The sequence below is a fragment of the Tenrec ecaudatus genome, chromosome 11 (assembly GCF_050624435.1).
Source record: "Tenrec ecaudatus isolate mTenEca1 chromosome 11, mTenEca1.hap1, whole genome shotgun sequence".
In the NCBI taxonomy this organism is placed as follows: Eukaryota; Metazoa; Chordata; class Mammalia; order Afrosoricida; family Tenrecidae; genus Tenrec; species Tenrec ecaudatus.
In genome coordinates this window covers 108,690,992-108,835,170 of record NC_134540.1, presented here as the reverse complement: position 1 = coordinate 108,835,170, position 144,179 = coordinate 108,690,992, and the positions used below count along the sequence as shown (strand labels likewise).

The following is a 144,179-nucleotide window of genomic DNA, read 5'->3' as shown; positions in this document are numbered from 1 at the left end:
TGAATCCATTAGTTAATATTTCCTTCCCTTACTATTACGGTCTTTGTTATACCTCATCAATCTTATTAGACCTGTGTATGTTCATTTGTATAAATAAGATCATTCAATGAATGAAAGCCAAGATAGATAACCCTTCAGAAACAGTATTAGGAGTAATGATTCCCTGAGGATATGTGAATTGGGGAAGGGGGAGTTGATTGCAATGATGACTGTATAACCCCACTCGAGGGGAGCGAATAATAGAATTATAGGTGAATGGACATATTGGATGGGGAAAGATACAGCAAAAACCCAAACAAAAAAAACCCAAACTAAGCAACAACAATAGTAAGTGTTTCAGGCGGGTATGGTGGTGGAGGGAGGGGATAAAGGGAAGCTGATATGAACGAGTTCAAGAAGAAAGAAAATCTTTGGAAACTACATGTGGTAGCAATTGTACAATTATGCTTGATCTAACTGAATTATGGAATGTTATGATAGCTGTAAGAGCTTCCAATAAAATTATTAATTAAAAAAGACTGAGACCTAATAACAAAGTAATTAGCTGAGGTAAATATGGGTAAGTTTCATAATGACTGCACAAGTTTCCTCCCTACATATTATTTTTCCCTCTTAATCTTCAGGATATCTGGACTGAATAACCTTGAAGTGACTAGTTTAGTCAGGAGATGAAGGAATATTAAAATGAGAACTTTTTAATTTCTTTTTTACATTTTATTAGGGGCTCATACAATTCTTATCACAATCCATACATATACATACATCAATTGTATAAAGCACATCCATACATTCCCTGCCCCAATCATTCTCATAGCATTTGCTCTCCACTTAAGTTCTTTGCATCAGGTCCTCTTTTTGTTTTTTTTCCCCCTCCCTCATGTGCCCTTGGTAATTTATACATCGTTATTTTGTCATATATTGCCCTATCCAGAGTCTCCCTTCCCCCCCTACTCTGCCGTCCCTCTCCCAGGGAGGAGGTCACATGTGGATCCATGTAATCAGTTCCCCCCTTCCAACCCACTCACCCTACACTCTCCCAGCATCGCCCCTCACACCCTTGGTCCTGAAGGTATCATCCACCCCGGATTCCCTGTGCCTCCAGCCCTCATATGCACCAGTGTACAACCTCTGCCCTATCCAGCCCTGCAAGGTAGAATTCGGATCATGGTAGTTGGGGGGAGGAAGCATCCAGGATCTGGGGGAAAGCTGTGTTCTTCATCGGTACTACCTCGCACACTGATTGACCCATCTCCTCTCCTAAACCCCTCTATGAGGGGATCTCCATTGGCCGACACTTGGGCCTTGGGTCTCCACCCCACACTTCCCCCCTCATTCAATATGGTATGTATGTATGTATATATATACACACACATATATATACATATACACACATATCTTTTTTTTTGCATGATGCCTTATACCTGGTCCCTTTGGCACCTCGTGATCGCACTGGCTGGTGTGCTTCTTCCATGTGGGCTTTTTTGCTTCTGAGCTAGATGGCCACTTGTTCACCTTCAAACCTTTAAGACCCCAGACACTATCTCTTTTGATAGCCAGGCACCATCAGCTTTCTTCACCACATTTGCTTATGCACCCATTTGTCTTCAGCGATCCTATCATGGAGGTTTGCAGCCAACGATACGATTTTTTGTTCTTTGATGCCTGATAACTGATCCCTTCGGGACCACTCGATCACACAGGCTGGTGTGTTCTTCAATGTGGACTTTGTTGCTTCTGAGCTAGATGGCTGCTTGTTTATCTTCAAGCCTTTAAGACCCCAGTCACTATCTCTTTTGATAGCCGGGCACCATCAGCTTTCTTCACCACATTTTGTTCACCCACTTTGGCTCCAGCCGTTGTGTCTGGAGAATGAGCATCATAGAGTTCCAATTTAATAAAAGAAAGTATTCATGCATTGAGGGAGTGTTTGAGTAGAGGCCCAAGGTCCTTCCGCCACCTTAATACTTAACCTATAAATATAGACACATAGATCTATTTCCCCATCCTCCTATATATATTTGCATGTACATGTCTTTGTCTAGACTTCCGTAAATGCCCTTTGACTCCTAGCTCTTTCCTCCATCTCCCTTGACTTTCCTCCTGCCCTACTACCATGCTTCGTCACCACCTGGGCTAGAGTCTACCTCTTCTCTACGCAACCTTACCCTTGATCATTCCCCACCAGGCCTGCCACTCCCCCCTCTCTACCTAAAATGAGAACTTTTATGAAAAAAATCCACACACTAATTAATTCATTCAAATCTTACTTATTCAAGTAGTATTTTTACTAGGAATCTTTTTTTGGTACAAACAGTTAAGACATTACGCTGCTGATTGAAAGGTTTGAGGTTTGAGTCAGCTCTGAGGCACTTTAGAAGACAGGACTGGTGATCCACTTCTAAAGCCAGTCATTGGAAACCCTATGGACATACTGAAAGATATTAAAGATGACTTGAATGGAAGGTATTCTGTGTTCATAGATTGGGAGACTTACTTTCATTGTCACTACTACCCAATGTAGATGGTAGATAGATTCCATGCAATACCAATAAAATTTCCAACAGCCTTCTTTGCAGGCATAGAAAACCAATCAGAAATATAATGGAATAGCAGGAGGCTCTGTGTTAGTTTGGGTTGACTAGAGAAATAAATCCACAAGCACTCATATGTGCATAAGAAAGAGCTTAATCTACAAGAGCAGTTGAATATTGAGAAAACATCCCAGCGCAGTGCAGATCAAGTCCATAAGTCCAATATTAGGCCATAGGCCTGATACCAATCTATGGTATTCTCTTCCAGCTCAGGGAACACATGCAATGACGCTGAGTGCAGGAAGATCCCAGGCCAGTGAGTGGAAGGTCTTGTGGATCCAGTGGCAGTGTAAACATCTCAGTGCTGGCAGGGTCTCCACATGGCTCCTCCGGCTCCAGAGCTAGAGCATACCTCCATGTGTCTTGTCAACAGAGATGTCTCGCAGGGAGGAAGCATGTGTCCTGCTTCCAGTGAGCTATTTATCTTCTTAGCACCTCCAACTGTGATCATCAAGCTCTGACCTGACTGACAAGCTAAATTCCACCTCTTCACTCTTAATGCTCTCAAACTGACAACAGATTATCTAACTACCACAGGCCCCAAACAGCTAAAGTAATATTGAAAGAGAATGTATTGTGCTGGGAAGTCTAGAGAACAAAACTAGTGATACTCATATATGTTTAAGAAATAACTTTTTATCATTAAGAATTAATTTTATATCAAGAAGGTATGCCAGCCCAGCCTAACTCAAATCCATGGGTCTGATACTAGTTGGAGTCCTTTTCAGACTCAGGTATCTGCAGGATTATGATACAGAAATGTAAAATGGGAAGCAGGAAAATAATAGGTTGGTGGGTGCAGACTCATGTCGAGTCTAGGTCAGAGAAAACATGGACCTTATGGGGCCACCTCTGAATGTATCCACAGAGTGCTGGTGAAGAGGAAGGTAAGGGGCCACAAGAAGAAAATTTCTCGCTGAGTCCTTATTAAAAATCGACACCCCCTGGGAGGCATCACCAGGCAACTACCTAATTTAAAGTTTAGACTCCACGCTCTACTTTCACACAGGTTCCAACTGATATAAAATCTAACATCCATAGAGAAGAACTAAAAAGTACTTATACTTCCTGACTTTAAAACATATTATACAACTATCGTAATCAAAGCAGCCTAGTACTGTGTGTTAGTCTGGGTACATTAGAGAAACCCACAGAAACTCATGAATAAGAGAGAGTTTTATATAAAAGTTAAGTGCACATCAAGAAAACATCCCAACCCAGTGCTGCCCAAGCCCACAAGTCCAACACTAACCCATTAACCCATATGTTCAACACCAACTCACAAAGTCTTCCTACATCTCACAAAACAGATGCAATGATGCTGACTCCAGGGGGAAAACCGAGTCAATGAAAGCGTAATCATCTCAGAGCTGGTGGGAGCCTTCACGTGGCTTCTCCAGCACCCAGGGCTGCATTGGGGTAGGTCCATGTGGCTTTTCCTTGGGGATGTCTTACAGGAAGTCAGCCTTGCAAGCTGAAGCAGGGAATTGCTAAGGCAGCTGCACCCTGGTGCAACCATCACAAAGCAAGAGACCCAAGAACTAGAAGGGCAAGGTTCACTGAGCCATTTATCCCACCTTGCTTCAATTAACCCCACAATGTGTTTATCAGCCAGGTTGGCACAATAAACTAACTAACTCAATCCACTCCTTGCCAACTTGGCACCTGTACATAATTCTTTAGCCTCAAAATTGCAATTAAGTAATACCCACACCTTAACCTTACAATCCTGTGAATTTTCCCCCCACCTATGAAAGTTTGTAAGCCAACCACTTCATGCCTTAATCCCCACACTTTTGAGTATCCAATTTATATACTGCCCCCATACCTCAACCCAGTTCTCTGAGAGACAATCATATTTTTCTACATGAAGAGTCTTCATTCCAGCTGGAATCTTGTGAAGTCTGCATCCATAAGCAAAGTCAAATCCGGACAGGCCATCCATAAAGTCAGCAACAATATGCACCAGTTCACAGGCTCACAAATCTCCATCTGGTCGAGTTCTGGTCAACTCAATGTGGGCTGCCTCGTTCAGCCTCCACAGGGTGCCCATTGGTCGCCTTGTCTTTAGGTCATGGGCTCTCACAAATACTCAACAAACCAAGCCCTCTAGTGCTAGGTCATGGACCTTAGACCAGTCACCCTGCTCACATCTTCTCCTCTTTTTCCTGTAAACCAAGTCCACAGGTGTCAGTGGCCAAACTCAACCAGTCTCTTTATTGCTGCCTTTCTCCAACTTCCACTCAACTAGCAGATCCAGGTGGTCACCTAGCAAGCATCTCAGCCTGTCCGTAGGCTCCCTTAACATTCAGTTCCAGAGAGGAGTTTTCTTCATGGTTTCAGAATTTTTCCAGCTTCTGACAAAGACTACTGGTTCCTAAGTACTCCAAAGCACTGGGTGGGACATATCTTTTCAAAGCTTTCTTTATAGGCATGGCCTAAACCATCTAAAGACCAAATTGTAATGGCTGAAAACAAGTGGGTTTACAAACTTTATTTTCATATTTCCCCAGAAAACAACAAATTAACAGTGTGACTTTATCTGACTCTGGCTAGACAAAGAAGAAAAACTACCATGAGGGAGAGGTCAAACAAACATCTACTCTCCGTCTTATGATTTGTTTCTCAGGTACCCCACTCCCAAATACCATAATATGTTAGTCTGGGTCCATTAGAGAAACAAATCCACAGAAACTCATGTATAAGAGAGAGTTTTATATAAAGATTAAATGCACATCAAGAAAGCATCCCAACCCAGTGCTACCCTAGCCCACAAGTCTAACATTAACCCATTAACCCATGTTCAACACCAATCCACAAAGTCCTCCTCCATTTCACAAAATACACTCTATGATGCCGACTGCAGGAGGAAAACGGAATCAGTGAATATGTAATCATCTCAGCGCTGGCAGGGGCCTCCACACGGCTGCTCCAGCACCCAGGGCTGCATTGGGGTAGGTTCATGTGGCTTCCCCTCAGGGATGTCTTGCAGGAAGTGAGCCTTGCTAGCTGAAGCTGGGAGCTGGTTAAAGCAGCTGCACCCTGGTCCAATCATCCCAAAGCATGATATCCAAGAACTTGAAAGGCGAGGCTCACTGAGTCATTTATCCCTCCACCCTTCAATTAACCCCACATGTGTTTATTAGCCAGATTGGTACACTAAACTAACTCATACTGGTATAATAACAGACACAAAGATCAATAAAATAGAATTGAGAATATGGAAACAAATTCACAGACCTTTGGCCAATTGTTTTTTTGGCAAGGATAGCATATCCATTCTGTGGGGAAAGAGGGTCTTTTCAATAAATAGTGTTAGGAAAACTGGATTTCAATATGGAGAAAATGAAACACAATCTATGAATCACATCATATACAAAAAGATTCAAAATGGATTAAAGATATAAATATTAAACTGTAAAGTCTTTAGGAGAAAATGTAGGGTAACACTTAATATTGCATTATCTAATGTAATAACAGAAGCATCAAAACAAAAGCAAAGTATTTGTAATTGAGGCCTTATAAAATCAGTTTTGTTCAAAATAGCTTCAGAAGCTATCTACCCAATAGGAAAGCTAATAACTAATATCTGTATAAAACCTCAACAAGTAAACAACAAAAAGACAAACAACTCAATCATAAGGTAGATAAAGTACTTGAATAGACATTTTACCAAGAGATACATTCCAATGACTATCAAATACATGAAAAGATGATCAATATAATTAGCTATCAGAGAGATGCAAATGAACCTTACCCTTGCACCCCTTCTAGGAGAGCTTAAAGAAAACTGGAGGCCTCGTGGTTCATACCAGCCACCTGTCGCGAGAAAGATGAGGCTTTTTGCTCCTATAAAGATTATAGTCTTAGAAACAAAAGAGGCACTTCTACTCAGTCCTATAAGGTTTATGAGTTGAAATAAAGTCACTGGGGGTGAGTGAATGTGAGGATGGCTAAGATAAACAAATGGAAAATGATAAATGTTTGCAATGATTCTAGGGTATTGGAACCCTTATCCACTGATGGTGAGAGTGCAAACTCATACAGAAGTGGTGGAAAACAGTGTAGGGGTTACTAAAAAAATTACAAACAGCACTATGACATGAGCCAACAATTCCACTCCTAGGTATGTACTCAAAAGACTTCAAAGCAGAGGCTCAAAGAGAGACCTGTACATCAATGTTCTTTGCAGCACTATTCACAATAGCCAAACGGCAGAAATAACCTAAATGTCACCAACAGATCAATGAACAATGAACTGGTACATACATACAGTGTTATACTAAATAGCCAGTAGGAGAAATGAAGTCTTAATATATGCTACAGTACAATGGAGCTTGAAGATATTACTGAGTGCAATATGTCAATCATAAATGCACAAATATGACATGACTTTAATGATATAAAAAGACGAGAACAATCCAATGTTTAGAGACCAAAGTTTACTTAAGGAGTTATTGCTTCTGAAGTACCATGCTTCAGTTTACCATGATGGTAAAATTGCATTGATCAACAGTAGGGATGCATAGATGATTAGTGTAATTGCAGTTAATAACTTGTACATTTGTAAAATTGACAAAGGATGTGAATTTAATTGGCAAAGGGTATAATAGATTCTATAAGTATTTACAACAATATATATTTTTTAAGGGTAGCTGCTGAGGCTGCTTATGTAGAATCACACACCTCATGGAATTTTGGCCTTGGTTAGGAGGTTTAGGGTCAGGTTTCCACGGGACATCCCAGTTCACTGGGCTTATAAATTGCTTCTGTTCTGCTTCCTATTTGTTGCAAAGCGCAAGCAGCCATTCAAGGAACAAGTCTCTGTCCTGGTGTAAAAGGGTAAGAAGGAGAGTCGGGAGCCATTGATGTTGCCGTGAGGTGCCATTGAGTTGACTCTGACTCACAATGATCGTATGTACAACACAAGGAAACTGGTTCTGTGCCATCCTAACAATTGTTCTTATGTTTGAGCCTATTGATGCAGCCACCGTGTCAATCCGCTTTATCTAAGGTCTTCCTCTTTTTTGCTGCTTCACTACTCGACGATGCGTGATGTCCTTTGCACGGAGCTGGTCTCTCTTGACATGTCCAAAGCTTATGAGTCTTCCCATCTTTGTCTCTTTAGTTGCTTCTGGCTGGACTTCTTTCAAGACAGATTTTTTTTGTTCTTTTGGCCATTCATAGTACTTTCAATATTCCTCACCAGCACTATAATTCAAATGCATTAATTCTTCTTCAGGCTTCCTTATTCAGTGTCCAATTTCCACATGCATATGAAATGATTGAAAATACCACCACTTGTCAAATTGAAGTACCTGACTTAAAAAAATGAAAGATTTGTACGAGGAAATTTATAAAACACTGCTACAAGAAACCAAGAGTGACCTCAACAAATGGAAGATCATCCCATGCTCATGGATTGAAAGACTCAATGTAGTAAGGATGTCAGTTTTGCCCAAGGCACTATATAAGTTAAATGCTATCCTGATAAGAACACCATCATCCTTCTTCAAAGAATTGGAAAACTGATTACCAACTTCAGATGGAGGGGGAAGAAGCCCAGAATTAGTAGAGAACTCCTCAAGAAGAAGGACAAAGAGGGAGGGCTTGCTCCACCTGACTTTAGCACGTATTATATGGCCACAGTAGTCAAAACAGATATTCAGACCAATGGAAAAGAGCTGAAGACCCAGAAATAAAAACATCAGCATACAGGCAACTGATCTTTGATAAGGGCCCCAAAAATGTCAAATGGGAAGCAGATGCCCCCTTCAATAAATGGTGCTGGAAAAAAATGGGTATCTACCTGCAGAAAAATGAAACAAGACCCTTACTTCACTCCATGCACAAAAATAAACTCAAAATTGATCACAGACCTCGAGGTAAAACCCCAAACAATTAGGGCCATTAATGAGGACAAACCTGAGAACCTTGGCTCAGGGAATACATAGGCTATTAGAAATAGGGAAGGATACAAATACAGAGGAGTCACAAATAGACACGTGGGCTATACTGAAGATAAGTCACCTGTGTACATCTAAAGAATTCACCAAGAGAGTAATAAGAGCCCACCAACTGGGAAAACATCTTTAGCAATGGCACATCTGACTAAGGCACTACAAAAATCTACAATACTTTGGAAGATTACAATAAGAGAAAAACTAACTGCCCACTAAGGAGGTGGGCAAAGGACCCGAACAGAAGTTTCACAGAGTCTGAAATCTGTAAGACCAATAAACATATGAAAAAGTTTTCGTGAACATTAGCCAAAAGAGCAATGCAAATCAAAACAATTATGAGATACCACCTAACACCCTCAAAAATAGCCCAATTCAAAAAATCAGAAAGCAACAAGTGTTGGAGGGACTGTGGGGAGACAGGAACTTTCATCCACTGCTGGTGGACCTTTAGGTATGTACAGTCACTATGGAAATCGATTTGGCAATTTCCAAAACAGATGGAAATTGAGCTACCATATGACCCAGCAATCCCCCTACTGGGCATATACCCAGAAGAGTCAAGAAGCAAACCATGGCCAGACATCTGTGATCCAATGTTCATCATGGCACAGTTCACAATTGCAAGGAGATGGAAACAACCCAAACTTTCATCAACAGACGAATGGATTAAAAAACTGTGGTACATACATACAAAGGACTACCATGCATTGCCCAAAAAGCAGTGATGAACGCATGAAGCATATCTCTGCATGGGAAGAACTGGAGGAAATCATGCTAAATGAAGTAAGCCAAGGGCAAAAGGATAATTATAACATGAGTCTGCTGAGGTAAGTTAAAAAGAAAGAAAGAAAGAAAGAAAGAAAGAAAGAATGCAATGCCAAAGGGGCACAGGGAAAAGCTCCTGTATACACACACTCCAGGGCTGAGGTCCAGGTAGTATGGCAGGGGCCAGACAAAATCCAGGGGTACATATGGTAGCCAACTAAAAAGAAGGGAGGGAGGAAAGTTTTAAAAAAAAGGATAGAAATGTGTAGCGGGGAACAGGGCACTTACCCACCCAAGGGGAGGGTATTGTTCATATCGCCACAGGGAAAGAGGGTCCAGACTTAAATCCGGTGTTCCGGGATGCAGTGTGCTGGCATGGAGAGGGGTCTGAGGGCCCGGCCACAATTCCAGCTACATGGAGAACTGCTCCTCTATGCAGAATAATTTACTTTTGCTTCAGAGGACAGCACTGAAGCTGCAGCTCTGGGAGAGGGACATGCCTGATCAGAGCACATGGGAGCAAATGAATGGGGAGAAAGAAAGAGTGGAGCACATGTTGGCCCATCAAGCCTGGAAGACAATATCCAATGCACACACAGTGAACCATATGGTTGTTCCCACGCTGAGACATGATGTCCCTTGCTAACCCATGACCCTATGTGGGACAACACTGGCGATTCAGTGTCGGAATTGGCCCAGTCTGAGGCAAAACACTAAGGGCATGTGGCAGAGCAATGGAGGGAGCAGAGCAGGGAGTTCCCAAGGGAGTGCAATGGATAGACTTTGGGGTCAGAGTGTGGCACCTCATCAGGACTCGACTGGAGGACACTCCTAAAGGTCAACAAACAGACCTTGATCTATTTACAGGTTTCAAAAAATTTTTTAATTAATTAATTAATTAATTGTGCTCATTGGTTTTCTTTGTTGTTGTCATCGTTGTGTTCTCTTTTGTCACTTTGTCTTGCTGTGCCTTGTTTTTTATGTGCATATTATTATCTCTGCAGGTCCATCTAAATAAGATAGACTGGATGAACAGTCTGGAGGAGAAAACAACAGGACCGATGGCTCCAGGGGACATGGGCGAGGGGGAGGGGGAGGACAGGAGATGGTGCTGACCAACTCAGGGACAAAGGAACAACAAGTGGTCCAAAATTAGTGGCAAGGAGGGTGTGAGAGGCCTGGTAGGGCTTGATCAAGGACAGTATAACTGAGAGAAATTACTGAAACCCAAATGAAGGCTGACGATGATAGCGGGACAAGAGGAAAGTAAAAGGAAACAGAGGAAAGAACTAGGAGGCAAAGGACATTTAAAGAGGTCTGAATACGGGCATGTACATATGTAAATATATTTATGTAGGATTATGGGGAAATAGATCTACATGCATATATTTATAAGTTTAGTACTAAAACAGCAGTTGGACATTGGACCTCCACTCAAGTACTTACTCAATGCAAGAACATTTTGTTCTATTAAACTGGTATTCCAAGATGCACACCTTCCCAACACGATTGCTGAAGACAAAGCAGGTGCATAAGCAAATGTGGTGAAGAAAGTTGATGGTGCCTGGCTATTAAAAGATATAGTGTCTGGGGTCTTAAAGTCTTTCAGGTAAACAAGCAGCCATCTAGCTCAGAAGCAACAAAGCCCACATGGAAGAAGCACACCAGCCTGTGTGACCATGATGTGTCAAAGGGATCAGGTATCAGACATCAAAGAACAAAAAATCATATCATTGTAAACGAGGATGAGTGCAGAGTGGAGACCCAAAGCCCATCTGTAGGCAATTGGACATCCCCTTACAGAAGAGTTGCGGGGAGGAGACGAGCCAGTCAAGGTGCAGTGTGGCAACAATAAAACATACAACTTTCCTATAATTCTTAATGCCTCTTCCCCCCTCACTATGATGATCCCAATTCTACCTTACAAACCTGGCTAGACCAGAGGATGTACATTGTTACAGATAGGAACTGGAAACACAGGGCATCCAGGACAGATGATCCCTTCAGGACCAGTGGTGAGAGTGGCCATACCAGAGGATGGAGGGAAGGTGGGGTAGAAAGGGAGAACCGATTATAAGGATCTACATATAACCTCCTCCCTGGGGGATGGACAACAGAAAAGTGGGTGAAGGGAGACGTCAGGCAGTGTGAGACATGACAAAAAATAATTATTTATGAATTATCAAGGGTTCATGAGGGAGGGGGCGTCAGGGAGGGAGGGGGAAAATGAGGAGCTGATACCAAGGGCTTAAGTGGAGAGCAAATATTTGAGAATGATGAGGGCAATGAATGTACAAATGTGCTTTACACAATTGATATATGTATGGGTTGTGATAAGAGTTGTATGAGCCCCCAATAAAGCGAATTTAAAAAAAGAAAATATCATGACTTTGATCAGGCGCACCTTAGTCCTCAAAGTAACGTCCTTGCTTTTAAACAGTTTACAGAGGCCTTAAGCAGTTGATTTACACAATGCAATGCATAATTTGATCTCTTGGCTGCTGCTTTTAAAACATTGATGGAAGATTCAAGCAAAATGAAATTCTTGACAACTTCAATCCCTTCTCTGTTTATCACGATGCCACCTATTGCTCCAGTTGTGAAGATTTTGGTTTAGTTTGCATTGACTTGTAATCTACACTGACGTTTACAATCCTTGATCTTCATTAGCAAAAACTTCAAGCACTTCTCAATTTCGGCAACAAGTGTGTCTCCTGTGCATACAGCAGACGGTTAATAAGCCTTCCTCTAATCCTCATGCCACCTTTTTCTTTACAGAATACAACTTCTCTAATGATCTGATCAGCAAACAGATTGAATAAGTATGGTGAGAGGATGCAACCCTGATGCACATCATTCCCAATTTTAAATCATGCAGTCTTCCTTTCTTCTGTTTGCACAACTACATCTGAATTCATGTACAAGTTCTGCATGAGCACAATGTCATGTTTTGGGATTCCCATTTTTCTCAAGACTCTCCATAGTTTGTTATGGTACACACAGTTGAATGTCTTAGTTTAGTCAATAAAAAACAAGTAAATGTCTTTCTGATATTCTATCCTTTTAGCCAAGATCCATCTGTCATCAGCAATGATATCCCTTGTTCCATATCCTCTTCTGCATCCAGCCTGAATCTCTTGCAGCTCCCTGTCAATATACTACTGTAACCTTTGCTGAATGATCTTCAGCAAAGTTTTACTTACCATGGACAGTAATTATATTGTTGGGTCACCTTTCTTTGGATCTTTTCTAGTCAATTGACCTAGAAGCTGTCTTTTAAATATCCTGGCATAGATGAATAAGTGCTTCCAGCATTTTATCAGTTTATTGAAAATTTTATTGGAGCCTTGTTTTGCACTAATACTTTCAGTGCCGCTTGGATTCTTTCTTCAGCACCATTGGTTCTCACTCACATGCGACCCCTTGAAATGGTTGAATGTCCATTAGTTCTGTTTGGTACAGCCTCTACTCCTTCCCTCTTCCTTTGATATTTCTCACATAATTCAATATTTTGCCCATAGAATCATTCAGTATTGAAGCTCGAGGCTTGAATTCTTTTTCGTGAGTCATTTAAGTGTAAGATCTGCTAAGCTGAGTGCGTTCCTCCCTTTTAGTTTTCTAGCTCTAAGTATTGGACACTTCATTATAATATTTTACTTGGGCTTCTTGAGCTGCTCTTTGGGGCGTTCTGTTTAGATCTTTGACTGCATCATTTCTTGCATTTGTGTGAGGTACTTAAGAGCAAGGTTCAGGGTTTCTTCTAAAATCCACTTTGAGCTATTCTTTTTTTCCTGTTTTTTTTAAATGACCTTTTGTTTTCTTTATGTATGATGTTCTTGATGTCCTCCCAGAGCTCATCAGACCTTTTGTAATTAGTGCTGTGCTTTAAATCTGTGCTTGAGATGCTCTTGAAATTAAGGGGTGATCTAGTGATCTTCTTAAGTTCATATCTTGGCTTTCCTGGACTGGTTTTCATTTTCTTTAGCTTACCCTGATCTTACATATGAGCAATTGATGGTCTGTTCCACAGGCAGCTCTGGCTTGGTTTTAGCTGCTGATATTGAGCTTTTCAATGATCTCTTACCAAATATATCACCAATTGCCTTTTTGTATATTCCATCTTGAGAAGTCCATATGTAATTCATCATTTGTGTTTTTGAAAAAAGGCATTTACAATGAAAAGTCTTGGTCTTGAAAAATTCTATCATGACATCTCTGCCTTCCTTTCTATTACCAAGGCCATATTTCCCAACTACGATTCCTTCCTCTTTGTTTACAACTTTTGCATCCCAATTTCCAATAATTATCAATGTATCTTGATTTGCATCCCAATTTCCAATAATTATCAATGTATGAAGATTGCATGTATCTTCAGTCCAATTGTGGATGGAAGATATTGGTCGTATTCATCAACTACTTCATTACTAGATTCGCTGCTTGGTACATAAATTTGAATAATAGTTGTATTGGGGATATATATATAAATCCTATCACAGACAGAATTGAACTTCAAGATAGACAGATCTTAAATATCCTTCATAGTTTCATTCCCAGCATAGTAAACCCCATAATTGTCTGATTTAAAAATGGTTAATACCAATCCATTTTAACTTACTAATGCCTAGAATATAAATGTTATGTATTCCATTTCGGCAACTTCGTTTTTCTAGATTCACACTTGGTCCATTCCATGTCCCAATTATTAGTTGATATTTACTCATTCTGAGTCAAGCCCCATTAGCAAATGAAGGTCCTGAAGGCTTTGCTCCCACAGAATCAAGAATAGGAGGTAATTACAAACAACTGCTTCCGTTGTCATGACAGCAGAAGAATGTTGTCCTGTTTACCTTTACTAAACATTCTGATCCCAGGGCTGGGTGGGAGGGGTGGGATGCAGAACAGATTCTCACATTGTCACCGACTCTCTGGCGTCCTGGAGGCTGGGTGCATTCCTGAAACTATCTTTAAATCTTAAGCCCCAAATAGTCACTGATGTAATTTTAAAATCTAACTTGACGAGTCAAGAATGTCTTCACCCAGTGCATTCTTCCCAGACCCACCTCTGTGGGATAAAATTGACAATAGCAACTCAAAGATAAAACAGGAACATTGGGCGCAGTGAGTTTAAACGAACCATTGTGAGGTGGTCAATTCAGAAAAGGAAGTGGGAGAATCTTTTACGCAGACTCCAATGAAATCACTGTCACCAAATTTTACATGTAGAAACTGTTGAATGAATATTGTTCTGCTGTGCATATCTCAACAATGACAAAAATAAATTAATTATATATTAATTCACAAACATAAAGTCTATGAAGCAGAGTTTTTCTCCTATTCTTATGGAGTCACTGTGAGTTGGAATGACACTGTAGCAACTGTTTTTTACTGATTATTTTTCACTAAGTATTAGTTTATAAAAAGCCTTGTGCCTAAATAGCTACAAGACATTGCAGCATGGCAATTTTGTTGCAAACTAAGACTAGTGCATTGCAGCAGTTGACAGAATACTTCTGGCAGGGCTTACTAGAACAGGATCCTGGAGGAGGTGATGTTTGCACTCAGCTTTGGTGGGGGGTAGATGAGCAGAGAGGGGTACCTGCACTTTAAAAAGAGGTGGAAACCCACAAAGCACATTTGGCCAGGATAGTAAGTTCTCAGAGGAGAAAGGTGAGGAGGCCTAGAGAGTGAAACACTGGTCGAAGAGTGTGAATTTTTGTCAGTCAATGTTTTGACTTACCCCTCATCTTTGAGGGACAACTCTGCTGGGTAAAGAATCCTTTGTTGGCAGTTATTTTCATTTAATATTTCATTCAATAACATTGTTCCACTGTCTTCTGGTCTCTAGAGTTTCTGGGGAGATTAATGTCTTTATTTTTTAAAACTTATTGTGAAGGCTTACAGAGATTTTTTCAATTCAATAATTCATATACATTTGTTTTACGTTGTTGATGGAATGACTCACTTCATACCTATTTTGTTTCATGTCATTGATTACCATCCCTACAAGGAACATTATTTGTCCTACTTTTTCCCTATGTTTCAATTCCTCTTTCTTTCCTAACCTCTGGATCTTTGTCCTTTGATCTCAAATGGGTGATTATTCTCAAGTGCTTGTATCTCCCTAATTGTTCCCCTTAGAGATCTGTCTATTGTTTGGCTGAAAAATGAGTCATGGTGGTGAGTTCATTTCCGATCTGGCTAAGGGCTGTATTCTCAGTGGTTTCCACTAGTCCCCGACCTGGTCTGTTTTGTGATCATGAGTTTTCTTACAATTTTTTCCCCTCCCATTCCACCCAGGACCTTCTTATGTGATTCCTACAAAGCAATTGGTAGTGGTAGCTGGGTAGATCTGGCCTCAGGGTTTGGAATAACGATGTTCCAGCGGTCCATTAGTTTATTGGACTATTAGTTTTCATGTGCCTTCTATTTTCATCACTCTTCTTTCCTCTGGACAACAGTTTCGCTTAGATAGCTACTCAAGAGCTTTTTAGAACCTAGTTACTTTGAGGACTAAAGTGTGCCTGATCCAAGCTATATAGTATTTTTAATTACTTCGTATGCATGTGCATGCCATGTGAAAGTTGGACACTGAATAAGGGAGGCGAAAGAAGAATTGATGCATTTGGACTGTGGCATAGAAGAAGAAGATTCAAAGTTCCATGGAGGCTAAAAGAACCTGTCGTGGAAGAGGAGTGCCATTGTGCTCACAGGAGATGAGGATGGGGAGACTTCCTCTTAGACGCGTTGTCAGGAGAGATCCGTCCCTGGAGAAGGGCATCATTTCGGTAAAGTGGAGGGACAGCAAAAAATAGGAAGCCCTTCAAGGAGATGGATCGACACTTTTGCTGCAGTAATGGGCTCAAGCATGAAAACAATTGTACGGCAGGATTGGGCAGTGTTTCACTCTGTTGTGCATAAGGTCGCGATGAGTCAGAACCGGCTTGATGGCAACTAGCAATAACAGCAAATTCTTCTCTGGGACTTCTACCTCGTTGCTCAGCTTTCACAACGTATGAAATTATGGAAAATACCATGGCTTGGGTCAAGTGAACCTCATTTATCAAAGTAACATTCTTGATTTCCAACACTTTTAAAGACGTCTTATGCTGCTGCTCTATACAGTGCTATGCATCATTTGATCTCTCACTGTCTTTTAAAATTAATCATTTTATTTGGGGGCTCTTACAAATCTTATAACAATCCATCATTCAATTGTATTAAGCACACCTGTACATATGTCACCATCAACATTTCCAAAACATTTTCTTTCTACTTGAGCCCTTGCTATCAGGTCCTCTTTTTTCCCCTCCCTCTCCTGCCTTCCAACTCATTTGATCTCTTCTTCCACCAGTGTCAATTGTGGAGACAATTTAAATGAAATCCTAGACAACTTCAATCTTTTTTCCCATTTATCATGTTGTCGTCTATTAGTTCAGTTGTGATGATTTGGGTTTTCTTTACATTGAATTGAAATTCACACTGAAGGCTGCATCTAGTCTTTGATTTTTGTTAAGTGCCTCAAGTCCTCCTCACTTTCAACATGCAAGATTGTGTCATCTGCATATCACAGGTTGTTCATAATCCTCCCTCCAATAATCTGGTTCTCAGATGATTTTCTCAGCATGCAGATTGAATTAGTATGGCGGCAGGGTCCTGCGGTAGTGATGTCATCAGTAAGAAGGAATTCCAAACTAGTCACCAGGAGTTAAAAATTGAAAAAGTCCTGAAAACTCAACTCTTGCAACATGACATTCTGCTCCAGTTTCTCCCCAATCATCCCTTCAGTATATTTGCTCATGTCTTTAGGTTCTGCAAATCCCTACAGGGACTCCACCAAACTCATGAAAATTCACGGAAATGTCCCATGTGTTGGTGGGTGCAGGTCAGTCCAAAGTCTAAAGGTCAGGCAGGGGTAGACAGGTGCTGAGGCTCTTGCCAGGCATGAGTTCACACCGTTTGCTTCTCAGTGCACTCATTTTATATGCAGCAAGATGGCGTCGTGGGGACTTCTGTTCACAATTACTCACAGATGAATCCAATCAGCATCTTCCCCCAACTTCTTACAAGACCCATGCAGGGAAAAGGTTGTTAGGTGGGAGTTACATGGTGAGATAAAATCTCACCCAAATGTAATAATCTACTCTTTACCCCTAGGTTGTATCTTATTTCGACATATATGATCTGGAGCCTCTGGCAAGATGTTTCCAAAGGGCATTGGCTTTCTACTAATCTTAATCAGCAAGCTTTTTCCCAGGTCACTTCAGAAAGTTTTCTATCTCTTTTCAGCTGGAGCATTACATCCATTGTAAGTCATAGTAAATAAGATAACCATTAACAAAGATTGTGGTCAGATTCACATCCTCTACAAAGGTCAGAAGTCAATCTCATCCCATTCTTGTTTGTTAGCAGATAATGTCTTCCAAAATGGGACCACAGCCACAGGCTTATGAAAATCAGAATTATTACATATCACATAAGGGGATTCTGGCTGGAAGGTCATTTTAATTGAGTATAATTCAAATACAACTCCAATACCAACTTTACTGATTCTAGACCCAGCAATATCCAATGTGGCAGTCAGTGTACAGCTTTTGTGGGAGCACAATAAAGTGTTCTGGAATTTCCATTCTTTGAAATGTTATCCATACATATGATCCGCACACTTGAATGTCTTTGCATAGCTGATAAAACAAAAGTAAACATCTGGGGTTGGTGGAGTTCTTTATATAACAGGCTTGGATCTCTGTTCAGGCCTGAGAAAAAAATTTAAATTAAGCTTTATTTTTAATTTGTTGATTTTTAATGCATATATCATATCATTTCATATTTCAATCATGTCAAGTAAAATCATACAATTGCTCCCACATCCGTTTCCAAACTCTTTTTCGACATGAACTCCTTGACATCATCTGTTTTTTAGCACCAACACCCCCCCCTCTGTACTCCCCTCCTCTGAACGCTTATTCTACTTGCTGTCCCTATAGGTTCATCAATCCTGGGTTTCATATAACAAAAAATGGAAAAGCATATAACACAGCTTTCAGAGGGTGACCTCTATTGACATAACACCTCTGAGATACACTCTATGAACAAACAAAAGCTGAAGAAAACAATACAAAACAAAAATACAGAAAAAATTGGAAACCAGAAGCCTGTACCATAGGGGGATCTACTGACACTGTCTTAACTGTCCGGGACAGGTATATGCCTTTGATCCTCTCTGCTCCTCTCTCCCAAACACTTTGTTTAATGACCACTTTCCCCCCATCCTTCAATTTTAGATAGGGGAATTCTCCATAGGCTATTTCCTATGCCATTTCACCTATAAATCTTGGGCTCCCAATGTCATCCATCGCCTTCTGGACACCGGATTCTCACAATTTAGGCTCTGATACGGTTCCTCCTTTGACTTCGGATTATGTGGATTTCAATCCATCGGTGACTGATGATGGTGTGCTTCGTCCACGTGGACTTAGTTGACATCTCAATTAGATGGCTGCTTGTTTGGAGACAAGCCTTTGACTCCAGGTGCTATTTTATCTGATAGCCGGACACCATCTACATTCTTTGCCACATTTTGCTATAGCATCCATGGATGAGTATAGAGCAGGGCCAAGGATGAGTATAGAACAGGGCCTTGATGTAAGAACTAATTGTTCTTAAGTTTGAGCTAGGATTTCGTGCAAGCCCTAAACCCATTACTGGATCTACCCCCTTTTAAAAAAATTTGCTGTAACTTGGAAGTTAATACATATTTCATATCATTCCATACTTTAGTCACATCAAACAGAATTGTACAATTGCTTCCATAATCAGTCTCCAAACATACTTTTCCTTCCTAGATTTCTTGACATCATCTCCCTTGTATCTCCCCTACCTTGTGCTCCCCCCTTTCCCCAAATTCCTTGTTATATTTGCTTTCCCTATACAGCAGTTCTCAACCTGTGGGTCGTGACCGCTTTGCGGGTCAACCAACCCTTTACAGGGGTTGCCTGATTCATAACAGTAGCAAAATAACAGTTATGAAGTAGCAATGAAAATAATGTTATGGTTGGGGGTCACCACCACATGAGGAACTGCATGTAAGGGTCGCAGCATCAGGAAGTTTGAGAACCTTGCCATATAGGCTCAGTGTTCCTGGTTTCATTACCAAAAATCAGAAAAACAGTCACCAGTGGGTGACTCCCAGTGATGATGCACCTCTGAGATACACCCTAACATGAACAAGCATAAACAAAATATAACAGAATAACCACCGTAGGATTGCCAAAAGAATACATATCTTGCTAGAGCACACAGGGTGTTGATGTAGTAAGACATTGCTTGTCCGCCATCCAAAAGCACACCACTCTGGTACAGCGGCCTTCTGTTTCCTCAGACGCCCTGTGTTTTCTGGCTCAAGTCCTCAGGTTGGAAGTGTGTCTGAGGTAGAGGCCAGGTCACCCCCAGGAGTTCCTGTAACGGGTCTCACTGAAGCAGCCTCTGGAGCATGCTGTGCACCCTGGATTCAGTGTCCTCTGACATACTCTTTTTTTCACTCTTTCTGGTGCTGAAAACCTCATCCTTCAACCCAGGAGCTACATAGAACATCTATTGTGAAAAATCTCCTTTTGAGAAAGCGGTTTTTAAAATTCTGTATACTAAGTATTCGCAATCGTAAAAAAGTGTAAACAACTCAAATGTCTATCAACTAATGAGTGGATAGGCAAAATAAGGCACAAACACACAATGGAGTCTTACCCAGACATAAAGAGAAAGGACGCGTCCAATACATGGCACAACATGAACAAATCTTGAAAACAGTATGCGGAGAGAAGCCATTCACAAAAGAACAATAGCATATGATCCCAAATAATGAAATATCTTGAACAGGAAAATGAGACCAAAGCTTCTTGGTGGTTAGCAGAGGTGGAAGGGAGTGTTACTTAGGGCACACGGAGCTTCTGTTAAGTATGATGGAGGATTCTGGAAATGGTGATGCTTCCACATGAGGAATATAACTAATACCACTGAGATGTTCATGCACAATTGTTGACATGGCACAAGCTTTCGTAGATATGTGTGTGCCATGATAGTAATAAGAAAAAGAAGTGTGTTCTGAGAAAAGCTTAGGGTTTTCTGGGGAAATGCATCGAAACAACTTTAATTATAATGAAATAAGGAAAAATCATGAAATATGTTTCATCAATCATGATTGAGAACTACAAACATGCTTGGTTCACTCAATCACAGGAGTGCGTTTTTCTTTATGGCGGGCATATTTGTAGATTACTTTGAGGGCCATATTTTCGTTTTTATATATAGTGCTTTACTGTGATTTATACTGCCTCAAAAGTTTATAGAAAAATAAAACTGGGAAGTTAAACAAACATAACAACAGAATAGCAAAATAATAATAATATATAAATTATCAAGGGTTCTTGAGAGAGGGAGGGTGGAGGAAGGAGGGGAAAAATGAGGAGATGATACCAAGGGCTCAAGTAGAAAGAAAATGTTTTGAAAATGATGATGGCAACAGATGTACAAATGTGCTTGACACAATGTATGCATGTATGTATCTATGTATGTATGAATGTATAAGAGCCCCCAGTAAAATGATTTTAAAAATCATCCCCAAAATAGAATAGCAAATGCAGGTTGTCTTCAACAAGAAAGGCAAAATGGCCACCAGGTGGCACCAACAGCTTTCCCACAGTAATTTTCAGTGTGGCAATTTGGCCAGATGTGCTCCTGTTCAGCAGCCATTACTGAGTGGGAGCCACCCACATGCAGAGTTCTGGCCCCAACGGAGATGCCCTAAGCTTGGGCAAGGTTGACCTTAGGGGGTCTGCGTGACTTATTTCAGACCTCAATTTATAGGATCAATGTTTCAAATGGGATGGGCCAATTCCAACCAAGACCAGGGCGGCTGGGGCTGTCGTTCCCTGGCCTGAAGCGCTCCCATTTGCTATAAAGTGCCAGGTGGCCAGAGGTGGGATTGAGTTGAGGCAGGGTATCATAAGCCACGGGCAAGGCACCTTCTCACCAGCATGAAGCGTTCCAGGGCCTTCTGTGCGAAGGGAATACATTGCCCCTGGGAGGGAGCATGTTTCTAGACTAGCTAGGCTGTTTCTAAAACAGAAGCTAGGGAATAACAAGACCTGCACGCTGACATTGGCATTCATCTTCGCTTCAGCTCTCTAGTCAAAGAAATGACATCTTTTAGAGCCATTTTGTACACATACCTCTATGCCCAAGATTAGAGAAAAATCTTCCGTGGACGTTAGAAGAATTATGCATACTCTATAAAGACAGGTTTCTTGACCCTCAATTAGTGCATTTGTTATAGTTATTAAGTATGACAAAGATGTTTCCCTTGTGAATCCATTTGACTCATGCTGACTTCTTATGTTATTTTCTCAAGCCTCTGCAGTGCTCAATTGTATCTCCAAAGTACTAGACAGGGAACACTACAATGCAGGAGGGATCATTTACACCAAGAGCGGACACATGGCACAGTGGAGCCTGGGTCAGAGAAGGCAGCTATGTGAAGTTCCCAGTGTTTTCCTGAAATCAGACCCAGATAATAAACAGAACTAGTCACAGATACCGTCCTGAGGATACCCACAGAGAGACGTACTTGAAGGCTGGCTTTATTTGCGTAGTGTCTGGGGTCTTATTGACTTGAAGGTAAACAAGCAGCCATCTAGCTTAGAAGCAACAAGCCCACATAGAAGAAGCCCACCAGCCTGTGTGATCATGAGGTGTCAAAGGGATCAGGTATCAGGCATCAGAGAACACCCCCCAAAAAATCCTATCATTGTGAATGAGGGCGTGTGCAGATTAGGGGCTCAAAGCCCATCTGTAGGCAACTGGACATTCCCAGTAGTGAGGAGGAGAAGAGCCAGTCAGGGTGCAGTGTAACAACGATGAAACATACAACTTTCTTCTGGTTTTTAAATGCTTTCTCCCTCCCCACTATCATGATCCCAATCCTACCTTACAATCTGGCTAGACCAAAGGATGTACACTGGTACAGATAGGAATGGGAAACACACGGAATCCAGGATGGATGATCGCTTCAGGACCAATGGTGAGAATGGTGATACCAGGAGGGTGGAGGAAGGTGGGGTAGAAAGGGGAATCAATTACAAGGATCTACATACAATCCCCTCCCTGGGGGATGGTCAACAGAAAGGTGGGTGATTAAGACGTCGGACAGTGTAAGATATGACAAAATAATAATAGTTTATAAATTATTAAGGGTTTATGAGGGAGGGGGAAAACAGGGAGGAAGGGGAAAAATAAGGAGCCGATACCAAGGGCTCAAGTAGAAAGCCAACATTTTGAGAATGATGATGGCAACAAATGTACAAATGTGCTTTGACACAATGGATATATGTATGGATTGTGATTACAGTTGTATGAGCCCCCAATAAAATTATTTTTAAAAAATCCCTTCCAGAATTCTATGTGTATACACAATTGTTCTTTTCTGATCAATTGGAGAATTCACCCCACAGAAAGCCCACTGGAGGAATCAAAGGTTCCTCCATTTCTTCTGAATGACATGAGGCTGAAGACATCAGCCCTGGGCATGATGGCCATTCTAATGAATATAAACTACTAGTTTTGCCTAAGAATGTGCTAGAAAGTGAGAGAAGTCCAATAGACTCTGCTGTGACCCCTGCTCCACACTGGATCGGGTGGTGCTGAAGAGAGTCTGCCAATACTAAGACCCAATTTGAAAACCTGTACCCCATTCCCACCGTCACAAAGGTGACCCCTTTTGCCCCTCAGAGGTCCCTTTGATACCCATTTTAACCAATTAAAGGTAATCTAGGATGATTTCTCCAGTGACTTAGTTTAGGGACACATTTTGAACATATGATCTTTAAAGGTGATACTAGGTGGTGTTTAGGGTAGGTCAAGGTGAGGCAGGAACTTGAGGGTCTTATTTGGAAAAGAGGTAAGCGATGATATTCAAATCAGGCCAGGACACTTACTGACAAAACCCTGGGAAAATGCTGGGGAACAGCACCAGGCCAAGGAAACACTAAATGACCCCGACCCGAGCTAAGATCTAGACTTCTGCCACCACAAGGCCTAACTCAGGAGAGAAATCCTTTTGCAGACTACCTCAATGTTTCTTAATTCCAAGTTGACCCAGCATCTCAGTTTGTGTCAGCATCCGCTCCAAGAAGACTCCAAAGGAGTCAGGAATTGACAACGACAAAGTGTGTGCCATTCCTCCCAGATGGAGAAAATGGTGCAAACAGTTAAGCAGTTGGCTTCTAATTAAAAGGCTGGACGTTTGAGGCCACTTGGAGGCACCCTGGAAGAAAGGGCTGGCAATCTACTTTTGCACGATCACTACTACGAAACCCTGTTGGGCAGCTCTCCTTTACAGATTGGTAAGCCCAGAATGTGAGCAGGTGGGTCCGTGAGAAAGGGTGGAACCTGGTGGCACTAAGATTGCATATGAGCATCTGAAGCACCCTAGAATGCTGTAGGTAAGGGAACCAGTGAAAGATAAAGACAAGAGAGCCATCACGGCAGACTGTGGCAACCCCCGTGAATTGTTTATTTTTCCCTTTCTGTTGTTGCTGCTGTCAGGCGCCATCCACTTGGTCTCGACTCCTGGTAAACATGTTCAGCGGAGTACAACACCGCCTGGTCTGGCACCATCCTCACAATGGTTATGTCCGAGCCCTGTTGTAGCCGCTGGGTCAATCTACCATCTCCTTGGGGACTTCCTCTTTTTTACTGACCCTTTACCAAGAATGATGTCTGTCTCCACTGACTGGTCCCTCTTGATGGCATATCCATGGTAGATGAGATGCAGTCTCCCATCCTCACATCTAAGGAGCATTCTGGCTGTACTTCCTCCAAGATGGATTTGTTCATCTGGCAATCCATAGTATACTCAGTTTTCGTTCCCAATACCATAATTCAAGTGTATCAATCCTTCTTTAATTTTCCTTATTCATTGCTTAGCTCTAACATGCATATGAAGTGACTGAGAAGACCACAGCCTGGGTCAGGAGCACCCGAGTCCTTGAGTGACACCTATACGTTTCAACACATTAAATGTTAACATGTCAACTGTTAGCATGTTGCTCTTCAGCATCTGCTACTGTGAGTCACATCGTTAGGCAGACCCATTGTGACTTTCCAGGACCAGCTCTGCATAAAGAAGTCCCTCCCTGTTTTGCACCCTGTGGTTCTAGTCATTGACTTGACCTGAGTATCTTGGCATTAGGACCCCCAGTGGCAGCAGGGAGCAGACTTCGATCCTTTGTTGCTGATCTAGATAAACCCAGTGGGTCCCTGGGTGGTGCAAGTAGGCTCTTAGTTAACTAAGGAAGGCTGAAGACTTATTTCCAAAAAAAACCCCCCAAAAAACCCACAGTCACTGAAAACCCTGTGTAGTTCTACTCTAACATACCGGGGCCACTATAAGTCAGAATCCACCCAATGGCAACTTGTTTTGCTTTGCCTGTTTTATTTCCTAAAAATTTTACAGAGCAGTAGAGAGCAAGTGTTGGCATGCCAAATAAAGTCATACCTGGCCTGCTGCTGGTTTATATAAATAAAGTTTTATTGAAACACAGATCACTATCATGCCATGCATATTTATATTGCTTAGACCTGTTCTTACTTAATAATACTATAGTGAAGTATTTACAATAAAACCTATGGTTGATGAAATTTAAAAGCTTAACATATTTACTATTTTGCCCTTTTCATAAAATATGTGCTCACTTTTGGTCTAGAGCCGTGAGACCATATTTATTTAAATTATGTAGCAGAATGTTAAAATTAGGAGTCCAGGAGAAGCCAGGATTTATGGGCAAGTATCTAAGGTTCTGTTTACAGGAATAGCAAAGGCTTGGGGCTTCGGCTCAAATCTGTTGCTTGGTAACATCTTCTTGGCGAGCTGTGCAGTACAGACTCAGAGCTGTACCTCGAGTGGTGTGGGTACTTGCAGAAAGGTAAAATTTTTGTCTGTCAACACAATTTAGGTCAGGAGTAGGAGACTGGAAATGAGCCATAGCTTCTAGAAGAATCCAGCACTGCCCCCAAAGGCAGTATTTGGTATTGCTGTGGTTAGAATTGCAAATAACCCTTAAATGGGTGACAGAGGAAGAGGTGATATTTCAATACTGTTCATGCTTTGATGGAAACATCAGCAGACAGAAAAGCCAAGTTCGGTCTGAAGCGTTGGCTTTAATTAAGGCTTCTGTACTTGTGGAAGGTTAGCAGTGCAATCGAGTTTGTTCAGGAGAGCAAGACTTTTGTGTAAAATTTCACATTTGGGGGACAGGGGCATTTATTAGTTGGTATAATACAATGCTAGCTCAAAAATTAAAAAAAACAAACAATACACACAAGGAGATGGTGCAAGACTATCAGAGAGAGCAGTCTAAAACGGGGCTCCTGTGGCTAATAGAGATGTCTACAACCTATGGATTTGGGATTTTAGAAATCAAGACTATACGGTCCCTTCTCATTGCGTCCAGTATCTTTTCACTCTGCAGCTCCAATGAATGATTCTTCCCCAAGGACTGAGCTAAATCCCGGAAGTGGAGAGGCTTCTGTAGACCCATACCCATTACAATAAATCTGCTGTTGCAAAAGCATGTGCAAATCCAGTTTTTGGAAATCAAATCATATGTTCGGTGTACCAAATAGTGTGTTATTTATGCTGATTCTTGTAAAGCATTAGCTACCCTTGGTTTTAGGAGCCCTGGAGATGCTACAGGGTAAGCATTGGGCTACTAAAGGCAAGGCCAGTGGTTCAAGCCCAGCAGCTGCTCTCAGAGAGGAAGAAGAGGCTGTCTGTTCATGTAAAGAAGTACAGCATTGGACACCCTCTACAGGTCACGATGAGTCAGAGTCAACTTGAGGGCAGTGGGCTTGGTTTGATTTTTAGTAAACTTTTGTGTAAATTCGGATTTACAGATTTGTAGGGCTTTAGAGGGAATCCGGCATGCTTAGGAGCCACTGGGTAATGCAGTTAATGCCCTGGGTTTGCTGAATGCAGGGGTGGAGCTCCTAGCCCACCTGGAGGCACTTCGGGAGAAGTCTAGTGATCTACTTCGGAAAACCTCTGCCATTGAAAATCAACTCCACAGCAGGGGTTAGAGATGATCAAGTTATTATTCTTTTTTTCAAGCACAATAGTACTGAAGTATTATCAGGGCCATTGTTCCCTGATGGTGTTCAAATATACTGCAAGCACACGAAGAGTCCAGATGGTGCTGTGGGATAAGGATCAGGCTGCAGATCAGTGGTTCAAACCTCTAGCCATCCTGTGGGAGAAATGCTCCTGGAAAGACCTACTCTCTGGAACCTGACACAAAGTTGCTCTGAGTCAGAATCAACTTGATGGGAGTGTGTTTTGTTTGCTTTTACTCTAGTAAGTGGTATACTATATAATTATACACTAATCTCTCGTACAAGTAACTTAATACCTTTCTGAGTTTAAGCCTTTTGATTTTAATTTTCCTTCACAGCATGAAAAATTGCTAAATCAGCTCTAGCGGACTATACTTTTTCATCCAAATGCCTCATATGACACATCTAAATTTTATGCACATACTAAATCATATCTCAAATGGTGTATTCAAAAAATATATTTTACAACCCAAGGTTGTTGAGATTTATTTGCATTGAGATGCCAGCATTTTTTCCAAATCCCTAGAAATAAGCCATCAACTCATATAAGAATTGGGGTGGGGGCAGGGGTGGGTAATGACAAATGTACGAATGATCCTTAAGAAACTGATCATTAAATTCTAAACAGACATGTGGAAGCAGGGCTGGGAAAACTAGTAGTGCTCAGAGAAACCTGAGAGGCAGGGGCTCTCAGCCTATGTGTGAGTCTGTGTGGAAATGCAGGGCTTTCAGATGTAAAATTCCTCCTCCTCTTCATTTCCAGGGCCAGCCAACGCTGGGGATGGTGGGATGCTTCTGCCAGGTGGGACGGCATTAGACATGTCACAAGAGGGCCCCTGGGATGGTTCTGTGAGCGAGGAGGTGCCGGAAGCTGAGGAAGCAGAAATCCCAGAGGAACTAGAAGACCCTTTGGCTAGGAAAGGAAGGGACGGGCTGGGGGCGTCCGGGGCTCCTGTGCTCAACATAGGCAGCAGGCTTTCCTTGGCATCTTTGTACTGGGGCAAATGGCTGCTGCTTGCTGCCGAGGGAGCACCTGTCTCCACAGGACTGCAAAACCTACTAGGCGCAGAGTACGCAGAGACTATGGAGAGGTCTGATGAGGACAGCCTCAGGCCCGTGTCCACATCGGTCTCCTGGGCCCCCTCTAAGTCGTCAATGGAGAGGAGCTGGTTGTGTCTCCATTCTGCTGTACTGTGGCCCAGGGGATCTGGGCTTGTGAGCCGCTGTAGTGCAGCCAAGGAGCCTGGGGAGGGGCATCCCATGGGCAAACAAAACAAGGACTTGCTTCTCTGGAAAGACCGCAGATGGCTGGCAGGGTTGCTGGCTTGTCTGGCAAATTCCTGCTGGTCCCTGTTAGGTAAGCCTGTCTGGCTGAGCGCCAGCTGGGGACTGTCCGGCAGGGCTTGCTGGCCAGGGGAAGAAGTGCGGTTCAGTACAGTGCCGCCTGAACAAGAGGTGGAAGGAGATCGCTTCTCCACGGAGTGGTGAGCTCTGCTTGGTTTGGAAAACTTTCTGTTCACCTTCTGTGCCTGTCGGAGAAAGAAGGCACAGCACGTTAGTGCAAGGCTGAGGGGGGGCCCCCCCGCGTAGCTTTCATTGTTACGGAGAAACTGCTATTCGCCTAGAATACATTGAGCTCTCAAAGATACAGTTTTCCTGGGGTCACCTTTAGATCTTACAATAGTCTAGTAAGCAATTTAGTGGGGACCATTTTGCCTCAGGCACTGGGCGCTTTGGAGAGCTGTCTATGTGAAGTCAGTTTGGAGATGAAGGAACCCCACCCACTTCCTGCTCTGCCTGAGGTTGGAGCTGTCTCTTGTGGCTGGGGCCCCTGGTTGACCACCCTCACGTCTGGAGCTTCATGAGCTCTGCCTCATCAGAACAGTAGAAAGCACATTGCCAGACAAGCATCCTTCTGTCACCTACCATGGATAGATGACAACTCCTTCCTTAACTACCTACCCTGTCTCCAGCTGCTCTATGGGCCTGAAAGAGTGCCTTTCCAGGAAAAGGCCACCAAAATCTGTTTCCAGATCAGGACCATGACTCTACACCAAATCTAGGCATTGACTTCAAATGAGACCAGGCTTCCCACGCCATCACCCCTCCATTGCTGGCAGGAGGTGCTGATCCATACTAAGTACCTGCTCTCTACAGTCTTCTCTCTGGGCTATGGCCCTGCCATCATTTCTTTGTTTTCTTTTTTCCTTTCTCTCATTTTATACCTCTTTTTCTTTATCTTCTTTCCCTTTGCTTTTTCTTTCTATTCTTTTTCCTTTTTTTGCTTTAGTTCTCCCCCTCCCTAGTTTTACATATTGTATTTTTTATTTCACCTCTTCTCTTTTAGTCTCATTTCCTTTTCCCTCTTTTTTCCCTACTAAAAACAAAAATCATTTAATCTTGCTGTTGTTGTTTTCCAGTGTCACTCCCCCCCTTTGTCCTACCTTATAGGGCATAGCAACTGTGCCCACATGGCCCAGCCACCTCCATATCTCCTGGAGCCATATCTCCTGGGTGAGGGCCATTTCCCACTCCTGTATCATCTGACCACAGAGAGCAGAAAATACCAGCCAAACGTGACCTCAGCTGGGTTATAGGAATAGTAAATGAAGAGCTGCTACACATTCACACTCTAGCGTAGCCACCAGGATACAGACGGTGAGTGTCTAAGATGAGCAACATAAGACGACTGATCAAATTCAAGTACACCATCACCACCATGCCTCAGAGGCAAGAGAAAATTCAGTTCACATAAAGACACAAGATAGAGTGGCTCAAACAAAGGACCAAAATGCAGAGCCAGTGACCTTTGTCAGGAATAAATGGTACAGAAACTATCTGATAAAAAATTAAAAAGATTGGTGTTTAGACTCCTTTTGAGTGAGAGAAAGCAAGGAAAGCATGGGGAAAAATACACATGATTGGAATTTGAGAACAAGAAGAAACAACAAAAAGTACAGATAAAGTTATCAATTTTTTGATAAACACTAACCTAACATCACGAAAGATGAGAAGACAGGTATTCAAGAAGCTGACTGAACTCTAAACAGGGCAGATTACAAAAGAAAATCATGACATCAAAATCATGATGGAACATGAGCTAAGAATCCTATAAGCAGCTGAAGAAAAATGAAAAGTTATCTATACCAGGAAATCAATAAACCTAAGCTCTAAAATTTAGCAGAAACCATGTATGGAAGAAGGCAATAGAATGATGTATATAAACTCTGAAGGGAAACAAACAAACCCCCAACCAAGAATCATGTACCCAGCATAATTGCCCCACAAATATGTAGGCTATTTTCAGATAAAGAGAAATTAAGGAATTTGTGAAAACAAAACCAACTTTAGATGAAATAGTTAGGGGAGTTCTATAAACAGAGACCCAACAACAGTAGGTTAACATATGTAACACCACCACCGATAAGTCAACTTAGGTATAGAAAATCCACAGTAAAATAACCTAAAAGACTGAAAATAGAGAATCAGGGATATCAATTTGTAACAATACAATTACAAAGTGAGGAAAGAGTGTAGCTACAGAACTTTCAAATAGAGAGGAAATCAAACAGATTTCAAGACAGAACTGTTTCAAACTTGAAAAGAAATCAATAAATTGCAGGGTAACCAAGGAAATGAACGAGCCCTAACAAAATAAAAAAGGAAAATCACAAAAGATTTAATAAACACTTAAACAATAACAACGCAAATAACAAGAAAACCCATGAACAAAATTAATCACAATTATGTGAAATCGAGAAATTAGCAGCACCACACACACACACACAACACAGCAAAATCACAACAATAAGTTCATACCTATCCACATTTATACTAAATGCAAATGGATTAAATGAACCAGGCAAGAGACAGACAGTAGCAGAATGGATAGGAAAACAGGGCTCACCAATATGCTGTCTACAAGAGACACGCCTTGGACACAAAGACAGACTAAAAATCAAAGGATTAAAAAGAAAGCCAAGCTAATGGCAATAAAACACGAGCATAAGTGGAAATGCTAATTTCTAATAATGTGGGGTTATACAGTCGTCCATGCTATCAGCCCCCCCACCCCTCGTCCCCGGGCTGTAATTCTGAAGTTTGGGGTTGGATGTGGACGCCACGGTGGGCAGATTGACCACCTTGCTGCTCTCAGCTGAGGACATCCTCAGAAGCTGACTACACCCAGTATCCACAGCCAGGAGAAGACAGGAGCTCTGCTCCAGATCTCTGGCCTGCTCATGGCTCTCTGGCCTGCTCTGGATCTCTGGCCTCCCCCAGATCGCCAGCATGCTCACAGATCTCCTGCCCGCTCCAGATCCCTGGCCTGCTCCGGATCTCCAGGTGGCAGCCACATTCTCTCGATTTTCCAGCCCTGCATGATCTACCGTCTTAGCTCCGTCAGTGCAAGCACATTGGATCTCGCCTCCATACTTTCTCATTTTGATAGAAAACTGGCCCTGCTTGTTACAGAGTGCTCAATGGAGGGATCGAACGCTCAGGCGCCCAGCCCACGGCTTGTATTTAATTTTTCTTTACCGAACCACCTTATCACCTTCAAAGTACTCTTCATTACATTTAATTCACGTGTCAAATCCGTGATTCCATTGTTGGAAACAGTTTCTAATGTTTGGGTGGCTGACAGCACCTGCCTCGTTTTTTCCTTCACCTCTTTTACATGTCCTTTCATGTCCCTCTTCATTCGCGGAAGCAAAAGAAGCCACACAGAGCGAGGTCAGGAGCATAAGAAAGAAAGGCATGCTGTTTTTTTGCCAAAAAATGGCAAACTGAGATGGCTGCGCGAGCAGGTATATTGTCGTGGTGGCAAAACCAGTCCCCTGTCTGCCACAAATCAGGTCTTTTTTGTCAGACATGCTTATGTAATCTTTTCAGAACCTCTAGATAGAAAGCTTGATTAACAGTCTAACCTGGTGGGACAAACTCCAAATGCACTACCAGTCGATATTTTCGTTTGTTTGTGAAGTTGATGGACATCCAGAACAAAGTTTATCATCAATCGACATTTCACCTTTTTTGAAACAAGAAAACTACTCATACACTTCAGTTTTTCCCATAGCACTGTCCTTGTAAGCTGTGTTCAACATCACAACAGTTTTTGTGGCATTTTTACCGAGCAGGAAACAAAATTTCACAGCTGCATGCCGTTCTCATAAATTGGCCATCACAAAAAATGAGGTTTGCGCGAAACTGCTTTTATGAAAAATTCATTATGACCAAAGAGAACCTTCCCAGGTGACACCACTGGGGGCACTAACTGAGAGTACGTTGCTTGATGCTCTCCTAGTGGAAAAAAAAAGTAAACTCTGAAAACTCCACCCAGAGAAGGTTTTTTACAGTATTTTTTGGGTACCCCTCGTAGGCTAAGAAAGCTTCATGCTAATTTCTCCCAGACATTCAGAGGAGAGCTGACAGCGAGTCCATCTAAGCGACTCTGCGTCTGCTTTCACAATAGCGAAAAGATGGCAATAACCTAAGTACCGATCAGTAGAAGACTGGATAAATAGACTCTGCTACATACACATAATGGAACAGCAGCGGCGATAAAGACGAAGGATGCATCTGAAACCCACAACGTGACTGGACCTGGAAGACATCACACTGGGTGGAATGAATAACAAATGGATAAATACTGACTATGATCACGATTGTAAAAAGAAAGGGGCTTCACACTAGAAGAAATATTCTGTGATAGCTACAAAGGGTCGTAGAAAAGACAGGGAGGGAAGGACACTGGCCATAGGGTAGGCAAGAGCTAACTTGAGTGAGGAGGAAAGCAATATAGACTAGGAGAGAGGCTGGCAAAAATGAGGGAGGCAAGGAAGACACTGACAGGCTTGCAAGAGTTAAAGGTAACAAAGGCAAATCCTTGTTATATAAACGACGATCTTGTAATAACTGATCTACAAGTAGCTGCTTGGAGAGACAGTCAGGCTGAATATGTGTTGGAGCAGGAGTATAACCTCCCCACATACACATACATATACACACATACATACATAGGTATGTATGTGTGTGTGTGTGTGTGTGTGTGTGTGTGTATAGCTTGAAATAGGTCAACTCTGGCAAAACCCAGTTGGTTATGTCAAGTCGGGTGAAAATGTGGGTAGAATTTTGGTGGGCTGGTATATTATGTTTTAGGGGTTGCTAATCCTCGGGCGCACGATGGGTGTGTTATTGTCTTGCGTGATGTGGTAACCAGGCAGGCTGAGATAAGTGGTGGCTTTGCACTGTTGTGGGCGGAGTGCACCTACACAGATGCCCTGGGTTCCAGTGCAGTTGATGTCAATAAGTTGGTTTGATCTGTTAGCAGAGGGGTGGAGCAGTTTCTTTAGTGGAATGAGTTTTTGGTATTTGGTTAAGATTTCAGCTGAGGATATGTTTTGGAAGGGATATGCTGGGTGCATGGCCCATTCAAGTAAAGGAATTGGGGTTACTGTGGTTTGGGCGGGAAACAACAAGGAAAGGTAACGAAAGACGAACTGCTTTGGAGTGTAGTCTAGAAAGGAGGTTTAGAGGCACAATTCAGTGAGTAGCCGTAGGCGGCTAGAATCATTACCCGTCATTGCTGGATGTCTTTGTAGGCCTTGAGTTAGGTCTTTGACACATCTGCCTAGCTGTGCAGTATCAAGGCTCGTTCTGGTGCGATAACAGTTCCGAACGATTAATGTTGTAACAGTATGGGGAGTGAGTATCGCTGTTTTCCTTTTAAGTTTGCTGCCACGGGTGCTGAGATAGTTAGCTTATTGTGCCGGCCTGGCCGATAAACACACGTGGGATTAATTGAACGGTGGAGAGATAAATGGCTGGGTGAGCCTCGCCTTTCTTGTCTCTCGCTCTTTGATCATCGGACCAGTGTACGGCTGCTTTCCATGTTCTGTGCCTCAGTTTGCAAACTACACTACCTGTGGGACACCTAACCTATGGACTGTGTCGCTGTAATCTGAGGCCCCTTTAAGACCTGCCTCGCCAGAGAATTGGAATGTATATCTCTGGAGCTGGGGACTGACTGCTGGTGACCTGGCTGATGGTTGGTGACCTGCCTTGCTGTTTGCTGCCTGTGCCGGGATAGCCTGGATTCTCTCAACAGATGACTACCTGGCGGCCCTCAAGACTTGAAGGACTGCCAGTGTCTCACAACTCTCTCACGGGAGTGAGTCGCACTGAGCCTTTTGTACTGCTTTATAATTTAACTGTTCATTTCTTGTGTTATATATCTATCTATCTGTATATAATTTAACAGTTCATTTCTTGTGTTATCCATCTATCTATCTATCTATATAAATATATATATATATAAATATATAAAATTATCAGCAATCTGGTTTTATCTCTCTAGAGAACCCTGTCTAACACAGGTGCAAAGGATAACTTCGAAGGGGCCTGTCCCCCTAGGTTAGGTTTTTTTTTTTTGAAAGGATTTTTAATAGGACCCAATCTATTGAGTGTGTAGTGTGCATGGTGGATTTTGTGTAGGTGCTGGGCAGGTTTGGTTGGCTGTCTTCCATGGTTTTGAACTAGCTGTAATATAGGGCTGACTAATGTTATGGGTAGATATGAGTTGCATTGAGTGGGTGCTGTACAAGGCGCCAAGGACCTTCCATACATTAATTCAAATGGCTGATCGTTAAAGGTTTTCTAGGGAGGGCTGTGAATCTCAGCAAGGCAATAGGAAGCAGTGCACTTCACACCTGTGTTTCTACAGCTAGTTTTGTGAGGGTGTTTTTCGCATACTATTCACTCTTTTGACTTGTCCTGGGGATTGTGGATGGTGTGGGACGTGAAAGTGCCGGGGCACTGTTTGGCTGTGCTTTGGGTGATTTCGGATATAAATTCTCTTTTCTTGTTAACTTGTACATTATAAGTAACGCAATAACCGAATGTGAGAATTCTATCAGTTTTAGCTAAATGTCAGCAAAGGGCTAAGTAAGTTGCATCTAAAAGGAATTCCTTCTTATCTTTCTGGCTCAGGCAAGCACCAAGTTCCCAGGTGAAAGCAGCTACTTGTGAAGGGTGGGAGGTAGAGAGGTAGATGCCTCTTCCAACTATAGGCATTGAATGCATTCAGCCTTTCTGCTCAGATTTCTGCTTTGGAAAGAGGAGCCTTCAGTTTAGATCGGTTCACACTAGAAAGTACCTTTCTGTTTAATGATGACGTTGTCCAGAGCTTGGCTTTACTTGCAATCGGTGTACTCACAACTTAATTCAGTGGATTGTTATTGCTCAGTCGGGTCTCTTAATGCTTGTACAGAAAATGGGCTTGCTGGACATGAACTCAAATGGCGTATCTTTGAGACAGAAGGAGGGGGAGCTTTAATTCTTATGCGTTATAACAACAGGTGTGAACGTCATCTGAACTCTTAATTTGAATAAGAAATCTCTTCTCAAAATTGAAGCAGGGAATTCAGGAACAACTAAAATCTGATCGGAAAATAAAGAGCCCTTCCAGGTGCAGGGCAGAGGAGGTGTGAGGAACTTCTTAGTTGGCAGCCCGATAATGCCAACAACATGGAGTTAAAGGAAGTCAAAAGGTCACCAAAAGATTTTAGTAAAAATACACCTCCAGCCTACGTCCAGAGAAAAGTGGATGGACTTACAATGTCCACCCATATCTATGGCTCCTCGAGTTTGATGCCAACAGGAGATAGGGAACTGGGGACCATCAGTGGACAGACTTTGCTGCCACCAAGACTTGTTTGGAGCAGTCACAAGCGTGATACCATGAAGTCTCCCACTGGAAACGGGTGGAAGGAGGACCTCCTTTATGCCACTCTCTCTGGGCCTTGTCAGGCTTCCCACGGCTGTAACTGACCACTCCGGGCGGGGGCGATGTTGGGCAGGCAGAGTCCTCCAGCTGCGGACACTTAAGGCTGACAAGTGGCCACAATATCAACTCCAATAATTTTAGCATTTTGGTGTCCTTTCTTTTCCTTTTCTAAATCCTGGTTGTTGTGCGCGAAGGTTGCCGCTGTTGGCTCATTTAGGTCAATCTGCGGTCTCATAACTTTATATTTCAGGTTTTTTGGCTTTGTTTTTGTGAACGTATGCAGTAGACCAATTAATTAAATGGATATTTAGAACAAATTTCCTTCAAGTGGTTTTGGATCCATATTGGTGGCTAGTGGAGAAGAAAGGAAATAGGTTCTGAAAAGTTGTCATTTAAGCAACGGCGGGACCTTTAGAAGCGAAACCTCGCGATTGTCTCTGTCTATTGAGATAGGTGTAAGGGTCTTGGCTTTGCAGTGGAGAAGTCTATCAGAATGCGGGTTTGCAAAGGTCCAGCTCAGTCAGGTTCATAAATTTAGGTGGAGGGAATCAGGACTGGTCTGGATTGGATATAGTCATTTCCAGTGGCCTCCCCTGGCGATGGCTCTGCTTCTAGGCTCTCTTGTTGCTTTTTAAACTTGACCAACAACAGTAAAGGCTGAACATGAGTAAATGTAGATGTGTCCAAGGATTCTTTCTCAGGGGACCTTGCCGGAGAGGAACAGTCATTTTACCTTCCTCTTAGGGAGGCCTTTAGCTCCTGGAATCTTCCCCTGAGCTGCTCCAGGGGACAGCAAAAATGTACTGTGGCATTGGCTTTCTTTCCTTCTCTTTGAAGCAGAAAAGGCTCTCAGGCTCTTGACATTGCACTATTTCCCCTCTTTGATATTTAAGGAGAACTCTCTAAGGGACAGAATAGATTAATCTCTTAAGGTGACATGCCAGGGAGATTTGGTTATGCCTCTGAAATCACCAAGAAATAGGAACCTGAGCCTGTCACGCCACTTCACCCATAAAGAGCTTATAATTAGGGAGAAGAGACAGTTTGGAGTAGATCTGGGAGCTCAAGCACCTTGTCCACGAGGTATGACCTCAAATCTAGGATTTATGTGCCAAGCATGGGCGCATTGGGCAGAGTGGCTGAATTCTGGCCTGCTATGAAAGAGATAGTGAAGTTTGATTGCCCATTGTCTTAGTTATCTAGTGACACTATAACAGAGATATCACATAGAGATGTCTTTCTCAAATGCAAACAGATTTCCTTACAGCTGGACCTCGTAAGGAACTAGCTATGACTCCAGATGGAGTTGGTTGACATTTTCAAACCAGAGGGTGAGAAATTAACACAACAAAGATTCACATACCTTTCACTTCAAGGACATTTCATCTAGAGTCCAGCATATCAAGATATTTCTACTACTATAAATGAGAAATTATTGCACTTGCTCCTCCCAGAACTAAAAAGAAGGCACATGTCTGGTGAGCCTCTTTGGATTTTGGCAGCACCATATCCCCCCTCTGGGTATGCTACACCTACTTGTCAAGCGACTTGAAAGGGTTAGTTTTGAGTGGGGCTCAAACAAGAGAAGGTTTTGCACCGGGGTCAGGCTCCTGTGCAACCCGCTATGTCACTTGGGTCACACGACTCGGCCAATCCAGTGGAGCTGAAAATATGTGTGGCAGAGAGATGTTTGGAGTCTTTGGCAGGCCCCCACTGGTAAACTGTAGTGCAGATAGCAGGATTTTGGAGAAAATCCTTACTATACTCTGCAGACAATTTATCTCCTTTTGGGAAACGGAGTTTGGCTTGTCTCAGAGCCTCAGCACAGAACGAGGCTCCTGGCCTTTAGATGGCCTTTTGGACTCACTCGCAGTTTAGCCTAAAATTTTATGATTGTTCACTGCTCTTCAGATTGCAATCTTTCGTTGTTTTATATGATCATTGTTGCTGGGTCCTTTTTATCCCCTCCTGTTCTTGGTTCTTGTTTCAGATGTTCTTCTCTATAGCGAAGCCAGGATTTATGAAGACAGTAACTGAAAACATAAGTACCTGGAGGCATGAAAGGGGAGGGCGAGGGAAATGGGAAGTCCACACCAATGGGTACGACGAGAAGGAAGAAATGTTCTGAAGGTGACTGTGGGCATGATTGTACAACCCTTCTCAATACGACTGAACTAATGAATTAATTATAGCTCCATAAACTAATTTATAAAAATATTAAAAAGGAAAACAAAACTAAAAACCCTAAAGAGGTTCTAGGCCATACATGATGGTAGATTAAATAAATCTTTGCTGAACTTTGATATGCTTACCTTCCTGTACCTTTTGTTACTATGGTGATATAATACTTCCTGAAGAATAATGTTAAAATGACAATAATTTCATTTCTTGCACACTATCGGGCAGTATGATTCAGGACATGACAGAGGTAATTTTTCTCCAGTATTGGCAAGATAGCAGTGATCTGACAATCATTCCCCTGTGCTGCTCAACCAGACTGACTGCCTGGTTACAGTCACCAAGTTCCTCCAGCTGCAGCCCATACTTCGGCGTGGTCTCCCCAACATCCAAACCTGACCAGGCCCCATTAGAAGAACACGCTCAGCAAGCTCAATAAGGTTCTGACTGTTCCTCAGCCTTTTCTTAAAAAACCTTCTATTAGTTCTTACAGATATTGTAACAAGCCATAATTCCATTAGATCCAGCATAATTGTACAATTGTTGCCATCATCATTCTCAATGCATTTTCTTTACTTCTGGAACTCCTTGGCATCAGCTCCCCTTTATCACCGCCCTCCCCTACCTTACTACCCTCTGAACCCTCAATATATTAGGCATTGTTAGTGTTTCCCCCCCATAACTTCTACTATCCCATGTGTCCAATCACTTAAAATTCTGATGTTTGTTCCCTTCAAGTGGGGCTACACAGTCATCATTGCTAACAGTTACCCCCACCCCTCTTCCCGTATCCTCAGAGAGCCATCACTCCCCTTACTGTTTCTGAGGGGTTTATCTATCTTGACTTTCATTTAAATACCTTGATTGTACCAATGTACATACACAGGTCTAGAAAGAGCAGTGAGTTAAAACTAGGCCATAATAGTGGGAGGAGGAAATTTTAAAGAACTAGAGGATAGTTGTGCGTTTCATCAGTGCTCGATTGCACCCTGGATAGATTGTCCCTTGCGTATGGCCCTTCTGTGAGGACTGTCCCACTATTTTACAGGTGAGCTTTAGGTCTCCACCTTGCCTATATTCCTTCATATCAGTTTGATTACTTGTTTTTGAACTTCTGATACCTCTTCCCATTGGCACCTCATGATCACACAGGCTGGCGTGCTTCTTCCATGTGGGTTTTGTTGCTTCCCTGCTAGATGGCCGCTTGTTTAGCTTCAAGTCTTTAAGGCTCTAGATGCTATGTCTTTTAATAGCTGGTAACCATCAGCTTTTTTCACCACATTTACTTATGCACCCATTTTGTCTTCAGTGATTGTGTGAGGTAGGTGGGTATCATACAGTGCCACATTATTATAACAAACCATTCTTGTACTGAGGTAGAATTTAAGTAGAGGTCCAAAGTCCATCTGCTTCCTTATTATATTTACTTATATATACATACATAGATTAAATACCCCTTTTTATATATTTACTTTTTACTTATATACATATCTATACCTATACCTATATACATAATTTTTACTCCCTAGCAGTTTCCTCTATTTCTTTTTTTCCCTTTCCTCCGCCCCACTATCGTGTTCACCTCTAAGTAATTCTTCTCGAGTTCATCTTAATTGATCAAAATCACCAAGGATATTACACCTTCCTCGCCGTTGGTTGTAGGTTCCTTGCTATTCCCTTGTCCCTGATGTATTGTCTCATCTCTTCCCTCCCCCCATCTCCTCCCATCCCATGCCCCCTTGGAACTGTTGGTCCACTGCTGTCTCCTTGAGATTGCTTGTCCTATCTTACACAGACAGACATAAAAAAGAAAGGAATAAACAAACATACATAGTTCCAAGGCTGGCTGCTGACCTTTGTGAACATCCCCCAACTAGCTCAGATGACGTGCCAAGTGCTGGCCCCAGAGTCAAGTGCGTACTTTCGGAATTCCTCTTGAGACTTCATGGCTTTGTTCCCATCGCTGAGCTGTTGCACCCTCCTCTTGGTTTGCCCCATGTGGGAGCTCAGGTCATCTGTACTCCCACACTGTATCTTCAGTGCTGATCTCAATAGTGTCCTCAGCCCTGCGTTTTGCTGGAATCTTCACTGGTATTTTCCAGATTACCTCCCCCCCACCTCCACTCCTAGGTATATTCCTAGGAATTACATAATTTCATGTCAACTTGATATATAAGTGTAGGGGTGGAGTCTAGCTTGTTAATCAGGTCACAGCCTGATGATGCCTCTTTGTGGGCATGGCCTTCCCATGAGGAATCAGGGAACTTCCTCTCTCTCGGCCTTTATTTTCCTGTTGACAAGCCACATTGAGCCATGCTGAGACCTGCAAGAGCCTTGGAGATACTTCCACCACCACCACTGGATCCACAAGACTTTTCACCCACTGGCCTTTGATATTCTTGCATCGTTGCACGTGCTACGTGAGTCTGAGTAGGGATTTATGGACTAGTATCAAACTAAGGGGCTAATATTGGACTTGTGGATTTGATGTGAAATTGGCTGGGACATTGTCTTAATACACAACAACTCTTGGCTATAAAGCTCTTTATTATACATATATGAGTGTCTCTGGATTTGTTTCTCTAGTCGACCCTGCCTAACACAATTCTCAGGGGACTTGAAAGCAGGGATTCAAAATTGCAGCAGCACAATTCACAAGAGCCCAAATGTGAAAAGAACCTAAATGCCCATCTACAGACGAATGGATAAATAAAATGTGGTAATACATATGAGGATTCAAATGTGTGTGGTCAAGTAGAATTACAAGATAATCTCATTTTCTATGATGCGGTTGGAGTCCTTTCATACAAAGAGGGCGGGTGTCAGCACAAAATGTCCAGACAAAGAAGGGTACGAGAAAGAACACAAGTTCAAGGCGACACTGCTACACACCCACTCCTGCAGTATCAGTGCTAACACTGTGAGTAGATGCACAGATGGACGTGAAGCTGAACAGGGTGTGGGAAGAAGAATAAGACTACACCCATGAACATATGTTAGTCTAACAGAGGCTAGTTCTACATAATATATTTGTGTGCTGCAAGTATATCCATGAATATAGTACAGCATACAGGGGCCAAGGTTATGAAAACTTAGCCAGAGCAAAACATCTTGAGGGAATAAGTCCCTCGGTCCTGGGGCTCATGGACTTTTGGGACATCAAGGCCAATTAGTGCAGTATAGTTCACAAAGTAAATACTCCACATCTTACTTTAGTGAGTAGCAATTAAGTTCTTAAAAGTTTCTGAGTGGCCAACTAAGGTACAACTCTGAGTCTCTCCCTATCTGTAGCAAACGAGAGTGCAGATAATCAAAGGTGTATGGAAGTATGTAAAGACCTAACAGACCATGTGAACATTAGCCTCTACAACCCTGAGCCCAGAAGTAGATGGTTCCTGGGCACCACTCTCTAATGCTCTGGGAAGAACATGTAAGAAGGTCCTGAATAGAGTAGGAGAAGAATATGGACCAACACTCAAAATCATCAGATAGACCAGGCTTACTGATCAGAAGGAGATGAGTGAGACCTCTAAGACTAAGATCCTTAATAACTCTTCAAACATGGAAGTAAACTCACTGCACTGGCTCAGCCCTTCACACCTGGACCTGAACTCACTGAACTGAATCAACTTTCCAACCAAATAACAAATAGGTCTATAAGTTGAATAAAATTACCAAGGAGGTATGCACTTCTTAGAACAATCAATGATCCAAAAATCAAATGTTTTGAGCAGCATTTGCTCAAAAACAAAGTTCTGAAAAACGAAAAGGGAAAGGAAAGAAGAGTAAATGGGAACAGCAAATGAAGGGTGATGAGTTCTGGTTCGTTGTGGGGATAGCAGTTAAAGGCACGAAACAAAGGTTGAATGAAACAATTTACTTGCTCTGTAAATGTACACTCAAATCACAAAAAGTTAGAATAAAATTTTGGCTGCTAGTCCAGAGCTGCACACAGTTAGAAGCTGACATTATCTGTAGTTGCTATAACAAGAAATAAAGATCAACTTTTATTATTTAAATAATCATATGTTGTTGAATATAAGACTGATTGGCTCGGTAAACTTTCACCTAATTCACAATAAAAAAGCTTATATTGAAAATAGTTTATAACTTAGTTCTATTCTGATACATAGGGATCACATGAGTCACAATCAGCTGAATGACAACTTGTACATGTGTCATAAATCATAAATAACAACAGCTTGGTTTTGATAGGAAAATAGTCACAAGGACTCTGGGGTCATTTTGAACGTAATATCTAATGGTAAACTGTTTTTCAAGTTAAGAAAGATTCACAGGGTAACACAGGGACCCGCTTTGTTTAATAGCAATAGCAACTGTTGGGGGAAATTGGTAAAAGCAACTCTTGGGCAAGTACCACAGACAAGTCTAAAAGGAAAGGGACTGAGCGCATCTAGAACTGCTATAAAACCACTGTGATATTTGATATAACCTAGCTACTTGATAAAACTACCAAGCTATCTGATATAAGTTAAAGAGGAACAAAAGAGAAATTCAAGGTCATAGATTTGAGGAGTGGGAGGTGAGGTTGACAGATACAATGATAGAATCCCCGAGACTGAAAGGGAAGTTACACGAGAGGGGCACAATCACACGTAAACAAAGTTTTCTCTTTCACATCCTTTCCCAAATACTCATTTTCAGTAAGACTTGTGATTACCCTGCTCATTGGCTGCAAAATACAGAAGCAGAAGTAAACAGAACTGACTTATATTAGCCAAGGATCATCCAGATTTCATAAAGTATAACTGATTAAAATGAATATTAAAAGAGAAATATTTAAAGTACACTTTTACTGGGATTTCAGTAAAAATTTACAGAGCACCCATCATGAGAACATAGGGACATCACTGTCGGTGCCGATTCTAACGGATAAACAAAAAGCAGTTGCTATCAAATGTGTTCCAACTCATAGTGATTGCCGGTGTGCAGAGCGGAACAGTCCTTTATCATGTTCAAGGCTGTGAGCTTCTAAAAGCAGATTGCTGAGTAAGTCTTTCCAGGTGCCTCTAGGTGTTCCAACCACCCCTCAGCTTACGGGGATCTTTGAAAGCAATTTCCTCAACTGGCCTTCAACATAGCTTCCCTTGTGGCCATTTATGGGCCCACAGGTTTCTGAAGAGACTGCCTCTGCCCACAGGTCTAGCTCTGGATGGTCCCACTAGAGTGACTAAACCAGGGGTGGAGCTCTGGCCTGACGAAGTCAACTAACTAACTTGGTGAACACATTGGATTCTCTGCTGAACAAGGGGACCTAGCTGAGGGCAGTTGACAGATTCGGTGCCAGCAGAAAAATGGTTAGCTCTGATTTAAGCCCATTTCCTAGGGCAAGAAGATTAAAGACCTTATTTCTATTACATTAGGAGAAGGTACTAAAGTTGTTTCTTAACACAGTAATACCAAACTCTGGAGACTTACGACTGGATTGTCGCCTACTTCTTTAACTGTTTTTATTGCTCCTTCCTATAATCCTTCTAAAAAGCAAGGATCAAAAATTAATTTTGGCAATAAAAGGCTCAACTTTAGGCTGAAGATGGTGCAAGGGCAGGCTATATTTCTTCTGTTGTACAGGAATCACTATGGATTGGAAGTGGCTTAAAAGCACCTAATAACAAAAAGCCTTCTAAACGGTGAGAGAATGAATGTCTATTTCTCAAAGTCATCTACTTGTGAGATATTCTGGCATAGTAGCACTGTACACCAGGAGAGAGTAAAGAGTTACAGTCTTGGAAACTCACTGGGGCAGTTCAACCCTGTCCTACAGGGTCGTTATGAGTCGGCATCAATTTGATAGCAGTGAGCACTAAATAACTAAGATAGAATTTAGCACTGCAGGAGTGGGGTACTGTGCTAACAAATATCTAAAATGTGGTAGTGGTTTTGGAATTGGGTAAGGGGTGAAGGCTGTGAGAACTTTAAAAATATATTTTAAGTAAAATATAAGGCACAGCAAAACAGTTCCCATTCAGCAGTTTCTTTTTATATTGTTCAATGACATTGCTTACATTCTTTAGATTGTGTTAACATTTTCATTTCTGTTAGAGCTGTTCTGTTCCCAATAGCCTCATCTCATTACCCACAGCCTTCTCCTTATATTTGCAGTATGTTTATGCCCTGTATGAGAGGGCCAACTGGATGGCATCTAGCAACAAACAGTAAGAGGTGGAAAGATAGATTTGCTTCCTTCTCAAACTGGACTGGAGGTTTCTGGATGACCAGGTAGGTGATAGTCTTATTTAAGTTCCCCCCCACAGAAATCAAGGTTATAAAAGGTTGACCTGGCCAAGTGAGAACACTGTGAATCATGCCACATTGTGGCTTTGTCACTTGTTAATTCTGAGAGCTTTGGCCAGGGGCGAAGGGGTGCTCTTGCATGTAGAAAGCCAAAGATGTCTTAAAGCATAGGTCAGGGAACATCTGGCCTGTGTGCTTGCTAAGGCCTGAAAAATCCCAATACCAGCCAACATCACACACCTCACCAAAGAGAAGCAGTTCCAGGTCATCACACTAAACTCAGCTAAATCAAACAGACTGCCATCAATCTGATGGCAGCTCACAGTGCACGCCCCACCCTGCTCTGCCCCTTGGGCTTCCAAGACTGCTTATGGGAGTAGAAAGCCATCATATTAGGGGTGATTTAATTAAATATTTGACCAAACATAGAATGCTAGTTTTTAAGTTGGTAATTTTTTCTTCTTTTTTTACATTTTATTAGGGACTCATACAACTCTTATCACCATCCATACATATACATACATCAATTGTATAAAGCACATCCATACATTCCCTGCCCCAATCATTCTCAAGGCATTTGCTCTCCACTTAAGCCCCTTGCATCAGGTCCTCTTTCCCCCCCCTCCCTTTTCCCGCCTCCCTCATTTGCCCTTGGTAATTTATACATCGTTATTTTGTCATATCTTGCCCTATCCGGAGTCTCCCTTCCCCCCCCTTCTCTGCTGTCCCTCTCCCAGGGAAGAGGTCACATGTGGATCCTTGTAATCAGTTCCCCCTTTCCAACCCACTCACCCTCCACTCTCCCAGCATCGTCCCTCACACCCTTGGTCCTGAAGGTATCATCCACCCTGGATTCCCTGTACCTCCAGCCCTCATATGTACCAGTGTACAGCCTCTGTCCTATCCAGCTCTGCAAGCTAGAATTCGGATCATGGTAGTTGGGGGGAGGAAGCATCCAGGATCTGGGGGAAAGCTGTGTTCTTCATCGGTACTACCTCGCACCCTAATTAACCCATCTCCTCTCCTAAACCCCTCTATGAGGGGATCTCCATTGGCCGACACTTGGGTCTCCACTCTGCACTTCCCCCTTCATTTAATTTGGTATATATATACATATACATACACACATACATACACACACTTATATCTTTTTTTTTTTTGCATGATGCCTTATACCTGGTACCTTGGCACCTCGTGATCGCACTGGCCGGTGTGCTTCTTCCATTTAAGTTGGTAATTTTTGATAGCCCTCTAATGGTGCTATAAATATGCAATAGCCCTTGGAGAAAAGGTTTCCCATCCCTATCTGAAGGGTACAGTGGCATCCAGGGGATAGGGAGTTGGGAAAGAGGTGAGGGAACGATTCATGCTCTTTTTGCCAGAGCAAGACCGTCAAACCCAGCTGTTTCCTTTTAGCCCTGGCTAGTGAACACAGAGGACATTCTTAGTCTGATCTCATTACCCACTGAACCAAGCTGCCATTGTTTCCTTGGAGCGGGGTTGGCATTCCGGCACCAAGGCCAGCACCCGTGTTTAGCAGCAGATGGGTGAAACAGCCTGCCTGCTGGCCCTGAGCATTGCCCAGGCTCTCCCTCTCACTGCGTCTGCTAACTGGAGGCCTCCTCAGCCTGCTCCTTTCAGGGCCTACCCTCCCCACACCTGATCTACCAGCATGAGAGAGCTTATAGCCTGAGATCTCTCGGTGGGAACATGACAGCTCCAGACCAAGGGTTCCTCCAACCATGCAGGGACACTGGGGCCAGAGCCCCCTTTCTTGCTGGTAGTATGGCTGGGTGTTCAGTTAGGGCATTGTGGTGCTGTTTCTTTTTTAAGTAGATGCTCCCAGAAGAGAATTTGCTGTGTGCCAGGCACTGGGAAGGCAACCTGGTATGTGTAACTTGGATCCTGTAGGGTCTAGAGGCTAGGCCCTGCATGTAGGCATTATCATGCTTTTCTGAATTTGGGGGAACAAGTGCAGAAAAAATAAATTGACAATAGCTTGTGCGGCAAAAAACACCTGGAAGGACACATGCCCAGTGGTGGTAATGAAGTGATCTTTAAAATCATATCTGACTTCAAATTATTTGGGGAGTCATTTTTATTTTATTTCCTTCTAAATAAAAATTATAATAAAAGCATGAAAAACAAAGGAGGCTGAGTGCTAACAATAAACCTTCAGGTGGGAAACTGATGGGAATTACATAGGAGTTTTAGTTTTGTGCTTTTTAAAGATTAGGCCAAGCTACAAAACTGCCAGTCCAGTAAGCAGTTCAGCTTTGTTGCTATCTTTGGGGCACTAGATCCCCAGTCCTCATTGCTGGCATGGGCTGGCTCCCTCTCACTGCCCCCCTAACCCACTGGAGGAGTCCCTCTGGAGCACACCACAACACCTCATGCTTCTCTCCACTGTGGCTGGTGTGTGTCATACTACATGAAATGACGTGAGACCCGCTGAGACCTAGGAAGACAAGACTCTCCTGTTTGTCTTGATTAAAAACCAAAACAGCTCTCATGGAGCTGACTCTGACTCACTGGGCCCATATATATATATTCCATAACCGTTTCAACGATTGATTTTTCAGGAATAGATTGCCAGGACTTTCTTCCCCAGTACCACTGCAGGGGGTGGGGTGGGGTGGGGGTGGGGGGTTGAATCTCCAGCACAGTTGAGAGTATAACCATTTGTACTACCTGTTCCAATTTATCTACCACCATGACAATGCTGGACTGAGAGCAGATGCATATAAATTACTGAATGTAAAACTCACAATTTGCTCTATCAACCTTCACCTAAATCACAATAAAAAGATTTTTTTTAAGAACATGTGCCCAGGAAGGATTTGGAGGGTGCAGGAATACATGCTTTAGCAAATTCTGCAGGCTATCTCTTTTTTTAATCACTTTATTGGGGGCTCTTACAGCTCTTACAAATTCTATACATTAATTGTATCAATTGTACAACCGTATATTTGTACATGTGTTGCCATCATCATTTCCCAAACATTTTCTACTTGAGCCCTTGGTATAAACTCTTTTCCCCCCTCCCTCCCCAACCCTCCCACCATTGTGAATCTTTGATCAATTATCTATTGTCATTATTATGTCATATATTACACTCTCTGTTGTCTCCCTTCACTCACATTTCTGATATTCATCCCCTTCAGGGAGTGCTATATATCCAACCTTGTGACAGGTTCCTGCTTTCTCCCCTTTCCCCCTCCCCAACCGTCCCCCTACCATCATGTAATCACTACTCCCACTACTGTTCCTGATGTTTTTTTTCCTTCCTGAATTCCATGTGTCAAGAGCTCTTATCTTTACCAATGTGTCTTCTCTGGTCTAGCCAGATTTGTGAGGTAGAACTGGGTCATGGTAGTATGGGGGGGAGGAAGCATCCACCAGCAAGTGGAGGAATGATGTGTGTTTTGTCAGTGTTATACTGCACCTTGGTTGAATCGTCTCTTCCTTATAACCCTTCTGTGGAGGGAAATCCAATTGTCTAGAGATGGGCTTTGGGTCTCCAATCCAACCCCCCTTGTTCACATTGACATAATTCATTGTTTGTTTTGGATCTTTTGATACCTGATCCCGTTGACACCTCATGATCACACAGGCTGGTGTGCTTTTTCCATGTGGGCTTATTTGCTTCCCTGCTAGATGGCTGCTTATTTAACTTCAAGTCTTTAAGACCCTAGATGCTATATCTTTTGATAGCCAGGCACCATCTACTCTCTTCACATTTGCTTATGCACCCATTTGTCTTCAGTGATTGTGTTGGGAAGGTGAGTATCAAAGAGTGCCTGATTATTAGAACAAAGTGTTCTTGTGTTAAGGGAGGCCTTGAGTAGAGGCCCAAAATCTGTCTGCTATCTTAATACTTAACATATAAATGTATGGTCATTGGCCTCTTTCCCTTTCATTTTAAATTAATATGTTTACATATGTAGATACCTATAGCTAGCTATACCTCTATAAATAGCTTTTGCCTCCTCTTTCTTTCCTCTATTTCTTTTCACCTTCCTCTTATCCCACTATCATGCTCACCCTCCATTCGGCTCTCGGTAATTCCTTTCAGATACATTGCACTTGGTCAAACCCCACCGGGCATTACATGCCCTCCTCGCCATCAATTTAGATCTCTTGTTGTTCCTTTATCCCTGAATTTGTTGGTCCCCCATCCCTCTCCCCACTCCCTCCTCTGCCATGTCCCCCCAAACTTGCCAGTCCTGTTGTTTTCTCCTCGGGATTGTTCACCTGCCTATCTTACATAGATAAACATAGGGCAAAAGAAAAAGAAACAAATATACAAACAAGCAAAAACAAAACAAACAAAATGGAACAACAACAACAACAAAACATAGATAGTTCCAGGTCTGTCTGCAAATGGAAATGAGTTACCGTATGATCCCAGCTAGCCCTCTACTGGGTATATAATTAGAAAAGGTAAGAAATAGACCATGACCAGTCATCTGTGCCCCAATGTTTATTGCGGCACAATTCACAATTGCAAAGAATTGGAAACAACCTGAATTTCCATCAATAGATGAATGAATTAGAAAACTCTAGCACATATACACAATGGAGTACTTCACACCACTAAAAAGCACTGGTGATCACATGAAGCACATTGCCTCATGGGAAGATTTGGAAGAAGTTATGTTAAGTGAACTTAGCCAATCACAAAAGGACCAGTAAAACATGAGTCCACTGAGGTAAGTATAATCAGCACAGTAGGTGTAGAAGGAAAGCCACTTATCTCACACTATGGGTTGAGGTCCAGGCAATTGGTTGGCCGACAGGCCAAACTCAAGGATGAGCATGTCATTCCAACAAAAAGAAGTGGGAAAGGGAGGAAGGGGGAGGGAGAAAGGGGGAAAAAAGGATAAGATGATGGCACTGGGGAAGCAGGGCACTAACCCACCCAGGGGGAAAGTATTGTTTGTGTCTCCACAGAATTGAGGGTGTGCATTCAGACCCCACCATAGCGCGCAAAACCTAGAGGGCAACGTAACCACAAGAAACAACACATGAACAGAGTGGGCTACAGGGGCAGCCTCAATCAGCGCCAAACTGACCCTCTCCCTAGAAGTATGTGCTATAGAGGACAACACTAAACCTACAGGTTAGGGAGAGGGGCAGACATGTCATGCCCACACAGAGGTAAACAAAGAAGGAAAACGAGAGAGTGAGGGTCTAGACCCCCTATCTAGGGTCTAGCACACCAAGCACTAAGGACGACGTCCTTGCATGGAGCTGCCGACAACAGCCTGAGACATGTAGTCCCCTCACTAAAGCATACGTCGACAGAGGACAATACTGGGGACACACTGTGGGGAGTGAGTCCAGTTTGAATCCTCCATAGCGGGGCAAACCAAGAAGGGAACATAACAGATCAGCAACGGGAGCAAAGCAAAGCCACAAAGCCCCTGAGAAACCCCCAAAATAGACTTTAGGCTAGAGGGGAGGTTCCCGGAACCCCCCAGGACCAGTGGGGAGATAGTCATAAAGATCAGAGGACGGATCTGGAATTATCTATGCTTTTTCATTTGTTTGTTTGTATTCTAGTTATTATTATTTTATGTATATATTTTTCTTTTTCTCTTTTTATTCAATCTTTTATTTTCTTTTTGTATTGCCCATGTTATTGTTGATTTGCCTACCTATATAAGATAAGCATGCGAAGCAAGCCCAAAGAGAAAGCAATGGACCAAAGGTTCCAGAGGGACTTAGGGAGAGGAGGAAGGGAGCAGTGAGCAAACAATGCTATAGACAGGGGAACAACTAGGGAATTAAAGTCAACAATGATGAGGAAGACGCAGAAATCCTGGGGGTGCTGAAGCAACAGAAATCTAGCTGAGAGGAATCACTAAGAAGCAGAAGAAGGGCAAGCATGATGGCGGGGCAGAAGGAAGGTAAAAGGAAACAAAGGAAAGATCTAGGAAGCAAAGATCTAGATAGAGGTATAAATACACATGTGCACTCATGTAAATATATTAATACATGAAAATAGAGGTATTGCCCTATGTATATAAATCTAGATGGCAATACATTGAGGAAGTGGATAGACTGTGGGCCTCTGCTCAAGCTCTCCCTCAATGCAAGAACACTTTGTTAGAACCTGGCATTCTGTTACACTCACTCTCTCAGGACAATTGCTGAAGACAAAATGGGTGCACAAGCAAATGTAGTGAAGAAAGCTGATGGTGCCCAGTTATCAAAAGATATAGTATCTGGGGTCTTAATGGCTTGAAATTAAACAAGTGGCCATCTAGCAGAGAAGCAACAAGTCCACCCAGAAGAAGCACACTAGCTAGTGCAATCATGAGCTGTTGACGGGATCAGGTAACAGGTATCAGAAGATCCAAAACAAACAAACAAACATTGTTGAGAACATGGGGGGTTGAACCAGAGGCCCAAATCCTATCTGTAGACAATGGAACATCCCCTCACAGAAGGGTCACAAGGAAGGGATGAATCAACCAGGGTGCAGTATATATTGCACCAATGAAACACACAATATTCCTCTGGTTTCTTGAGGCTTCCTCATTCCCCACTATCATGACCCCAATCCTGTCTTTTACTGTGTACTAGACTGGAGCATCTACACAGGGACAGATAAGTGCTCATGACACATGGAATCCATGTCAGATAAACTCTTCAGGACTAGAAACGGGAGTAGCGATACCAGGAGGATAAGGAGGAGCTGGGGAGAAGTTGGGGGAAGAAACCATTGGGGGAAGGGGAAAAGGGTGTAAAATAGGAAAATAATAATAATAATTTATAACTTATCAAGGGGTCAGGAGGGTGGGAGGGGCATAGGAAGGGACAAAAGAGGAGCTGAAACCAAGGGCTCAAATAGAATGTAAATGTTTAGAAAATAATGATGGCAATATACGTACAAATATGCTTGATACAATTGAAGTATGGATTGTTATATGAGCTATAAGAGTCCCCAATAAAATTATCTTAAAAAAGGAAAATTGTAAAAATAAAAGAAATCAAAGATGGCTTATGCAAATGCTGAGAGGGTTGAGTGAGAGACGGCCCAAAGTGTGGCGTGGTCTAAGCATGTAATTACTATTATTATCGTCATTGACATTGTTATATCCTGGGTAAATTCTTGACTGAGCAGGGCAGGCGATGACAGTGTGTGTGTGTTTTGAGATTCCCAAAGATACTGACCATATCCTCCCTTTACTCTTCTAGTGACTTTAAGAGAAGGGGTCTTCTCCCCCAGCCAGATGCAGGGGAAATCAAAGTGAGCTACTGTCAGCATTGCCACGGTTTTCTGTAGAACAATTGATGGTCTGTTCCACAGCCAGCCCCTGGCCTGGTTCTAGCCGATGATATGAAACTTCTCCATCTCTCTTCCCACAGATGGGGCCCATTGATTTCTGTGTGTTCCATAAGAAGTCCACACATACAGTTCCCATTTGTTTTTCTGAAAAAGGGTATTTATGATGAAGAAGTTGTTGGTCTGGCAGAATTCTATCATGCAACCTCCATCTTTGTTTCTATCACCAAGATCACGTTTTCCCAATTACTATTTCTTCCTTATTGTTTCCAATATTTGCATTCCAATCATCAATAATTATCAATGCATCTTGACTGCATAGTTGATCAACTTAAGACTGAAGACATTCATAGACTTCTTCAATTTCTACACCATTAGCTTTCTTAGATGGTGCATAAATTTGAATAATAGTTGTATACACTTGATTTCTACGTATGAAGATCAATATTATCATATCACAGAAAGCATTGGACTTCAAGTTAGATCTTGAAATGTCCCTTTTATGAATACAATACCATTTCTCTTCACTCTGTCATTCCCGACAGTAAACCACAGGATTTTTGCATTAAAAAGGTCAATGCCAGTCTGTTTCAGCTCACTAATGCCTAGAATAATGAGTTTTATACCTTTCATTTCATTTTGACAACTTCCAATTTTCCTATATTTATGTTTGAAGTTGTTTTGTCTTATTTTGAATCTAACCCCATCCACAAATTAAGGTCCTGAAGGCTTTACTCCTGCAGGCTCTACTCCATCCATGTCATTATGGTTGATTTTACTTTGAGAAAGCAGCCCTTTTTTAGTCATGCTTTGAGTACTTTCTTGGCCAGAGGGATTCATCTCTTGACACTATTTCTGACAATGCCCTGCTTTTATTCATGAGGTTCTCAGTATTTGACAGTGTTTCAATGCTATCCATAAGTTTTCAGTAGTTAACTCCTCAAAAGTGGACAGCTTATTCCTTCTTCATAGTCTGGAAGCAGTGCTAAATCCTGTTCACTTAGGTGACCCTGCTGGTATTTGAAAAACCATTAATATAGTTTCTAGTGAAATACCAGTGATATAGCTGCTGCACCGCAGCAACACACAAGCCACCACAGTACAACAAACTGACAGACAATAATAAGATGCAAAATTTTACCCTAAGGGTCTCTGCAGCAGAATCCCTAGTGGTGTAGTGGACCATGTGTTGGGCTGCCAACTGCAAGGTCAACAGCTCAAACCCACCAGACCCTCTTTGGGAGAAAGATGAGGCCATCCTCCTTCCTTAAGTAAAGAATCATGACTGTGAAAACTCAAAGGCAGAGCTCAACTCTGCCTTACAGGGTGGCTACAAATAAAAATGAACTCAATGACAATGATTTAAGAATTTGATAGCTTTTGTAATCCACATTCCAATGCACTATGCTTGGGGGCAAGACTGTTTACATCCATGATCAATGGACCAAGGAAATTGGATAAAGATATAATCCATCTAAGGGTTCTGGAAAAAGATTTTGGGCTTTACAGTCATCCATAGGCTTCTGCAAATTGGGAGCCCAGAATGTATGCTCTAACACAATTTCCTCCCCTGATCATAGATTTTATTATTTATAATCCTTGGCTCACATAAACTGGTGTGCTCCTTCTTTCTGTACAGATTATTTGACACTTCACTAAGATGGCTGCTTGTTTTAATTCAAGACATTGAGACCACATATACTACTATTTCTGATAGCTGAGGATCATTTGATTTCTTCCCCACACTTTGCTAAAGCACTAATCTCTTCAGTGACCATGTCATGAGGGCAAGTATTGAACAAGGTTACATCTCAAGAATGAATTGTTTCTAAATTAGTGTTTAAGCTTAGGTATGCACTTAAAGTCCATTTGTATGTCCAAGGTATGTGTGTGTGTGTGTGTGTGTGTGTATATATATATCTCCCTGGTCTACTTTTGAAGTATTACTATCAGTTTCCTGAGAAACAATATGAGTAATCATCATGGAATACTCAATAATTCTAATATCATTCATCTACCCAATGGTATAGAATTTGAAATACAATTGAGAAAACAATATACATATATACATACATATACATATACAAAAACTTTTTAGATTGGAATGTTCACTTATATAGATTAAACACTTAAGTGACTGGACATTGTTTAAGAAAACAATGAGGATTAGGTACAACATAAGCTTTCAATAATGCTCATTCACTAAGGCAAAACTATGCTGAAACAACTCTTGATGTTCGCAATCTCCCTTTTAATCCCCTCATACTTCTCCAGAAGGCCAAGCCAAGAAAGGAGAGATTATTTGCATCTTGTCAAATCTCCATAAAACACTTAATCTGTATACTTATGAGGGGCTGAATAACTCCTAGAAAAAAATCTCAGGTAATCTTCTCCAGAGGAATAAAAGGGGAAGAAGAGGCTCCTGAAATAACATGGGTGTGGCAGTAACATAATCTCCTGTCAACTTGTGAAGGAACGGAGTCGAGCCTGTCAATCGGGTTGCAGCTCGATGATCTCATTTAGAGGTGAGAAGGAAATGGCTCATTGGAGTCCAGATACACTCTCTCTCTGCTTCTACTTCCTGTGAGATATACCTGATGGCAAGCCACATGGAGCTATGCTGATAGAGCCAGCTTCCACCACCACTGGATCCACAAGACTATCTACCCACTAGCCTGCGAACTTCCTGCATTCAGTGTCACGGCATGGCACTGTGAATCTAAAGAGGAATTTATGGACTAATATCGACATATGGGTAATATCGGACTTATGGACTTGATCTTGACTTGGCTGGGATGTTTCCTTAATGTACCATTGTTCTTTGATATAATGTTCTCTTTTACACACATGAGTGTCTACGAATTTGTTTCTCTAGTCAACCCAGACTAACACAGGGGGTAAGTCAATGAGGGCAGGACTAGGAAGTAAAAATGGCAACCTGCATTTTAAGAAAACAATCCAGCTAAGATATTCTTCAATGTATAATTCCATTCATCTAAATAAAATATAAATACATAAATAGTAATAGTTAAAAGTTATCATTGTTTCTTTGTTGTTAGAGGCGCTGTTCATTGATCCCAAATCATAGCAAGTACATTCATAGCAGAGTGAAAACTGGCCCGTACTGCACGGCACATATATTCACAATCATGCTGATGTTTGAACCCACTGTTACAGCCACTGAGTCAATCAATCTTGTTGAGGGTCTTATTTTTAGCTGACCAAGCATAAAAACATAGCATAGCTATATTCTCAATTTATTTTGAACAGACATTTTGATTTTACCTTCCATGTGACAGAGTACTTAGTAAGTTCACTTAGGGGCAGGGAGTCCAGGTGCAGAGGATGGGCCTTCTCTCCAGGTAATGTTCTGTTTCTTGATAAGGGTGCTCTTAAACAAATGTGAAAATTCTATAAGTAGTGCCTTAAAAATTATAGTTGAAAATGGAAACAGATCCTGCTAAGGAGACGGTGGATCAACATTTAATAGCCACTCTCTCAAATGCAGCCTTCCCAATCCCACAATGACCTAATGATTTCAATTTTGCCAAAGATTGAAATATATGCTGTTTACTTTTCAAAGTAACTTATTGAGATGGGCAGGTGTGTATCTCATGATAGAGCAGAAGTTTGCTCTCCACTACAAGGCCATAATATTAGCTTGTTTAAATGGTTATTTACAAGAATTATAAAGTGGTTATTCATCATTTCAAAAGGAGCTCTGGTAATGTAATGGGTCATGAGTTGGGCTGCTAATGCAAGGCCAAAAGTTCAAATCTACCAGCTTCTCCAAAGAAGACAGATGAGGCTTTCTGCTCCATAAAGATTATGAATTGGAATCAACTTAATGACTTCAGGGTTTGGTTTATTAATTCTGTTTGACCATATTAATTAAATTCCTGAACACACTGCTATTTTGAACAAGCCCTACAATCCTAAATTTCAAGATTGACATCTTTCCCCACCCACTTTTTTCACACATGGATGTCCTAACTTCAAAAGCCTGCACCTGTACAGATTTTATAAACATTTAAATGTGTGACTTTTTTTCCTCCAAATAGTCTCTCAATGGGTCCTCTGAGAAGAAAGTAGGCCGACCTTTCATCCGTTGCTCTTTCATTGACGTTACTGGATGGGACTAACACTCTCCTAAAGCACTTAAGAAACAATCACACTCTTCTTGTGAGTGTGTGCTCAGATTCCTTTAGTTAGCAGTAGGTAGGCACAGGATGATGACCAGGCTGGCAAGCTATAAAATCAATGTTTTCCCATAGCATCCTGATTCTTTGTCCCATGTGCTAGCTTACTTTTAAAAATAAAGAGTTTTATTGGCATATACTTCACACATCATACAATTTATCATTCAATCATATTAAGAAGATTTGTGCAATCATCACTAAAAATAAATTACAGAACATTTTCTTCTTGTACTCATCAACTATTTCTGCCCATTCTCCCCTGCCATTCCCCTGGGATTAATCCAGTTATTGTCTCTATAGATCGACATACCCTAGATTTCATATACCAAAAAATCATACAAAACACAGACAGGAAGTAGACAAACAAACAAACAAACAAAAACACCAATAATGCCTATACAAAGCAGAGAAACCTCAATCAAAAAGAAGGAAGACAATATCAAATACTGCAACAACTTTAAAATAGGTAAAAAAGGCTGAGATGTTACATTTGAAACTAACTCAATCTGCCATAATTCCCTTTACAGTGCTCTCTGTTTGATAACAAGGCTATTCCAATCCTTTGACTATGGTCAGAGGGAGTTCACTGGGGGCTTTATCTGTGAGGGAATTCTGCAAATGAATTTTGGGCTTCCACTGTCATCCACAGCCTTCTGAAATGTGGGTGTTCACTATTTAAGCTCAGGTACCATTCGCTCCTTCAGATTTGAATTTTATTATTTACAATCTTTGGATCATACAGGCTGGTGTGCTTCATCCAGGTGGACTCAGTTGATGGATGCTTGTTTAAACATAATCCTTTAATGCACCAAGCAATATTCTTTCTGATGGTCATGCACCACCTCGTTCCTTTGCCACATTTTGCTATAGTACTCCTATCATCAGTGGTTGCTTCATGAGGGAGAGCACTGAGCGGGGCCATGTCTTAAGAACCAACTGCTCTTAGACTGGGGCTAGAATTAAGTGTGAGACCCAAATCCATTTATAAGTCTATGATTCATATGTCTCTGGTTCACTTTAGAGACATCATTGTCATTTGGTGATAGAGAACATGATAAATCATCCCCATGGGGCATAAGGTAACTCTATTGATAGTGTCATTCATTTATCCAATCATAAAGAATTTAAAACAATGGTGAAAAAATGAAATTATATAAATATTGACTGGCTTCAGATCATAGTGTATGAATTGTTGAGTTGTACAGATTAAGTGAATGGACACTATTTATACAAAAATTGGGGGTTAGTGATTGGGCAAAACTTTCAATAGCACCCATGGCAGAACCATGCCAACCAGATCAACATATATCATGAGAAGGCAAGGCAAGGCAAGGCAAGGAGGGCATTATAATAGAAATATATGGTCACCCGGGCCACCATTCATCAGGACCCCTGAGGCAAGAAATTCAAACCAAAGTCCAACAATTCAGTTCCCTTGGGAGAGTAGTCATCCGCTTCTTCTCACACCAGGGGTTTCAGCCTTTAATCCAAGGGACTCTGTCCGTTCCTTGAATCAACCACAGGTGAGTGTGAGGTCAAGTCCAGCTCAGTTAGTGGGGCTCCACAAACAAGTCTAAATGTGGCTTAGGAAGGATGTCATGTGCCTCAAGAGGAGAGGCTAAGGCCCAGTAGTCGACAGCACACATTCTGGGTCACCGAGGGAGAGAAACTAGGCAAAAAGTTTCCTAATTAGAAACACAGGCCTGAGCATGTGCCCCCCTTGGGTGCTATTAAGTACTGTTAAGTGTTTTTACCCAATGGGAGGTTGCACCTCGGGTATACCCACCAACAAATATGTAATCACCTTCTTGAAGACACCCCAACTCATTTTGACTTGAACTGACAATAAAGATTCCCTTACCACTCTGGCGGGAGTCCCTGGATCTGGAATGACCTTAGCACAATGTTATATGGCAGCGACTGAATGTTCTTCTCACTCTCCCCTCCTCTTGAAAAACCGACCCCAGCTAAGCTGAGTTCTCCTCTGATGAAATGGTTTCTAAGATGTACATATAAAAGAAGTGATGTATGGTTCGTGGCACGAGGCAGCCTCTGTACCTTGGTGCTTGGGAGACTGCATTAGAAGATGACATGACCTGGGAGCAGAAGCCTGCCATCATGTTGGTGGCTATCCTTATAGGAGTGGCCTCATTCAATATCTGTCCTTTTGTATGGCTCACTTCACTCAGCATAATGGTTTCCAGGTCCATCCATATCATGAGGTCTTTCATAGTGTCAACATTATTTTTAGGGGTGTATAGTATTCCATTTTACATATGTACTAACATGTCTTTATCCATTCTTCTTTGGATAGGTATTTGGGCTGTTTCTAGTTTTGTTGTTGTTGCTGTGGACTGTGTTGCAATGAACATGGGATAGCATACACTTGTTGGCGCTGTCTTTTATTTTGGGGGGGGGGGAAGAACTGCTGGGTCATGTGGTCTTACTTTTCCCAGTTGTTTTAGCTGCGCCATATGACTTCCCACCATGGTTGTGTAGATTTATGAGCCCACCAGCAATGGATAAGGTTTTCTTTTTACTTCTCCAGCTTTTTTTTGTTCTGAGTGTTTGTTTAATCTGGCTATTATTGCAGCTATAATATGAAATCTCATTGTAGTTTTGCTTTGAATTTACCAGCTGGCTAATGATCATAAGCATTTCCTCATGTGTTTGTAAGCCATCTGAGTGTTGTCCCTTGTAATTGTCTATTTGTGTTCTTTGGGATTATTTTTTTTCTTATGAGGTCAGACCCTTGTCAGTTGTGTCACTGCTAAAGATTTTTCCCAATCTTGTTTTGCTCTTTTGATTTAGTCTTTTGATGTGCATGAGTGTTTTATTATTATTATTAAGAGGTCCAGTCATCTATTTTGTCTTCTACTGTGTGTGTTTCATTATATTTGGTAGCCTGTGTATGCCCTGTAATAGGGCCCTTAAGCTTGTCCCAATGTTCTCATTATTGATTCTTATCGCTCTGGGGTCTACATTTATATCTCTAATAACTCACCATCAACTTTCTCCTTTCCGGGAGTCAAATGTAAAAACTGAGGAAGTAGATGCTTTTTAGAAAAAGCAAAACAAAAGTCCTATATATCTGGAAGTATTTTACTTGTTCATTCAAGAAAACCTGAGCTTGGAAAGTATCAGATAGCACCAGGGAGTGTTGCTGCTATTTGCCATTGACTCGATCCCTGATTCTTAGTGACATTATGCACAATGGGACCAAACACTACCTGATGCTCCACCACTCTCATGACTGGTATGGATCCGAGCCTTGCGATTCACAAGGTTTCCACTGGCTGATTTTCAGAAGGTGATCAAGAGGCCCTTCTTCTCTATAGTTCATCTTAGTCGGGACGCTCTACTGAAACCTGTTCAGCATCACAGCAACACACATGCTTCAAATGACAGATACGTAGTGGCTGTGCATTGGCTGAGACTCAACTGGGATCTTCCACTTGGCCACCACTGCCTCATAAGACCTGGAGTAGGGGTATGCTTTGGAATTCAGAGTCCAATTAGTTATCTAGAAAGTCTGTTAGAATCACTGGGAGGAGACAAGGGTCTGGTAATTGAGCAAAGATAGGAACCATGGAAGGCAAGACCTACTAAGTATCCATTCCTTAAAACATACTTTGCTTGTTCTTACCCCACCTCAACAAGCCAGAAGCTCCACAGCGTCACTTACCCCTTAAAGGTTTATGAAGAAGTAATTTTCACTGTGATCCCAGAATGTTAACGACCTATGCCCAGCAACCATTGGAATGCTGGGTAGAAGGCAGGAAAGGCAAAGAAGCAAAAAGACATCTACTCCATTGAATGTCAATATATTTTACAGCTTTCCGATAGATGGGCTTTCCTTGCGTTCCTTCGAGCGAGGTTAAAGAGACATTGATAAAAATGCGCTAAGTATGAGGGAGCAGCTTCAGAAGTCTTTAATAAACAAGTTCCCCAGACTGCAAGTCCATGTGTATCCCCAGAAGCCATAGGCAGTTCATGGATACACGTGGAGGAACTGAGTCAGATGGCCCTAACAACCCAATGAGAAGAAGCAAAGGGAGCCTTCCGGCCTCTCCTGTTTAGACAGAATGGGGACAACTGTCCTGGTCTGGGATCAGAGGGTCATTGATCTTCTCTCTCCCTTTTGTTCAAGCTTCTGGAAGAAGCAACTGACTTGTTCCTTCTGTTCTGCACAACAGACAGGGACACAGACAGACAGACCCACAAAGTACCTGCAGAAGGATCTTGTTCCCGTCATGGTCCTCTGTCTGCCACCGGCCCTCACTGATGGGGCTGCAAGGGTTAGGCAGGAGAGGTACCAGCTCGCCGATGTCCTTGACACGGAACTCTAACACTGAGGAGTCGGTTGGGACTGGGGTCTGGCCATGGGGCAGTCTCTTCAGGGAGAACTGAATGTCCACATCCAGATTGGAGAAGATGGGGAAGATGCAGAAGTCCGCCTTCCTCTGACTGGGGCTGCGCTTGAGAATCAGCTCGTAGAACTTGAGGCTGTCCTCGTAGTTCTCGTGGCGACAGTAGATGGTGAAGCGCACGATTTCCTTGCCGTAGTGCACGGGCCGGATTGCCCAGAGCGGCGTCCCGGGGGCCAGCGTAAAGAAGTCCTGGCTGCAGGGTAGGTAGGGCAGGAACCTGCCGTGCACCCGCTCAGCGTGGTGGAAGTGCCACGGCGGCCGCTGCAGGGTGCTGTGCAGCTGCAGGATGTGCTCCTCCCCGTACTCTTCCTGGAGGAAGAGGACCACTGCCAGGGCCGGCTGCGCAGCCTTGGGGGGCTTCTTTCGCCTTCGAGACGCCTTTCTCTCTGACACGCGGAACAGCCGGAGGTCTGGGTGGATCCAAGCTAAGACCTGGTCGATGGCCTCCTGCAGGTTCTGGGATTCCCCGGGGTTTGCGATTATGTGGATGCTAACCAGGAAAGGGTCCTGCGCCTCTTCCACAGACAGATCACCTGGGAACAACAACAAATCGGGACATGAAGGTGCCCAGTAATGGCACAGGCAGCCTTGGCAGGAAGACATGCCCATTCCCACTAGGCTGACACCATAAACGCTCTGGTTTTCTGAACCCACGGGAAAATGACTGCAGCGCTGCTGTAGCCGGGAAAGACTAAAAAACTGTTGCTAGTGCCTGCTCCAGTCAGTGTTCCGTAAACCTGGGTCACAGATTCCCTCTGTGTGAGTGAAGGCAAGTCTCTACTGATTTGGGCATGCTAATGGGTTGTCAGTTATGCAGGCTGTAGCCTCAGCACACACAATTTAAAGATTCCCAGAGGCAAATGCAGTGCCGGGGTAGAGCTTCCTGAGTAAGCCAGGCTAGGAAGAAAGACCTGCTAATAGACTTCAGAAAATCATCCAGTGCAAACCCTGTGTGCCCCAGAGGTCGGACAAGCCATGGCCCGTGGGGATGGTACAGGGCTGGCAGTGTTTCTTTTTGTGGATCAGGCAGCGGTGTCACCTTGAGGGATCACAAGAACCCAGTACCATTCAGGGAATCTGCTTAAATAGACTCTCATGTGAACAGTGTTCAATCACAAAATCCTAGGCCACAGTCACGAAGGAGCTATAAATCACAGACAATAACTCCACAGTTTAGCTAAGAAGCAGATGCAAAAAAATTAAAGTTCAATCTATATGCCTATAAGAAATACAATAAAATGCTTAGTAGGAAGGGTTTAGATTCAAAACACGAGGTAAAAGTTACATATAGACAATCTTATCACTGATTTCCCTTGGTTTTCCAATAAAGTACTAATTTACAACAAGACAGCAATGACACTGACTTGCTGGGCATCTGTTTCTCTGGTTGTGCTGTAGATGTGAATACTGGCTTACATCTTCAAACACTAGACCCTGACTCAGCAGGCTAAGACTTGGACTCTACAAGAGGCCTTTGGAATCAAGGATGAGGAAGTAGCAGCTAAGTCATGCCTAGTTCTCACTGAGTGGAATGATTTAAACTGTCTTCCTCCGTTCCTTTTTTCTCTTTCCCTGAGCATGTCTCCCCAAAGGTATGTACGTTAAACATGAGCATGGTGCTATTTCAATATGCTAGCAAGGAGCTTCTGAGACAGCTTTTGGGAAGAGGCTATATGTGAGCAGGTCTTAAAGGGCAAACAGTACCTCACTTATAACAAACTAAACTGTGTGTTTGTGGGGGAGGTGTCACCGCAGAGAGACAGAAGCTGTTTATGAAGGTGCAGATCTGTGCACAAACACATGTGCAAGAGGGTTGTGAGTCATTTCTGAAATATGGCAACAGAGGCAGCTAGAAGAATGCCTTAGAGCCAGGTTGTAGGGGCTTCAGCTCACTGCAGGAGGCGATAAGAGAATAGGAAGTCAAATAAAGGGATGGCAGGATTAAGGTGGGGGTACTAAAGATGGATAAGCAAGTAAGGAGTTAGACTGGCGAAGAGTCCAGACAAGAGACAGTAGGGACTTAAAGACTTGGGTTTTAGCAGTGTTTAATAGTTAGAACTGATCCTACTTCTTCATCCCAACTTTTCGATCTGGAACAGTTTCTCTATTGTTAGATTACACCACGAATAAGACATTTTAGTGATACCTCAACCAACTTTCAGTCACTCAGCTAAGCCTGGTTTGGATCAGGTCCCTTTTCCATTTGCTTTTATGCAGATATCTGGTAGGCATGTACTGGAAGCAATCATTCATCTATGCCCAAACAGAAAGGAAATAATAAATAACTGTTGTTGCATAGTGCTGCCTTTCATTGATACAGAGCAATATTTACAGAGGCAGAGGACCAGTATGTGGATAAAGAAAGGTTGATTCACAGTCTATTTAGAAGGTAAATCAATAAGCCAGGGGGACCACTTACTTTGTTATCTGATAGATCTTCATTGAAGGTAGAGAATAACAGAAAGCTGTTTACTTGTGGTTTACTGATTATGCAAAGACATTTAACTATGTGAATCATAAAAAAATTATGGAGCACATTATACTGAGTGAAATAAGTCAATCACAAAGGGACAAATTTTGTATGAGACCAATATTTTAACAGGTTAAGGAGATTTTTTCACAGGAAAAAAAATCCCAAATTTGATGGTTATCAGGGGTGTGGGGTAAGGAAGATGTCTAGCTGGGTTTTTTAGAGAAAAAAACCCAGTAGGGCTCGTGTGTGTGTGTGTGTGTGTGTGTAGTGTGTGCATGATACACATGAGACTATATCAAAGAAATGGCTCACACAGTTCTAGAGGTGGCTCAGATACAAGACTGGAGGGTTTTCATGACCCTCTTAGCTGTAAGGGCTGATGAACCCACAAATGGCAGGCTCTGGCTACAAAGCCAAATGAATCCAAGGTGGACAGGCCACTCGCAACTCCCAAGACTCGCAAGTAGTGCACAGGCTCCAAAGAACCAGAGGTAAGAGGACAAGATAGATGCAGGATCGTGACCCATCAAAAAGAAGCAAGCTTTGCCGTTGCGGCTATTTATATTTAAGAAATCCACACCCATAAGGAAACTTCATTTCAATTGATTGGATGCCCATAAGAAGCATCATCCTGGAAATGATGACTTTATATGAAGTCTCATCATGGGGGATTGTTGTTAGGTGCCACCTAGTTGGTTCTGACTCATACCAATCCTGTGCACACACAACAAACCCTTCCCTGCCCGGTGCCAGCTTTACAATTATCCTGATGCTGAGTCCCTGTTACGACCACTGCATCAACCCATCTCTTCAAGGGCCTTCCTCTTTTTCACTGGCCCTCTACTTTCCTAAGCACAATGTCCTTCCATCAGCATCGGGTCTCTTCTGACAACATGTCCAAAGTATGTAAGAGGAAGGCTTCTCATCCCTGCCTCTAAGAAGGATTTTGCCATACTTTTCCCAAGACTGATTTGTTTTTAGCATTTTTTGGCAGTCAATGGTACTTGCAATATTCTTTGCCAGTTCCACAATTCAAATGCATTAATTCTTCTTAGGTCTTTCTCATTAAATGTTCAACTTCCATATGCATATGAGGCAATGGGAAATCCCATGGCTTATGTCCAGTAAACCTCAGTCATCAAAGTACCGTCCTTGCTCCTCAGTATTCTAAGTAAGTCTGTGCAGCAGATTTACCTGATGCAGCATGTCTTTTGGTTTCTTGATGGCTGCTTCCATGAGCACTGATTGTAGATCCAAGCAAAATGAAATCCTTGACAACTGCAGTCATTTATTCATTTATCATGATGTTATACCTACTGATTCAGCTGTGAGGATTTTGGCCTTCTTTACATTGAGTTGTAACCCATACTGAAGGCTGCAATTCTTGACCATCATCAGCAAGTGTTTCAAGTCCTCCTCACTTTCAACAAACAAGCTTATATCATCTGCATATTCCAGGTTATTAATAAGCCTTCCTCCAATGCTGGTGTCACAATCTGCTTCAAATAATCCAACTTCTCTGATTATTTACTCAGCATACAGACTAAATAAATATGGTCAGAGGATACAATGCTAATGCATACCTTTCCTGATTTTAAACCATGCACTTTTGCCTTGTTACATTTGTACAACTTTACAAGTTACACATGAGCACAACGAAGTGTTCTGGGATTCCCATTCTTCTCAAGATTATCCACAGTTTGTTATAATTCACACAATTAAATGCCTTTGTATAATCAGTAAAACACAAGTAAACATCTTTCTTTTAGTATCGTCTGCTTTCAGTCAAGATTCACCTGATATCAGTAATGATACCCCTCTTTGACATCCCTTTCTGAATCTCACTGTAACCTCTGACAGCTCCCTGACAATGGACTGCTGTAACTATTTTTGGATAATCTTCAGCAAAATGTTATTTGGATGTGATATGAATAATATTGCCCTATAATTTGAGCATTCTGTGGGGTCACCTTTCTTTGGAATGGGTGCAATTATGGATCTCTTCCTGTCAGTTAACCGATTGGTGTCTTCCAAATTTCTTAGTATAGATAAGTAAGTGCTTCCAGTGTTTCACCAGCTTGGGAAAATGTTTCAAATTGACATTCCATCAATCCTGGAGCCGTATTCCTTGCTAGTGCCTCCAGTGCAGCTTGAACTTCTTCCTTCAGCACATTGGTTCTTGCTCATATACTACCTCCTGAAATGGCGGAATGTCACCTAGTTGTTTTTTTTTTTCACTTAAAAAATCATTTTATTAGGGGCTAATACAACTTGAGTGGAGGCTCAATGTCCTTCTGCTACCTTAATACTAAACATATAAATATATGCACATAGATCTATTTCCCCATCCTCATATATAAATATATTTACATATGTGCATGGCTTTATTTAGACCTCTATAAATGCCCTTTGCCTCCTAACTCTTTCCTTTATTTCCTTTGACTTTCCTCTTGTCCCACTATCATGCTCTGTCTTCATTTGGGTTTCAGTAATTCCTCTTGGTTGCTTTACTATTGATCACACCCTACCAGGCCTCCTACACCCTCCTCACCACCGATTTGGATCACTTGTTGTTCCCTTGTCCCTGGGTTTGTTAACACCACTACCTATCCCCCCTCCCCTCTCCCCATGTCCCCCGGAACTGTCAGTCCTGTTGTTTTCTCCTCCAGGGCTAGCTCTTTTTGGTAGACTCTCTGTATTCTCTGTCCATCTTCTTTGAATGCTTCCTGCATCATTCAATATTTTGTCCACATAATCTTTCTACATTGCAACTTGAGGTTTGAATTTTTTTTTCCTTGAGTTCTTTCACTTGAAGATATGCCAAGCATGTTCTTCCCTTTTGGTTGTCTAATGTCAGGTCTTGGCATGCTTCATTATAATATTTGGCTTTGTCTTCTTGAGCTGTCCTTTGAAAGTTTCTATTCAGAGCTTTAACTTCATTTATTTCATTTACTTTAACTACTCTATGGTCAAGGGCAAGTTTTAGAGTCTCTTCTGGCATTCACTTTGATCTTTTCTTTTTTTCCTATCTTTTTTATGGGCCTTTATCTTTCTTCATGAAAGATATTCTTGATATCCTCTCATAGCTCATCCGGTCTTCTGTCATTAGTGTTCAATTCAGCTAATCTGCTCTTGAGATGTTCTCAAAATTCAGTGTGATACATACCAGGCTGTGCTATGGCTCTCATGGATTTGTATTAAATTTTCTTGAGCACCAACCTGAACTTACATATGTGTAATTGATGGTCTTTTCTGTAGTCAGTTCCTGGCCTGGTTTTAGTTGCAATGTTGAGCTTCTCCACTGTCTGATTTCCCAGATGCAGTCCTTCGGTGTATTCCATCTTCAGAAGTCCATATGTATATTTTTGCCTTTGGAATTGTTGAAAAGAGGTATTTGCTATAAACATGTTGGGTTTGCAAAATTCTGCCATAAGATCGCCAGCTTCATTTCTATCACCAAGTCCATATTTTCCAACTACTGTTCTGTGTTTCTACCTTTTGCATCTTGAGTGCATATTTGATTAATTACTGACTAAATTCATTGGTAGAATTCTTCAATTTCTTCATCACTAGCTTTTGTGATTGGTACAATATGAATAATAATTGTACTGATTATATTTTATTGAAAGCATATAGATATAATACTATCAGAGATAGCATTGTACTTCATTACTGATTTTGCAATGTCCTTTTTGACAGTGAATGGTATGCTATTCCTCTTGATTGTGTTATTCCCAGCATAGTAAATCATATGATTTTCTGATTCAAATGGCCAATACCAGTCCATTTCAGCTCACTAATGCTTAAGATATTGAATTTTATGCCTTCCATTTCATTTTTAATGACTTCCAATTTTCCTAGTTTCATACATTGCACATTCCAGGTCCAGGTCTGAAGCAGATATTTGCATCCATTTCTTCTTACCTTGATTCATGCAACATGAGCAAATAAAGATCCCAAAGGCTCCACTCACACGGGTTTGAGCTGACTCACATCACCACGGGCAACTCCATTCTGATAAAGCAGTTCCTTCTGCCCTCTGACCTGAGGGCCCATCCTCTGGCAATAATTATCTTCAACAAGGATAGGGAGACTTTGTCTCAGGAGAGAACAGTCTCTGAAGAAGGGCATCATGTGGGTAAAGTAAAGGGGCAGCATGAAAGAGGAAGCCCTAGAAAAGGTAGATTGACACAATGGCTGAAACAATGGGTTCAAACATAAAAAATAACTGTGAGGATGGCAAAAGACCAAGTTGTTTCCTTTCTGACTCACAGTAAAAAGAATTACTGTGAGTCAGAACCAATTCCATGGCACCTAACAAGAACAGCAGCCCTGTCTATATCCGGTTTGGAGGAAGGCTTATTAACGACCTGTGATATGAAGATGATACAATCTTGCTTGCTGAAAGTGAGGAGGACTTGAAGCGTCTGCTAATGAAGATCAAAACAAAAACTCTCACAAATGGACCAGTAGGTAACATCATGATAAACAGAGAAAAGATGGAAATCTTTCTTTTCCGGGAAAACCTCTGCTTTACTCTTTACTCTGGAGTAGTTTCATACAATAAACTTGCCTTTTTGTGTTGGCTAATTTCGCTCAGCATGTAGCTTCCAGGTTCATTCGTGTTAGGCGGTGCGGGGCAGATACATCATTATTCTTGAATGCTGCGTAGGTTCTTGCTCATATGCTGTCTCCTGAAATGGTTAATCATTGACCAATTATTTTGGATACATTGAATCTGTGTATTCTTCCATCTTCTTTTGCTATCCAGCATCATTTAATATGTTGTTCAGAGAATCCTCCAATATTTCAATTTGAGGATTGAATTTTTTCTTCAGTTCTTTCAGCTTAAGAAATGCAGAGCACCTTCTTCCCTTTTGTCTTCCTAACGCCAAGTCTTTGTTCATGTCATTATAAAACTCTATCTTTTTAAGCTGCCTTTTGAGGTGTTCTGTTCAGCTTTGACTCCATCACCTTTCTCTTACTTTAGCTATTATACATTGAAGAGCAAGTTTCAAAGTCTCTTCTGATGTCCCTTTTGGTCATTTGTTTCTTTTCTGCTTTTTAAACGACCTTTTACATTCTTCTTATGTAATACCCTTGATTTCATCCCACAGGCTGGTCTCATTTTCAGGAATTAGTTTTCAAAGCATTAAATGTACTCTTGAGATAATCGCTAAATATAGATGAGATAGAGTGTAGGTTATATGTTGGTTCTTGTGGACTTGTTTAAATTTCTTCAGCATCAATTTGAACTTGCAGATATGAGCAGTTGATGGTCTTCTCCACAGGTATCCCCTAGCTCTGTTTCAGTTGATGATACTGATCTTCTCTCTCATCTCTTTCCATAGGTACTTGATTTTAATCCTATGTATTCCAAGTGTAGTCCCTGTAAATACCATGTGTATTCCATTCCATTGACTTATGTTGTTGAAAAGGGTATTAAAATAAGGAATGTACTGGTCTTAGTGATTTCCAACATGCAATCTCCATCACTTCTATTTGAAGTAATAATTTCTTTTGTAAGAGTTAATACCAAACTAGTCCCAAGGAGTTGGAGATTGAAGAGGTCTCCAGATCTTCCAAGATGCTAATCTGTTCCATTTCTCCCACATTCCTCCCTTGAGTATATTCCTTCACATTTCTGGCTCTGTGAATCCCTGCAGTGTCCCACAGAAACCCATGGGATTGTGAAGAAATGTCTCATGAGGGGGTGGGTTCTGTTCAGTCCACAATCCAAGGTCAAGCAGGGGTAAGTCAGAGCAGATGCACTCGACTCAAGGCCTCTGCCAGTGATGCAGGGCTCAGTGCCATCCTACACAGCTGGATGGCATTGCAGGCAATCCTTTATTACCAACATGATATTTTCCAACTGCTTATCTTTCTTCATGTCTACCTTTTGCATTCTTATCATCAGTAATTATCAATGCATCTTGATCACATGTTGATCCATTTCAGACTGCAGAAATTGGTAAACATCTATAATTTCTTCATTTGTGGCATTAATGGTTGATTAATAAATCTGAATAATTTTCATCTTGACTGGCCTTCTTTGTAGATGTATGGATAGTTTCCTGCCGCTGACAGTTTTGTACTTCAGGTTAGATCCTGAAATGTTCTTTTGGATAAGGACTGTGACACCATTCCTCTTCAATTTGTCATTCCCAACATAGTGGACCATATGACTATCTGATTCAAAACAGCCAACACCTGCCATTTCATCTCACTAAAATATAATACATGAACTAAGTATATAAATCTTTATGCATTCCATTTCATTTTGTATAAATTCCTAAAATTATACTTTGTATATTCCACATCCCCATTATTAATTAACATATATTTGAAGTGGCTTGTTCTCATTTTGAGTCATGCTACCTCAACAAATTAAGGGTCTGAGAGCTTTGTTTCATCCACATCATTAAAGTCAACTCTACTTCCTGCTTGCTTCGGCAGCACATATACTAAAGTCAACCCTACTTGGAGGAGGCAGCTCTCTCCAGTCATATTTTGAATGGTTTTCAACCTTATGAACTCATCTTCAGGAACAAATACAATCTTCCACTGCTATTCATAAACTCAAAGTGCCTGATCCTTCGGAAGTGGGCTGCCTCTTCCTTCTTTCTCGTCTGTCTTAAGTCTGGAAGTGCCATTGAAACTGGCTCAGAAAGGAGTAGTTGAGCTCTTAGTGTCATGGCTCCCAGTATCACAGTAAGCTAACATAGTCGGATGAGTGACCAAGGGAGTGAACGAGTGGTGGCTTGCTTATATACACTACAGCAATTATCAACAGGTCCACCGGTGTTCTTCCTCAAGCACTGTACGTTTTTGGTAAAAGATACAGTAAAAGTTTTTTGTTGTTTTGTTTTTTAATTCAAAGGTATAACTGGATAAGTAGAATTGTTTACCATCATTCCTTTTTTAACAGTGCACATATAGTTTTATTATGAAAGGAAAGATATACAGATAAGTTAAGCAAACGTAATACAAAAATGACATCCTAAGATGGCCAACTTTGAAAGTAGCAGACACATATCTCAATTATGATGACCTAATTTTTGGTAGGTAATATGCATGATTAGGCAGAAGTAGGCAATCTCACACTGGTATATTAACTATCAAATGCTCAGTAAAAACTCCATTTGTGGCAGAAGTAGGACAAGCATGATGGTGGGCAGAAAGAAGGTGAAAGTAAACAGAGGAATGGATCTAGCAAGCAAAGATAAGGATAGAGGTATAAGCTTAGGTGTGTACCTACGTTAATATATTAATTCATAACAATAGAGGTATTGGCCCGTGTACTTATATGGCAATACACTGAGGTTGTGGATTGACTTCAGCCTCTGCTCAAGCCTTCCCTCAATGCAAGAACACTTTGTTCTAACAACCTGGCACCCTCCCAGCAAATGTGGTGAAGAAAGCTGATGGTGCCCAGCTATCAAAAGATATAGTGTCTGGGGTCTTAAAAGCTTGAAGGTAAACAAGCGGCCATCTAACTCAGAAGCAACAAGCCCACATGGAAGAAGCAAACCAGCCTGTGAGATCATGAGGTGTCACTGGGACTGGGTAGCAGGCATCAGAAGACCCAAAACATACAGACAAACAAACAAACCATATTGTTGAGAAAGAGGGGGATTGCAGCAGAGACCCAAAGCCCCTCTGTATACAATGGAACATCCCCTGACAGAGAGGTCACAGGGGTGGGATGAGTCAGTCAGGGAGGAGTAAAGCACTGATGAAACATACAATACTCCTCTGGTTCCTACTCTACTACTGCCTTTCACTTTGGGCTAGACTGGAGCATGTGCACAGGTACAGATAATACATAAGAGCTTATGACACATGGAATCAAGGTATAGAAATGGAAGTAGTGATACCAGAAGGGTAGGGGGGAGGTGGGGAGAAGAGGGGATGATCGACACATAACTGTACCCCCCCAAAGGGATGAACAACAAAGACTATGGGGGGGAGGGAGACAGCTGTCAGTGTAAGATATGAAAATAATAATGATTTATAATTTGTCAAGGGGCAACGAGGGTTGGGAGGGGGTGTGGAAAAAGAGGAGCTGACACCCAGGGCTCAATTGAAAATAAATGTCTAGAAAATAATATGTACAAATGTGCTTGATACAATAGATATATGGATTGTTACAAAAGCTGTAAAATAAAATGTCAAAACAAAACAACTCCATTTGTGGCTTCGCTTGATCGATTTCTATTTCCACTTTGTTTCTACTGTCTTGTTGACATCCTGACTGACATCCCTGTCAACTCTGTCTACCTGACCGGCCACCTGGCTCCTCATTGTATTCTTCCATTTCAGGTAATTTGGCTAACACTGAGCACATCCAGTCTGAGTCATGACATTATGCCTGCAATATGACTCAGGTGAAACATCAAAGCAAACACCCATATTTCTGTTAGGAGGCACATTCTGGTAACTGGGAACACAGCACGGTTGACATCTTGTATTTCTTCTGTGATTTCCAATCTCATGGTCACACACTCCTAATCAGAGGTGATTAAGTATCTTACTTCAAAGTCTGATGCCCCTGAGATGTGTCTAATGCTGTAGCCAAATCATCCACTGCCCCATTTTCTTCTATCAGTCTCTGACCTGATCGTTGGAAAAAATCAACAGGACCATAAAAACCAGACTCCCGAGACCTGGTGGTATCCATGTTTTTAGATTTAACTAAATCCACAGAAGGAACAGCTACATATTTAAAAGTAATACCTGCTTTTTGTTCCACATACCTTAGTATGCTCTTTCTCTTGGTTAATAAAAACATATGCAAATTCCTATCCAGCCAGTTCTACCCATGTGTTGGTACGATGGATGTAGGACTCCTTTGAATCACCAAGTCAACCTCAGGAATGTCCAAATCATGGGCAGCCACATTGGTGGCCACCAACATTTTAAAATGACCTTTTCTGAAGTCTTTCAGTATAATTTCTCTTTGTGACTGTGCAATGTCTCCATGTAACCAGTGGGCATTTTGTTTTATGTGCAAATTCATGGCTATTTCAATTATATTCTTTTTTATTTCACAGAAAATAACAGTGCTCCCTTCAGATTCACTATAGATTTGAAGGGCATCTCCAGTGACTGCTGGCCTCTGAGACCTATGGCACTGGATGGCCAAATGTTCCACAGCAGTTGCAGCGTTCTGAGTTATTTTTCCAAGACCAATCTGTGCATATTTCTTTCTTTCTTTCTTTCTTTCTTTCTTTCTTTCTTTCTTTCTTTCTTTCTTTCTTTCTTTCTTTCTTCTTCTTCTCCTCTTGCTCCTCCTCATTGCAATTTTGCAAACCCTCTGTTAGGATTCATGGCTAATATCTTCAACTTGTTCAGCAAAACCTAATTCTAACATTTGATCCACCTAATCAAGAACAACATGATATAATTTTGAAAGACCCAATTGGATGCTCTGCAAATGGCCTTTGATATGACCTGGGGTCCCAACCAAGATGTCAATAGCATCTTGAATATGATTAATTTGGTTTTGATATGATGTTCTACCATAAAAAGATGCCACACTGAGTTTCCAGATTTATCTTTGAAGTCTTTGACTACTTGGTTTGCCAGTCTCCTTGTTGGTGCCAAAACAAGTACCTTTGGTCAGCAGCTTTTAATTAATTATTTTTTTTGTTTGTTTTTTTGGGAGGGGGCGCCTGGATCAGCAGCTTTTAAAAATGATCTCTGGATTTCTCCGTAGTCTTTCAGACAAGGGGAAAGCAAAAGAGACCGTCTTTCCTGTCCCTGTCTGTTCCTCAGCAATTAAATCCTTCCCTTCATATACAGGATCAAAGGTCTTAACTTGAGTGGGAAAGATAAATCTTACCCTGTGATCTTTCAGAAGTTTAATGGTCTCTTCTGAAATAGGAAACTGGAGAAGGCTCTTTCTTTCTGTTCATGCGTTAGGGTCTCCTATAGTTTATTATCACTTGATTTATTGGGTGGAACTGTCCAAGGATGATGCTCTCTTCGATTTTTCAAAATAGTTTTATTGGCACTTAATCCATATATTATACAATCCAATAGGGTAACCATCTCAAGAAGAGTTGTACAACCTTCACCACAATCATTAGTACTATTAGGGGTAGAGTGGCAGGAGATAAGGTCAACAAGTAGAAGTCTATTGGATTGTTATCCACCACTGAGGGAATTACAGACAAAGAGATTAAGAAGGCCGTATCCTTCATAATAGCCAAGCATAAACAGAAATATCTAGGGATATACCTAACCAAAAAACAAAAGATCTGTATGAGGAAAACTACAGAACATTAGTACAAGACCAAAAGGAACCTTCACAAATGGAAGAATATCCCTTGATTGTGGATTGGAAGACTCGATATTGTAAAGATGTCAATCCTGTCTATGTCACAATATAAACTCAATGCAATCCCAATACAAATGTCAACATCATTTTTCAAAGAAATGGTAAAACTGAGTACCGAGTTCATATGGAAAGAGAAGAAGCCAGAATTGGCAATGAAGAACTAAGTGGGCAGGCTTGCACTAGCTGACTTTAAAACTTATTATATAACCACAGTTGTCAAAACAGCATGGTACTGGTAAAGGATAGGTATTTGGGCCAATAGATAAGAAGAGAAAATCCAGAAATTAAAACAACAGCATACAGACAACTGATCTTTGACAAAGTCCCAAAATTATGAAATGGGAAGCAGATGCCCTGTTCAACAAATGGTGCTGGGAAAGCTGGCTATCAGCCTTCAGAAGAATGAAACAAGATCCTTACCTCACTCCATACACAAGAACAAACTCAAGTTGGAACACAGATCTCAAAGTAAAACTCCAAACTACCAAGATCGTCAATGAGAAAATTGGGACAAAGCCAAGGACCTTAACACAGGGAATACATGGGCTATCAGAAATAAGGAAGGCTATAAATCCCAAGAAAGATAAAACAGATGAATGAGATCTACTAAAGATAGAACACTTGTGTACATTGAAAGACTTCATCAAGAGAGTAATAAGAGAGCCCAAGGATTGGGAGAAGATATTTAGTAATGACATATCAAAAAAAGGGCTTATTACTAAAATCTACAGAATCCTACAAGCTTACAACAAGAAAAAAATGAATAGCCCACTGAGGAGGTGGGCAAAAGACTTGAACAGAAGATTCACAAAGGAGGAAATCTGAATGGCCAATAAACATATGAGAAAAATTTCCTGAGCACTAGCCATCCGGGAAATGCAAATCAAAACATTTATGAGATACCACTATAGCTCCCACAAAGTCAGCCCAATTCAAGAAAACAGAAAGCAACAAATGTTGGAGGGGGTGTGGTGAGATAGGAATGCTCGTTCACTGCTGGTGGTCTTGTAGATACATACAGCCACTGTCGAAAGCAATTTGGTGATACCTAAAACAGATGGAAATTGAGCTACCTTATGACCCAGCAATTCCACTATGGGATATATACCCAGAAGAAATAAGAAACAGACTAAACATCTGCTCTCCAGTGTTCATAATTGCACAGTTCACAATAGCAAAGAATTGGAAACAGCTTAAATTTCCATCAATAGATGAATGGATTAAAAACTTTGGTACATACACACAATGGAACACTACACATCCCTGAAAAATAGTGATGAAATGGAAACACCTCATCTTGTGTAAAGAGTTGCAGGATATTATGCTGAGTGAAGGTACCTAAGCACAAAATGTCAAGTACAACATGAGTCCACTGAGATAAGTTCAAACAGCAGAACAGACATAAGGGAAAATGCACACAACACATAATTTCCTGGCTAAGGACCAGATGTTCTGGCATGAGCCAGACCAAACACAATGATTCATATGTCTTCTGACTCAGGAGGGCAGCACTTGGCACCCCATCTGAACTGATTTGGGGTAACACACAATGAGAGTCTAAAGGTGTAACAGTGGGGGCACTAGTCTGCTTCATCCCTGACAGCACGACTAGCAGTGAGGACTTTTAGGATGTGAGTCTTTCGGACACGAATACGTAAGACTAAAAGGGTGTATGTATTGTTAAGTAAGCAGGACCCAGAATACGTAACCCTGAAAGAAATGGGGACTGACTGGTGGTTTATAACATGTCCGCTCTCTATTTAACAGATATCCATCTGTTCTATGTCAGGATCCCTGTTAGACTTGTGACTATATATTTGGTTGTTTTGGGGTTTTTTTGGTTTATCTGTACAAGATAGGCAATCTTACGGAGACAGTGAATGGACCTACAGTTCCTAGGGGGCAAGGGAAGGGAGGAGGCAGGATGAGGTAAGCAGAGAAAAAAAATGATGGGTACAGGGGAACAGTAAGGATTCTAAAATTGATGGCAAGGAGGGTGTAGCTTTCCTGGTTATGCTTGTATCTGAGAGGAATTACTGAGAGGTGAATGATGGGTAAACAAGATAGTGGGGTAGGAGAAAAAAGAAAATGAGGAAAGAAAGAAAAAAAGTATACATATATATCAATATATGTATTTGTTTATATATGTATATATATGCAAATGCAACAAGGAAGCAGATGGACTTTGGGCCTCTATTTAAATCTTACCTCAGTACAAGAATGGTTTATTCCAATAATGTGGCACTGTATGATACTCACCTTCCTGACATTATCACTGAAGGCAAAATGGGTGCACAAGCAAATGTGTTGAAGAAAGCTGATGGTGCCAGGCTATTAAAAGATATAGCATCTGGGGTCTTAAAGGCTTGTAGTTAAACAAGCATCCATCTAGCAGGGAAGCAAGAAAGTCCACATAGAAGCAGCATGAGGTGTCGATGGGAAGAGGTATCAGAAATTTAAAAACAAGCAACCAAATCAGTGTGAAGGGGAGTGGATGTAGTGGAGACCCCAAACCCATCTGTAAGATAATTGGACAGGTCCTCTCAGAAGGGCCACATAGAAGGGATGATAAATCCAGGGTGTGATACAGCACTGATGAACCACGTAACTATCCTCTAGTTCTTTAATATTGCCTCCCCTTACTAATATAGTTTTTTTTACCTCATTAATCGTGTCAGATTTGCATATGTTCATTTGTATATTAAAGATCATTTGATACAAGATAGATAACCCTTTAGAAAGAGTAACCGAAGTAATGGTTCCTTGGGGGTATGGGAAGAAAGGGGGGAGAAAGGAGGAACAGGGAGTGGACAGCATTGATGACTATAACCCCAGTTGATGAGATTGAACAACAGAATTGTATGTGAATGGATGTATAAGATATATATATGTATATATGTATATATATATAACTGGGGGTATGATGGGGGAGGGAGGGGATAAAGGAGAGCAAATATCAAGGGGTTTAAGAAGAAAGAAAATGTTTTGAAACTGAATGTGGTAGCAATTGTACAATACTGCTTGATGTAATTGAACTATGGAATATTATATTTGTAAGAGCTCCCCATAAAATGATTTAAAAATATTGCCATTAGGCAGATCTTTTCTTCTTGATTTATGAGATTTAAAGAATCCATATGAAAGTTTATTAAAACCGTCTTCAGTGTCTCCATTTAGTTTCTAGATGTTCTAAGGGCCAAAAAAATGAAAACGAAAGAGAAGCTAAATGGAGAAGTCAGAAAGAAGAGAAAACGATTTCTCACAGGAGTATTAATGGTACCTAGACCTCCTTCCATTGCTCTTTTGCCTCTCCTTTCTCTGGCTCTCTGACTCCTCCATGGGTCCCTCCAGCTCCATAATGCCCTCCCCCCCCAGAGGGGTTTTCTACACATTACTTGCTGCCATCACTTCCTTCAGGGCACTGTGCCCACAGGCAACAACAGCATGAAAGGAAGCGGGGGCGGGGTGGTGGGCAAGTTAGGACCGTGCCAAGCACTGTATGTTTTGATGTTACCTTTCCCATCTACACTCTAGAAGTGATTTCTCCTCTAACACAATCCCAGGTAGCCACTAAGGAACATTAATGTCTACATACTTAGCTGTTCATATTATTTCACAGTAGTGAAAACATATGAGGGGCTTTAAAAAGTTTGTGGAAAAAAATCCATTATTCTTTAAATCTATTTTTCCATGAACTTTGTGAAGCATTCTCACATTTATTTACTGAACCATTTTACAGACATGTAAAATTCACATCATAGTTATTTTTTATTGACTCGTTTCTCTCCAAGTTTATATATATATGGTCCAAGGTATTTCTAAAGCTCTTTTTTCTTTACTGTTGAGTGGTATTCCATAAAGTTTTAAATGGCTGTGACTTTTTCAAAGAAATATCACCAAATCTTTCTTCTGAGGTGCACCTGTGTTGACTCAAATTTCTAGTCTTTTGATTAGCAGTTAAGCACATGATGTTTACATTACCAGGGGACTTCATCCCCATTTTTGAGAGTAGAAAACCAAGGCTCAGAGAGGTGAAGTGACTTGCTATGATGACCCAGAGTTCATGGCTGAGGACTTTGCACGGTGGTTCTAAACCTGTGGGTTGTGACCCCTCTGGGGGTCGAATGACCCTTTCACAGGGATCGCCTGATTCATAACAGTAGCAAAATTACAGTGATGAAGTAGCAGCAAAAATCATTTTATGGTTTGGGGGTCACTACAACATGAGGGTCGCGGCATTAGAAAGGCTGGAACCACTGACTAAGCAGGTATTACGGCTCCAGACTCTGTGGTGCGTGTACACAGTGCCAGCGTGTTCTGTAGAGAAGTTGTCCACAGTCTCTGGGCTTTCACCTTCACAGCCATCCTCATTCACTTATGGCCACGCTGCCTCCGTCTCACTGCCTTCAGGATCCCCCACCTTAGCCCACTGGCTGTCTGCCTTGCTACAAAGCGACAACCTGGCTTCACATCCAGGCTCCTGACGAAGAACAAACTAGAAACTGCCTCCTGTTGACACATGCACTGGATTTTCCATCTGAGCAGGGGCCTTGAGGACACCTCAGATGGGTCAGCCTGGCCAGTGGGTGCAGGAGTGGAGAGGCAAGCAGCACGGCAAGGAGTGGAGAGGGTGCAGCAAGAGCGCCTGTAGATAGACCGAGAGATTGAGATGAAAGGGCCTGAGCCAGGCACTCCTGAATTACAACAGACCTGTCTGGGTGCACAGCGCTGTCCCCTCCGTGAACTGCACACAAGTTTCCAGTGAGTGGGGACACCAGCCACCCTGGAGTTTGTGTCACCGAGTGACAGCTTACAGCTCTGCAAAAGGCGAGATGCTCAGCCTGGACGGAGAGGAGAGGGCTCCAAAGACACTTCACCAAACAGCATTTAAGTCTGGGCAGCTTGGGAGGCAGCTGAGACTGAGTGAGTGAGGAACGTGAGGGTGGGATGGTTAAAAAGCTGCCCCAGTAAAGTTAAGAAGAACTCAGGGACATTAGTGTGTTCTGGCTATCGCCAGCACATGCTGGCTCCACATATTTCTAAACCATATGGCTGGAGGACTATAGAATGCAGCCCCCAGTGATCATCAGGGACTAGGGTTACACACACCAGAGGATGTCTGTTTTTGTGGAGACTGAGGAAACCAACCATTTGAGGGGAAGGGAGACGTGTGAATAATTAATTGCCATGAAAAGCCTCTGCACCTCCCTGGAGAAGCCGAGCCAATCATGTCTTTATCATATCTATTACACATCATCTTCAGGGCCTCACAGACCACCTGTCCTTAGTGCAAAACACAGACCCAAACAGCCCAGCTGCCAGACCAATTTCCTCAGGGTTGGTTAGATGATATGAGTTGTTCACACAAGTTGTTCACTATAGTTGTGAGGCTTTTGAATTAATTTGTGCTTCCTAAAGGCAGAGGAGGATTCTTTTTGAGTGATAGTTAATCCAACTCTCCTTTAGTAAATTGAAAAAACAAACAACTGTAAATAAAGCACGGTATTTGTTCAGGCTTTCTAGGAGATTGAGGGTGTACGTGATTATTAACGACATTTTTCCAATACAATAGCTCATATTCCTCCATATCTTTTTCAAATTAATTAGAAACAAATTATGACAATAGCAACCATTTTAAAGCTCTTATGATTTGCTAGTCACCATCCTGAAAGCTTTATATACATACACTCTCACTTAATCTTCAGGACCACATTTTAAAGCCAAAAAACCAAACCTGCTGGTGTGAAGTCGATTCTGACCCCATAGCAGGCACATGTGTGTCAGATTAGCACTGCTCCATGGAGTTTTCTTAGCTATCATCTTATAGAGGCAGATCAACATGCCTTTCTAACATTGTGTCATTAAACCCAAACCAAACTCACTGCCACTGAGTGGACGCTAACCCATCGCAAGCCCCTTGTGGGTTCCCCAGACTGTAACTGTTTATGGGAGGTGAAAGTCTTGTTTTCTTCCCACAAAGCACCTGGCTTTGAACCACATACTTTGCTCAATAAGAAATTACTATACCATTAGGTGAATTCAAACCTCCAGCCTTCCAGTTAGTAGCTGAGCAGGAAGCATTTGAAGCACCTACAATCAACGGTCACAGAAGCAGCTGCCAAGAAATCGAACCAGTCAATTGCATTGCTGAAATCTGCTGCACTTTAAAGACCTCTTTAAAGTTTTAGAGTGCAAAGAGATCACTTTGAGGACAAAAATGTATCTGACTCAACCTATCTTTTTAATTGTTTCACATGCATGTGAAAACCGAACAACTAGTAAGAAAGACCAAAGAGGAATTGATGCATTTGTTGAAGAAGACTGAAAGTACCACAGAATTCCAGAAGAACAAACAAATCTGTCTTGGAATAAGTACAGAAAGAATCAAGAAAGGCAAGAAATCACCTCACAAACTTTGGACATGTTATCAGGAGAAAGCAGTGCCTGGAAAAGGGCATCATGCTTGTTTAAAGTAGAGAATAAATGAAAAATAGGAACACTGTCAAGGAGGTAGATTGACACAGTGGTTGTAACAATGGGTTTAAGAATAACAATTCTGAGGGTGGTGTAAGGCTGAGTCAGTGTTTCCTTCTGTTGTGCATAGGGCTGTTAAGATCCGTAACTGACCTTGACGGCAACTAAGTACTACAAGGACATTAACATGATTATACAGATATATTATCTCCATCTTTCAGATGAAATGCTAACCACTTTGCCAAAGGCAAAGAACAGAGTCAGAAATGGGTGCGTAAGTAAATGTGGTGAGGAAAGCTAATGGTGCCCGGCTATCAAAAGATACAGTGTCTGGGGTCTTAAAGGCTTGAAGGTAAACAAGTGGCCATCTAGCACAGAAGCAACAAAGCCCACATGGAGGAAGCACACCAGCCTGTGTGATCACGAGGTGTCGAAGGGATCAGGTATCAGGCATCAAAGTACAAAAAATATCATATCATTGTGAATAAGGAGGAATGCGGAGTGGGAACCCAAAGCCCATCTGTAGGCAACTGGACATCCCTTTACAGAAGGGTCCGCGGGGAGGAGATGAGCCAGTCAGGGTACAGTGTAGCAATGATGAAACATACAACTTTCCTCTAGTTCTTAAATGCTTCCTGCCCTTCCCTCACCCCCAATATCATGATCCCAAGTCTACCTTACAAATCTGGCTAGACCAGAGGATGTACACTGGTACAGATAGGAATTGGAAACACAGGGAATCCAGGACAGATGATCCCTTCAGGACCAGTGGTGAGAGTGGTGATACTGGGAGGGTGGAAGGAAGGGTAGAGAGGGGGAACTGATTACAAGGATCTACACATAACCTCCTCCCTGGGGGATGGGAAACAGAAAAGTGGGTGAAGGGAGATATCAGACAGTGTAAGGCATGACAAAATAATAATAATTTATAAATTATCAAGGATTTATGAAAGAGGAGGATAGGGAGGGAGGGGAAAATGAGGAGCTGATACCAAGGGCTTAAGTAGAAAGCAAATGTTTTGAGAATCATGATGGCAACACATGTACAAATGTGCTTGACACAATGGATGGATGTATGGATTGTGATAAGTGTTGTACAAGCTCCCAGTAAAATGATTAAAAAAAAAAAAGAACAGAGTCTGAGTCTGAACCCCCAAATCTGTCCTCCTACCTTCAAAGCCCACCATCTGGTTTTCTTTCCAAAACTCATCCTGCTTAGCTGGAGCACTGAACTGTGGCCCAGCTTTTTCCTGGCGGGAGATTCCCCATGAATGGACACGCCCTGCCCTGGGATACGCAACTAAGCCCAAGAATGGTGAAAAAAAAAGGACCGGGCGGGAGCTCCTTCTCCCTGCTGAGGTCCCTACGCTGAGTTCCAGCTTGGCTGTCTCAATGCTGCCTGTACCAGGATCGCTCGCTGTCCTTCTCCGTGACCTGTGCTTCTGTCAGCGTTGCCAGCATCATCATTATCATTGTGCCTGCTGGAATGGGCACACACTTCACAAAGCAATCATGTCCAGTGAAAGGCTCAGACCCCTCATTACAAAGGGGATCATGTCTGGTCCCTAGCCTTCACCCTGTGTAACACTGTAACTTCCACAGCTTGGCTAATAAACATATAACTTAGGTTGTCATAGGATGTTAAATAATACATATCTCACTTAATGCCCATAATTAACCTATACTTTTCTTCCTGATAGCTCTCTTGAACGCTTTCCTACTGGGAAAGTACCCAACCAAAGAAAGCCATTTTCAGTTATAACTAGATCTATGCCCCTGAACATGTGCAGAAAGGGTAGTCGGGTGACTGCAAAATGAAAGCGCTTTGGTCAGAGGAACAAAAACTTGTCGTGCCTACTTAAGGTATTAAAGAGCAATACTGTCATAAAAAAATGTCACAAAGACATCACCAGACCAAGTCAGACAACATTTAAAATCTAGAGGTCAGGCAAGCTATTTTCTGGTCAAGAATCATACTCCTGCCCTAATGCATATTTATGATCATTCCTTGAAATATGTTTCATATTCAAAATCCCCTCAACTTCCTTCCTGGTTTTGACATGGTGAATATAGATCAGGACAGAAAGCAGGGGCAGAAGAGGCTGCGAGTTCAGGGTGCTGTGGAAAGATGCAGAGAGCCTGCTTGCCCACCTCCCCTCCCCCACTCCTCATGATGGTTCCCAGAATGCTTGAAATAACGGCTTTCAAAAGAGCTTCCAAATTCCTTCCTGGGAGTGACTATTCATCTGGAATGCAATGAATAACCTGCCTTAATCTCCTTTTCCAGTTTTCAAAGACCACTTCTGAAACCTCTGAATTAAAGAAAAAACTGGAAGCAATTCCCACATCCCTACCAAAACTTAAGCGACAATAATCTCAAACTTACCTAATTATTAGTAATTTTATAATTTTGACAAAGCCTTGGGTTGGTCTGTAAGTTTGGGCTGTAAAGGGACAGGGTTAGTCCCAGTGCCAGCTCCAGCTGAAGCCGACATCAGGAGTCGGGTTGGAAATAGGGGGAGTCGTGTGACAGTGAGGTGATACCTAGGATTGTGAATATGCATGTACACAAACTCTGCTCATTCCGATGTAGAAGAGTTCTCCTCCTGCTACCTGCATTCACAGAACGTTCCTGCTATTTCTAATGAGGTTCAAAACCTGCTCGTTCTTTTTGTGTAAAGAACAAAGTAAGAAATCATTTTGGTCCTGTGGGCCTCCCAGCCTTTCTAAGGAGCAAAATTATATTATAATTGTAGTTATTTTACTATTATCTCAGATTTTTCAGAAACACCGTTAGGAATCTGTATGACTGAGAGGCGTTCTGAGCTCATTCTGAAACAAGGACAGGGCTAAGAAAGAAAGAATAGAGAGTGAGCCACACACGTCAACATCCTGCAGTTTTTACCACTCATGACGTCTTCGTCTAGGGTGAGATGTACACTGCCTCCTTGTTTGACAGATGGGAGACTGGGGGTAAATCGACGGGTTAGTCAATGGCTACACCAGAAAGAGGCTCTTCCCTTCGTACTGCATACTGTCCAGCCCCAAAGCCCTGCATTTTATTTTAATTTCGTTCTGAGCTTCATTCAAATGTATTGTTCTGATGTCCTTCCTTCCTGACAAGAAGAGGTGAGGAAAGGAAAAATTAGGAACTAACCAAACAGAAGACAAAGATATACAAGATGGTACATCCCCCGCCCCCCCCCCCCCCCAAGAAACAGACTTGTGTGGGTGGAGCCCAGTGCAGCTTTCTCAGTACCCATTTCCCACGAGGTGAGCAGGCAGCAGCTTGCTGAGTTAGTGCGCCCAGTGGCTTCGCCTGGGATGGTTCTCTCTAGTCACGGCGACGTTTTTCGTAAAAGCAGTTTCACTTGAATCTCATTTTTTGTGAAGGCTGATTTAAGAGAACAGTGTGCAGCTGTGGAATTTTGTTTCCTGCTCAAGAAAAATGCCACAGAAACCGTTGTGATGTTGAACACAACTTACAAGTACAGTGCTATGGGAAATATTCAAGTATATGAGTGGTTTTCTTGTTTCAAAAGAGGTGAAATGTTGATTGAAGACAAACCTTGTTCTGGGTGTCCGTCAACTTCATGAACAGAGGAAAATGTCCACTCATAGTGCATTTGGAGTTCATTCCACCAAGTCAGATTATTAATTAAACTTTCCATTTAGAGGTTCTGAAAAGATTGTTTTAATAGTGTGCGACAAAAAAGGCCTGATTTGTGGCAGCCAGGGGAGTCGGTTTTGCCACCATGACAATGTACCTGCTCGTGCAGCCATATCTGTGTGCCAGTTTTGGCAGAAACCAGCATGCCTCTCTTGCCCCATGTACCTGACTCACCTGACCTGGCTCTATGTGACTTCTTTTTGCTTCTGCGAATGAAGAGGGACATAAAAGGACAAGGAGAAGAGGTGAAGACCGAAACAAGGGAGGTGCAGTCAGCCATCCACAGGGATGAGTTTGAAAAATGTTTCCAAGAATGGGATTGCAGATTTGAAAAATGTATTAATTGTAATGGAGAGCACTTTGAAGGTGATAAGGTTGTTTTGTAAAAAAAATTAAATGCATAGCTTTGGGAGGACAAATTCCATTTTGGTGGGGGTTACCCTCTCGTATGAAAGTACATAAACCACATCCTGACCATGCATGTATAACACAGTAGAAGTGCTCCTGAGGGCTGCCTTGGCGATCACCTTCATGGAAGCAGATCCTCAGGCCGTTTTTCTCTGGAGCTTTTGGGTGCATTCCAATGTGGAACTAAGAGTTTGATGTGTAAGTAGTCTGAAAAGGTAGAAATGGAGCTAGGATAGCTTCAAATACCTAGCCCATCTAACCAGTGACATAGCTGCCAGTATCACAGCAAACAGTACACAAGTTAGCGCAGTATGACAAACTAACAGACAAGCCGGGGTTGCTCAGCATAATGTCCCCCAATTTTGTTCATGATATGAGGTGTTTGACATATTTGTCATGGTTCTTTAAAGATGCATAGTATTCAACTGAGCGTATGTATCAGTTTGCTTATCTATTCCTCCACAATCAATTTGCTATGTAGAGCTTGCTGCAATAAAAATGGGCATGCATATGTCTGTGTTTTTGTTCTTTATTTTTTCAGGGTATGTGTGTGTGAGGTTTATTTACAGCCCACAGACTATGGGCAAGGAAGAAACGGACAAAGCCCAGATCCTGATTGGACTTCTAGCCCCACAGCTCCGAGACAATATAGTTCTGCTCTTTAAAGGCACCCAAGAAATAGCTGCAAACATCTATTAATAATTTGAACTTGGAATGTATCAAGTATGAACCAGGAAAATCAGAAGTTGTCAAAACTTAAATGGAGTACTTAAAGATAGATATTCTAGGCCTAGGGAGCTGCAATGGACTGGTATTAGCCATTTTGAATTTAAAAATCATATGGTTTGCTATGCTAGCATGGCAAATTCAAGAGAAATAGTGTTAACTTCGTCTTCCAAAAGGACATTTGAAGACCAATCTTGAAGTACACTGCTGCCTGTGATAGGATAATATCTACCCACATACAAGGGAATCCAGTCAATACAACTATTATTCAAATGTATGCACCAACCACTAAAGCTAATGATGCAAAAATTGAAGAATTCTACCAACATCTTAAGTCTGAAACTGATCAAACATGCACTCAAACTGCAGTGATAATTGTGGGTGGTTAGAATGTAAAAGATGGAAGCAAACAGGTAGGAAAAGTAGTTGGAAACTATCATCTTAAAGCAAAGCTGCAGATTGCACGCCAGAATTTTGCAAGACTAATTTCATCGCGACAAATACCTTTCTTCAACATCATTTGGATTTCTCCAGATAGAATACACAGAAACCAAATTGACTACATCTGTGGGAAGAGATGATACAGTCAGTATTGGCAGCTAAAAACCAGGCCAGGGGCTGACTATGGAACAGATTTACAAGAATCAGAATTGACTTGCTGGCAAGTGAACTGACTGACATCCTGCTCTGTCTTTCCAGTGACTTAGGTAGCATCCCATGTCCTGCTTCTGGGAAAACTCCTTAAAAAGTGAGCAATGACATAGCTGGCAGGTTTCACTGCTCTCCCCTTTGTTTCCTTCCTGTCCAGAACAAGGATATGGTGGCTGTAGAGGAGGCAGCCACGGTGTCACTCTGAGGTAATCCTGAGGACCGAAGCCAAGAGCTGAGAACGGCGTACCAGAAAGATTAAAGGAGACTACACTAGACCTGTACTGGCTTCTCTGGACTTTTTTTTTAATGTTAGAGAAAACCAAACTCCTATTGGTTTCAGTCACGACTGGTCCAATGCATTTCCAATCACAACATACACATACTATTTCAAGAGGAAGCCCGCCACTAAGGTATGAGGCAAGAATCACTGAAGTGAAAGAAAGCACATAAGAATACTGATCCCAGATGCACCGAGAGACATTCCAGCTCAGAAACCACAATTAAATAGGGAGAGGAGAAAAGATCAGACCAAAAGACTGATTTGAGAGCGAAAATTGAGTAAAGCCTTTAGGCAAGTCGTTCATAGAAATCATTATTTTAAAATGTAGCCTCTAGGTAAAGCTGAGAGAAATGAGGATGGCGGCATAGAGAGATCACGAAAGCTTTATTAAGATTGCGAAAGCTTCGGGGAATGAGTTCAAGCCACTGGAGTATGATTCTCATTATTGCTAATGGTTCTTAATAATGAAGAGGCAATATTTGGTCTCCAGTTGGCTGAGATTATCAGAAATTTCTCACTGCAGTTAAGCTAATGAGCAACTCTAATTGGACACTAAATTACAATTCCAGATCTACAGCTTTCTTCACAGTGCCTTACTGCAAAAGAAAACGAATCTTGAACATCAATAAAGAGGATAATCGAATTAAACATCTCTCCATTTGGGAACTAATTAGAATTGAGAGTTTATCAGGATATGGGAGAAGGAAAAACAATTCAATATTTATTGATTAAAAACACAAGGGCTTTTCCTGTAAGAACTTTAAAAAAGAAAAAGTGTTCAATAACGCTGAATGGTTTTAGTCATATTGTACAGTGCTCTTACTGACTGTAAATTCCTCCCAGACACAATTTCCTGAACATAAAATTACTTGTAATTTAATATTAAATATAATTACCTCCCCTGTTCAGCATCAGTGAAATCTATTCTTACTCATTTTTACCTCATAGAATAATACCTATAAACTGGGAATTATAAATAAAGATGGATTAGCTACATTTAAAAAAGAAATGATAGCTAGATTGCCTAATTAAACCCTACTTTGGTATTGCATACTTTGCATGATTTTGTCACAGATGTAAGTTCCTTCCACATCGGGATGGGAATACTACTTGCCTACAGATACAAAAATGTAAAGGAGGGCATTTGCCAGCAGATGAGTTGGGTCATGCCCTAGAGCCAATGAACGTGCTAGGAGGAACCTGTGAGCAGAGTGCCTGCCCCAAATAACCAGTTGCCATTCGCCGTTGAGTCAATTCTGACTTTGGCAACCCCATGCATTCCAGAGGAGAACTCTGCTCCATAGAGTTTCCAGTTGCTAGTTGTTCAGAACTAGACTGCTAGGCCTTTCTTCTCAGGTGCTTCTGGGTGGAAAAGTTGGCCCATCAACTGTTCAGTTAGCGACGAGTTGGCACTAACTGTTTGCATCCCTCTCCCCAGGGACTGCATACATGACGTTGTATGTTAGCTGCCGACAAGTTGATTGGTAACTCATGGAGACCACATGGACAACAGGATCAAATTGTTGTGATTCATATAGGGGGCTCACTGGCTAATATTTTGGAATTAGATGACCAATTCTTTCTTCCTACTCTTAGTGTGGAAGCTCTGTTTAAAGCTGTTCAGCATCAAAGCAATTACCACATATACTCGAGTATAAGCCAACCCAAATATCAGCCGAGGCACCTAATTTTACCACAAAAACTACATTAAAATGCTGTAAAAACTCAGCTTATACAGGAGTATATACGGCAATAAGCCTCCACTAACAGAAGTGCAGTGTACATGAGATGCACTGTCTAGGAATCAAACCCTGGTCCCTAATGGAAAGGTATAATGCAACTATTCATCTACCACTGCCATCTAGGATGCCTGCGGAGAGAAGGTGTTTTATTAAGTGTTTGCCGAAGGAATGATTTAAGATTCAATGAAGGTATTCCTTCTAGAGGTATGTGTACTGACAAAGCCCGGGCTTGTTCCTTTATGCTTAATGTCCCCAGGGAATCCATGCCATATCAACTACTGAAATGAAGGAACAAGCTTGAGGTAGTTACTTTATTGTGTCAACCTGGCCGATAAACACATGTGGGATTAATTGAAGGGCGGAGAGATAAATGGCTCGACGAGTCTCACCATTCTTGTCTCTTGCTCTTTGATCATCGGACCAGTGTGCAGCTGCCTTGCTTGTTCTGTGCCTCAATGTGCAAGCTACACTACCTGTGGGACACCTAACCCGTGGAGTGTGTCGCTGTAATTTGAGGTTCCTTCAAGACCTGCTTTGCCACACCACTGGAGCTGGGGACTGTCGGACCCTGTCATCTGGCTGACTGTTGGTGACCTGCCTTGCTGTTTGCTGCCTGTTCCCCAATACCCTGAATTGCTCTACAGAGGACAACCCAGTGGCCCTCAAGACTTGAAGACCTGCCAGTGTCTCACAACTGTCTCACGGGAGTGAGTTGCACTGTCATTTGTTCTGCTTTATAATTTAATTAACTGTTTATTTCTTAAGTTATACATCTATCTACCTGTATAAATATATATAAAATTATTAGCATTCTGGGTAGGTTTCTCTAGAGAACCCTGTCTAACACAAGGCTTTTCCAAGAAAAACCTCTAAGAATTTTTCTCCTGTTCCCTTGGAAAGGACGCCTTTGGGGCTTCTTCCTTACTATTAAAACACGTGACAAGCAAGGGCATTAAAGGCACTGACCCCTCGGAGAACTCTTTAGACAATGAAGAAGGACATGTAAGAGGTACTTACTGCTGGCAGAGGACATGTGGCTGTAGTCAGACCTGAAACACAAAACCTCAGTATTAGCACAGTATTTGTGAAGTTACACATGACTTTCCTTTTTTTTTCTTTCTTTGCTGCGGTTTATTAAGATGGAGACTTGCAATAAGAGAAGATGGGTTCCATTAAGGCATCCGCTTTGTGGAATCTGGGGGCTGGGTGCAAGTGCTATTTTAGGATCGTTATGACATGTATAAACATCTGTGTTGACAGCTCTAGCTGCCCGTTACCAAATGTGAAGAAAAGTACACCTCAATGAGAAATGAACTTACTATAGAGAAAGTAGAAAGGGTCATTGCCTTAGTGCCCCATTCCTTTTATAAAACTTGATGGTGCAAATTGGAATGGTTTTCATTTGTTTTTTTCCTCTCTTTTTTTTTTTTACATTTTATTAGGGGCTCATACAACTCTTATCACAATCCATACATATACATACATCAATTGTATAAAGCACATCCATACATTCTTTGCCCTAATCATTTTCAAAGTATTTGCTCTCCACTTAAGCCCTTTGCATCAGGTCCTCTTTTTTCCCCCCTCCCTCCCCATTCCCCCCTCCCTCATGAGCCCTTGATAATTTATAGATTGTTATTTTGTCATATCTTGCCCTATCCAGAGTCTTCCTTCCTCCCCTTCTCTGCCGTCCATCTCCCAAGGAGGAGGTCACATGTGGATCCTTGTAATCAGTTCCCCCTTTCCAACCCACTCACCCTCCACTCTCCCAGCATCGCCCCTCACACCCCTGGTCCTGAAGGTATCGTCCACCCTGGATTCCCTGTGCCTCCAGCTCCCATATGCACCAGTGTACAACCTCTGCCCTATCCAGTCCTGCAAGGTAGAATTCGGATCATGGTAGTTGGGGGGAGGAAGCATCCAGGATCTGGGGGAAAGCTGTGTTCTTCATTGGTACTACATCGCACCCTGACTGACCCATCTCCTCTCCTAAACCCCTCTATGAGTGGATCTCCAGTGGCCGACACTTGGGCCTTGGGTCTCCATGGTGCACTTCCCCCTTCATATATATGTATATACACACACACACACACACACACACACACACACACATTCTTTTTTTGCATGATGCTTATCCCCAGTCCCCTTGGCACCTCGTGATCGCACAGACTGGTGTGCTTCTTCCATGTGGGCTTTATTGCTTCTGAGCTAGATGGTCATTTGTTCACCTTCAAGCCTTTAAGACCCCAGACACTATCTCTTTTGATAGCCGGACACCATCAGCTTTCTTTGCCACATTTGCTTATGCACCCGTTTGTCTTCGGCGATCCTATCATGGAGGTGTGCAGCCAATGATATGATTTTTTTTCTTTGATGCCTGATAACTGATCCCTTCAGAACCACAAGATCACACAGGCTGGTGTGTTCTTCCATGTGGGCTTTGGTGCTTCTGAGCTAGATGGCCGCTTGTTTATCTTCAAGCTTTTAAGACCCCAGTCACTATCTCTTTTGATAGCCGGGCACCATCAGCTTTCTTCACCACATTTACTTGTTCACCCACTTTGGCTTCAGCAGTTGTACATGACTTTCCTTTATCAAACATTTATTCCAGTTAGAATTCTAAACAATCAGTATTTAAGTGATGAAGAAAAGTCACACATTACTTATTCCACTGCTGAGGTTCATTTATGAAAAGTGAACTGATGCCCAAATTCAAAAGCAAAATTTTACTGGGAGCAATCAAAGTTTTAAAAGCAAACCTTATAAAGCAAAACTTAAACATCGAGTTATCATTTGACCAAACAACTCTATTATTCAGTAGATGCTCCCAAGAATTAAAAGGGGGCACTCAAAAAATACTTGTACACAAATGCTATCGTAGTTCTATCCATCAGAGCCAAAGGTTTAGACCAGAAAGCCTGCCCATCAACAGATGAAAGGATTAACAAAATATGATGCATCTATGTAATGAAATGCTATTCAGCCACAAAGAGGAATGAAATACTGATGCCTGATCAAATGTGAGTGAGCCTTGATAATATTAGGCTATGTGAAAGAAGCCAGACTCAAAAGGTCATATATTATGGGATTTCGTTTATATAAAAAGCAGATTAGTGATCACCAGGGGTTTAAGGAGAAGGGGAAATGGGGAGTGACTACTTAATGGGTACGGGATGAGGTCTTCTTTGGGGGTGATGAAAATGTTTTGGATCTAGATCAAGGGTAGGTCATGTCCAGCCTGAGGGCCATATGAGGTCAACAAAATCATTAATAGCAGTTAATATCGAAGGCTCACCAAAGAGGAGCCGCTGCAGCTATTACAGTAGGGGTGAATCAATGACAGGTTTGACCACGATGGCCATGTCACCCAGTGACAGTATCAATGTCCAAATGGCCTTTGGCAGAGAAAAGGTTCCCCATCTGATCTAGATAAAGGTGATAGCTGCACATCATTGCAAAATCCTAAATGTCACTGAATCTTATACTTCAAAATGGTTCATTTTAGGTTATGTGATAACTTGGAAGATGAAATTTTGAAAACCACACCCCTGCCATCTTATCGATTCTGACTCCTAGTGATCCTATAGAGCAGCGGATCTCACCCTGTGGGTCGCCAAGACCATCACAAAACACATATTTCTGATGGTCTTAAGAACCAAGACATGGCTCCTCCATCCGTCTCTAGGCGGGTCTGCCCACATGCAGATACGCCCACATACGAGTACCCGGCGTGAAGCCTGTTACCCATGCTACACCATGCTTCAAGCAAAATTTCACTTATTTATAATTAGAAATAAACATTTCACAATATATAATGACATAATTGTTTTGTGATTAATCACTATGCATTAATTATGTTCAATTTACTACAACAATGGAAATACATCCCACATATCAGATATTTACATTATGATTCACAACAGTAGCAAAATTATAGTTATGAAGTAGCAACAAAAAAAAGTTTATGGTTCGGGGGTCACCACAACATGAGGAACTGCATGAAAGGGTCAGAGCATTAGGAAGGTTGAGAACTACTGCTCTAAAGGATTAAGGTCCGTCAAATGGAAACTCCTCAATAAATGCTACCAGCATACACCGAGGAAACGTTTCATGCTGAGTTAACCAGACAGGGGAGCTAGAGAACCTGAACTATGAAAAGGCCAACAGACAGTCCAGGGACACAAAGGGGCTTGATGATTGATTCAGTTCCATTCAGAAGAATCTGCTATGTTATGAGAACAGGATGCAGACTGCGAGAGGAAAAGCAAAATGGCGGGGCTAGGGGCAAGAAGGAGGCCCTGAGTGGGACAGATGGCTAAGCATTAAACTCTAACCCAAAGGTGGGTGGTTCAAACCCATCTAGAGGCACTTAGGAAGAAAGGTCTTGACATCTGCTTCTGAGAGGTCACGCACGGCCTGGAAAGCAGCACCGAGGAGGTCTACTCTGGAAACATGGAGGTCTCTGTTTTGCATCAACATGACAGAAACTACCACCAAGAGGCAGGGTGAGATCAATCATTCTAATTCTGGGCTGAGAAGAGCCCAGATTCACCTCGGTGAGAACAAGGGCTTGGGCCAAGGGTGAGCTACTCTACTAAGGTGCTCCCTTCCTTGTGTGGCTGTTTAAGATCCCCTGTCTGGTGTTACAGTCAGTAATGAAGCCATTGCTTTTCTTCCCACTGTGTCTGGAGGTCATTCTCAATAGGAAACTGCTCTCCCAGGTACGGAGATTTATTCTGCCAACATGATAGTTATGCAAACAAACAGGTTAATTATGTTTCCTTGTAAAGTTAAGCACTTCTTTTATTTCCTTGGTCACATGTTGCCCTTCTCCAAGCATCCAACTAATGAACTGCATTTTGCTTCTTGCCACAGTAAATATATACAACCTATTTATTTCATCATAAAAATTCTAACTTGTTAAAAAGACCTACATCTTTCACACACAGAGATGAGCCAATCGGTTGATGACAGAACAGAAGGACGCGCACCAGCATGTGGCTTTCCCTTTCAGATGAAATACTGCTGTGGTCACGGAATTTTAAAATCGGCAAGAACAACAACTAGTATGGTAAATCTTTCTATACGTTGCAAAATACATTCATGTATAACTAATCTCCCCCCTCTCATTTTTCATTTTATTGATTAGGAAACTGATGTGATACTATTTATGAGGAAGCCACTGGGAAGGGTAAATATACAGTGTGGATAAAAGAAAGCAGTTAGCAAGTAGATGGATTTGAGAGAGGAAAGGACGTGTGACACTGGAAGGCCAAAGGTCAGTCACCGCTTGAAACTCAGGGTTTGTAATCCTAGCATTGCTGAATTGAATTCTTTATGAAAACAAAACAAAAAACACCAAGACAAAACAAAATATAAATTCTTTCTGGAACCTGCCAGGACACTTTATGGAAATTCTAAGAAACTATATAAATGCAGTGAATGTTCAACAAAAGTCCATTATAGTAGGTGCAATGGCAAGATAATTCCATGAGAATATGATCATTTAAAAATGGCGAGATTTTAAAGAAATTCCATGACTATTCAAAAGAAATATGTAAGACTATCTCATATGATTATTTTATTAAGAAAAACTTGCCAACATTTTAGCTAGGCTTTTCCAAATATTCCTGAAACAGATGGAATTCACATATGTCTACATCTACATTTTAAGTGTCTGCATACGGATGGATAATAGATGTAGAAGAAAATTTACGTTTGAAGCATATTTCAAGAATCTTAGGAGAATATTGGTTATATTTCAGAACATAAGCTAGCACCACTAGCGCCCCTCTGTGGGCCATTCCCACCCCTAGTGACCAGTAGCTCTGCCCAAACCCAATCTACTCTGAGGTCCTCTCGTCTCTGACTCATTCCCTTCCCTACAGTTATTTTCACATGACACAAACTTGATCCCCTCATTCTCTGCTCCCCACTGCCTTCTGGAAGAAGTTCAAGTTCTCTGGTGTAAAACACAAACTCTTTTCTCTGACAGATGGTTCTCTGCCCAGTTCTGTAGCCTGAACCATCACCCACCTTCCATTGCTGGCCACTGGCCACACAGTTAATCTGACAGTAAAAGAACAGCCTCTTAAAATGCTCACATTTCTATAGCTTCTGTTTATGCAAAATTAAAAATAAATAAATCCAAGCCCCATACCTTCAAGTTACTCAAGTCTAACTCAGAGACTCTACGTATATACCTACTTTGTGCATAGTTGCCACTGAGGCATAGATAAAATGTGGGACGATTTACTTAATACCATCACAACACTGCTATAGAGTCCTTCCCATTCTCATCGTCCTGTGATAGTTAATAGTATAACTTTAAGTGCAGTATGTGCTCTAATATGTTCACCCCTTTGGTTGACTTCACATTTATAAAGAATACTGTGATGAGATGTTTTGTGTGTTTTTTTCTTAGAAAAATCATCATGATTGGGTAATATACCGAATCAAGGTATGAATCTTTCTATAGCTTTTAAAATACATTCCAAGGTGCTCTGAGCTAACAGACTGCTAACTGCAAGGATGGAGGATGGACCCACCAGCCACTTCATGGGAGAAAGATGATTCTGCCTGCTCCTATAAAGATTTCATCTCAGAGACCTCTAGATGGTATCCCCATGAGTTGGCTTTTTTAGGGCGTGCCCCTTTTCTTCATCCTCTTGTAGACTTTTAGGGTTAGTTCTGTTTTATGAGTCTAGGAGGTTTTCTCCTCTCCAGGCCGAAGCCAAAGAGCATGCCCTCTCTCATTGCTGGGGAGGCTAAATGACTGACTTAGCCATGCAAGGGCTGTATTGGGTGACTCATTCATTGGAAGGAATTCTTTCTGAGTCCACCTACACACAGTCTGAAGAGTAGACAGGAAAGGGGCGCCCAGGGGTCATGAAATAGTTGGTCACTGATGGCCCATGCCCTCACCCTTGAGGGCACACTAGATTCTAACGCACAAAGATGGGCCAGGCTGGCTCCAAGACTCACATCTGAAGAAGCCCTCATTCCTTAAGCAGTCATGACCTACTGACCCACCACACGCAGACCTCGCGGAAGAGGGATTTTCAAACTTTTCTGTCTTGACCTTCAAATCAAGTTGCTTTTCCTTGAGCTGAATTCTTTTGTCCTATAATGTGAAAGCTGTGAGCCTCAAGTGTTGAAGAGAACATTGAATTTGAGTGTTTTAAAAGGGATTCAGTTGACCTTGGGTTTGGGAAAAGCTGGCTGTGAGTAGAGTCTGTTTAATTTCTGCAAAACATGGGCTTGCTTCCTCCTCTTAGATGGCGGCCACCAAAATGCTACATGTCTCCTCCACAGATTAAATAAGACCCCTTTTGGAAATCTTTTCTGACTTTAGAAATAGTTTCCGGGTTCTTTATTCCTGTTAGCAAATGGCTTTATATGTTTTTAATAGGGCAGTCCTTCTAAAAAGTATACTATTTTTTATTGATATGACAAAACCTTCTAGAAAATTAAGTTGGGAAAATATGTTTTACTTCTGGATTATAATTAAACAAAGCATATATAGATATTTTTCCCTTAAGAGCTCAACTTTGATTTTATAACATATGCGTGCTTATCAAATTGTTTTAATATAAGGAACAAATGAAGTTTTATATATATATATATATATATATATATACATATATCAACATTAAGATCAAGATCTCCCAAATAATTTACTAAATGTTAACCAATGTTTGTTGTCATTATGTTACATACATTTTTTAAGAAAAGCTAAATCTACAGTCAAGTCCATTAAGTAATACTATCATTTTTTATTTTGTTCATTTTACTAATTTTAAAGGTTATTATAAGAGATATATAACAACAAAGTTTGAAGAGCTCATTAATGATAAAATTATTTGATATAACCAAAACTTTACTCTTCAGACTGAAAGTTTAATTAATTTAAGTTTGGGGGAAAGAGTATTAATACTAAATAGTATTTACAAGGAATTGGGTTTCTTGTCATTGGGGGAGGGGAGGAATTCTTTTTGATCACTTTGAAAATCTAATTCCACCTTTAAATAGTCTGGCTTCCAGGTAAAGGGTAGATTGTATTAACCAAACCACATGGTCTCAAAAAAAAAAAATTGGAAAGAAAGGGACAAAGGCTCCAGCATTCCTCAGCTCATTATTGACAAGTCAAAACTTAACGGGCAGTCATGTAACCTAAGCCTACTTCTTATTTTGTAGTTAGCCTGTGTGCTATGCTTGCTTTGTTCTCAACCCCAAATGTTCCGGGATTTTTTCTTTTACCCATGTCTTTTTTATTGCTGTAGAATCAACATGGTGTCTGGATAATTTGGCCTGGAGGCCATCTAAGACTTCCACCAATGCGGCCATTAGGACATCTAAGGAGATTGTTCAAACATCACAAATGTTACTTATATTGCTTTATCTGATTGCTATAGTAGATATTTATGTCTTATGATAATCATGTACACCTAATCATTTAAATTATTTTGATTGCTAACTTGTTCTTTTAAGTCTATCCACTTAACTATATGCTTAACTAAGATTTACCTTTTTTGGAAATAGAGGAAAGAACCAGGAGGCAAAGGACATTTATAGAGGTCTAAATACAGGCATGTACATATGTAAATATATTTATATATAGTGAGAGGGGAATAGATCTATGTACTTATATCTGTATGCTAAGAATTAAGGATGCAGATGGACATTGGGCCTTGACTCAAGTACTCCCTCAACACAAGAACACCTTGTTCTTATAATCGGCATTCTGTGATGCTCACCTTCCTGACACAGTCCCTGAAGACAAAATGGGTGCATAAGCAAATGTGATGAAGAAAGATGATGGTGCCCGGCTATCAAAAGATCTAGTGTTTGAGGTTTTAAAGGCTTGAAGATAAACAAGCGGCCTTCTAGCTCAGAAGCAACAAAGCCCACATGGAAGAAGCACACTAGCCTGTGTGATTATGAGGTATTTGTTGAAGGGATCAAGTATAAGGCATCTAAGCCCCAGAACAAAATCATATCCAATGTGAAGGGTGTGTGTGTGTGTGTGTGTGTGTGTGTGTGTGTGTGTGTGTGTGTGTGTGTAGTGGAGACCCCAAGCCCATCTGTAGACAATTGGACATCCCCTTACAGAATGGTCACAAGGAAGAGATGAGCCAGTCAGGGTGCCATATAGCACCGACAAAACACCCAACTTTTCTCTAGTTCTTTAATGCTTCCTTTCCCCCCTATCATGACCTTAATTCTACCTTACAAATCAGATTAGACCAGAACATGCACACTGCTACAGATAAGAGGTTGAAACACAGGGAATCCAGGATAGATAAACCCCTCAGGGCCAAAAATGATAATAGAAATACCAGGAGGACAAGGGGAAGGTGGGGAGAGAATTAGGGGAATCGATCACAAGGATCAACATATAACCCTCTCCCCGGGGCATCAACAAGGGAAAAGTGGGTGAAGGGTGACAGAGGATGATGAAAGATATGAAAATAATAATCTATACTTATCAAGGGTTCAGGAGGGAGAGCAGGCAGGGGAGGGAGCAGGGAAAAAATGAGGAGCTGATATCAAGGGCTCAAGTAGAAAGAAAATACTTTGAAAATGATGATGGCAGCATACGGGCAAATGTGCTTGACACACTGGATGAATGTATGGAGATTGTGATAAGGGATGTAAGAGCTCCCAATAAAAGTATTTAATAATAATAAAAAATATTTACCTTTTCCACTTTATGCTTTTTCAAATTAGCGCATGCCTCCTTTGATGTAAAATGTATATGTCATATTTCAAGTAGTAAAACATAGCATTTTGGTGTGGTGAACCCATATGAAAGAATTTGGTAAATTCTAAACTATTAGAGGAAAACACCACAAAATGCTACATGAGTGATAATATGCTCTACTAAATAGCAATAGTGTCCTAGTCTTTTAAAGGAGTTAAGTGAACCTCAAGCCCTGTATCATGAATAGTTTATAATGATGGTCAGTTCAAGAAAATGTAAATGATCAGATTAAGTACATTTAGTCAGAAGAAGTAAAGTTGAGATAAGATTGAGAATAAATCACTCTATTTCTCAATGGTATATCTGAAAAACAATGACAGAAAAGCTGATAATTTAAGTACGTTGCATCTGAAATTTTTAAGCATCTTTCTTTTAAGATCTTTCTTTTTGTCTAACATTTCTTCTGAATTTTTGTTAACCTTGGGTTTGCATTGGATTATAATTTTTCCATTTAAATCTCTCAATGTATCTACATGTACATATATTTCTACTGATCACCCACAACTTGTCTGTCAATTTGTTGTACTGTCGTGGCTTGTGTGTAGCTACAATTCTGGAAGTTAGGTCACTGGTACTTCAAATGTTAGCAAAGCCACCCAAAATGAACAGGGTTCGGTGGAGCTTGAGACAAAGAACAGACAAGGAAGAACTCAGCTGCCCATTTTGAAGGAAGTGGCTGCTGAAAATTCTATGCATAGCTGTGGAGCATTGTGAGACACGGAAGGCCTAATGAATGGAGGTAGAACATTGTGGAAGCCAGTGTCAGAGAAGCTGGATTACACGAAGAATGTAGCATCAAGATTGGAGGAAGACCTGTTAACAGCCTGTGATATGTAGATGCCACAACCTTACTTGTTGAAAGTGAGGAGGACTTGAAGCACTTGCGGATGAAGATGAAGATGAAGGGTGGCAGTCTTCAGTATCAATTACAGCTCAGTGTTAAGAAGATCAAGTTCCTCACAAGTGGGCAATCGGTAACATCATGATTAAAAAGAGAAAAGGTTGAAGTTGTCAAGGATTTCTTTCGTCTTGCTTGGATCCACAATCTGTGCTCATGGAAGCTGCAATCAAGAGGTGTTGCCCTAAAACACCTGCGTTCAATCACCATTCTCCTTTGACCTTGGGCCAAACTAATAAGTAAATAACCACTGCCATCAAATTGATTCTAACTTAAAGTGACTTTATACAGGGCTTCTGAGATTGGAAATCTTCACAGGGGCAGACAGCCTCATCTTTCTCCAGTAGAGCAGCTGGGGGGGTTGAACCGCCAACCTTGCTGGCTAGCAGTCTAAGAGTACCAGTAGACTTTGGGCAGCTAGCTAGCTTACCCTAAATTGACTCCAGATCCCCTTCTCTCCTTCTGGTTGTAAAAGGGAACGTCCCTTTTCCTAGCCAAAGACACCCGTTCCAGATGCCCCACCTACTCAGAAAGCTACCCTCTCAGGCAATCCTTTTCCTGCCTGCATCTTTATCCTTTCACCTTTTCACAGAATTCTTTCTATCAGCATATCTTGCCCTATTAGTATCTATTTCTAAAAAAAAAAAAAAAGTCCTTCCCCTACTTTCCCCTCCAGAGACCACCTTCTCCCCTCAGTTTGTGGACAAGGGTCTTCAGCTATTTCTTTCCCCTCACCTCTTACTCCCTCAGGAGGCGACATTCCACCTTCAAATGCTACTTCACTATGTTCATTATGTATTTAAAAAGAGACATCATTTAGTTCTCCATGTTAGTTTCTCAGTAGCGCAGTTACCTCCCTGCCTTTCTAAACAAACGCACTTCCCTTGGCTTCTCTGGTACCAGCAAACCAAACCAAACCAAACCAAACCCAAGCCACTGAGTTCATTAGGACTCACAGTGACTTTATAGCATTGCATTGCCCCAAATAACAGTGTTAAATACTCTCCTCAGACCTCAGGCCAAACAAACATAAAACCCACCCACATCCTTCCCTTTTTTCTTCTATGCCTAAACATTTTCAGATTCCTTGATCAAGTCATGCTCTTTTACCTAATGCTGTTGTCTCTCAAGGTTGGTCTTCAGTAGCACCTACTTCAAAGAGTTATTGAAAGATCAAATGAGTTAATGAAAAATATAAAGCTGCTAGCACTGTAAGTGCTAGATCATTGTTTACTATTGCCTTTCTTTAATATAATCTACTCCTAGGACTCCCATTGCCATTTTTAACTTGATAGTTCCCAAATGCAACTTCATCATGCAGAAAGAGCTCTGCTCTGCTAACTCATCATCTCTACTTGAAGGTTTCCCAATCCCGCAAAGGCAACATGTTGACTAGGAAACTCACTATGCTCCAACTTCCGTTCCTTCAGCATTCTTCTTGTTTGGCACTATGCACGATGTACTTCCTTGTTTAGCACTATGTACCAAGTCGGTACAGTTGACCTAGAGTCAACCTTGACATCCTGCTTTCCCTCACTTGCAATGTCCAGTTCTGAGTGCTTAACTCCCTCTTAACTATCTTACAAACCACCTGCCTTTCACTCTCTGCGGATACTATCCTTGTCCACCACACCATCAACTCTGGTCTCAACTCCTGCAAAAGCACAACCACTAATCTCCTTTCTTGCACTTCGGCCTCTCTATATACAATGCAATACAATACATGCACTACAGGAGTCTAAAGGAACTTCTTAAAAGGCTTCCTGCTGCACTTGAAGTTGGAAAATCTTTCATACTTGAAGCCAAACCAAAACGCACTGCCATCAAATTCAATTCTGACTCGTAGTGACCCTTCAGGACAGGGTAGCTTTACGCCTGCAGGTTTCTGCGACTGTAAGTCCTTACGGGAGTAGAAATCCTCATATTTCTCCCCTGGACTGCTGGTGACCTTCAAGCTGCTGACCTTGTGGTTAGTACCCCAATGTGTAACCCACGATGATGCCACCAGGGCCACTAGCTAAAAATCACTCCTTTCAGTTCTTCCTACCAACCTCTTCCTTCCCACCTTGGGCATGGCACAAGCTATTTCCTTTACAGAACGCTTCAACATCTATCCACTTCCTCCAGAGGGAAGCCTTTCCTGAAATCACTCCTCCCACTAGTAAGATCCTAGTTTTACAAACAACACACTATACTGTCTGTGTTAGTCTGGGGACTATAAAGAAACAAATTCACTGAAACTCGTGTATAAGAGAGAGTTTCATATAAAGGTTAAGTGTGCATCAAGAAAACATCCCAACCCAGTGCTGCCCAAGCCCACAAGTCCAACATTAACCCATTAACCCATATGTCCAACACCAATCCACAAAGTCCTCCTCCATCTCACAAAACAGACACAATGATGCTGACTGCAGGAGAAAAGCAAAATCAGTGAACGTGTAAGCATCTCAGCGCTGGCAGGGGTCTCCACACAGGTGATGCAGCACCCAGGGCTGCATCGGGGTAGGTCCATGTGGCTTCTCCTCAGAGATGTCTTGCAGGAAGTGAGCCTTGCTAGCTAAAGCAGGGAACTGATTGAGGCAGCTGCACCCTGGTCTGACCATCATAAAGCAAGAGACCTGTGAACTAGAAAGACGAGGCTCACTGAACCATTTATCCCTCTGCCCTTCAATTAACTCCATGTGTGTCTATCAGCCAGGTTGGCATAATAAACTAGCTCACTGTCCCTGAATAAACCTTCCTACAACTCTACCAAAATAATTAGTTTCATAAATAGCTTTCTGACATCTGTCTTCCCATTTAAAATAAAGTTTTGTCAAGGAAGTTGTGGCACCTGATTCGTATCCTGCTCTATTGCCAATACTTAGAACCATATCCTGTGTACAGAAGGTTCTTAATATTTACTGAATTGCAGGGGAGGGGTGCTTTTCAACATTTGGTATTGTTATAGATAGGGACAGTGTTGTTTTTTTTTTTGTAAAACCTTTCATATATAAACCTACTGCCTGCCATCAAGGCTCTTCTGACTCAGTACCCTATACCGAGGATTTCCAAGGCTGTAACCTTTACAGAAGCAGACTGCCACACTGTTCTCCTGTAGGACAGCTATTGGGTTTAACTGTGTGATTTGGGGTCTCCTAATATATAAAGTCTCCTAATTAAAAAATCATTTTATTGGGGGCTCTTACAACTCTTATCACAATACATATATCCATCTATTGCATCAAGCACATTTGTACATTTGTTGCCATCATCATTCTCAAAATATTTGCTTTCTACTTGAGCTCCTCATTGTTCCCCTCCCTTCCTGCTCCCCCTCCCTCATGAGCCCTTAATATTTTATAAATTATTATTATTTTATCATATCTTACACTGTCTGATGTCTCCCCTCTTTAAACTAACTGCTGTGGATTTTTCATATATATATATATATAAAATCATTTATTGGAGCTTGTACAACTCTTATCACAATCCATACATACATCCATTGCGTCAAGCACATTTGTACATTTGTTGCCATCATCATTTTCAATATTTTCTATTTGAGCCCTTGATAGCAGCTTCTTTCCCCCTTCCTTCTTCCCCCCCTCATGAACCCTTGATAATGTATACATTTTCTTTTTCATGTCTTACACTGACTGATATCACCCTTCACCCACTTTTCTGTTGTTCATCCCCCTGGGAGGGGGCTATATGTAGATCATTGTGATAAGATCCCTCTTTCTCCCCTCACCTTCCCCTTACCCTTCTGGTATGGTTACTCTCAATATTGGTCCTGGGGGGTTTATCATTCCTGGAATCCCTGTGTTTCCAGCTGTTATCTGTACCCGTGTACATGCTCTGGTTTAATCAGAAAACAACGGGACCAATGGTTCCAGGGTGATATGGGAGAGGGGGAGGTGGGGGAAAGGAAGTGGTGTTAACAAACCAAGGGACAAGGGAACAACAAGTGACCTAAAATAAATGGTGAGGAGGGTGTAGTAGGCCTGTTAGGATTTGATCAAGGACAAGGTAACGGAGAGAAATTACTGATACCCAAATGAATGCTGACCATGATAGTGGGGCCAACAGGGAAGTAAAAGGAAGTAGAGGAAAGAACTAGGAATCAAAGGACATTTATAGAGGTCTAAATACAGGCATGTATATATGTAAATAGATCTATATATTTATAGGCTTAGTATTAAGATAGCAGATGGACATTGGGCCTCGACTCAAGCACTCCCTCAATGTAAGAACACTTTGTTCTATTAACCTGTCTGTCATTCCATGATGCGTCCCTTCCCCACATGATCGCTGAAGACAAAGTGGGCGCATAAGCAAATATGGTGAAGGAAGCTGACAGTGCCTGGCTATCAAAAGATATAGCATCTGGGGTCTTAAAAGCTTGACGATAAATAAGTGACTATCTAGCTGAGAAGCAACAAATCCCACATGGAAGAAGCACACTAGCCTGTGTGATCATGAGGTATTGATAGGATCAGGTATCGGGCATCAAAGACCCAAAACAAAAAATCATATCATTGTGAATATGGGGGAGTGGATACCCAAAGCCCATGTGTAGGCAATTGGACATCCCCTTACAGAATGGTTACAGGGAGGCACGAGCCAGTCAGGGTACAGTACAGCACTGATGAAACATACTTTACTCTAGATCTTTAATGCTTCCTCACCCCCACTATCATGACCCCATTTCTCGGATATTTTTAGAAATGACAACGTGGAGGGAGGGTATTAATGCTTTAATTATGTTCTCTCTAAATTCAAAATAAGATGTTTAGAGCACCGCTACCCTAGGTACTGGGTTAGGCCTCAGGGATACAAGGAGGGGAAATGAATCCAGTCTCCAAGCTCACCATACCTATAGTGAGGACTGCAGGTGCGCCGACAGAGTGGAAAGAGGAGGCAGTTAGTTTTACCTGGGGAAGGAGGCAGAGAAAAGAAGACTCAAGACAATACATCCTTAACATTTTGATGAGTCTTTTCCATGCTGCTAATGGTTAATGTCTTGGCGGCTAACCAAATCTGACCATCCACTTTCTGGAGTTAAAAAAAAAACCCGGCATTAAAACCCCAGGGAGCACATTTTATTCTGACACACATGGGAGCATCACAAGTTGAAGTCCACTTGGCAGTAACTGGCTTCATGTTTTCTTTTAACCTTTTGGAAGGGTCACAAACCCCTTTGAGCTTATGATTTTTTTCAAAAATTCTTCTCATAAAAATTTACAGAGCACATCCCTTTGTCTTCAGTTTCAAGCAAAATTTAATGGATCTCGAAAGATGGAGCTCTGCCACAGAGGATGCTTCACTTGAGCTGAGTCTCGAGAGAAGAGTCAAGTTTCACTTGGTGGGCAGACATGTCGGGTGGAGAAGGGCATATCTGACAAAGAGGGCAGCCTGACAAAGGCGCACACAGTAAAAACCTGTCTGACCAGCTGGGTGCAGAGTACACAAGAGATACCTGTTGAAAAGCGATGCCAGAGAGAGTGGGACCCCATAAATATCCAGGCTTGTAGATCATGTGAAGCTCTTCACACTTTATGAATGGCAGACCCGTTCACAGTTTCCAAGGAGGAGAGACATGATCAGATTTGCATTCTGAAAAGTACCATGGTGGTAAACACGCAGTGAGGACTTTCGATATACTTTCTACCTAATCTCAACAGGCAGTAGGTGCCATGGAGTCAGTTTTGGCTCACAGGACCCCTACGTACAACTGAATGAGACACCCCCTAGTCCTGTGCCTTCCTCACAATTGTTCTTCTGTTTCAGCCATTGTTGGAGCCACTGTGCCAATCCATCTTGTGAGGGCCTTTCTCTTTACACTGCCCCTCTGCTTTACCAAGCATGGTGTCCCTCTCCAGAGTAGTTATAAGAAAATGGAATGGGGTCAAGCTGGGAGTGTTCAGGAAAAAAAGACAACTATTAATACTTCTTTTGGTAACAACTCAGGGGGTCGTATGGGAAATATAAGATTAAAGCAAATATTAAACTATTTTATATAAATACATGCCAATTTACCTCTATCTTTAGCATAAGGTTGGCACCGAGGCAATAAAGGATCCTGGCTGGTACAAATGGGACTCTTGGTTGCCAGCCTAAAGGTTGATGGTTTGGACCTACCGGGGAATCTGTGGCGGGAAGATCTGGAGACCTGCTTCCAGAAGGATTATAGTCAAGACAACCCCGTGAAGTAATTCTGCTCCGTAGCACATGTATGTGGTTGCCATGAGTCAGGGTAGGGGTGAAGGGGTAAGAGTGGGGATAACAACACCCACAGCCAATAATAGTTAATAAATAGTGGGATGCAGTTAACAACTAACGCAAAGAAATTATTTAAACAATTCGGCCCTGTTTAGCCACACAAAGCAGTGACAGACACAAAGAAGCTCTGGTGTCAGCATGACCCAGTCTCCTTAGCCCCTGTGTTCTGACCACCAGGAGCCCCAGTGAAGTCATGCCCTGGGTCAGCGCTTCCTCTCTGCTTTTCCCAGGCACAGCCCTCGGGGTGGGCATGGGGGTGTCTGGTGTAGGTGAGCTCTGCAAATTGAAAATGAATGGACCAGTTGGCGCTTTATTTAACCCAATTAAAAACGAGCTGATTAAAAACGAGCTTTGTTTCTTCTCTCCATGGTCCAGCTAACTAGAAACTGGAAGGATAAGAGAACGCCGAGGCGCTTGAATTACAGTTGATAAATGCCACATACCTAAGGTGTGGGGGGAAGACAAGGGAGTAAGTACAAGATTGGAATGGGTTCCTGCACGGGATTGTAACTGGGTTCTGCATGAACCATTCAGGATCACAAGTCTGGGTAACGGGGAGAGTCTATTGAATGGTCCATGCTCTAAGGGCCCCAAGTACTACCTGGAGGCTAAGAGTGGTAGTGGAAGCTTCCTCTCGGAGGCTTGGGCAGGCAGGTGAGGTTGCTCGGGAGCCTCCAGAGGGTCAGGTGCTGTGCCTGGACTCTGATCCAAAGACACTGTATTGGCTTGGTACTCGCCATCATCTCATTTACTGACAGGGGGTGAAAAAGAGGGGGGTGCTGGTGGGGGGGCGTGAGCGCGCGCACGGGAAGGGGGAGTCCAGCGGACCAGGGGTCTGTCCACTTTGCTCCTCCCGCGGCTGGACTCGCCACCATGGACAGCCCCGCTTCTAGGCAGCAGCCGGACCCAGCCCCTCGCTTTCCCGAGGGCCCAGGCAAACCAGGGAAGTCCCCAGCCCCGGCCCCCCGGCCCCCCAAACCCCGCCCCGGCCCCCCAGCGGCGCCGAGAGTACCCCTGTCAGCGGCGCACCGTGTCTCACCCTCCGGTCTCGGCGCCCGAGTCCACGCACTCATCTTCCTCACCGCCGCCGCCGCCCACCTTGGGGTCCATGGCTCGCCGCGGGCCGCGTTCCGCCCGCGGGCACTGGGGCGCTGAGCGGCACCCTCACCGCCGCCGCCCCGCGCGGCGAGTCCCTGGGAGTGCGCGCGGCCCGCCTCCGGGCACCGGCCGCGCCCGCCGCGCCACTCGCCGCGCCACTCGCCGCGCCCTCTAGCGGCCGCTCCCGCCCGCACCCCGCCCCGCCAGCTCGCCGGCGAGTGTGCGCGCGTCCGCGGGCGCGTACGTGCGCGCCCTGGCGCGGTGGGCCGGCTTTGCTCGTGCACGTGGGTGGGCGGTGGGTACGGCGTGCGCGTGCGCGTGCGGGTGCCGGCCGCTGGGGTCGGTCACTGCGTGCGCTGAGGTGGGGGCACGTCTGGGTGGGATGGCGCGCCCGTGTGCGCTCCCGCTGCCGTCGGAAGCCCGGGGTTTGCCCCAGATCCTGGAGCGATGGAACGCGCGGGGCTGGTTCCTTTGGGTGTTTTCTTATCATTGCTTCCCAAGTCTCTCAGAGCTCCCCGCTGTGGGGCGCATTCCGACCCCACAGGACAAGGTAGACCTGGCCCTGTGTTACTTCTGAGGCTGCAACCCTTCGCAGGTTAAAAAGCCCCGTCGTCCTCTAGTAGAAGTACCAATACTGCATCCAGCCTTCCCGTTCTCCGACCAGCCTGTGTGGCATGCCACGCTGCGATGGACGTAGTGCATTCTTTTGCTATTTAAAAGCAAAGAGCGCTGGAGGTACTTGAATCAGTCGTTGTTGCAGGAAGAGGATACTAAAAACGATTTACCAACTCGTCAGTTATGACTCCAGGCAACCTCGTATGTGTTAGACTAGAAGTGTGCTCCGTAACATTTTTCTTTAAAAAAATGAATCATTTGATTGGGGCTCGCACAATGCTTATCACAATCCATACATCCATCCATTGTGTCAAGCACGTTTGTACATTTGTACCATCACCATTCTCAAAATATTTGCTTTCTGCTTGAGCCCTTAATATCAGATCCTCATTTTCCCCCTCCTCTCCACTTCGCCCTCCCTCGTGAACCCTTCACAATTCATAAATTATTATTATTTTGTCATATCTTACACTGTCCACGTCTCCCATCACCCACTTTTCTGTTGTCCACCCCTCAGGGAGGAGGTTATATGTAAATCCTTGTAATCGGTTCCCCTTTTCTACCCCACCTTCCCTCCACCCTCCAGGTATGGCCACTCTCACCACTGGTCCTGAAGGGGTCATCTGTCCTGGATTCCCTGTGTTTTATTTTTCAATGGCTGATTTTGGAAGTAGATCATGAGGCCTTTCTTCTTTTTTTTTTTTTTTAAACAATTTATTAGGGGCTCATACAACTCTCATCCCAGTCCATGCATATACATACATCAATTGTATAAAGCACATCTGTACATTCTTTGCCCTAATCATTTTCTCTTGTTTTCTCTTCTTTTTTTTTTTTTTTTTTTTTTTACATTTTTTTTTCTTCTTTTACATTTTATTAGGGACTCCAACAACTCTTACCACAATCCATACATATACATACATCAATTGTACAAAGCACACCCATACACTCCCTTTCCCAATCACTCTCAAGGCATTTGCTCTTCACCTAAGCCCCTTGCATCAGGTCCTCCTTTTTTCCCCCCCTCCCTCCCTTTTCCCCCCTCCCTCATATGCCCTTGGTAATTTATACCTCGTTATTTTGTCATATCTTGCCCTATTCGGGGTCTCCCTTCCCCCCTTCTCTGGTGTCCCTCTCCCAGGGAAGAGGTCACATGTGGCTCCTTGTAATCAGTTCCCCCTTTCCAACCCACTCACCCTCCACTCTCCCAGCATCGTCCCTCACGCCCTTGGTCCTGGAGGTATCATCCACCCTGGATTCCCTGTATCTCCAACCCTCCTATGTACCAGTGTACAGCCTCTGTCCTATCCAACCCTGCAAGGTAGAATTCGGATCATGGTAGTTGGGGGGAGGAAGCATCCAGGATCTGGGGGAAAGCTGTGTTCTTCATCGATACTACCTCACACCCTAATTAACCCATCTCCTCTCCTAAGCCCCTCTGTGAGGGGATCTCCATTGGCTGACACTTGGGCCTTGGGTCTCCACTCTGCACTTCCCCCTTCATTTAATATAATATATATATATACACATACATATACACATAAATACACATAAATACACACACTTATATCTTTTTTTTTTTTTTTTGCATGAAGCCTTATATCTGGTCCCTTGGGCACCTCGTGATCGCACTGGCCGGTGTGCTTCTTCCATGTGGGCTTATTTGTTTCTGAGCGAGATGGCCGCTTGTTCACCTTCAAGCCTTTAAGACCCCAGACACTATCTCTTTTGATAGCCGGGCACCATCAGCTTTCTTCACCACATTCGCTTATGCACCCATTTGTCTTCAGCGATCCTATCATGGAGGTGTGCAGTCAATGATATGATTTTTTGTTCTTTGATGCCTGGTAACTGATCCCTTTGGGACCACTCGATCGCACAGGCTGGTGTGTTCTTCCATGTGGACTTTGTTGCTTCTGAGCTAGATGGCCGCTTGTTTATCTTCAAGCCTTTAAGACCCCAGTCACTATCTCTTTTGATAGCCGGGCACCATCAGCTTTCTTCACCACATTTACTTGTTCACCCATGTTGGCTCCAGCTGTTGTGTCGGGAGAGTGAGCATCAAAGAGTTCCAATTTAATAAAAGAAGGTATTCATGCATAGAGGGAGTGTTTGAGTAGAGGCCCAAGGTCCTTCTGCCACCTTAATACTTGACCTATAAATATAGACACAAAGATCTATTTCCCCAACCTCCTATATATATTTGCATGTACATGTCGTTGTCTAGACCTCCATGAATGCCCTTTGACTTCTAGCTCTTTCCTCCATCTCCCTTGACCTTCCTCCTGCCCTACTACCATGCTTCATTGCCACCTGGGCTAGAGTATACCTCTTCTCTAAGCAACCTTACCCTTGATCATTTCCCACCAGGCCTGCCACTCCCCCTTCTCTACCCTTTGGGGTCCCATGTTTTTCACTTGTCCCTGGGTTTGTTAACACCACTTCCTTACCCCCCCTACCCCCCACCCCAAGTCCCCCTGGAACTGTCGGTCCCGTTGTTTTTCCTCCAGATAGTTCATCCAGCCTGTCCTATTCAGACAGACCTGTGGAGTCACTAACATGCACGAAAACTAGGCAGAGGAACACAAAGCAACAGTATATAACCAGACAACAAAACAACCAAAACAAACCACTGAAAAAGAACAGAACAAAACAGTTCGCAAGAGAAAAGCTTGTAGTTAGTTCAGGGATCTTTGCTGGCCCTTAGGAGCGTTTTCCAGTCCAGTCTGTTGGGGCACCACGCCCTGGCCCCAAAGTCCACTTTCAGCATTCCCTGGGGACCTTGCCACTCCATTCCCTTGCTGTTCCGCTGCACTCCCCCAGTGCATTGCCTCGGTGTGGTGGGATCAGGTCAGGTGCAATTCCCACACTGTGTCTCCGGTTCTGTCCCCTGTATCGCCCTTAGTCACTGAGGGGCATCATGTCTCATAGTAGGGCCAGCCATGTTGTTCTCTCTGTGGACTGGCTGCTCTACTCGGGAACATCATCCTCACGGCCTGGTGGGCCAGGCTGTGCTCCACTCTCTCCTCCTGCCCCTTCATCTGCTCCCGTGTGCTCTGATCAAATATGTCCATCTCCCATAGCTGCAGGGTCAATGTCGTCCTTTGGAACAAGTTCTTTTCGGGGGAGGGGCAGGAATCCACTTAATTTATGGTGCTGGGGCCTGCCTCCCAGACCTCTCCACCGGTTCCGTCCTCCAAGCCGGGATAATGCATTCACACCTTGCGACACTGGGTTGAAGTCTGGTCCCACTTTCCCTGTGGAGATATAAACAATACCCTCCCCTTGGGTGGATTAATGCCCCATTTCTGTCATGCTGATTGTACTTACCTCAGGGGACTCATGTTGTACCTGTCCCTTTGGGACTGGCTTACCTCGCTTAGCATAATTCCTTCCCGCTCTTCCCATGAAATAACATGTTTCATGTGCTCATCGGTGCTTTTCAGTGCTGCATAATACTCCATTGTGTGTATGTGCCAAAGTTTGCTAATCCACTCGTCTATCGATGGAAACTTAGGCTGTTTCCAAGTCTTTGCTATTGTGAATTGTGCCGCAATAAACATTGGAGCGCATATGACTGGTCGTGTTTTATTTGCTGCTTCAACCGGGTATATGCCCAGTAGAGGGATGGCTGGGTCGTAAGGTAGATCGATTTCCATTTTCTTTAGGTATCGCCAGATTGCTTTCCACAGTGTCTGTACAAATCTGCACGACCACCAGCAGTGGAGGAGGGTTCCTATTTCACCACAGCCCCTCCAACACTTGTTGCTCTCTGATTTACTGATCTGGGCTAGCCTCAGGGGTGTTAGGTGGTATCTCATGGTTGTTTTGATTTGCATTTCTCTTATGGCAAGGGACTTCGAGCACTTTCTCATATATTTATTGGCCATATTGATCTCCTCTCTAGTGAAAGTTCTTCTCATTTCTTTTGCCCACTTCCTTAGGGGGTTAACTGTTTTCCTCTTTTTGCAGGTCATGATGGTGTTGTAGATTTTAGTAATGAGCCCTTTGTCTGACGTGTCATTACTAAAAATCTTCTCCCAGTCTGTGGGTTGCCTTGTCACCCTCTTGGCAAAGTCTTTCGAGGTGCACAGGTGTTTTATTCTTATTAGATCCCATTTGTCGATTTCCAGATCACCTGTGTGTGTCCCCTTCCCTGTTGCAGTGAGCCTATGTGCTCCCTGGGCCAGTGCTCTGAGATTAGTCCCGATTCCTTCCTTAATGGTCCTGATGGTTTGGGGTTTGACTTCTAGATCTGTGATCCACCTTGAGTGTATTCTTGTGCATGGGGTGAGGTAGACGTCTTGTTTCAACTTTCTACATGTGGATATCCATTGTTTCCAGCACCACTTATTAAAGAGGGCATCTGCTTCCCACTTGACGTTTTTGGGACCCTTGTCGAAGATCAGTTGTCTATATGCTGATGATTTTACTCCTGGGCTTTCTATTCTTTTCCACTGGTCTGAGTGTCTATCATTGTGCCAGTACCATGCTGTTTTGACCACTGTAGCTGTGTAGTAGGCATTAAAATCAGGCAGGGCGAGTCCTCCAATTGTGTCCTTCTTCTTGAGGAGTTCTCTGCTAATTCTGGGTTTCTTCCCTCTCCATATGAAGTTGGTGGTCAGTTTTTCCAATTCTTTGAAGAAGGTCGATGGTAGTTGGATTGGTATAGCATTGAACTTGTAGAGTGCTTTAGGAAGAACTGTCATCTTTACTATGTTCAGCCTACCTAACCATGAGCAGGGGAGCTTCATCCATTTGTGAAGGTCACTTTTGGTTTCCTGTAATAGGGTTTTATAATTATGCTTATATAGGTCTTTAGTATTTTTTGTTAAGTATATTCCTAGGTATTTCAGTTTGTTCTTGGCTACTGTGAAGGGTACTTCCCTCTTAATCGCCTCTTCCATGGCCCTGTCCGATGTGTATAGAAACCCTACCGACTTCTGTTTATTGATCTTGTATCCTGCTACCCTTCCGTATTCCTCTATTGCTGTAAGTATTCCAACTGTGGAGTTTTGGGGGTCTTCAATGTATAGGATCATGTCATCTGCAAATAACGATAGTTTCACCTCCTCCTCTCCCAACTGGATCCCTTTGATGTCCTTCCGCTGTCTTATGTTGTTAGCCAGAACCTCCAGAACGATATTGAATAGAAGAGGGGACAGGGGGCATCCTTGTCTTGTACCCTTTTTCAGTGGTATTGTTCTTGTCTTTTCTCCATTGACTATGATGTTGGCTGTTGGTCTTTCATAGATAGCTTGTATGAGCTTGAGGAACTTACCTTCCAATCCTATCTTCATGAGTGTTTTGATTAGGAATGGATGCTGGATGTTGTCAAATGCTTTTTCTGCATCTATGGATATTATCATATGGTTTTTATCCTTTTTCTTCTCAATGTGGTGTATGATATTGATGGATTTTCGGGTGTTAAACCATCCCTGCATCGCTGGGATGAATCCTACTTGGTCGTGGTGAATGATATGTTTGATGTTCCTTTGTATTCTATTGGCCAATATTTTGTTAAGGATTTTTGCATCTATGTTCATTAGAGATATTGGTCTATAATTCTCTACACCTGTGGGGTCTTTTCCCTGTTTGGGTATCAAAGTAATGCTGGCTTCGTAAAATGAGTTTGGGAGCTTGCCGTTCTTTTCTATGTTCTGGAATACTTTGTGGAGGATCGGTGTCAGCTCTTCCCTGAATGTTTGGTAAAATTCTGCTGTGTAGCCATCTGGCCCTGGGGCCTTTTTCCTTGGTAGGTTTTTGATGACACTCTCTATTTCTTCCTTCGCTATGGGTTTGTTGAGGTTCTTGATCTCTGTCTCAGATAATCTAGGGATAGATTGTTTTTCTAAATATTTATCCATGTCTTCCAGGTTTCTGAATTCATTAGAATACAAACCTTCATAGTACTTTGTGATTATCCTTTTTATCTCATTGGGGTCTGTTGTTATTGCCCCCGATTCATCTCTTATCCTGGCTATTGATGATTGTTCCTTTCTATCTTTGGTAAGCTTTGCCAGGGGAGTGTCAATTTTATTAATTCGTTCATAAAACCAGCTTCTAGTTGCGTTAATCCTTTGCATTGTTCTTTTGTCTTCCCACTGGTTTAACTCCGCCCTGATTTTTATTATTTCTTTTCTCTTGCTATTGGAGGGGTAGTTCTGTTGACTCTGTTCTAGTTGTTGGAGGTTTTGTGTTAACATATCTGTCATACGCCTTTCTTCTTTTTTCATGTATGCATTCAGTGATATCAAGCTACCTCTGATGACTGCCTTTGCAGTGTCCCATAAGTTTTGATATGTTGTATGCTCGTTCTCATTAGTTTCTAGAAATTTCCTGATATCCTCTCTGATCTGGACCTTAACCCATTCATGTCGCAGGAGATCGTTGTTTATTCTCCAATTGGTGACCCTTGCTTTTCTGGGTGCCCTCCTATTAATCTCCAGCTTTATGGCATGGTGGTCTGAGAAAGACGTCTGGATAATATCTATGTGTTTGAATTTACTCAGGCTGGCCTTGTGCCCCAGCATGTGATCTATTCTTGAGAAAGATCCGTGTGGATTGGAGAAGAATGTGAAACCTTTTGCTTTTGGATGAAAGGCTCTATAGATGTCTATCAGGCCCTGTTGCCTAATTACATTGTTTAGCTCTCTGGCCTCTTTGCTGAGCTTCTTTCCCTGTGACCTGTCTTTCTCTGATAGTGGAGTGTTGAAGTCCCCCACTATTATTGTTGTTTCCGTGATTTCTTCTGTCATTTTTTTAATAGTTTGTTTGACGAAATTTGCCGCACCATTATTAGGTGCGTAAATATTCAGTATGCTTATTGCTTCCTGGTTTACTGAGCCTTTGAGCATTATGTAATGTCCCTCTTTGTCTCTTTTTATGTTTTGGATCTTGAGATCCATTTTGTCGGAGATTAAGATAGCCACTCCTGCCTTCTTGGAGTTACCATTTGCTTGGTAAACTTTCTTCCAGCCCTTTATTCTCAGCATATGCTTGTCTGCTTGCTTAAGGTGTGTCTCTTGCAGGCAGCAGATTGATGGGTTATGTTTTCTAATCCAATCCTCCAGCCTCTTTCTTTTAACATATGAATTGAGCCCATTTGTATTCAAAGTGATTATTACAATCTCTGGCTTCATGGTTGCCATATTCTGTTTTGTGTTTTGGGTCTTTGCCTATCTTCCTTCATATCAGTGTACTGCGTTTGAGTGGAGGGTTTCTATCCTGTCCTCTTTTCCATCTGAGACCGTGTTGTCCTGGTGCGTGTTGCTGGCATGTTGGCTTCTAGATGGAGATGGGCTATATGGTGGTCTCCTGGAGGTTCTAGTTGGAGCTTGATCTTCTGGCCATAGTGAGTCAGCCAGTATGTTCTGCAGGGTCGGGTGACTTGCAGTATACTTTTTGAGTTCTTCCTTGTCCTGGAAGACCCTTATCTTACCCTCTATCTTAATGGATAACTTGGCAGGGTATAGGATTCTGGGGGAGGCATTTTTATCTTTCAGAATTTGGAAGATGCTGCTCCATTCTCTCCTCCTCTTCATGGTTTCAGCTGATAAGTCTGAGCATACCCTTACCTGCGCTCCTTTGTATGTGACTGTCTTCCTTTCTCTTGATGCTCGTAGAATTTTCTCTTTTTCCTCTAAGTTGGATAATTTTACAATTATATGCCTTGGCGTGTTCTTCTTGGTGTTTAGCTTAGCCGGCGTCCTCTCTGCTTCCTGTATGAGAGTCGGATTCTCCTTTGTTAGGTTGGGGAAATTTTCTTCCAGGAATTCCTTTGCTATCTTGGCGGTCGATTTGTGTGTTATGTTGTGTTCCGGTAGACCGATTATTCGAATATTATTCCTCTTCATAGCATCTGTCATTGATCTCAGGCTGTCTTCTGTTTCTTTAATTTTCCTATCTGATTGTTTTTCTCGCTTGCTTCGTTTGGTTTGAGCATCCTCGAGTTCACTGATACGGTTCTCAGCCTCCTCAAGCCTAGATATAGCTTCTGTGACCTTTTGTGTGGCCTCTGCTACCTCCTCTGTTAGTTTCTGCAGTTCCTTTTGGTGGATAGTATTCATCCCCTCTATTGTGGACTTCATCCCCTCTATTGTGCATTTCATCCCTTCTATCGTTGCATCCTTATTTTGGTTTGCTTCTCTTAGCTCCTGTATTAGTGCAAGCAGAGTTCTGAAGATTTCCTTTTGTGGCTGATCTATATCTGTTTCTTCTATGAGTGACGTTAGGTCTGTTAAAGTGCCTCGTTTCTCTGATTTTTTTGTTGGGAGTGATGTGGTCTGTTGATTTTTCCTTGATCCTTTAATAGGCCCCATGCTTCTGGGAGACAGGAGTAACCTTATTGTGTGGAGGCTCAGGCCACTGTGCCGTCTCCTGGGGTGGCTGGGGCGGGCTGCGGCAGGCTTAGGGCTGGCACTGGGGACCCAACAGGGCCCCAGATGGTGAGAGCTGGCTGGAGCTCACTGACGGCTCCTCAGGGACTGCAAAGCCGAGACTGCAGGTGGAGTGTTTGATCTGCCCGGGCTGTGAGCGGGCCCCTTGGATAGCTGCGCAGGCAGCTGCTGGACACTGTAGGGAACAATGGTGTTCGCTCTCCGCCCTTTTGGCGCGAAACCGCAGGGGGTAATGGCGCTGGCAAAGGAGGCTTGGCGCGAAACCGCAGGGGGCAATGGTGCCCTTCCTCTGTTCAGGCTCAGAGTCGCGGCCGCCGGGGTCCCCGCAGCACCCTGGGGAGGGCACCTACTCTTGTGCCTTGCGCAGGGGGGGGCCCTTGGTGGGCAGACTCAGCAGCGCGGGGCGAGGCGCTCCGCGGAAGCTCAGGGTCCGGGACAGGCGCGGGTTGGGCTATGGCTCCTGTTGGCGGGAAGTGCTCAGCGCAGGGTCCCCGCCAGGAGTGGAGCTGGCGCTAGGCTGCCAGGGGCTGGCGGGGGCGGGCGGGGGTGGGAGGCCCGCGCAGGGAGGGCAGGTGGAGAGGTCCGCGGCAGCGGTGCGGGTGGATGGTCCCCCGTGGGGGTCGCCAGACAACCCGCGGGTCCGCTCCCCTGAGCTTGGATGAATGGAGGGAGGGACGTGGGCCCGAGGGCAGATCGCTGCCCTGTGGGGAGAGGGGAACTGCGGGAGAGGAAAGCTTCTCTCCCAGTGGGGATCCGCGATAGGGAGTGGGGAGTGGGCCGCTGGAGTAGGCAGGGCAGGCAAGTGGCTCTGGCCTAGGCGCCGGGTTTGGGGATGGAGCCTAAGCCGGTCGCCAGTGAGCTCACGGCAGCTTAGTGGCCAGAGATGTCCCACTAGTCCGGTCCTCTTTCACCTAGACCCCTGCTCCGGACAAATACGTGGGGTAGGACTGGGGTGCTGACCCAGGGGGATATTTCACTCACCAGACTCTTACTATTCAGCTACCTGGTCGCCAATCCCGCTTTGTTTGGAGGAGCTCTCAGAGTATGCGGGTGTCCCTGTCGGCCATCTTCCCCCTTCCGAGGCCTTTCTTCTAAGGCAAACCTGATGCATTGACTTGAAAGTTACCGTTAACAGCACTCGGACCTATAGCGATGCTGTAGGCACAACAGAATGAAACACCACCTACTCCCCTGCCGTCCTCAAACCCGTTGCTGTGTTTGAGCCCATTGTTGCAGCCACTGTGTCAATCCATCTTCTCCAGGGTCTTCCTCTGTTTCATGACCCCTCGACTTTACCAAGCATCAGAGCCCTTTCCAGGGACTCTTCTACCCTGATAACATGTCCAAAGTCAGTGAAACTGTGTCTCACCATTCTTACTTCTAAGCAGCACGCTGGCTGCACTTCTTCTAAGACGGGTTGGTTTGCTCTTCAGCAGTCCATGGTCCATCAGTATTTTCACCAGCACCATATTTCAAATGCATCCATTCTCCATCGGTCTTCTATGTTTAATGTCCAGCTTACACATGCATATTGAAATTATGCAATTGAAAATACTGTGGCTTGGGTCAGGCACATCTTAATCTTCAAAGTCATATCTTTGCTTTCCAACATGTTAAAGAGGTCTTGTGCAGCAGATTTACCCAATGCGATGCATCATTTGATCTCTTGAATGCTGCTTCCATGAGCATTGATTGTGGATTCAAGCAAAATGAAACCTTTCTATCGTTTCACCATTTATCTAAAGCAGTGGTTCTCAACCTGTGGGTCGCGACCTCTTTGGGGTTGAACAACCTTTTCACCGGGGTTGCCTAAAACCATCAGAAAACACATATTTCCCATGGTTTTAGGAACTGAGACACCACGCTTCTATCCATCTCCAGGCAGGCGGGTCTGCCCACATGCAGATACGACCACATACGAGTACCCAGCGTGAAGACTGCTACCCATGCTACACCCTGCTTCCAGACAAAATTTCATTGATTTGTAATTAGAAATCAATATTTCACTATATATAATGCCATATTGTTTTGTAATTAATCACTATACTTTCGTTATGTTCCATTTGTAACTATGAAAACACATCCTACGTATCAGATATTGACATTACGATTCATAGCAGTAGCAAAATTACAGTTATGAAGTAGCAATGAAAATAGTTTTATGGTTGTGGGGTCACCATGACATGAGGATCTGTATGAAAGGGTCGAGGCATTAGGAAGGTCTAGAGCCACTGATCTAGACGATAGTGTGTCCTTTGGACCAAGGACTCCGGTTCCCTGCACAGAAACTCTCCTAGGACTCAGAGGAATTGCTTAACACTGAAGACAGTGAGAGATGCTGGCAGTGGGCTTGCCGGTCCCTTGAGTGACAGCTGAGTGCCTCTGGGCAGGTGGTTTGCTGGTGAAACTAAATGAGCTGGACCACTTGCCTGTGCAGTGCAGAGGTGTGAGTGTGCCCGGCCAGGAAATCCACGCTTCCCACTCTAGGCGGTGGAGGCGCTGGTAGCATGTAGCAAGAGAACCTTGCAGGCCCAAGTAGCATGGTGGGAGCCAGTGACTGAAGTTTAGGAATCTTGGGGTCTCATAGGTAGCACCAGAGCTCAGTGGCAGAGCAGAAGCTTTGGGAGCGGTGCAGGTCCCCAGCAGCATGCTGGTAGCCAAGGTAGTGGTGACAGGAACACAATATCTGCCTGAAGGGAGCGTAGAATCCAGACCAGAGAGACTACTTAAACAAATAAATTATATTTACTAAAATATATAGGATACATTTGAAGAAAAATAATATGAAATAAAAGAATAGCATGCCCTCAGAAAGGAAAACAGAAAGCATAATTGAAATTGTACTCTGAGGGACTGTTCTCCCAGGAATGGTTATATAAATCCTCTTCTGCCTCTAGGCCTCTGTTCTTCCCGTTCCTTTTCCCTGGAATACTTTCAGATTTTCTGCAACACTCCAACCATTTCCTTCAGGACTCTATTCAAATGATCCCTCATCAGAGAGGCTTCTCTAATGAGATCATAATTTTCACTTACCGTGTTTTATCCTTTCTTTTTTTATCACTCATCATTGTTACTTATTGTGTAGTAAATATTCCATAATATATATGTACCAGATTTTATCCATGAATCCACTGATGGACACTTAGGTGGGTTCCAACCTTTTGCTACTGTGAAAGTTTTATATCCAAGAGTAATTGTATATTAAGAAAACATCCTGGCTCACTCAAGATCAAGTCCATAAGTTTGATATTAGCCCATATTCCCAATACTAGTCCATAACTTCTACAGACCCACACAGCACATGCAATGATGATGAAAACAGGAAGATCGCAGGCTAGTGGTGAAAAGTTGTGTGGAAGCATCTCAGTGCTGGCATGGCGCTCCATGTGGCTCCTCCAGCTTCAGGGCTCTGGCTGTTCTATCCTTTCTTACAGCCAGCACTTGACATGATAGATTTAAGTACTAATTACTTACCAATACTCTCTCCCCCACCCCTACCTCTACCCCCAGAATGCCACCTTCCTTCCAGAATCATCCTTTGAGCACAGATTCTGTTTTGTTTGCTGCTGCTGTATCACCAACACTTGAGACAGTCTCTGATTCAACAGTGCCGACAAGGTGGGGGTGGGGGTGGGGGTGGTACAGTGCTCCAGGTAGAGAGAACAACAGATGTGAAGCAGGATGGGGCATGAAGCACTGAATTAGAGAAGGAAGGAAGGCCAGCGAGGTGATGGGAATGATGCAAAATGGCAAAGATCATGGTGAGGACTGAGACATTTCTACGTCATCGTGACGTACCCATATTCTAGATTATTGCAGCGTATTTCGAAAGTGGAGGACTAATACTGGATCAATGAAACTAGATTGGCATGCGTGATGAAAATGGCAACGTTCTCTCATATATTGGGGTCATGCTCATTACCCACCTGTGGTAGCTTGCATGTTGATATGCTAGTGTGTATTCCACCGGCATTTCAAACACCAGTATGGCCAGCAAGGGTAGACCGGTTCCAGTGAAGGTTCTAGACCAGCGGTTCTCAACCTATGGGTCGCAACCCCTTTGGGGGGGTCGAACGACCCTTTTACAGGGGTCACCCGATTCATAACACTAGCAAAATTACAGTTATGAAGTAGCAACAAAAGTAATTTTATGGCTGGGGGTCACCAAAACATGAGGAACTGTATGAAAGGTGGCAGCATTAGGAAGGTTGAGAACGACTGTTCTAGACTGACAAAAAGCCTCATGATCTACATTAGGAAATCAGCCAGTGAATACCCTGTTATATAATTATTAGAGTAACCAGCCTCTGACAGCTGTGGGGGGTCTGTAGGCTCAATTGTACAGTGATAATAAATAAAGATCACAGTAAAGTCATAGAAGATAGGAAAGGTAGGAGAGAAGATAAAATAAAGGAGTCAGACACATTTTATGGTAGTATGCTCACCTCAGCCCCTCTGGGGGGTCCACGTGGAAGTGGGAGACAAGAGGAGGAGAGCAAGAATATATTTCTAACCGAGGCTTATATAAACTTAGGGGCGTGCAAGTCCCGCTGATTACAGATAACCACACACATCACAGTAAGGGGTTATACCATAGGTAATACATCAATGGGAGGAGGACGATCTAGGGGTGCACATGCAATAGGAAGAGGGGGGATTAGGGGTACACATGTGACAAGATGGGCGGATCTTGGTCTTCCTTGAGCTGCCTTGACTTATTCTGAGCTCTCCTTCAGGAAAGCAATCGCTTTCCTTATCAGCAGGGAGTGGGCCCCACCTGCAGTGGGACAGACAATAGCTCTAGATGACTGAATGCCCTTAGGGAGAAAACTTCTAAGCAGCAGACCTCACAATGCCAGCGTGACAGAGAAACCTTTCTGTATCCCACAAGTACTCACTGACCCTCTGAGCTCTACTGATGAGGCAGACATTCCCGATATGCCCGTACTTCTATTTCAGTTCCCCAGTCTTACCTTTTTTCCTTTTGGTGTAAGAACTGCCAATAGGTATCCAGCAAATATCTCAGTGGTCACCACAGGGTACAGGTTATCTGACCCATAATCTGACTTGACTTCTAGGCTCTATTTTTGGGCTATTTAATGCTGGCCACCTTCCTTATGGGCCTGGAGGCCCCCTCTTCTGACCTCTGTAAGATGGGACAGAGAAGAGTCATCACCAGGGTGACCTCTTTATTGTCCTAAGGCGCTCCCACTTGAGTGCAAGGAGAGTGTTACAAGAATGCTGAGGGAAACAGGAAGTGTCGGGAAATATGAAGAATGAGTTTTACACCATCGCGCGCCAACACTGAAGCCAACACTGCAGGAAGTGCCCAACATCTGATACAATGGGGTGGGAGAGGAAGATTCATTTCATTCTCATGAAGCACACTTCCAATAGTTGCCTAGGGAGATTTCAGGATCATCTTCCAGTGAATCTGTATCTCTTTCCTCTGCCTCTCCATCATCATCTGAGAGTTCTTGTCCTTCTTCACTAAGGTTATAATCTTCACAATCAAGAGAATCAACTTCAAATTCTACACTGAATTGATCAGAAACAGAGTCGTGGTTCAACAAAACACCAGAATGTACGCCGGTACCAGTGTCAACATCTGAATCAACGGCACTTCTACTGACTCGCTGCCCCTGCTTCTTTCACGGCATATCCCACTGATGACACACAGCACAATGCCCTCGTCAAAGGAAAGGGAAACATAATCGGACAGGTGGCATTTTCCTTGTGCTTCAATAGCAAATTCCTCTGAATTGTCTTCCTTCTCACTAATTGCTCTCCTTCTAGATGAGGTAGTTGGTCCACAAGTCACATTTGAAGATGAAGGTTTCTCTTCCTGTTGCTCTTGCATAGAGTCCCTTTGGCCATTCCCATCTTCAAGCTTATACCTGTTCTCACTCACAGAAGTGCCAGAGTCCAATGGTCCTGTTGATTTGCTATTACCAAGTTTCTGTAGATCATTTTCCTGTGGTCTTTTACGGAGAAGCTTGGTTCCCCAAGCAAATCCAAGATTATTTGAACAATATACCATAGGTTGTTGCTTCTCATCATGTAATCATTTAGCTATAATATATTGGCAAAGATAAAAATATAACCTCTATCATAGTGTCTTTCTGTGCACCAACAGACTGCAATGGCTTTGGTCTGACCAGGGTCTCTTGTTCTGAAGCAGGAATCTTGCAGCAGCACCATTTGCCTGGATCAGATGGGGAAAGGTGCAGGGCGCTTGCAGCCAGCAATGAACACAGCCGACAAAAGACCTTGCAGGGTTGCGCAGGTGGGAAGGGAGAGGGGGTGAGGGGAAATCCTCCAGTCTTCCCTTTTCCCTTCATGGTGCCCATGGAAGTCTGGGTGACCTCTCCACTCGAAGGGCCCGCGCCGCTGGGGTGCAGCATGGCCTCACTCAGCAGAGCTAGGGCTGCCCCTCGGGGCCGGTTTCTTGTCCCACCCCCCTTCCTGCTTTGCTGGGTCTTAGAGGTCCCAAGGGAATGGAACCGGTAAAGGTCAAGATCACCAACTTTCTTGTTTTCACTACTGGGACAAGTCTAGTGATCTACATTAGAAAATCAGCCAGTGAATACCGTATCACCGGTATATAATCCAACCTAATACTGGAATATAAATAAGCCTTTTAGATTAGTAGAGTTAGGCAGAGTCCCTCAGTGGCTACTAAGTAAAAGGCTGGTGACTTGAATACACCCAGAGGATAACAGTCATGGAAAATTTTCTGGAGCACAAATGACTGGCACATTTGAGGTGGTCAGGGGAGAGCCCTGTGCCGAGCCTTGTGGAAAAGACTTGACATGCTCTGTTTAACCCTCACCTAGACTTTATAGAGGTTTAGTTATCCGTAGAGTGGACTTGTGGCTATGAGTCTTTCCAAAGACTTGAAGCCATCTAGAACTATGTACTATATAACAAGGTGTTACCTTGTTATTGTTATTGTTTGTTATTGTTATTGTTTGTGATTTTTTCCCTCATGACAGTTTGAATAATAATCTTGTGTTGTAGTGTACCTAGTATACTAGCGTCAGTCTTTACTGGTATTGTTGCATACTCTAATTCAGTTGAGAACAAAGTCATTTTTGAGGTTATTTATTATGCACTCTGTGTGCCAGGCTGTGGCTGGGGAGGGGCACATTGCTGAATGGACCAGAGGCGGTAGCTGTGTGGGGCGCTTCTGAGGTCGGTAAGAGGACTCCCTCGTGTTCTCTTCTGGTCAGCTTAGCTTTCCTTCAATGGATCCTGGAAGCTCCATCAGTAACCTGACAAAGGTCTGTTACCTCGAGAACAGGACTGAATCACAGAGAATAATCTGATGGTGAGCAAAAAGCATGGACTTAGCTGAGAAAATAGATGCATCAGTAACCAAGAAGACCAAAAGTGATTTGGAGGAGACCAAACATGTTGAACAATAGGGGATAGTAGCTTTAAAATAAGAATTTAACTGAAAACAGATGACCAAAAAAATCTAGATATGGGATTGTCCTGGGTTAGAATTTCAAGTTAGAGAAAAGGAAAGCCAATTTTATATTTTGAGTCCAACCCAGGGTTTCATATTGGTTGACTTTAGTTAGACCAAGAGGCTGAGAATTTGTGTTTCCATCATTACCTAGGGATCTTCTATTTGTGCATTCAAATTCAGAATTCTTGGGATAGAAATGCAAGTTCTCAGTTGCTTATTCCAGCCAGAATAAATCTGAATCTATTAAAATTTCTGGGACAAACCTTCTATACTATTTAATGCAAGGCCAACGTGATCGAGCACAGTTTAAAATTGATTTATTATATCTAATTCATCTTTAGAGTATTCAGTCATAAATATACTGAAAAATATGTTGATTTTGGAATTTTTGTTATCTATCTCTCTATCTAAACATTTTTCCTGGAAATAAAATTTTCAGGTTAATGAGCGATACGAAGAAAAAAATTCTCCTTCCAAGTCTCCAGAAGAGGTTGTCTGATGTGAAAAATAAATATTATGATCCTGACAAGAAAAATTATAAGCTATTGACAAATTTACTTTGACAAAGAAAGGCACTAGCCCTGTCTGCAAACATAAGGGGACCAGATGGCTAAGGGATAAATGAAACTAAAGATAAACTGTTGAGCTGGAAAATAATCACATTAAAATAGAACTGACTTGTCTTGGATAAGGGAGAGCCAAGACTTGTCCCTCAGGCTGGGAATCTACCCAAGAACTCTGCTTGCAGTATACAAGGATGAAGCCACAATGGCATTAAAGCATTTGCATGTACAAAGCAGAGTATATAATAAAGCAGATTCCGTCCAAACAATCATGTTTCATTCACTTGAGAGATTTCCAATGAAACCCATGAGAGCTGGAACTCAGAATTCAACAAGACTGTCTTGTTTATCTCAAAAGTTGTCCCGCCTTGGCAAGCTGAAATTTACTACTTTCCTATTAATGGGAAATATTCTAGTTTTCCTTCTCTGACAGATTTATGCCGTACACAGTTCTGGCTTTCATAGGTTTTCCTGCAGTTACTGGACGAACTATGAAGAAAGGACAGGCACATGGAGTGAGGGCAGTTAATCCCCACTACCCCTCAGACTTGACCCAAGTGGACACTAGATGACCTCTGGGCTCTTCCAGGCATGAGTCATCTAATCTGGTCAACATTATACCATCAATTGACTGGACTTTGATGTTTTCATTTTTCCATAATATTTTCCAGAATTCTGAGTGTTATACCGCAATCATTTCTTTGGGAAAGAGGTTACTTTCTTCTCCGTTCATCTTTGACTAACAATCTCCGTTTGGGAATGCCCTTGATGTTGCATTACTCTTTCGTTTCCACAGGCCCGAGGTTGCTAAGCACTGGAATTTATTTGCGGAGGCTATAGCAGCTTTTTTCCGAGGCAGAAAAAAAACGAAACCTTTTAAATGTGAGAATTCCTTAGTTCTCTGGCTGCGGGTTGAATGTTCTTCTGCTGACAGAGAGTGGAGCGATTCTATCAGTTCCTCGGGACCCCTCTGCTCTATGACCCCATCATCCAATTAATGTTTAATGGAAGGGCAAGTCTAAATGTCCAAGTTATTAGAACCTTGGAGTTTTCTCTTGCGGGTGAAATCGAATAGCAAACAAAATCTATCATGGTGATAGGATTCCGGCTGGATGCTTTGGAATAGTAACTAGCTTTTATTCTCTGTCACCTGCAAATCGCCAGAGCCGGAAACGGGGTCTCCAAGTGCTTTTACTACTGACTTAAAATTTACCTGGATTGGCCTATCTGGTGGGAGGGAATGTGTATGATATTCTATCTGTGAGTCTGGGAACACTGACAAATGGGGTTCAATGTAATTTAAGAGACCCATGGTACATAAACCCAAAAAGGTCAAGGTGCAATGAGTTGTTTTAAGTTTAAAATAGGTGAATGTGTGTCTGTGAGCCATAGAAAGTCTTGGGTTGTCTTTTACATGACGCTAACCATCAAGATGATTCAGATGGGAAAAGAGACTGTGAAGTATCTTTCCATTTGGTTTACATGATGCTAACAGATAATTGGAAATATGCAAATGCCTGTTAGTGCAAGGATACATTTTCTGGATGAGGAATGAGGAGTCCCTTTTTCTTTCAGTTTTTAATTTTGGTGCTGCTTACATCATTTTTGAAACGTTGCTTTATTAAATGTAACTGGAACTTACCTTGCATCTCAAAACATAAAGACTGTGGAGGTAGAGCCAGTCATCGTAAAATTGAAGTGGGATACCCGAAGACACCTCAGGATACAGGCTTTTACCACGAAAAATGTCAAGGGCTCCCTCCCATCATCTGGAAGCTAGAAGAGGCAGACACATAATTCAAAAGAAGTCATCCCCGTACAATACCCCACTCTTGGCCATTCAAAAGTCCAACATGAAGTGGAGATTAGTTCAAGATCTAAGAGCAATTAATGACATTATTCTCCCTCTGTATCTGGTGGTGCCAAATCCTTATCCTCTGATATCCCAGATTCCCATGGTGATACATTATTTTATAGTTCCCGAGTTAAAAGATCCCTCTTCATGAGGACTCCCAGCTCCCTTTCATCATCAAATGGTACAATCTAGAAACTGGGAGGATCAGAGCACACACATACACACACACACACACACACAATTTCAAGTGTTGCTGAAATCATGTACTGAATTCAACCAAGTTTTGAGGGACCCAACAGAAGCAAATAATCTCTTATAGCCTATCATTGGCTGAGGCAAAATACTGCAAGCCCTGTTAGACTTTTGGCATAGAATGATTCCTGAGCCAACTCAGGTGATGCCTTGCCTCTCATCCAACCTGGAGATGTGTATTGGTGAAAGGATGGAAAGAGAGGGGACCATTATACCAACTGGAATTGATATGGGATGGAATTAAACAAGCACTGCTATCTGTGTTAGGCAGGGTTCTCTAGAGAAACAAAACCAGGACACTTAGGAATAGATAGATAGATTTATACAGCTAGAAGGAATATAATAGCTAATTAGTCCACACAGCAGTACAGAGGGTTCAGTTTCACTCCCTTCTGTGGAACAGTTAATGTACTGAAAGTCTTTCAACTCACCTGGGATGCTGGGTCCAAGGTCAAGGAGGCAGACAGCAGAATCCTTCCTAGGGCAAGGCAAGCAGAGTCTGCCCACAGGCAGCAAAAAGCAGGGTGGATCACCAATAGTCAGTAGCTCAGGAGTTTAGTGAAGCAGGCCCAGATGGGATATGGAACTCAAGCAATGCAAGGTGAGAGGATCAAGCAGCCTCGAGCCCAAGTGATGTACGCACCAGCAGTGTGATGAAGCAGGTCTCAAAGGAGCCTCAAGCTTTAGGGACACAATCCACAGGTTCGCTTGGCCCATAGGTAGTGTAGCTCAAAGGTTGAGGCAAAGAACAAGCTAAATCAGCACACGCTGGCACACGCCAACCACCAGAGAGCAAGAGAGAGGGTGGGTGGTGAGCCTTGCAGAGCCATTTATCTCTTTGCCCTCCAATCAAACTGTGACCTGATTAATCCCACGTGTTCCAATTGGCCTGGTTGGCACAATAAACCTAACTATCACACTTCCTTACAAAAGTAAAAGTCTATGGAATTAAATCATAGCTACAGCTATTCCAGATAAAAGCAACCCTGGCTCCACACTTTTGTTCAGTGTCAACTAAACATTAAAAAAAAATCCAATGTAAGCCTACTAAAGACTTGACATGCCCCTTTAAGAAGCAAAGAGTTGATGTTCAGAATAACTGAATGGACCAGACTCCTGCAGCTGGAGGAAACATAACACACAGCGGTACCAGTCCTTTGGGAACCAGTCCGAGGATTAGTGTTTATAAGTGCCTTGATTCTTGTTTTTATCTCAGTGCTCTGCCATTTACCACATTTTCCTACCTCACTGTCATCCCTTTCCTAGGACCATCCCCACTGGCGCTGACCTCAGGCCATTATTAACTCCACTCTAAGGTTATTGTATCAATATGCCCCCGAGAATAAGTGAAAGGACAATTGTTAGGCATGCCATCCCTTCTCTTTCACCAGGAATGTAGTGGCCCCTGTTCTGCTAACAGAGTGTACCAGACATAAGGTGCAGTGGTGGTAGCAGGTAAGGAAAGGGAATCAATATGTGACTACGGTGCTAAATGAATCCTTCCCTCCTTTTCTCTACATGGCGATTACTCACAGATTGTGAATTTTCAGCAGAACAGGTTCCCATTTGATTTACCAGAACAGAGGATGGAGGCATTAAAGTGAGAAACAGCCCCATGGCCCTCTCTAATTTCACTGTAACATTGGATTTCCCAGCTACCACTGGAACAAGCAGGAACCCACCGTGACAATGATTCCTGTGGATTTGGACACAGGTGGAGGGAGCATAGAATTGATTGATCACGCCCTCCACTATACAGGACCTGTGTCCTTCTCTACTCGGCGACTCTTGAATAAGAACTCTGGAGCCTGTCCCAGTTATCCTTCAGAGCAGACCTCATGCCTCCCCATTTTCTCATGGACTTAGTGACACATCAGTGTCTACAGAACCCAAAGGTGCAGCTTACCGCCAGAGTCTGGAGAGCCCCTAAAGAATTGTGATGCTCAGAAGGGATCTCACTAGGGGGTCCACATCCCATTTCTAAAGAACCCATCCACCTGATGCTTGGGTGGTTGCTAGCAAGATTATTGTAGGTTCAGAAGAAAAGAACAAGGTGTTCTTGTGGTTTGCACTCCTTTTCAGGATCTGCCTCAATAGAGAGAGTGTCTTTTTATGTGGTTCCAGTACCTATTTGCCTTCCAACCAATTAAACACGCATTTGCACCCCAGTGTTCCAATTCCCTGACATTCCTGTAGCCCCCACATATACTGATTCCCATTCCAATAGCTGTTCCCCTTCCCCACACTCACAACTCTCAAAGGACAAGGGCTATGCACTTGCTTGTGGCACTTAGCTTAGTAACAAGCACAGGACTATGTCCTGGAAGGTGAGACACTTCCCTCCATGTGTGACCCATTCCCAAGAACTGGCCTATAATCCTGAGATCACCCAGGGGCTGCAGGCACTTCAAACCTAGATTGATTGCCTAGCATTGGTTGTCTCACAGAAATATCAAGGTCTCGACACTTTAACAGCATGAAAGACACTATTGTCCTACAGGAAGACTGTTGTTGCTATATCAATCAATCAGAAACTCAAGAACCTCGCCTCTGTCTTGCAACAGCAAGCAGAGGAGATGTGGGGATTTTTCTTCGGATCTTTGAGATAGTTAACCCTTTTTTAGGCCCCCTTGTGAAGTTCAGGGCTGGATTGCTCTCCACTGGGGAGCTAGCTAGCATGCTCCATACCTGTGTGCTTTACAAGAGTCCAGAGATAAGCTTCACTGTCTCTCACACACATGCGCAAAGCAGCAGAGTTAAGGCACAGTTTAATGAAAGCATACGAATCACTTCAAGAGAATGAAGTGGGTCCTTGAGAGGTGAGGACTCTGAGCTAGGGAAATATTTCTAGTTTGTAAAGGGATAATCAAAGCGGGTGGGGGTGCAGCAATGTTTACAGCTCTGTAGATGGTCAGGTAACTTAGCTGCTCAGTCCATCCTTGAGGCTCTTGTGTAGTTTCTTTTAATTTTATCTCGGCCCCGGCTCTGGAGCAACATGTTTTTGGATTTATCTCCAGCTATAGTCCTGTATCAGGAGTTTCCCCAGGGCCCAAGTTCAAGGTTGACATGTTTACCAAGCCTGCTCTCACAGGGTCCTCTGTGTTCCTGTCCCTTACTCCCTGAAGCGAGCAGGACTCTGAAATCTTTTGAGAATTGGATGACTGATCTAGCTACTTCTTGCTGATGAGCGGAGGCATTGTGGCCCTTATAAGTCTGCTCTCTTCCTGATTCTATTCTTTATTTCTCTGCCTTCTGGAGAAAAAAAAACACTAAACTGCACTCGCTGCTGAGCTAATGGTGACTCAGAGCGACTCCTGTGGGTTTCCAAGACCATAACTGTTTATAGAAGCAGAAAACCCAGTGCCATGAAATAGTAGACTGGTTTCCTTCGTGGAAGACTTTCAGCAGACTTTGCCTTCTGTTAACGTTGAACTCTGGCCTTGTTTTCTACTCCACCCCAGCAGTCAGATGGCCTGGAGAGAGAAAAGCCGAGCAGATAATCTGCTCAGGGAATCTCGCACTGGGAGGAGAGTTCTTCATAGAAAAACACCTTCTGTTTTTCTAAGGGATCAATAGGGGTGATGGAATGACTTTGGGGCAGAGGAGGGATTCTTGAATCCCTTGGCTTGAACCCCTGGCGCTGCAGCAATGCTCTGGCAGAGATACTGAAGTATTATCATTTGAAAACAAAGTAACGACACCAGTTTATTGCAGAGACTTATGGAATACACAAGGGGCAAGGAGGAGAATGAAAACAATAGAAGTGAGTGAGCCTACAAGGGAACAACTATTTCCAAGGTCCTGTGAAAAATCCCCAAGTGTCTAGCTGCTGCTGCAACAGGGAGGCCAGCTCTTGAGTTTTTCTAAAACATTTTGAACCCCTCCAGATCGGTCTGTGCCGATAAGATATTCTTCCTGGAGGGCAATGCAAAGCCCCCCACGCTCAGCCGTTAATTATCAAGACCTCAGCTGTCCTGCAAGACCGCAGCTGTTAGAGCATGTGCCTGGGTTTGAGGTGCGGACGGCCTTAAGGTGATGGCTTTGAGTCTGGGGAAGGGTTTGATAAGCACGCAGAGATATGTCTAATCGTCCAGTGCCTAGTCCTGTGCTGGTCACAAGACTTGAGTGCTACAAACAGCAGTAAGAAAGGAATGCCTCTGATAGGCATTTGGGGCATTTCCAGCTTCTTGCTATTGTGAACGATGCTACAACGAACGAAGGCAAGCACACGCCTGTTGGTGTTCTCTCGTATTTCTTTAGGTTATATGCCTAGCAAAGATATTGCTAGGTCATGTGATATTTCTATTCCCAGTTGTTTTACATAGCTCCACAGCACAATGGTTGTACGTATTGACAAGCCCACCAGCAGCGAATTCCTCTCTCTGTGACTTCTCCAGCATTTGTTGTTAACTGAGTTTTTGAATTAGGCTATTGCTGTGGGTGTAAGGTGATATCTCATGGTTGCTTTGATTGGCGTCTCCCCGATAGCTGGTGAGCTCAAACATTTCCTCATGTGTTAGTCATTCAAATGCTGTCCTTTGTGAATTGTCTACTCGTGTCCTGGCCCACCTTTTAATTGGACTTTTTTTGCATAATTCTATGGATTTTAGTAATTAATCCTTTTTTTCCATTGTGTCACTGCTGAAGGTTTTTTCCCAATCCCTGACCCTCATTTTGTTATTTTGATGAAGTCTTTTGATGTCCATAAGTATCTTATTTTTAATAGATCCCAGTCTTTCACTAGCTTCACTATGTACATTTCCTTTATTACATATTTGGCGGCCCATGCATGCCCAGCAATATGTCATTAGTTTTTCTCATGGATGATTCTTACAACTCTGGGGTTTACATTTAGGTGTCTAATCCATCTCGAGTTCATTTTTATGTGGGGAAAGGTATGGGTCCTGTTTCATTCTTCTGCAGAAGGAGTTCCAATTACTCCAGGACCATCTGTTGAAGAAGGTTTCCCTTTCCCACAGAATGCTCTTTGGTCCTTTGTCAGAAATCACTTGCCTGTAGGACAATGCTTTTTTTCTGGAGTTTCTATCCTGTTCCATTGTTCTGTGTATCTGTCATTGTACCAGAATCAGGGTGTTTTGACGATTGTGCCTGGATATTGCACAGCTCTCTGCTTTGGTCTTCTTTTTGAGAAGTTCTTTGCTTATCCTGGGCCTCTTCTGTCTCCATATGAAATTGGGAATCAGATTTGGATTGGAATCACATTATATTTATAGAGTATTTAGGTAGTATTGACATTTTCACAATATAAAGTCTTCCCCTGCATGAACATGGGGTAGTCTCTCATTTGTGTAGATCTCTTGGTTTCTTGTAGTTGTGTTTTGTAATTTTCTTTGCGCAGGGCTTTTGTTTTTTTGCTTAGGTTTATTCCTAGGTATCTCATCCTTTTGGGTGGCTTTTGTAAATGGTATTATTTTCCTGATGGCTGTTTTCAGACTCCCTTAACTGAGATGTAGGAGTCTGATTTCTGCTTGCTAATCTTATGTCCTGCTACTCCACAAAATCCCTACATTCTTTCCAGCAGTCTGTGTGTGACGTCCTTAAAGTCTCACTATAGAAAATTATATCGCCGGCAAATAGCAAGAGTTTCACTTCTTCCTTGCGCAATTGTATTCCTTTGTTGTCTAATAGTTCTGGCTAGACTTCCAGCATGATGTTAATAAGTATGGTGATAAAGGGCATCCGTGTCAAGTTCCCATTTTCAGGGGAAATGTTTTCAATTTTTCCCCACTGAGTGTGAGATTGGCCATTGGATTTTTCTACACCTTCTTTGTTATGCTGTGGAACTTCCCCTTTATTCCTATTTTATTGAGTTTTTATTAGAAAATGGGTGCTGGATATTGTCAAATGCTTTTTCTGCATCTATTAATGTGATCATATGGTTCATATTGCTTTTTATTGTTTCTGTAGTGGAGTGTATTTTTTTTTTAATATTGGATCATCCTTGCACCCCTGATACCAATCCCACCTGGTCACGATGATTTATGTTTTTGGTATTTTGTTGGATCCTATTGACCAGAATTTTGTTGAAAATTTTTACATCTTTACTGATGAGGAACATTCATATGTAGTTTTCTGTCTTTGTGGAATCTTTGCCTCATTTTGGCATCAGCATTATGCTTATTTCATAGAATGAGAATGAGAGTCTGCTGTCCCTTTTTATATTCTGAAATAGTGTATGTAGAATTGGTGATGGCTCTTCCCAGAAGAATTGGGTGAATTCTCTTGGGAAGCTTTCTGGTCCTAGTATTTTCTTGGTTGGAAGTTTCTGAAAGACCTCTATTTCTTTTGTTATGGGTCTGTTCAGGCTTTCTACATCCACCTGTGTTAATATGGGTAGATGGTCTATTTCTAGGTATTTGCCTATTTTTTCCAGATTATCAAACTTGTTGATGTACAGTTTTCATAGTACTGTGCTGTTATTCTTTTTATCTCATTTGCGTCTGTTGCGATGTCACCATTTCATCTCTAATTCTAGATGTTTGCATTTTCCCTTTCTATTTCTTTGTTAAGTTTGCCAGCAGTTTGTCAATTTTGTTCATCCTTTCAAAAAGCTAACTTCTTGTTTTGTTGATTTGCTCTTTTATTTTCCTTTGTTCTAGTTAATTTTCCCCACTCATATCTTTATGATTTATTTTCTACTGTTGTTGGAGGGTTTGTGTTGTTGCCTTTGTTCTGGTTGCTCCAGGTGTGTTAAAGTGTTGATTTTGAACTTCTCTTTTTTTCATGTGTGCATTGATTGTTACAATTTGCTCTCTGATAACTGCTTTTGCTGTGTCACAAAGGTTTGGGTATGTTGTGTTAGCATTTTCATTTATTTCTAAGAATTTCTGTATTCCATCCCTTAATTGGGCTATTAGTTAGTCATTTTAAAATAATAAATTACTTAATCCCCATGTGTTTGCATTTGTCTTTTTGTTCTTGTACTTTTTATTGTTGATTTCCAGTTTTATAGCATTGTGATCTAAGAAAATAGATGGTAGGATCTCAATGTTTTTGAATTAGTTGAGACCTTTTTTTTGGCCTAAAATGTGATCTGTCCTGGAGTATGTGTTCTGGAGAAGAATGTCTACTGAGTTTGGTTGGGTGGAGTGCTCTGAATATGTCAAGGAAGTCAAGTTGATTGGGTTGTGTAGGGATTCTGTTTCTTTACTGGATTTCTTTCCTGATGATCTTTCTTTGGGAGTACTGTGGTGAAATCTCCTACTATTATTGTTGAGCTGTTTTCAACTCTGAGAATTTGGTGTTTTATGAAGGTCTTTCGTGGGGAGTGTGTTTTTCTTATGGTTATATATTCCAGGTATATCATTCCTTTAATCGTTATGTAGTGTCTGTTCTTGTCTCTCATTATATTATTCACCTTGAACTCTATTTTATCAAAAATTAATATTTTGCCTTCCTTTTTACATAGGCAAAAGCCAGAGATGTTTTATTCATATCTCGTCATAACAGATTGTTTAAGCAACCATAGTGAAACAAGAGTAGTAACAATGTGTTGTTATTTGGCGTCATCAAGTCAAGTCTGAATCAGAGTGACTCTGTATATACAGAACGCTGTATATGCACTACCCTCACATTGTTCCTATATTTGAGCCTATTGCTGCAGCCGCTGTGCCAGTCCATCTCATTGAAGGGCTTCCTCTTTTCCACTGCCCCTCCACTTTACCAAGCCTGGCGTCCTTTTCCAGGGCCTAGTCTCTCCTTATAGCATGCTCAAAGTTGATGAGGTTGAAGTTTTGCCATCCTTTCGTCCAAAGAGCCACTGACTGTACTTCTTTGAAGACAGATTTGCTAGTTCTTTTGGTATTTTCAACATTCTACACCAGCACCACAATTAATTAATTGGTCGATTGCTGTGTAAATTCTTGCAGTATCCACATGAAGGAAGCCTCTGGTGAATCTCCTCTGATGATGCAGAGGGCTGTGAATAACCCTGTTACCAGACTGAGAGCATGGTAACATCATGGTGACATCATGATAACATCATGGTAACGTTGACTAGGGCAGACATTATTAGGTCAGAATGTGATATATCATTTTATCTCACTTTGACCCATCATCACCCTATCATTTGACTTCCTTATGGTTCATTTAATTTTTGTCTAGCTTTTAAAATTTTCTGCCTTCTTTTTGATTGAAGTTTTTTAAAAAATCATTTTATTAGGGACTCGTACAATTCTTATCACAATCCATACATACATACATCCACTGTGTCAAGCACATCTGTACATTTGTTTCCGTCAACATTCTCAAAACAGTTGCTTTCCATTTGAGCCCCTAATATCAGCTCCCCCTTTCCCCTCTCCCTCTCTGCTCCCTCCTCCCTCATTGAGGTTTTTATCTATTTAAAATTTTTATTCTACTGGGCTATCAATAGGAATAGCGTCTGGGGTCTTTAAGGCTTGGATTCAAACAAGTAGCATCTACGCCAAGAGTCAATTAGGTTCACATGGAAGAAGCACACCAGCGTGTGTGATCCAGACAATTACAACAGTTGACTATGGTGAGGAGAGAAGCACCAGAGTAAACATGGATGAGCATCCCCTTTGTGGAGGGCATGGGGGCAGCGGGAGTCCAAAATCCATCTGCTCTAGCCACAGGCAAGAGTCTCGAACAGCCCCACTAATAGGCAGAGACCATTGTAATCTTGATTATGCTGGATCATCCTTGATACTTGGCCGGCTGACCACCCTGTAGATGGAACCTGAACATGCTCTGGGGACAAGTATCTCTTACTAGTTCTGTGGCAGAAATTGCTTCCCTGGCTTTTTGAATATTGTTGGGGATCTGTCCCTTCTTACACATTATCTGTATCTTTGTCTATAGACTATAAAGTTTTCAGCCTTACCACCTTCGTGTGATTTTGTTTTTTATTGTTTTCTGTTGGGTCTCCCAGCTGTGAAGCACAGGAGTGGATGCATAATGAGAATAACCGATACAAGGGGTTAAAGGGAATGCAGGGATGGGTGGGGGGTGATGGGGAGGGTACGAGGATCTCAGGAGTGGCTGGTGATGACGGGATGGGGTGGAGCACTAGAATGGATAGTGGTTGCATAACTCATCTTGGAGGCAATTTAATCACGGGAGGGGGGATGTTCTAAAAAATATTGATATGGGGGTGATTGTACAATTCTTGATATGATTGCCTAATTGAACTATTGAATTATACAATATGTAAATTACTTGCCAAATAAAATGGTCAAACTTTTAAAAAGTTTCTTGCTATTATTTGTCTGCTTTTTAATGTTTTTCTGTGTATGAAATCCAGGACAGGTAAATCTATAGAGACCGAAACTGGACAATGGTTCCTTGGGGGTGTGGCAGGGGATGTTGGTGGGAAATAGGGAGCTGATAATGATGAGTACAAGAATGAAGAAAATGTTCTAAAACTAATTGTTGATGATTTTACACATCTTTTAGGTGTGATTGAACTATTGAATTGTATGACACATTAATTATATGCCAATAAGACTGTTGGGGGGGAAAGACATATGTCAATTCTTTGGTGTTCTTTATTCAGTGTCCCATTCCATATGCACATGAAACCATTTAATGTGGTGTGGAGTCTATGCTGTTGTAGTTAGGTGCCATTGAGTCTGTTCTGACTCACAGCGGCCCTATGTTCAACACAACGAAACACCTTCTGGTTGTGCACTATCCCCACAACGGTTCTTATGCTCTTTGTTGAAACTACCGTGCCAGTCCATCTCAACGAAGGCCTTCCTCATTTTTGGTGCCCCTCTACTTTACCAAGCAAGCTGTCCTACTCCAGAGACTAGTCTTTCCTGACATGTCCAAAGTGTGTGCGATGAAGTCTCACAACTTTTACCTCTAAGGAGACTTCTTCTGACTGTATTTCTTAGAAGATTTTATGGCATATGAAAAAATAAGTTGAGTGGCTACCACAGTCCAGTGGCCTCAGGCAGAGAATTGGAAATGTTGTTAGATGCCATCGAGTCAGATCCAGCCCATAGTGACAATATGCACAACTGAACAAAACACTGCATGGTCCTACACCATCCTCTGTTTTATTTCTCTGTCTGAGCCCATTATTGCAGCCACTGTGTAAATCCATCTTGTGAAGGGCCTTCCTCCTTTTCAATGTACTTCCACTTTACAAACATGAAGTCTATCTCCAGGGACTGGTTTCTACTGACAACATGTCCAAAGTATGTAAGATGAAGCCTGGTCATCCTTGTCTCCAAGGAGCACTCTGGCCTTTGTTCCTTCTCAGACTGATCAGTTTGCCTTTTTAGCAGTCCATGGTATTTCAGTATTCTCTAGCACAATATTTCAAATGCATCCATTCTTCTTTGATTTTCCTTATTCAATATCCAACTTTCACATGCATATGAGGCAACAGAAAATACCATGGCTTAGGTCAGGTACACCTTAGTCCTCAAAGTAACATCCTTACTCTAAAGAGGTCTTGTGCAGCAGATTTACCCAATGTAATGTGTCTTTTGGTTTCTTGACTGGTGCTTCCACGACCATTGATTGTGGATGCATGCAAGACGAAATCCTTAACAACTTCAACCTTTTCTCCATTTATCATGATGTTATCTATTTTTCCAGGTGTGAGGATTTTGATCTCATTTACATTGAGTCATAATTCATGCTGCAGGATGCAATCCTTTATCTTCATCAGCAAATGTCTCAAGGGCCCCCTCTTCTTCATATGAACTGGAAATAGACTATTGCATGTCTGTACACTATGACAAGACTGGACATTGTGTAGTTGCTATTATTTGATGTTGAGTCAATTCCAACTCCTAACAACCCATGAGGACAGAGCAAAGTGAACCCGTCCTGTTTCCATGGCTGCCATCTCTACCAGATCAGCTTTCCAGGTCTTTTCGCTTAGAGAGCTGCGGGTGGGTTCTGTGTCAGCCAAGTGACCAAGCACTTCTCTACTAAGGCTCCTTTTGTGCTAGTTTTGGTGTGGCTGGGGGTGTGTTGGGCCACAGCACATTCAGGTCTTGATATTTTTGCTTAGCTTTTTGTGATTGGGTAGCAACTCTTTCTGACTGATGGGTGTTGTTGTTAAGTGCCAGTTGGGTTGATTGTCTCGCCACTCTTGCCTTTTATGTTTGTCATGAGCTTGGTAGATTTTTTGCCATCCTTTGATTTTCAGTCTATTTTTGTCTCTGAGTTTAATATGTGTCTCTTGTAGGCAGCATATAGATGGGTTTTGTTTTCTAATTCAGTCTGCTACTCTGTCTTTTGATTGGTGAATATAATCCATTAACATTCAGTGTCACTGTCAACTAACCATATCTAAGTAAGGGCAGGGGCATAGCCCCATTTAGCAATCGGGCCTCCTCCTGATGACACCTCCTTGTGTGTGGGCTTCTGTGTAAGAGAGAGTGACTGAGCAGAGCTGAATCCTCTTTGGCCCAACACCTTCAGCCAGAGCTGGAGCTTGTGTCTGGGTCCTTGGTCTCCAGTCACTTTGCCTGCCAGTCCCAGGAGCCACCAGTGGACTACCAATGACAGATCCATTTGGCCAACTTTGGATTCACATTACCTCTGCATCCACCAGCCTGTGACCCCTGCTTTCTCAGGTGCATCACACTTTCCTATTCATCAGCTTCGTGATGACAATAAAAATAAAATATTAAAATCCATGAAAAAAAAACAGAAGCATTCAGTGTCATTACTGACATGTGTGGGAGGGTTGCTGTCATTTTGCTGCTTTTGTGTTTGCGTTCTTTCCTCTTTGTTGTAATTTTATTGGTGTCTTGGTCCCTTCTCTATTTCTGTGTTGTTTTGAGTGCTGTTTTCATTGTATTTTTTCTCTTGGTGTTGTACTGTCTGGTGCTCTCAGATTTGTCTGTTGGTGATTTTCTGTACATAGTGATCTAGTTAATATTTTTTGTAATGCTGGTCTTGTTTTCATGAATTGTTTTATTTCCCCCCTTGTTTTAGAGTAACTTTATTTCTCCCTCATATTTGTGGAATGATTTTGCTAGATACAGGATTCCTAGTTGGCAGGTTTTTTCCTTTCAGAATTTGATATATAATCCCTCCATTATCTTCTTGCCTGCATAATTTCTGCCGAGAAGACTGAACATATCCTTATTTGTTTTCCTTTGTAGGTGGCTGTTCTTTTTTCTCTAGCTGCCCTCAGGATTATCTCCTTTTCCTTGAAATGGAAAGTTTGGCAATGATATGTCTGATAATTTTCTTTGGGGATCTATGCTATTTGGGGTTCTCTGAGCTTCTTGAATATTTTCTTCTCCTTTGTGATGTTGAGGAAATTTTCTCATACTATTTTTATGTATATATTTTTGGAACACAGTGAAACACAGATTGTTTCTCTTGCTAGTGTCCCATATTTTCTCAGGCTTTCTTCAGATTCCTTCACTTTTTTTGGTTGATTGTTTTCCTCATTGATTTTAGTCAGAGTGATTGTCTGTGAGCTCTCAAGTTTGATTTTATTTTCTTTCATTCTCTTTCACAAGTCTTTTACTATGTTGCCTAATTTTGTTACTCACTGCTTATCTTTTGAGATTCCTTTTGGTTTGGGAATTTTAGGTTTTTAATATTTCTGTTGTTCTAATAAGTGTTCCCCGCATCTCATGAAATGACCTAAACTTCATTCTTTTGATGCTGCTCTGGTAGTTCCAGGGCCTCTTCTTCAAAGTACTCGATTGGGTTTGGGTGGTTTTTCAGTTGTTTGTGTTTTTATCAATTTGGGGGTTTACTGTGGTTGACTGCTATGTCCTCATCTTTGTGGTACAGCTATTAGTGGTGCATGAATTGGTGGGTCATGTATAGGTGGTTGACTCTATTTAGTGACCTGGTAGAGGTCTAATGGGAGCTGGAAAATATTCAGTGGTGGAATAGAGAAAGGAGGAGAGAGATGGGTAAGTGGGAAGATTGCAGGAAGAAGAGTGAGAACAAAGTAAAAAAGTAATAATAGTAATATTAAGTGACTGCCTAGAAAGACCAAAGGAATTATAAAAATCATAGGAAGATATATTATTTTAAGAGACCTAATAGAATGAATAATTGTCATGAAAATACATTTCATGAGGAAAAGGAAATCAGAAAGATATAGTGTTCAAGAGGAAAGGAAATATTTTGAAACTGATTGCAGTAACAATTGTACAATACTGCTTGATGTGATTGAACCATGGAATGATGTAATACCTGTATTAGCTCCCAATAAAATGATTTTTAAAAAAGAAAGAAAGATACAGTGAATGAATCTGCAGGGAAAAGGGTCAGAAGACAAAATATGGTATGACTTGGGTATGGAGGCTGACGTTCTGTTGCTGTGGCAATGTGACTGTGAGTGTGTCTATGCACTCAGAAGGGGAAGAAAACCCTTATGTGGGTGGGTGTGCCTGAATTTCCAGACCAGCCTGTGTTTGCCTGGGTGTATGCTCTGTGTGTTGGGGGTGGGGTAATGTGTTTTGTCATGAAGGTATGGTCACACTATAAGAGGAGGAAAACTGAAGTGGAAGTGGGAGAGAACTAGAAAAAATAAAAGTAGCATATCAGAACTAACGTACAAAACCCAAAGAAAATCTAGTAAAAAATGAAGCCTCCTTGCTGATGGGGCTTCCTGCTCTTTGAGTAGTATGATGCATGGAGGAAGTAGGGGATGTGAGAGCACAGTGGGCACCAAAGGACAAAACATGAAAGGAGGAAGGGGGAAGGTGAAATGTGAAGCTTGGGTAATGTCTATACCAAGCTGCCCAGGAAATGTGCTATCAGTCAGGCCACCCCCCCCACCCCCGAGGCCAGTGAGGTAAGAGGTTTGGCTGGCTGGTCACCTCACAGGACGGGGGAAACTATACAATGATATATATCAGACAAATGGATAAGGACAGAAAACTCAGAAATAAAAACATCTGTATAGACAATTGATTTTTGACAAAGGCCCCCAAATCATTAAATAGGAAGCATATACCCTTTTTAATAAATGGTGTTGGAAAATCTGGATATCTATGTGCAGAAAAATGAAACAAGACCCATATCTCACTCCATACACAAAAACAAATTCAAAGTGGATCAAAGACCTAAATGTAAAACTGAAAGCTATCAGGATCATCAATGAGAACATTGGGACAAAGCTGGGAGCTCAAGCGCAGAGAATGCATGGGCCATCAGAAATAACAAAGGAAACACACTCAGTGGAAGAGAAAATAGATGAGTGGGACATATTAAAAATAAATCACTTTTGATAAAAGAGTGAAAAGTGTGGAGGAGGAGCAAGTTGGTGCCCAGGTAGGTAGCTCATGCTGGGAGCTCCTTGGAGATTGGTGGATGGGGAGATTTGGGGGCCAAGTAGGGGTGTTGAGACTGTTGATTGATCCCCAAGACATCCCAGAGCACTTCTCTGAACCAGAAGCTGACTTCAACCCGATCACCTGCACTCCCTGTGGACTCCTGAGTTCTCATACCCACTAGCTACCTCTTTTGAGGTGCTCCAAGCACCCTCCCTGCCTTGGCTGGTGCCACAGGTCATCCAGTCTTACAGCAGAGGCTTCTGCCCAGCCTATGCACCTGTGCAGACCTGCCAGCAAATCATCCCCCCACCCCCAGAGGTGCCCACCCCAACAAGGTGCTCCTCACAGACCTACCAGCCAGCCTGTCCCACCCCATAGCTCCTGGCCTGCCAAGTGACTTACACAATTCTGGCAGAAGCTTGTGAAGCTGTTGTGGCTTAGGGACCCACGTCTACAGGGATCTCACACTGCATTCTTCATTCTATCTTCTCCCTCTGCAATTCCCCTGCCCTCTGTGATCTGAGTAGTAGAAATGTGCATTAATAGAAGTGTCAGGGACCTCCTTCCCACCTGCCTTCCTGACAGAATTGTCCCTAGACAGAAACAGACTACCCCACCCCCACCCCAATCCCACCCACAAACTATGCATCCCCACAACCAGGGAAACACTTTCCATCAGATCACAGCATGCACAGAGGCAAACAGGCCCTATGGAGGCCTGAGGGTGGTTGGAGCACAAAGCGTAGGCCAAGGGGAGAGGGAAACCCCAGTGGGACAAAAGTGAAACACAACCTCTCAAGGTTGTTGGCGATAGGCAACCTGCAGACTCATCAACACCCACCTCCCAAATAGATAACCCAGGGCTCTGTGACTCCCAGAAAAATGTCACCTAGTTCCAATAAATAGACAAAAAAGCAGCAAACTGCTTCCACAGCTTCAACAAGAAAAGAGAAATAAAATCCAATCTCAGAGGACAACCTGGATCTAATGGCAGTCATGGAAAAGGCAGACGTTAAAGAAATCTTCAGAATGCTGCTTAGAGTCACACAGGAATGGGGGAAGCAATACAGAAAAAGGATGAAATGATAGAGGAGATAAAGGGCATGCACCAAAGGGAAATACAAGCACTAAGGAGCGAGATAGCAAAAACTAAGAGCAAACTCATGGACTTTGCCCAGTGAATGGAGGAGGCAGAGAATGGCACCAGTGACCTAGAGGAATCCCAAGCAGAAATTAATAAACGTGAGAAAAGTCAAACAAGTTCATCAAAGGAGCTGAAGAAAACCTCAGAGTTATGTCTGATGCTATGAGAAGGAACAACATCAGAATAATTGGATTACCAGGGGATAGCACATCAAAGAAATCAACATCAGAAAGAGTGATGGAATTCTTGGAGTAAAATTTCCCTAGCTTAATGAATGAAAAGTATCCAGGAGGCCGAAAGTCACCAGTTCAACTGAATCCCAAGAAGACACCAAGACATAGAGTTATTAAACTATCCAATTTTGAGGAAAAGGACAAAGCCATGAGATCAGGTATGGAAAAACATGCAGTCACATATAAAGGCAAGCAGATAAGGATATGCTCAGACCTATCAGCGGACCCTATGAAGAAGAGGAGAGAGTGGAGCAACGTATTCCAAAAATTGAAGGAAAATTAGGCAAACCCTAGAATACTCTGTCCAGCAAATTTTCTATCAAGGTTGATGGGAAGTGACAGTCTTCCAGACAAGAAAAAACTCAAAGAATACGTTAAAAGAAACCCAGTACTACATAAATATCCTTGCCCACCTAGTATTGGCCAAAGAACAATACCCACCAAACACAAGTAAGAGACCACCACACAGAACAACTCTACCCAGAGACCATCAAAGGGAAAACAGCCCCCAAGATAACATTGGCTCAATGATGCAAAGAAGGCAAGAATGAAACACACACACACACCACACACACATGCAGAACCCACAGAAATGGAGGTAGGACACACCCAACACAAGAGGTATAAAATGACATCACAGAGTCCACAGATAGATGTAATAACCCTGAATGTCAGTGGAATGAACTCAGGCCTTAAGAGACAGAGGCTAACAGAGTAGCTTAGAAAACACAATGCTCAATCTGCTGCCTACAGGAGACGCATCTCAAGATCACAGACAAAAAGAGACTGATAATCAAAGACTGGAGAAAAACATACCAAGCAAATAGCAATTCAAAAAAAGCAGGGGTTAAATCCTAATCTCAGATAAAATTGATCTCAAAGTGAAAAACATAAAAAGAGATAAGGATGGACACTATATAATGCTCAAGGGAACCTTAGACAAAGAACCCCTAAGCATTCTAAACATATACCCACCGAACAAGAAATCTGTGGAACATGTAAATAACACGCTCCAAAATATGAAAAAGAGACTCAACAATTATAGTAGGTGACTTCAACACACTCTCTCTGAGAAAGATCACTGGGAAGAAACTCAACAAAGATGCTATAGATCTAAACAGTACAATTAGATGATTTGACCAGAGAGATATTTACAGAGCCCTCACCAAAATAATTAAAAAAAAATCACATTCTTTTCAAGGCCACATTGCACATATAAAAAGAGTAATAAGAGAGCCCACAGTTTGGGAAAACATCTTTAGCAATGACTCATCAGACACAGGCCTTATTACTAAAATCTACAATACTCTGCTAGCTTCCAAAAAGAAAAACTAATTGCCCACTGCGGAGGTGGGCAAAGGATCTGAACAGAAGTTTCACAAGAGCAGACATCCAAATGGCCAATAAACATATGAGAAAATGTTCCCGATAATTATCCATAAGAGAAATGCAAATTAAAACAACTATGAGGTGCCACAAAACACCCTCAAAATTATCCCAATTCCGAAAACCAGAAATCAACAAGTGTTAGAGGAGGTGTGGTGAGATAGGAACTCTCATCCACTTCTGGTGGATCTGTAGGTATGTATAGCCACTATTGAAATCGATTTGGTGATTTCTTAAACAGATGGAAATTGAGCTACCATATGACTCAGCAATTGCCCTTCTGGGCATATACCCAGAAGAGACAAGAAATAAACCATGGCCAGACATCTGTGCTCCAATATTCATCATGGCATTGTTCACAATTGCAAGGATTTGGAAACAACCCAAATTTCCATCACCAGACAAATGGATTAAAAAATGTGGTGCATACATACAATGGGGTACTATGCATCCCTAAAAAGCAGTGATGAACTTATGAAGCATATCTCCACATGGGAAGAACTGAAGGAAATTATGCTAAGCGAAGTAAGCCAAACACAAAAGGACAAGTATAACACTAACCCACTGAGGTAAGTTTAAAAATGCAAAAGGGACACAGGAAAAAAGCTACTGTATACATACACTCAAGGGGTGAGGTGCAGGTAGTATGGCAGGGGCCAGATAAAATCCAGGGATACATGTAGAAGTCAACTAAAAAGGAGGAGGAAAAAAGGGGGGAAAGGGACATAGGTAGTGGGGGGACCAGGTAATAACACCGAAGGGGAGAGTGCTGTTTATATCTCTACAGGGAAAGAGGGAGCAGGCTTCAAGCCGGTGGCCCAAGACATGAATGCAACATGCCAGCATGAAGCAGGGAACCAAGAAAAAGGTCTGAGGGTCAGCCCCAATCCCAACTATGCAGACAACCTCCCCTGCCCCCAAAAGAAATCACTTCCGAGGACAGCACTAAAGCTACAGCTCAGGGAGCAGGACATGTCTGATCAGAGCACATAGGAGCAAAGTAAGGGGGGGAGAGAGAGTGGAGCACATTCTGGCTCACCAAACCCTGAGGATGATATTCCTTCTCAGAGCAGCCATGCACAGAGAGGACTATAGGGCCAGCCCCACTATGCTACAAGGCATCCCTCACTGACCCATAGCGCCCCAGGGGACAAAACTGGAGACTTCGTGTGGGAATTCTGCCCAATATGACCCACCACACCGAGGTGAAACACTAAGGGTGTGCAACAGAACAGCAAGGGGAACAGAGCAATGAAGTCCCCAGGGAATACCAAAAACAGCCTTTGGGGCAGGGTGTGACATTCCCCGAGAGGTAAATAAACAGACTTTGAACTATTTATAGGCTTTTCTTTTTGTCCTTGGTTTTGTTGTTGTTGTTTTCTTTCTTTTTTTGCTTTGTTTTGCTCTGCCTTGTTTTTGTGCATATTATTATTAAATCTGTAAGTCTATCTAGTGGGTGAAGGGAGACATTGGACAGTGGAAGACATGAAAAAAAATCTATAAATTATCAAGGGTTCATGAGTGAGGGTGGGGGAAGGAGTCAGAAAAATGAGGAGCTGATACCTAGGGCTCAAGTAGAAAGAAAATGTTTTCAAAATGATGATGGTAACAAATGTGCAAATGTGCACAATGTATGTGTGTATGTATTGTGATAAGAACTGTATGAGCCCCCAATAAAATGATTTATTAATTATAAAAAGAGAGCCCACAGACTGGGAAAAGATATTTAGTAATGACATAACAGGTAACGGACTAATTACTAAAATATACAGAATGTTACAAGCCTACAAGAAGAAAAACTAATAGTCCTCTGAGAAGGTGGGCAAAAGACCTGAAGAGATGATTCACAAAGATGGCACTTGAATGGGTAATAAACACATGAGGAAATGCTTCTGGTCATCAGGGAAATGTAATGCAAACAATAATTAGATACCATTACTGTAGCCCACTTAAAAAAACAAACTAAGAACAACAAATGTTGGTGAGGGTGCAATGAGATAGGAACTCTTATCCATTGCTGGTGGGTTTGTACAGCCACTGTGGAAGGTGATATGTACCTAAAACAGATGGACATTGAAGTATCATATGATCCAGCAATACTGTTACTGGGCATATGCCCAAATTAAATAAGACACAGATCATGACCAGACATTTGCCTTTCCATGTTCATCGCCATAGCTAGAAGCTGGAAGAAGCCTAAATACTCATCCATGGAAGAGGGGATAAAAATTAGTCTGGACAGAGCAAGATCTTCGACCCAGGCCTCTGAGAATAAGCCTGTGGTAATTTCCACCATGTCACTTTGTGTTCCATGCCCGCTCTGGAACATTACATGCATCTAACGGGTGGGAGGAAAAGAGGAAGGTCCCCATAAGGAGTTGAAGGGACGTTTCTGAGGTCATGAGTGTAATCGGCAGAATTTGCTTTGACCATTGACACGCAAACACTTAGACACACAGACAAACACTCTCTCATCACAGATAAACTCTGCAGTTCTCTGTGGTTTGGGCACCGCCAGTGTGAACTTTGATACTTGCGGGGCAGACCATCAATTTGCATAAGAATGTTGAGGAATGTACACCATTTTAAATCAATTAGTGGGTACAATAGTTAATGAAACCAAATTGTATGATTATAAATATATATATATAGCAAAAGACATTAATATTCAGAAAAATAAACTCATTCCCATGATGTCATTCAACAAATGGGTAAGATGAAAATACCACTTTAAAAATAAATACAAGATACTTTTTCTGGTGATATATAGGAGTTCTGTTTTGATTGTGGTGTATCTCAGGTTTGTATACATTTGTGTAAACTGTATACTTTAAATATGTGAAGTTTCTTGCAAGCAGTTTTACCATTAAAATATTCTTTAAAATTATCATTTTACTATTTACCTCTAAAATAATATTTTCCCTGTGAATTTCATTTTACTCTACTGTGAAAAATTAAAATCATAATGCATGAAAAAAAATTAGTCTGGAATACTCCACATCCCTAAAAAAACAGTGATGAAACCATGAAACACTTCAACTTGTGGGGGGATCTGGAAGATATGCTGAGTGAAGTTAGTCAAGCACAAAAAGACAAATACCATAAGTGTCCACTGTGGTAGGAACAAGCAGCAGAAGAGGCACAAGCTCAAGCTTGTAGGGTACCCAGTCTTCTGGCAGGGGACCAGACAGCCTGGCAAAGAGCTGGATCAGTGCCAATGAACCACACATCATCCACTCCAGGTAAGTGTAGTGTAGGTCACTTGCCCAGAGGGCCCTTCACTACAGCTGGGATCAAATGGTTCAGGGAGAAGGCTGGATGCTGTCTGCTGAGTAGTTGCCATGTGGATCTGGGGTGAGGGTCCCTGGAGAGGGAGGCAGCCCTGTCAGAGAGATTAGGCTTACTGATGGAAGGGGCAGCAGAGTAGAGGGGAGAGGAAATGGTCACCATTTGGGGAACATAGGTGCATATCTGTTGAGGGGGGTTTGGGAAGGCTGTCCTTCAGCCCAGAGGAGGAGAGGCTGAGGATGTTTGGGGAACATTAAATGCAAAGTGCCTTTAGTGGTGTGCTGTGGTGGGCAAAATTGAACT

General features: G+C 42.5%; 1 protein-coding gene and 2 pseudogenes across 1 annotated transcript; all 3 read right to left on the bottom strand.

Moving 5' to 3' along the window:
- Window positions 1-24,922: 24,922 nt before the first annotated feature.
- FAM124A (family with sequence similarity 124 member A) lies at window positions 24,923-104,551 on the bottom strand. Its single transcript, XM_075563487.1, has 4 exons — window positions 104,351-104,551; window positions 87,404-87,435; window positions 59,420-60,153; window positions 24,923-28,008 (listed from the first exon to the last, which is right to left on the bottom strand). Exons 1-4 carry the CDS (start codon window positions 104,419-104,421, stop codon window positions 27,208-27,210), a joined length of 1,638 nt encoding a protein of 545 aa, XP_075419602.1. The 5' UTR covers window positions 104,422-104,551; the 3' UTR covers window positions 24,923-27,207.
- LOC142461562 (ATP-dependent RNA helicase DDX50 pseudogene) lies at window positions 70,265-75,792 on the bottom strand (annotated as a pseudogene).
- Window positions 104,552-118,653: 14,102 nt separating the features above from the next.
- LOC142461035 (E3 ubiquitin-protein ligase Mdm2 pseudogene) lies at window positions 118,654-119,827 on the bottom strand (annotated as a pseudogene).
- Between the last annotated feature and the right edge of the window lie 24,352 nt (window positions 119,828-144,179).

Coding starts and splice junctions, on each gene's coding strand:
- FAM124A (XM_075563487.1), bottom strand. CDS start 104,421: ATGGACCCCAAGGTGGGCGGCGGCGGCGGTGAGGAAGATGAGTGCGTG. Junction 60,154..87,403: donor CCACATGTCCTCTGCCAGCA/GTAAGTACCTCT, acceptor TGTTGTTCCCAG/GTGATCTGTCTGTGGAAGAG. Junction 28,009..59,419: donor GGAACAAGATCCTTCTGCAG/GTACTTTGTGGG, acceptor TTTCTCCGACAG/GCACAGAAGGTGAACAGAAA.